The 144,179-nt window shown below is 42.5% G+C and overlaps 4 protein-coding genes, 1 long non-coding RNA gene and 1 pseudogene across 10 annotated transcripts; 5 read left to right on the forward strand and 1 right to left on the reverse strand.

The window, feature by feature from the left end:
- The first annotated feature begins 701 nt into the window (after positions 1–701).
- On the forward strand, positions 702–35,256 carry LOC108942571 (low-density lipoprotein receptor-related protein 6-like). Its single transcript, XM_018765992.1, has 22 exons — positions 702–1,094; positions 12,606–12,803; positions 13,242–13,438; positions 14,033–14,167; positions 16,799–17,195; positions 18,044–18,215; positions 21,747–21,963; positions 22,086–22,375; positions 23,503–23,729; positions 24,338–24,522; positions 24,994–25,320; positions 26,002–26,204; positions 26,415–26,629; positions 27,032–27,222; positions 29,276–29,485; positions 29,683–29,808; positions 31,635–31,871; positions 32,088–32,198; positions 32,398–32,628; positions 32,992–33,128; positions 33,552–33,649; positions 34,186–35,256. The coding sequence occupies exons 2-22, from the start codon at positions 12,610–12,612 to the stop codon at positions 34,472–34,474; spliced, it is 4,389 nt and encodes a 1,462-aa protein (XP_018621508.1). The 5' UTR covers positions 702–1,094; positions 12,606–12,609; the 3' UTR covers positions 34,475–35,256.
- Positions 35,257–38,349: 3,093 nt separating this feature from the next.
- Positions 38,350–45,225, forward strand: LOC108942535 (BLOC-1-related complex subunit 5). Of its 3 annotated transcripts, XM_018765947.2 has the most exons (6): positions 38,350–38,360; positions 38,646–38,655; positions 41,073–41,154; positions 41,242–41,385; positions 42,484–42,641; positions 44,033–45,225. In XM_018765947.2, the coding sequence occupies exons 3-6, from the start codon at positions 41,097–41,099 to the stop codon at positions 44,258–44,260; spliced, it is 588 nt and encodes a 195-aa protein (XP_018621463.1). In that variant the 5' UTR covers positions 38,350–38,360; positions 38,646–38,655; positions 41,073–41,096; the 3' UTR covers positions 44,261–45,225. The 3 variants fall into 3 exon arrangements, with proteins under 3 accessions (XP_018621463.1, XP_018621466.1, XP_018621461.1); XM_018765950.2 differs by lacking the exons at positions 38,350–38,360; positions 38,646–38,655 and adding an exon at positions 40,066–40,542 and having other exon boundaries at positions 41,073–41,162; XM_018765945.2 differs by lacking the exons at positions 38,350–38,360; positions 38,646–38,655 and adding an exon at positions 40,069–40,542.
- Positions 45,226–47,724: 2,499 nt separating this feature from the next.
- LOC114910570 (cAMP-responsive element-binding protein-like 2) lies at positions 47,725–49,229 on the forward strand. 2 transcript variants are annotated; one of them, XM_029252248.1, is made up of 3 exons: positions 47,725–47,914; positions 48,725–48,922; positions 49,025–49,229. In XM_029252248.1, exons 1-3 carry the CDS (start codon positions 47,900–47,902, stop codon positions 49,181–49,183), a joined length of 372 nt encoding a protein of 123 aa, XP_029108081.1. In that variant the 5' UTR covers positions 47,725–47,899; the 3' UTR covers positions 49,184–49,229. The 2 variants fall into 2 exon arrangements, with proteins under 2 accessions (XP_029108081.1, XP_029108082.1); XM_029252249.1 differs by having other exon boundaries at positions 47,725–47,834.
- A 3,268-nt stretch (positions 49,230–52,497) lies between these two features.
- On the reverse strand, positions 52,498–59,067 carry LOC114910569 (probable G-protein coupled receptor 19). 3 transcript variants are annotated; one of them, XM_029252242.1, is made up of 2 exons: positions 59,043–59,067; positions 52,498–54,105 (listed from the first exon to the last, which is right to left on the reverse strand). In XM_029252242.1, the coding sequence occupies exon 2, from the start codon at positions 54,081–54,083 to the stop codon at positions 52,821–52,823; it is 1,263 nt and encodes a 420-aa protein (XP_029108075.1). In that variant the 5' UTR covers positions 54,084–54,105; positions 59,043–59,067; the 3' UTR covers positions 52,498–52,820. The 3 variants fall into 3 exon arrangements, with proteins under 3 accessions (XP_029108075.1, XP_029108074.1, XP_029108076.1); XM_029252241.1 differs by lacking the exon at positions 59,043–59,067 and adding an exon at positions 58,515–58,688; XM_029252243.1 differs by lacking the exon at positions 59,043–59,067 and adding an exon at positions 58,163–58,201.
- On the forward strand, positions 58,685–59,863 carry LOC114910577 (uncharacterized). Its single transcript, XR_003797707.1, has 3 exons — positions 58,685–58,915; positions 59,272–59,420; positions 59,679–59,863. It is a non-coding gene; the product is annotated as an uncharacterized LOC114910577 (long non-coding RNA).
- A 12,061-nt stretch (positions 59,864–71,924) lies between these two features.
- Positions 71,925–107,154, forward strand: LOC114910572 (epidermal growth factor receptor kinase substrate 8-like; annotated as a pseudogene).
- The last annotated feature ends 37,025 nt before the right edge of the window (positions 107,155–144,179 follow it).

Raw genomic sequence — 144,179 nt, forward strand, 5'->3', positions numbered from 1 at the left:
CTCTGGGTGTAGTACCCTTGAGCAAGGCACTTTCCCTAATATTGCTCCTGTAAAATTACCCAGCTGTAAAAATAGGTAAATAATTGTAACCTTAACAGTGTAAGTTGTTTTGAAGAAAAGCATCAGCTAAATGAATAAATGTAAATGCTTGAATGCCAAGGAAGCTGTTATTTGGGTCTAACACATGTTAAGTGGAATGATTTGAATTTTAAATTCCCTCCATCTGCATGACATTCTGATGTGAATCACCTTCCAGCTGTAGTGTGTACTGACACGAATCCCTGGTTTGGTCTTCTCCAGCACTTTTTTTTTTTTTTTTTTTTTAAAGAAAAAAAAAAAAAAAACATGTGTTGAGCTGCATTTTAGATCATTGTTCCCAGGGACTGCAGACACACAGTAATACTTTATGCATGGTGACTACTTCTGCCTAATCTAACCATGTGCTTAAAGTGAGGAGATGTTTCTACAGGTTTGAGGGCAACTAAGCATGAGTGAACAGCATTCTAGTGCTGGTGTGTAAATGGTGGCTTGTGTAGTGGGAGGAGTTACCCTGTAGGTAGCAGGCAATGAATCCTGTTTTTGCATATGAGTTTTATCTATTGAAGTGTTTTTCTATTTGTTTTAAGGCTACTTGCACTTTTGATCTGCACTATGTGTTTGTGATATGTTTATATTGCCATGTTTTTTCTCCATCCTCCAGGCACGCCACTGCTGCTGTATGCAAACCGGCGGGACTTACGGTTGGTGGATGCAGCGCAGAGCAAGGGCAATGCTACGGTGGTGGTGAGCGGCCTGGAGGATGCGGCAGCCGTGGACTTCGTCTTTGACCATGGTCTCATCTATTGGAGCGATGTCAGTGAGGAGGCCATCAAGTGCATCTCCCTGAACCAATCGGCTGGCCCCCCCATAACAGTGGTATCAGGCTTGGCCTCACCTGATGGTCTGGCCTGCGATTGGCTTGGAGCCAAGCTTTACTGGACCGACTCAGAGACCAACCGCATTGAGGTGGCAGAACTTGATGGGTCTTTACGCAAAGTGCTCTTCTGGCAGGACTTGGACCAGCCAAGGGCTATAGCCCTAGATCCAGCGAGAGGGTGAGTCAGTGTTTCTCTGATAGAATAGTCTGTCTTGTTTGGGTTGCGTGAGAAAAAATTCAACTTCTGTTGGCTCTGGCCAGATTGGGTTTCAAACTGCTCAGGGAGCTCTTTGGGGAAAGTGCCTAATCTCAGTCCTGAACAAAGACCTCTTTTCCCCCTCCCTAGGAAAGGGGCGGACATGTGAGTTGTTGTATTCGGTTCCATGTAAGGGGAGTCTGCAGTGCATTCGTGCAGCGGCACCTTCGGAATGCTTTATATCAGCGTGTGATTATAAAGGCATCTGCTCCCCAAGGAAGGGCAACAAACAGGTCATGGTGTGATCTCTCAGTGAGAGGCTAATCACTCTTCTGCTTGCTTTGTGGTTTACTTAAGGTCAGCGCACTTCAGTCTGTTGTATAAATTGGAGTCTTTGTTTAGCCTGGCTTTCTGATTGCAACTGCTGTTCTGTGTACCCAAGAACAAGGGATCAGTTTTTAAGTGCTATGATTTTTTTCTGGTTGACCATAAGACTTGAGTAGTAGAAATTTAAATGGCATTGTTTCACATTTATTTACTCCTCAAGCTGTTACTTGGAAAAAAAAAAAATTTTCCCCTCTCTTCCTTGGTTCAGTGTAATTCATGCTTTTCTTGTAAAGTCTGGATGTTACGGTAATATAATAAACATCTGCTGTCATCTGCATTTGGTGTCTCAGAAAATGTTGTCTATTGATCACTCAAGGGAACCATTACTGTCAGTCTCTTACACAGTTGATCTCTCTGCATAACATAGATTTTGACTTGCTTGTTGAAGTTGAATTTTGAATCTCATATTCCATTACCATTATGATTACAGTTGCACCTTTTTGTTGAACACCTTTTCCCTAAAGCTCCATTTTTCTCAACATGATAAAAATTGAAATGAGCACTCTTGGCCAAATGATACCACAAATGCTCTCTATAAAGACCTGAAAGGTTTTAATTGAGGGAGAAAATACCTGCAGGAAATGGGACAACCGAGGCAGTGAGACACTTATGGATATGAGGTACCCACAGCCTCTAATGCAAGCAATGCTGCTGTCCCTTGTTTAGTGGTTTTACTTTGCTCTAGTGTACAAAGGGATGGGGGTAGGAATCTGCTGGCATGCAGAGTATCACCTTTCAGAAGTCTGTTTTAGTGGCATTTACTGCAGGATGTAAATAACTTTCAGAATAGCATCTTATTTTCCTGAATGGTCAAGTTTAATCACTTGAACAAAATGCACTCATTTTCCTTTAAACTCAGCTGTCAAAGTGAAAAAATTTCACACAATTAAAATTTCCTGAAAGGTACATTGGTAGGGTCCTCAAGAATTGAGATCAATTATGTGGTGAACCCTTTCTTGTACTGTTGTTTTTCTGTCACGCAGTGGGAATTCCCTCTGTACCAATATGCCATTGCTATCCTTGATCACTTGTCACGATCGGATACTGTGTACCTGGAGAATTACTCAGGGTGATGGTATGTGTGCAAGTTAAATGGCTCACATTTCCTCTTTAGTGTGAATGATGGCAGAATGCTGTGGATAGAGGACCTTTACATCTTAACATCTTCATAGTACATGTCTCCCTAGCCATATATTTGGCAGCCATTCCTTACGTGCACCTGCCCAGGTTTAATCCGCTGTGGACCCCAGTATTTCTCTGAGTTTCATGGGTTTGCAGGCATTGATCCACATGTGAAGAGTAGCTCTTCTGGATAATATTATTGCCTGCTGAATTTAATTCATTAATACAACTGAGAATTGGCGTGAATCCAGAAATATAACCAAAATAATACGTACCTGACAAACTGAATAGTTTGATGTCCAAGGCTTAGCTTGGAGCTACTTATTCCTCTCAAAGAAACCAGTAATATTAATGCATTTACCTAGAATACCAAGCAAGAGCCCCCCTTCATAGACACAGTTGATATACCAGTAGGTTTACAGGATCATTGGTAGTGGTGTTACTTTGCAACACATATGAAATAGAAGACAAGCTGTCAAGTTTCTGTCCATTAAGAAATCTAAAACCTTTAGGACCCTTCCTTCAATTTGTGCTAGTGTGTATTGATTTTAAATCACTGCAAGTGTCCCACCAGTCACATTTATGATGGGAATATGATTACATATATTGATACCTTTCGCTATTCATCATGAAAGCCTTTAGGTTCTCCACCACTTTTTTTTGACATTTTTCACTTCCTCTACTTTTTTTTTTTTTTTCCTACTGCTACATATGTATTTTCCTGCACATTTTCATCAGTATCAATATTTATAGTCATCTCTCAAAGTACTTGTGGAATGTTTTTAGCAGTCATCTGCTTCCAGTCTGTGTCTTTCTTGCCTTCATTTGTGTGACAATTTGGAGGGCCAAAAGTGTGCCTGCTGCTGGACGAAGACAGAGTCTGTCTCTTGTCATTCCCTGGGAAACCGATGCGTTTCGCATGTATAATGAAGTGAAAAATGCACTCGTTTGCCGGATCACAGTTAAGCTGTGACGCTGCCATATGTGCTTGTGATGCCCAACCTGAGGTGTAAGTTTGCCTCCAACTGCTGTGCTAAGTGGGAGGAGCCTGGAAAGGATCTGGCTTCCCCTGCTGAATGTCTGTTGCTTTTACTGTCAGAACACAGCTCAGTAAGTGATACTTTATTTATGGAGCACTAACAATGGTGTGGCAGAAGTTCTTTTCATTGTGGTGGAAACTTTGTGTCTGCCTGTTTGTGGGGCACGTGTGTTTAGGAGTTTCCCCTCAGGTTAGTTATATCTGTTGTTGTTTACATGGCAAAATAATGAACAGAGCTGTAGGTTGAAATGTCATATACAGCAAATAGGAGTATAAAGGTCCTGTGTCCTGTTTATGTGGTTCTGAATAAAGGAGCCTGTGTGCATGTGACTATGCAACCAAAATTTACCTTAATAGTGTGAACTTCAGAACAGGGTCCTGAAGTGAACATCCAAGTGTTTGTTTAATTTTGCTATCTGCTGACAAAAAATGCAATTTAGGTGCAGGTTTGTTGGGGACTGGGGAACCAGACACTACTGTGTGGAGGGTCTTACTGGCCTCCCATGTGTCATTGACTTTGTTGGAAGCATGGTCCCATCATGCCATGCGATAGCCCCTGGTGGCACAAGTGCCCTTTGTTTCTGTCAACAGCGTAATGTCAGGGTCCAGGGGTCTAGGACAGGTGGTCTTTACCATGGAGGAAATAATCCCCTCTTCTCTTTTGTTTGTATTCAAATGGAATAAAAGCACTGTATTGCTTTACAAAATGTTCAATTTCTTCCTGTACTTTTTTCCTTTTCTTTTTTTATCATTCTTGCATACAAATATTCATTTAGAATGTGCTCCCTAGAGATGAACTCAGTCCACCGGTAACAAGCATATTTCTTTTAACTTCTATTGGTTGTGTGTAAGGTCTTAGCTTTTTTTCACCCCAGGGAGCCCCTGGCTTCTATGCTATTTATAAACTTGGTCCAGCAGTTTTTGTGTCCCACCCATGTTGGCACAGGCCACCAGTCCTAATCCACTCATCCCAAGTTGAGACAACTGTCCAGTGTATTATGGTTGTGACTCTGCTTACACTGTTGCTACATTTTTTTTTTTTTTTAAGAAGCATGCAAATGAATCTCAGGGGTATTAGTTACTGCTTCCTTTGAGCAGATCTGAGAGGGTTCCCAGCTGCGCAAAACTTCAGCCTGTGTTTTTATTATTTTTTGGAATTTCATCTGAAACCTGAGGATGAGAACTTGATGCATTTCCATGACTTTATACCCCCCTCTTTCAGTCTTACGCTCACCACCTGCTGTGTACATGGAAGCCACCAATTAGCCCTCCATGTGAATTAAAAAAGCCAAACTTATTGTATAGCTTCACAGCATAAGTCATTTGCTGGTATTTTCAGAACTTATGCATTTTGACACCCAGTTGGGAGGAATGATGCTGGGTGGGCATTGTCTGAAGTGTCATTTTCTTCTCAGTGGTCCAGAGTATGCTGTAAATTTCCATGAGCAGCACTCCCCCTCCCCTTAGCCTGTATACTGTGCCCAGCAGTGCCTGGCCATGCTCAGGCTCAAGGTGATGTCTGTCCCATGCGAGTCTGCTCCCCTTTGAAGTCCTGCCACAGGCAAACAACTGCAAGAGATATGGGCCAGACTTGCGTGAACAGCTACCCCCTGGGCGAGTAACTTGTCTACCTGTGTGAAGGAGAGGAAAGAGGTGGGCATGGAACGTACCTTTAGCAGACAGCGCTTGTTACAAATGACACTTCTTGGCTATCAGTGATGACTTCTTTACAAAATTCTAAGGAATTAGTTGTACGCTTTATAAATATAAACTGATTATCTGCAGACCTCAGTCTGAGGAGTTGGAAAGCATGCTGCAAAAATGAGTTTACATGTACTGAGACAAATGATGCTATTACAAAGAACCTTGGTTGTAAAGCAATACTATATATGTTAGCCATTAGGAAACTCTAGAGGAAAAAGACTACAAAAGCATCTCTTTTGGTTAGCTTGTTCTAATCTCAATGTATGAAAAGCTGAAGATGAACACAAGTGGCCATTGCACACTTAACTGCCAGCTGTCCTATAGTGTATTTCCTACAAATCTGAACATTGACTGATAAAATGTAGTTGACTTATTTTTGGGGTTACTATTCAGCAAAACCTGAATTCCGTAGGTTTGTCTTAAGGTATTCAGGATCTCGCTTAGTGCTGGTAGTAGTGGGGGTGGATGCTGCAGATTGGGACTGGTCCATGTCCTGCACTTCTTGTCACCCGTTGCCATCAAATTACGCATCTCGTCCATCACTAGAGAGATGTGGGAATTAGCATTTTAATTCTCTAGGGCTTTGATAAAAGCTGCTCATAATGTATTCATAGGTTTTATTTTAATTACACCCCATACTTTGGACCATGGCAGGTTGGGGGAGCGATTATGGTAGAGGGGGATGTCTCTGAACATTCTGCGCAGGCATCCGGACAGGTCTTGGTTCCTGGCAGAGCATAGAGGAGCCAGCGCTTGGCCTACAGCCCTGTAATTACTCCATTGTGTGAATGCATTAGGAAGCTTTTTAATTATCACCCCCCCCACTTCTGTGTTACAAGTCTAATGCATGAACTCTGCATGAAAATTAGTGCTGGTGTAGACAAAATCGACAATTTCTCAGTGAAGATTGTTTTCTGTTATTACTGTGGACCTAGTTCCACATAAGTACAGAGTTCCAAGGCATTGATTCATCTGAAATGTATTTTTTTCTTTAACCTAAGTTGCCTTTTACTTTTATGGTTTTATAGTCAGATGAAAAATGTATGCGAGATGATCATGTTTTTGATTTTCTTACTCTGAAAACAAACCAGTCCCCTCCACCCCACAGCTATTTGTGTGGCTGTGTAAATAGCTGACTGATGGCTTGTTTAGTACTAGAACCTTAACAAACCACAAAGCCTTACATTTTTTCATCCCAATCCAAACATAACATGTCGTTTTTGTCATATCTGAGACAATGGAAAGAACTCGCAAGTAAATCTGAAACTTGTAGCCTTGGTGTTCATAAGCCCTGGTCAGGCCAAGTGAAACCAGCTGAGCTGTATGAGATGGATCACCAAGTGTTGTTGCATAGCTACTGCATTCCATTTTCCCTGCCTCTCTATAATAGAACATTGAGCATGTCTGTTTTGTCAGTTGGTCAAATGGTTACTTGAAGTTTTCGCTTTATTTCAAGTGAGCTTTGGTCATACAAATAAATGAATGCGGGGTTGAATTACTGGGTGCTATAGCATTACCACTATGAGAAATATGGAGCCAGTATCCTGGTGGTCACATCAACAGTGGAGGATGCTTGCAAAGCTGAAAGTGTATGTGAAGCACAGAGACTCATGGAAGCTTTAGTTTGTGTGGCTGGTCACGTCGGTTCTAATGGAAAGCCCCCAGATCATCCTGCAGGGGCCAAAAGATTACAACCTGTTTGATTCCCTAAGATTTAACAGTAAAATGTCCTCTTAAATTTAACAGCCTGTCTTAATAGCAGCGCATCCCTGACAGAAAGCACAGGGGTTCTTCACGGAAGTCTAAATCCCTTTGTCATCCCACCTCAGTAGCCTAATCTTCTGTGGTGATTTTTCTTGTTATTGCTGGTGATTGTCTGTACAGTTTTCTCTCCAAGAGAAAATCTCTCTAATGACCTAAATGCTGAACTTGTGTGGCACCAGAGAAGCTGATTAATGCCTTTGGCTTTGCTCTCCATAGAAGAGGGGCATAGGGCTGGAGGGGGCAATGGGTAGGCATTGCTGGAGGGGGCAATGGGTAGGCATTTGCAACGTCTCAGGCCATGGGTAGCTTAGCGTGGCACAGCAGGTGGGGGTTTACCTTATAGTACGGCAGTCTTTTGAAAGCCTGATCCACGACTCCTTTCCCCTTTATTTTGGTTCCAAGGCTTTCTAGAGGGAGATGCACATTGTATCTGATTGCTTCCTGTTTAAACAGTCCTGGAAGATATGTACATGGATTAAGAGCCAAGGCCTGTCAGTGGTGCCCTTTCCGTACTAATAGGACTTGATGGGAGTTCATAGTGCAAGTGTGCCATATCATTGCTATTCCCAGCTCTTACCTGGACAAGCTACATTGCATGCAGCAGGATGTACCTCCACTCTTACAAGGGTGTTTGTATGCACACCTGCCAACGGATGGCTCTGTGACTCCTTGAATTTGTACCATTATGATTTTGACATGTGCTTATTGGAACTGTGTGATATACTGGATCAAGGACTGGTAGCCTGTTTTACAGAAGGGTTTTGAAAAATGTTGGTATTGTAAAACTTTTGTAATGAGAGGTCACACTGCACAGATGGCTAAACTGTGTGCAACACCACTAGGTGATGGGCTCACCTGTTGCTATGTTCCCATTTACCTTGGATCTCTCCATTTTGGATTTATTTTATAGCAGTTCAATAAAACCCAGTTTTTCAACTGATTCTCACACACTGTAGTGTGTAAATTTGAGGGCAATGTTGAGATTTTAATCCCTGAATTAAGCACAAACATGGTTAAAGTGTAAATAATGAACATTGCTTGCTAGTAACATACAAAACTAAAGTGTTAAAATACTGCTCTGTAGGCCTTCTGACAAAAGCAGTTTATAAGGAAGGGCAAGATATTTTTAACTAAAGTATGTGGTACATAAATGATACATGAGGGCTCATGTGTTTTGTGATTGTGTTCCCGGAGAAATGAAATCAGTTTAACGAATGCCGTTATAACCCTAACGTGGCCTCTGGACACGCTGCAGCTTGTCTTATTCACAGTCAAAGGCCACAAAGGAGGGCATTTTCTGCCTTCATTTTGCTTTCACAATTTTCCTGGTTTATGCCGTCTTATTATGGCTTTGCACGTCGTGCATAATTCAACACTGCTGCAGAAAGGTGTTTTGTTGCTTATTCTAAGATATTTACTGTGTTCAACCAATGCCTGCATACCCCAATTGTAGCTTTACTGTGTTCATTCTGTAACACTTTTACTATCATAGTGAAGAGTAACTAACTAGCAACTTTCAGATTGCAACTTCATGTCCTTGCCAGCTTTCTTATTCTGAGTATCCATTTGTTGGATCCTTTAAATATATGGCAGTCATAAAAATAATGAAACCTTGGTTTCTTGGCCACGCCTATAGTGATACCCATGTGAATTGACCCTGGAACAAGCTTATGCCATGGTCTGATGCAAATGTAGGGCAGTGGGTTATCAGTACATTTTTATACTTTGTCAAAGCCAATTTTGAAATACTGCAAAAAGCCTGCAGTGATTGAGTATCTTTGAAAAGGAAATTTTTTGAAAGATTTGAGCTTGGTTTGTATAGCATGTGCTAAATTTACATGCACATGATGAGGACAGCTAAGTGCTCTTGTGCAGTTGCAGAGAAAGTTTTTGAGAACTGCAAAATTAGTCTCATTAACAGTCCCACCCCAGCTGGATGCAACCCCACCCTTGTCCTTCTGAACCCCCCAGTGTGATTCTGTTCAGAAGTCCTTCTCCAACACTGACCTCTCTTAACCTCTGGTAATGACAGCCTCTAGCATGCCCTTGTCTTAGCTGATGGAATACTTGTACAAGAGAGTGGGGCTGCGTGGCCGTGGCACTGTTCTGTGCTTGTTCCCCTCAGATTTCACCCTCTCACGTTCAACCAGTTTACACCCCTCTTGTCTCTGCACTGGCTCCACCACACTCCACTGCCTGGCTTGTGTAACCAAACCACTTTCCACTGCATTCCCAGACTCGCTGTGTCAGGCACACAGTGTTTACAGGCTCATCAGAACCCATGCCTTAAAAGTCCGTTGTTTGTTTATACTTTTGGTTTGTACTTCTCACCTTCTTGGCACACAGTCTCTGTTTGCATGGCTCTCGCTCCCATTATCTGACCAGCTCTATGTGAATTTTAGCACAGAAGTTTAAAACAAAGTGGTATGAGTTTTATTGTGATGCATATCTTTTGTTGCTGTGATGTATGTAGCACAGCAGGGTTTATGTAACTGACCAGATCTGCAGAGGTGTATTTGTTTTTCCATTTTCTTTTGCATTTGTTGCACGTTTCTTCTAAGATGACTGGACCTGTTCTGTGAAAATTATAAAACAAGATGAGAGATAAGACCCACTGGTAGCTGTTTAACTGAAATGTTTTGTCTTTTATGGTGCTTATGGGGTCAGCAGACTCCACCTCAGTACAGCCAAATGTGCAGCTGTAACCATGTCTGTGCCCTGATAATTATAGCAAGGCTGTTATGCTAATTAGTGGTGTTCATACACTGTTATTTTCTGTCTGGAGGGCAGTTCCCTCTCTGTAAACACCTCTTCATTCATATTGTACATGTTCCTGGTTGCCACATAGAAGATACTGAGGATTAGCCAGACTAGGTAACCAGTATTTCTGGCTTTTAAACCTTCTGAGAAGTCTTGTATTTTTGTTTTTTATTTCAGTAAGTTCACTGGGTTATGGTTGAGACTCATATAAGGATATGTTGTTAGTATACTAACATCCTAAAGTATTAACAGTACACTCTGGTTTCCATCCAGTGTTGCCTTTGAACAAAGTGTTCAAAAATGTGCCAAATCACTTGTCAATGTAATCCAGTTCTACTTGTAAAGAAACCCACAATTGCCCAGAGGGAGGGAGACATGGAGCAGATCATTGTCTTTCATACAAATGTGTGAATGTCCTGTTTGACAAAACACCCACCCCCACCCCAGTGCCTGAGGACCAATCAGCACATGGGACTTACCCCTTCACCACCTCCCAGCGTGGGGGGGGGTCATTGCATATGTCCTGTCGTACTTGATGTATTTTGTCCATGGCGGTTGAGTAGGGGGTGGCTGTGTTGCTAGGGGAGGAGGCACTCCAGCTGTTTGGGGTGTCAGAGGCCAATTTTGGGAAACAAAAGCATCCATTAGCACAGGACTCCTGTGGCTGCTCTCTTCTTTTGTGTTCATGCAAAATCACAGGATATATCACCCTGACAAATCACTCCACTCCTTCTCTCTCCTTCCAAACAAATATTTTCCTTTGTAAAGGCACCTTCCTGTACAGTTTCACTTTCTCCAGAAAATCATCAGGGAATATCTCAGGGCTCTTACTTTAATAGTAGTTCATAAGTGTTCACCATGATTAGAAGATGAGTTCTGAGAGCTTCACAAATCTCATCAGTGGATGGGTGCCTCTTGCTTGCAGGAGAACCATGCAGTCAAGATGGGATGGAGTCTGGGTTTGTGCTACAGAAGGTGGTACAAGAACAGGTCAGCATTATAGATGTTCTTGATTTGGTCTTGCTATGAGACTAGTGTTCCGCCAATATATGTATTGTAAAATAATTCAGCAGAGCAGAAACTCTCTGTGACATACAGTGCTATTGGCTGTGTTTGGCATTGCCATTAGATTTGTGGAAATGTGGTGACACAGAGCAGGTAGAGAGAGAGACCCCTCCTCCACTACGTTTTACATTTTCTGTGTTATTGCTTTCCTGAGTCAGATTGAATACCGTATACTACGAATACAAAATAAGTTAAAAATACAAAAAAATGACAGAGAAAGAGGGAAAGCAGTCCACTGTGTTAATTGAAAGTGATTCTTAACATGTGCCTTGTTCAGCCTGGATTTAAAGGTAGCCAGGAATGTAGTGTGGGTGATTTTGAGGGGCCTGTTAGAGACCACAGTGAGACGAAGGTTGTAAGGTAGGGAACAGAGTGACTTATAGAAAGAGCTTTATAGAAAAACACACAGGTTTCAAAGTCAAAGACCCAAGTCATGCTGCCACATATTGGCTGTTAACATGCTTTAAGCACAGTGTTGATTGCTTTTACAGTATAATGTATCAGGTTAATATATGTTTCATATTGAAAACATGTCTGTTTATAGTTTTGGTATTTTTCCCCTCAGTTGATTACACTATGAAAGACAAAATTTTTCTCATAAATTTGGATGAGTTAATTGTGCCATCATAAGGTAGGTAGTAGTTATCAATGGCCGCATGCCTACTACAAGGTCAAGGTGGTCTGGATTCTGTTTTAGTTTATGAAGCAGGAAAAGCCTTGCATGGGATACCAGTCCATCTCAGAGCAATCACACACATTCATTCACACACTAGGGGCAATTTGGAGTTACCAATTCACTTGAAACACGTTTGGTTTGTGGGGGGAAGCCAGACCACCTAGAGGAGACATGTAAACACAATGAGTATTTAAACTTCACACGGATTGAGGTGTAATGAAACCACAGCCCAGGAATTGTTAGGTAGCGCTACTACCTGCTGTGTGACCATTTATGCTTATAAGACTATATATAATTTTTGTAAAATATATAGTATTATAAATTGGCTGGAATTAATGTATCAGATTAATATGAATAATATGCAACTTTACGCAGCAATATTTTCAAAATTGAAAAACCCCTTTTCAGTTAAAAAGCTGCAAACTTTTCAAGTATAAAAATCATGGCAGTTTGCATTTGTCTTATTCCTTTCCTCCTGTTCTAGATTTCCTTAAATGATATGGCTTTCCTTTCAATCACTGATCAAGGACATCGTTTCCACTGGTGACCCTTTGTATGCAAGAACAGAAAATGGCAGGGCAGATCTTCATATTACTGCCGTAGCTCTAATGTCAATGAAAAGTGGATGAAGGAGGTTGTGATCACCTGTGGCTTGGCATTTGCAAAACAAGAGCCTGCTGGCTCCCTGTGCTGTGCTTCTAGTGCTACAATGTTGAATTGGTTGCATTGTGTCCCTTTTGTCCATAAGCTGTATCCACCCCATGCTGTGGGGAGCCAGCTGGTGATCAGAAGAAAGGGCAAAAGCCCTGTACTTTCTGTGGCTGAACTTTGGTGTCCTTGCAGCCCTGTGGGCAGCTCTACCACATAGTATGCCCCTTGGAGTTTTCCACTGTATTTATAACTAATAATACCAGTACTTCATTGTTTTCTGTTTTAAATTGATCTGATTTACATTCGTTTCCATTTCTTTCTGAAGGTACATGTACTGGACAGACTGGGGGGAAATTCCGAAAATTGAACGGGCGGGAATGGATGGGTCAAGTCGATCAATAATCGTGGACAGCGAAATCTACTGGCCAAACGGACTGACGCTGGACTACACCGAGCTTAAGCTTTACTGGGCAGATGCAAAGTATAATTTCATTCACCGATCCAGTCTGGATGGCAGCTTGCGGTATGCTTCCCCTCACCACTTTTCTGCTGCCTCTTAGTCTTGGAACATTCCGTGTAATTTTCGTCAGGTCTTATCTCAGGATACTATTGTCAATGCAAATTTATACATTCATAAAGACTAAAGTACTTTAACTGTCAATCGATTCATCTCTAATCTGCACTCAGTAAGGAAGCATGCTGTAACATTCTATCTTTCTGCACGTTTTGTGTGACTTGTTTCATTTTCAGTTTAAATGGCTCGCAATGGAAGTATAATTTATAATAATAGCTTTGTCATCGGTCTGGTGAAATTCACATTAAGAGCCATTGATTGACAGATTGGTTTCATTCCCAGGTTCAAAAATGCTTTTGTAACATGTTGCCTTGTGTTCCAGTATTAATGCTCATAAACTGACCATTATAAAAGCAAAAGATAAAATGCCTTCTCTGTGTCTGTCAGGGAGGTGGTAGTGAAGGGCTCGCTCCCACACCCCTTCGCCCTCACTCTCTACCAGGACACACTCTTCTGGACAGATTGGAACACCCACTCAATCCATTCCTGCAACAAGAAGACAGGCGAGGACCGGCAGGAGGTCCACACCAACATCTTCTCCCCCATGGACCTCCATGTGTATAGCGAGGACCGGCAGCCGCTTGGTATGATCAAGGCCATGCTTATGTCCATGTTGGAGGAATATGCGTGGCACAGTGTGAAAATATCAGAGCTTTTCGAGATGAGCCTTTAAGGTTTCTCCTCCAAGACGTGTGTTTTTAATCCCCCCCCCCCATTTCCCTTAATCGTTTCCTCTTTTTTCACGTCTCTAGAAACAATGCACAAGTGTTTCTGGGATTTGTTTTGTAATGGTATTATTCTTTAGAAGTGATTACTGCAAAATTGCCTTTTTTGGTTCTCTGGCACTGGAAACAATAGCTGCTCTGTTTCTTCCTCTGGTAGAATGCAGAAAATGTCTAATGCTTAAGTGAGAGCCCAGGAGTTGCTCTGACTGCCCAGGCTTAAATTATTGCATCAGGTTACACTGCACTTCCATCAGGTGACTGGATGGCCTTTTGTTGATGGTGTTGCTTCATACATGCTTTACTGCGTTAGATCCTTTAGTGCGGGCTTCTTGGGGTTCGTAGCAGGGTCAAATAACTTTTAAGAAACATCTTGTGTACCTGAGTGATTGAGCTCATAGTTTGTGTTCAGGGCTGTGCCATTGCTTTAACATCTCACCTGATTTGTGTCTGAAGCCCTGATGAACCCATGTACGTTGAAGAACGGCAACTGCTCCCACCTATGCCTGCTCTCACCCACAAAACCCTTTTACCAGTGTGCCTGCCCCACTGGCGTGCAGCTACTGGAAGATGGTCGGACCTGTCGGGAGGGTAAGTTTGAAAGACCACACTGCAGATTACCCTGCATGGAGACAGCACTTACTTTCTCAATGATACATATGGCTGCATGGTTTAAGTGCTTTATACTGTCTATTAGCTTAACAGGGCTGAATGGGGTTCCATTAGTTTTCACCCACGTATGCAATTTGATGTGCTAATGCAGGTAAAGGAACTTGTTCACAGTAAAGAAAAAAAAATCCTCAAGGGTTTTCCCCAGAATTTGAAGCAGTGGCTCTTTAAAAGACAGTCCTGATCCTCAGTACTTGTGCAGAGATCAGTCAACCTCTGACCTAATTGCTGTTATGAAATCCTAAAACACATGCATTTGGTAAGTGAGCTTTGTGGAGGAGGAAGACTTTGGGGTGACTTTTGAGAGTGATCAATTTTCAGCACAGTCTGTAATGGAACATCTCAGTATGTTCCCCTCCCCACTTTTTCTTCCTCTTTTGCTTTTTGTGCTTGTAATTTATCTATCAGATCTGTGGCATTGGATGTCCACTTTTAAGGACATGAACATTAGCAGCCTCTGTTGAAGGAAAAGTATTGAACGTTTGCCGTTTCGTCCTTGGTGGCATGGTGGTGCAGCGGGTTTGGCCTGTGCCTGCTCTCTGGTGGGTCTGGGGTTCGAGTCCCGCTTGGGGTGCTCTGCGATGGACTGGCGTCCTGTCCTGGGTGTGTCCCTTCCCCCTCTAGCCTTGCGCCCTGTATTGCCAGGTTAGGCTCCGGCTTGCCGCGACCCCACCTGGGATAAGCGGCTTCAGTTAGTATGTGTGTTTCATGCTTTATTGCAGGCACTGGATGATGCGTGGTGGATAGAATTACATAGCTGTCCACACGCATCATCTGTCATTTCTGAATGATAGCATCACAATTTACATTTACATACGTATTTTTTCAGTTTGCGGGTGCTTTTCAACAAAGTAACATACATCTCAGAAATTTCTGGGATAAAGTTCAATTACCTTTTTTTTTTTTTTGTTGCTGTAAAATTTAAGATGAAAGAAATTATGTCCAAGTAAATGTCATCAGAATATTGTAAAGGTGCTGTAACTATTAGCTTTCATTAATGTTAGAAAATTTAAGATCTCGATTATTCAAAGTATTCTTGTGGAAACCAACAGAAAACTGACTAGGTGTGCCACAGAATAGGATGTCCCACACTCCCATTTAGCCTTTTTTTCTAATATATTTTGCATACAGCTGGTTATTTTTACAGCATAAGATACGCAGTGTAACAGACAAATTTTAGCAAATACAGCTGTGGAGGATTTTTTTTTTGTTTTGTTTTTTGTAACCAAAATATTTGTAATGCAAGTAACCAGTGCATCAGTGTTTGCGGCCTTTTTCATTAACTGCCTTGTCTTTAAGAAACAATCTGAGACTCGGTTTTTTGGATGGATACCCCCTCCCCTTTTGTCTGTCTGGTGTTCATGACCGTTCCTGACACTCACTGACCTAGTAGTTGCCATGGAAACCTCCACTTCTTTCCACCTCTGATTTATGGCTTTGCTGTTTTTGTACTTTCTGGTTTGTTTCCTCAGACATGTAATGGATGTTGTGAGAAGGGCATTTGTTGAAGGCAATCAAACCACATTTGTTTTGGCCCCACTCCTTTCACTTGTTGAAATAAAACACTCCTACATAGCTCTGTGAAGCTGCTGCTGGGTATTACAGCTGGAGGTGAGAATTGAACCAGTGACCTTTAGGGCCAAAGGCAGCAGCTGTAACCACTGTACTACCAGCTGTCCAGTACAGTTTTGAATGAAGTATCTGGGGTTTAAGAGAATCATTGTTGAAGTACATAATACATAAGATATTGGGAGATGCCATTGCTCCTCTGATTGTAAACAGCAGGCACTATACAGTATAGCATTACTCTAAGCATTATTTCCCATAAAGCCCCATCCTGTACAGAAAAAGCTTTTAAAAAAAAAAAAAAAAAAAACTTTCAGCTGTGCTCATAACACCATCAGAGAGAATAGTTTTGTCCTGGTTCACTGTGCTGGCTGGGCCATGGGATTGCAGCATACAGTGCCTGAACAAATGTGTACTAGTAATGCCTGATTGTCCAGAGTGGCCCTGTAGAGCTTGCCCCCAATACCCATTTTACACCACACAGAATGGGCGAGGGCTTTCAGGATTAATAGAAAATGAAAGATAGATACTGGTACAGTTTTACATTGGTTGTGAGGGGTTTGAGCTAGGAAAATACCACAGGCATGTATCAACAAGAAAACTTAACTGGCTGTTGCCCAGTCTTAAAGAGAATGTCCTTTAAATGGGAAATGTGCTACCATCTATAGTACTTACTATAAACCTTACAGTGGTTGGCTCAAAAAGATCTTTCCTTTTATAAGCTGTGAATTCAGTAAGGATGGTATTTCTCAGGGTTTTGTGAATGACTGTGCACTATTCAGTTTAGGTCCTGGATATATCTTTTCAGTATTTCTGGATAAATTAGCCCTTATTTGTGGTGGTGTTATATGGCTCTAAACAAAATTAGTACAGTGGTCATTATGTAGAAGTTGACACACAAGGTTTCCCTTAATTACAATAGCATTAACAGAATAGCTTAACCTTTGTGGCATGAATTTCTGATTGGTCCCCGTTGTGTCCGACCAGGTGCTACTCAGCTGTTGCTTCTAGCCCGACGCACAGATTTGCGACGCATCTCTCTGGATACAGCTGACTTCACTGACATTGTGCTGAACACTGAAGACATCCGGCATGCCATTGCCATCGATTACGACCCCGTGGAGGGCCACGTCTACTGGACAGATGATGATGTGCGGGCTATCCGGCGCTCCTACTTGGATGGTAGTGGGAGCCAGTTTTTGGTCACTTCACAGGTTCATCACCCGGATGGTATTGCGGTCGACTGGGTGGCCCGCAACCTGTACTGGACAGACACGGGCACTGACCGCATCGAGGTGACCCGACTTAATGGTACCATGCGCAAGATCCTCATCTCTGAAGACCTGGATGAGCCCAGGGCTATTGTTTTGGACCCTGTTGCAGGGTATGTATACCTGTGTACATCAAAAGTATTGCTACAGCATTGGGCAAAATTGTCAGCCCCTTTCCAAAGCCAATGCACAATGACGCCAGCTCATATAAATATTTCCTTGTAATGAGTTGACTGTCAAGACATTTTAGGCATGCTGTTTACTCTGGAGATTGTGTGATGTACAGTAGGTATTTGTGGATTTCTATTTTGTTCCCTGTCCTAAAGGATTTTACATTTAACTCTTTTAGAAAGCCTTCAACAATGTTATTTTAACTGGTGAAACCACTGCACACTCAGTATTCAGTCTTCACTGTGTTTCAGAGTGTTTACGCTTTTATGTGTACTTTCCATTGAGTGCCCCCACCCCAAAACTGTCTCGATATAACGAGACTGACCAAGATCGACTGTCAAAGTTGGCATCTTCTGGCATTATTCTTACTACCATCACCCCTCTAGACCATTTCCTCATTAACCGACTAGTGAAAACAAACAGTATTTGTCCTTCAATGTTAGGCTGCTACGTTGGAATCCAAAATATCATATGAGATAGTAGCATTCCAGCAGTATACTTCAGAACATCTAAAGTGAATTGTTATAAAAGGCTAGCTGTCATGCTGTTCACATAAACTGATAACCACTTATAATATGTTGCTAGTATTTTATAGGTTAATGACAATGAGTAATAAAATACAGTACATGTAACCTTTCTGCATTCTAAAGGAAGGTACATTTCAGGTAAATATCCATCTGAGAAAATCATTAGTTACTGGTTACACTATTGACTGCCCAAAAAGGATGTGAGTGATTTTCTTTATGGCTGACATGACTGTTGCACAGAGTGAGTTTATGTTAATCTCCAGGTACATGTACTGGACGGACTGGGGGGAGGTTCCGAAAATCGAGCGCGCTGCCCTGGATGGCACTGACCGTGTAATCATGGTCAATACCTCGCTGGGTTGGCCCAATGGTCTTGCACTGGACTACGGTGAGCGAAAGCTCTACTGGGGTGATGCCAAAACGGACAAAATTGAGGTGAGTTGTTGCATTTATCAAGCTGTTTCAGCGCTGCATATATGGAAGGCTTCTACTTTTGCTTTTACCCCAAAAATGGGCCTTAAGAGAATTTCTGCCATTCTGGTGGGGCTTTTGAAAAAGTGGAGGTGTTTACAGCAGAGTGCAGAGTTCTATGTGGAATATCTGATGGACTGGAGCTTCCAACCCTTCCCTCCCTGAAACCCTTCACTGGGCCAGAAATGTAAATGGTGTAGTGTGTGCATGCCTGTGTGTTATGAAGGGAATGTCCAAAACAGTAATGTGATGGATAATGGGGAGCAGAGGGAAGGGGCCCAGCAGGGGGCCTTTGTAGCTGGCTTTATCTGGCAGGTGGCCCCATGCTGCCTCTTTCATTGCTGTGGTGACAGTGGGAGGAGCCAACAGCTCCCATCCTCTCTCTGCACATGGGAGGTGCCAGCTCTTGCAAGAATGATGGGACACAGATTATGTGAGGCAAGAGCTGGGGTTCCATTCTGCATTCAAAGCAGATGGACACAAATTGGACTCAGTGGGTTCTCTATTTCAACTTTTAATCCTGTGTTACTATTGATCAGTATTACTTGCCTGTCTGAATCAGCTGTTTGCTGAGGGCTCCCTCCATTTTCTGTGCAGGGTTTTGTTCTGTTTTTGTCTTTGACCATCTCCTTTATCTGTCTCACTAAAATGCGTAGTTTTCCTGCAACTCTTCCTTCTTTCCACTAGTTTTTATCCTGCAGTACCTGAAACTGCTGCAGTATTTTCAGTTCAATGGGGCTGGAAGGAGTTGTTATATAGCTACATGATAATAGTCACAAAATAAAGGTTTGAAAATAAAGGGCTGCTTCAGTTTCTCAGGAGAAACCTTGTACATTTTCACACCATTGTTTCCATCTACAATTTCTGGTTTTGAAACTGCTTCAGTGGGGCCTCCAACTCGTTTGACATGTGGCGTAAACAGTGCAGGGCCAAAATCGCTGTGGACTTCTTGTTGGTCTCACAAATGTCAGCACAGTTTGATTTTACCAGAATGATGTCTTGGGTCTCTGCAAGGTGGGCCACCTACACATGTACTTTTCCTCTAGGAGTTGTATTTAAATGTGATTTATTTATTTATTTTTTTTCCCCTCTGCAAGTCCTTTATGGCTTTGTCTTCAAAGGGACTTTGAGTGCTTCAAGTTTGAATGTGGAGCAAATGTTTACAAGTGCCCAGCTGTGATGCCCCCAGATGAAAGCACTTGGGCTGACACTCAGGAGTGAGTTTCATGTCTGTGCCTGGGCCATGTCTTGTCCTGTACTGGAATGTGAACGTACAGTTGTGGTCACACCAAAATGCTCTAATCATGGAAAGTGCACCATTGCACAGCAGTTGGGGATCCTGACAATCAAGTAATAAACTACTGTTGCAGTTTTGTGCAGGAATAAGTGTTTTATGTAGAACCCCCTTTTTGAATTTGGAGTCTTCTCATTTGTTTTTGTTTGTCAAACAAAACCCCCCCCATTTCAGTTTGGCAGAAATTAACCAGAAACGTGCTGAATTTTATTCTCTTGAAAGACTTCATTGTGCTGTCCTGCCTCTTGTGAGGGGTGTTTCTCCGTTGTCTGCTTGTGGGATGTCCTTTATTCTGTTGACATAATCCTGTGCTCTGACTCAGCCTGCACCAGGGTCCTTTGGGGAGGAGATTTTTTGTGGGGGCGTGGTGGGCTGGGCCCCACTTCCCCGCCCACTGCTGCTCTCGGTGTAGAGAGGTGGCGTTTGTGGCCAGGCCCACATCTGCTTCCATTCGCAGCCTGTACTCCAGCTGTGGTCAGCAGTGTTTAGAATAGCCCCAGAATGTGAAACCAACACCACACTGTGGTCACATCTCTCTAACCATCACAGAGCTTCAGGCTCAAACCACTCAACTTAGGATGGAAACTTCACTTCTTATATGCCTATAGTCTTATGTGCATGTTTGCGTGCGTGTATATGTCTGAACAAGTAATGCCTATAGCCCTGGGATTGCTGCCTGAAATACATGTATTGGTGCAAAATTCCAATCCAGTACAGTGAAGATGAGTCTAAATTCTTTGCAAATAATGCATTTCTTATATTGAAAATGCTTGATATATTTTATATGTATTCTGGGTTGCATGGTAAAATATCAGGAGCTCTGTCTTCCACTAAAATGTAAAATATGGCTGAGAAAATTCAAGGAAAAATGGTTTCTGTTGATTTAAGACTGCTAAAGAGGCTACAGGGTTTTTTGCTGTATAGATGCATGAAAACTTTGTATGCAATGGCATCATTTTTCTGTACCACATTTTGTTTGTTTATGCATTCATCCCCTTGTTTATTCCTACTTTCTCAATGGAAAGGTCCATTTTAAGTTGCAAGGTTAATGTTAAGTACTGTGTCTGTAGGAGAAACATTTCAAATCCATGTTCAAAAACTCATTTCTGTACAGTATCATGGCGGTTCAATAATGGTGTGGATACGCCTTGATGCTGTGCAAATGGTTTAACTGACGTTTCAAATTGTACCTTAATGCCAAGTCTTATGACTTGCTGCTGTTGTAGTGTCTGGGTGTGAACCTGTGAGGTCCAAGCTCCCATCATGCACCTTCATTCCCTTCTCTGTCATTCACGTGCTTGCTCACTCGTGCTCACACAAGAGATTAAAGATGTCACTGCTGACTGTCTGAGGGAGAAATGTGGTGGCCATATGTGCGTTTGTTTGTTGCTCTGGCAGCTGCTTTTCATTATCACTGCTTGGATTGGCAGCCAGGTTCCCGGCCCTCTGCATTCCAAGCTCCTGCACCACCATTGAAATTCAATCAGTGTGATGCTGCTGCTGTTGTGATTCAAATGCCCTCCCTGCAATATGGAAACCCATTGAAAAGAACATGGCTGTGTGTGTCTCTCTGTGTGTGCGCGCGTGTGCTTTTGGACCTCAGCATCCTACTCTCATATTCGAAGAATCTCTTGAGATGCTTGGGTGCTGTGAAAATTGGTCTTTTTGAACCAGTGGGTGATGTTCTATGGGAGCTTGGCTTTAGATTTGTTAGCCAATAGCACTGTCTTATTAAACTACCAGTCTCATAGCCTGAAACTTAGTTTATATCAGAATTTTCATGCTGTCTTCTGCAGTAAGTGTAATGCATAACATATTTCCTGTTTTTGTTTGAAGTATGCTGGGGGTTATTCTCAGTCAGTTGTCTACTGGTGTACATTAAATATCAGATGGTATAAACTGCACAGAGTAGCGAAAACAGTATAACCCACAAGTGCCCTACATCTCTGGTACTGTATGTCTTGAAATTTGAAAGTCTGGAACAAGTTACACAAGATACAGAAAGAAATGCTGGGTTACTCTACCTACTCATTACTGTATTTGCTTGGCAGTGTGTCCCAAGTAAATTTACATTTATTGATTTGGTTTTTAATTTTCTCCAGAACGATGTAAATCTCAAAGACACAAAGAGATCCTTACATTTTGTTTATGAATCACCTCGCCCAGTTTCTTGAGCTCTGCCGTTTGAACTTTTGCTGCAGGTGATAAACATGGATGGCACCGAACGCAGGATTCTAGTGGAGGATAAGCTGCCCCACATCTTTGGTTTTACCCTGTTGGGAGACTTCATCTACTGGACGGACTGGCAGCGGAGAAGCATCGAACGTGTGCACAAGCACTCAGCTGAACGTGAAATCATTGTGGACCAGCTACCTGATCTCATGGGCCTCAAAGCCACCTATGTGCACCAGGTTTTTGGTAAGATACCATAAAACGGGTGCAAAATGGCTGTATGCTCATCCTTGCCTTGACAAGTTAGGTGTGGGCCCCTCGGTGCCTGACAAGGTAATTGTACATGAGAGAACTATTGTTGTTTGAAGGTACGAACCCCTGTGCGGAGAACAACGGGGGCTGCAGCCACCTGTGCCTGTATAAACCCCAGGGAGTACAGTGCGCCTGTCCCATTGGCCTGGAGCTCATCAGCGACATGAGCACCTGCATTGTGCCTGAGGCCTTCCTGCTCTTCTCCCGCCACACTGATATCCGCCGCATCTCCCTGGAGACCAACAACAACAATGTGGCAATCCCGCTCACTGGTGTCAAGGAGGCTTCTGCCCTGGACTTCGACGTCACTGACAACCGCATCTATTGGACGGACATCACACTAAAGGTATGAGTGGGGGACGGTAGCCCACTTCTCCTAGCTGGCTGTATGCCTGCAGCTGTCAGTATAATAGGCTCCTCGGGGACCCCAGCTTGGAAATAATTGATAGCAGATTTTTGTGTGTGTGTGCGCACAAGGTGTGTGCAGGTTGCTTTTTTTTTTGCCAGGTAACTGACTGACAGTTCTTAGTGTTTTAGCAAGAAAGTTCATTATTTTGGAGGTTTTTTTTTTTTAAAAAAAAATAAAGGTGCAAAATGCAGAGAGAGCATGCTATAAATGTACTCGTTTTTGCAATACACAGCAGTTTTTTTTTTTTTTTTTTTTTTTTTTCTCCCTTTTGCATTGTTCTGTAGGGTGAAATGCAGAGTGCTGGAATAATGTTAACATCACTTATGTAAATTGGCAGTGAAGCATGTGTCAATCCCATCTAAACTGATTTGAATATAAAATGCTTTCATTTACTGCAGAAATCACAGTATTTCTGTATTTACATGGCACATGTAACTGTAGCAGGATCATGTTCAGAAATTCTTCATGTCCTCCAGTTTAGGTGAGACAGGATAAAGTGTGTGCTCAAATTTGAGGTTGTTTCATTGCAGTAGGGGAGACTGTACATGCCTTCACAGGTATAAATAATTCAGAGAGCTACATTTTTACCTTACCTCTCTGCAGGCTGTTCAGAATGAGCTGTGAGTTTTGGGATGGCTTGAAGAGCACAGTCTTTTTCCAAGATGTAGTCCTAGTCTAGTGATTTATGAACATTGCATAGGTTTTGTGGTTTCCGTAGGCATCTCCACTGACTCTTTGGTAACCCATTTGAAACTTTATTTTTAAATGTTCAGCTCAGTCTAGTATTTATTTAATTTATTAATTGCTTTAGGTATCTGGGTTTTGTAAATCCTAATCCTGGATGAGGATGAGGAAGTCCTGTTAGCCACATTGTTGATTGAGGAGTCTGCATGATGAATATCAGTCATTCTTGTGACATTCTGTTTTATGGTAAATTGAGCAGATCCACTGATAGGCCATGGATTTGAGCTTGGACACTGGGGAAAAATACACATTAGAATATCGCCTTGAGAGCTGGTTGTTGAGTGAACCTCTGAAAGCAGGCCCATGTCTTCTCCCTGCAGACAATCAGCCGGGCTTTCATGAATGGCAGTGCTTTGGAACATGTGGTGGAGTTTGGTCTGGACTACCCCGAGGGCATGGCTGTAGACTGGCTGGGGAAGAATCTCTACTGGGCTGATACCGGTACTAACCGTATTGAGGTGGCCAAGCTAGACGGTCAGCACCGCCAAGTCCTGGTGTGGAAGGACCTGGACAGCCCACGGGCCTTAGCCCTGGATCCAGCGGAGGGGTGAGAGGACAGGGCTCGGACACATGTAGTGATGTTTTCATGTTAACTGGGAGATGTTTGTTCCTGTTCAGAAATTACATTGTACTCCATACCTCAAACCAACGTGCATCCTTACTGATACACAATAAATCACAAACAATGCATTTCAATGTAATTTTAATCATAATATTGGACAGCTTTTTTAATTAGAACATTTGAAGTGCTTCATGTATTGAAAATTAAGTCACGTGAGTTTATTACTCTGGGATTTTCAAGGCATGTTTTTGTGTTTCTGCTGCAAAATATTTAATTTTGTGTGAAGCAGTAATTAACTTGAACAGTTTGCTTCGTGCAGTCACTATCACTTTGGGCTTTGAGTTGCAAAAAGCCCCGGGGGGGTTTGGTTTGTTTTGCATCTCAATTTCTTTTTATTTTGGTCCCCTTTGTCAGTGGCTCTGAGGTATATGAAACTTGGCTAATATCAAGGTGGTGTTTGCCAGGACTGCAGAAATGAGTCACGTAGCACTGTAATTTGACTATTAAGTGTAAGAGAGTTGGCTTTGTAAAGAAAAAAGTGGATATTATAGATTTTTATTATTATTATTCATTCTTCATGGTCTCATTGGCAGATTTATGTACTGGACGGAATGGGGTGGCAAGCCAAAAATTGATCGTGCAGCCATGGATGGCACAGGACGTACCACTCTGGTAGACAATGTGGGCCGTGCCAATGGTCTAACCATTGACTATGCTGCACGGAGGCTGTACTGGACTGACCTGGATACCACACTCATCGAATCCTCCAACATGCTTGGTGCCTGCTTCCTGTTTTTCCCATTTTAGTCTTTTTTTTCCAAAGACTGTACTAAAGAATGATTCTTTAAAGTATAGTTTTTCTGCAAAACAAAGTTTCAGTTAATTATGCATGTAATATAGGAGTAATACAATTTTGGGATTTTTTTTCCCCGCTGTAATGGTTTCGGTTTACAAAATGGATTTCAGTGCAGTTGTCACACAGTTATGTGAGCTCTTTAGTGTCAGGCAAAAAATGTTAAATCAAGACAAAACCAAGTATAAAATGATGGGTAAAGTCTTTATTGCACTATATGTTGAAACCATTACATCTAACTAAAAGATTAAAATGTTGAACCTTTAGCTTTATGAGCTTGGACTAAACAAATAATGTTTCCAGTAAAGACTCTGGAGAGAACAATCTCTAAAAGTGACTGAAGCAATTGTTAAATATTTTCTGCTTTTGCCCCTTTCTCTGCATTTTACATGAAAGGCCTGGAGCGAGAAGTCATAGCAGATGATCTCCCCCACCCCTTCGGCTTGACCCAGTACCAGGACTACATCTACTGGACAGACTGGAGTCAGCGCAGCATCGAGCGTGCCAATAAGACAAGCGGGCAGAATCGCACCGTCATCCAGGGCCATTTAGACTACGTAATGGACATCCTGGTCTTCCACTCTTCACGCCAGGGGGGCTGGAATGCCTGTGCCTCCACAAATGGCCACTGTTCCCATCTCTGTTTGGCTGTGCCAGTCAGTGGCTTTGTCTGTGGCTGCCCAGCCCACTTTACCCTGAACTCTGACAACAAGACCTGCAGCGGTAAGGGAGGCATTCTCTGGGACTTGTAACTCCTACTCTGTTAGAGCAGTGCCATTCCATTCACATTTTTGCATTGCGTTTGGGGGCATAGAGCACGTCATTTCACAGCGGTGAAGTCATGCATGCAGGTGCTCTGTGAGCCTTTCTCATAAGTGGCAGAAAGGTAGAGCAGAAGTGCGACTCAGACCTTCACACCAAATGTTACACATTGCAGGCAAGTGGCCAACTGAGGGTAGTAGTTTAGAACGGGCTGCTCAGCTTTTTTTTTTGTGTGGAAAGAAATATTGAAAAACATTTTCCTTGTGCCTGAGAAATAGTAGCCATTTTTTTATTTTAATTTAAAGCCAGTGTGGTTTGTGCATTTGTTGCCAACTTGGCAGTAGTTAGAAAGCAGAGGCCCAGTTCACGCCTAACTACTTCCATCTGTGTTTGTCATAGTAAAAATACTTTTTCAACTCTGTGAAGCTTACAGATGGAAGTTTCAGTGTGCATAGGATATGCATTCCTATTTATTTTATTTGTTCAAATTTACTCATCTCTGATTATCCTAGTCTTAGTACATGTAAGATGGTGCAGCTATGAATACTTTAACAATATAAATTAACTTCAGAAGTTTATATATTTGACTATGAAGGTCGTTGGACTGAATGTTCTAATGTTCTTCTTCCTGCAACCTTGCAGCTCCTACTTCTTTCCTGCTCTTTAGCCAGAAGACTGCTATCAACCGCATGGTCATAGATGAACAGCAGAGTCCTGACATCGTCTTACCCATTCACAGTCTCCGCAATGTGCGTGCCATCGATTACGACCCACTCCATAAGCACCTTTACTGGATCGATGTAAAACAGAATGTCATCCGTCGGGCTCAGGAGGATGGAAATCAGGTATTGTGAAGCCCACTACTGTTATTGTACAGAAAGATAAAGATTATGATGCGATACTTTGTGTAACATGGTGATCAGATAGACTTTGTTCCTCTGAGCTAGGTGCTCAGATCTCAAGTACTCTAGGAAAGTTTAAAAGCTCCAAGTAATGGAAAACCACAGTTCTTGCTAGGAGAGATGAGTAACAGCCCTTGTCACCCTTGTTTCTAGAGCATGGCAGTGGTGAGCAGTACACCTGGAATGAATTCTGGCCTGGGCCTACAACCCTTTGACCTCAGCCTTGATATATATAGCCGCTACATCTACTGGACCAGCGAGGTCACCAATGTCATCAATGTTACAACAATGGATGGCCGACGAGTGGGTGTAGTCCTGCGCGGGGAGCAGGATAAGCCCCGTGGCATTGTAGTCAATCCAGAGAGAGGGTAGGTCCAATTAACCAGACGATTGCTGTTTTGCTCAAAACTCGCAATGTCAGAATGTCCTAAATCGAAACTAAATCCAGGGTCTAATATCTGCCCTACAGTGTGACTCACTGATCTTGGCAATAACTTCAGAGAAGTTGTAACGTATCTTTGTTCCAGTATATAAACATTACCAATAATACTAAGAACATAAATTTGAAATATTTTTCATCTACTATCTTTATGTAGCTTGGCATGCTCCCCTTCTGTGGAAAATCATTTTTAAATATGTCTGCATATAATTACTTTATTTCCAGAATCTAAGTCTTATGAGGCTGAAATTTTGTTTTTATAAGGCCAAAGAATTAGTCCATGCTGCTCCGATCTGCCTTTACACTGACCCTGTGCCCCACTCTCCCCCAGGTACATGTACTTCACCAACCTTCAGGAGCGGTCCCCCAAAATAGAGCGTGCAGCACTGGATGGCACAGAGAGGGAGGTGTTATTCTTCACTGGCCTGGGCCGGCCTGTGGCCCTGACTCTGGACAATGAGGCCGGCAAGCTGTTCTGGGCAGACACAGATCTGCGCCGCATCGAGAGCAGTGACCTCTCTGGTGAGCTGGATATGTTCACAGACACCTGCCCATCTTTCGGGATTCTGAGATTGGTTGCTGTAGAACTGTGAAATCATTCTTTTGATTTACATTTACAGTGGCAAAAAGTATATGAACCCTTTGGAATTAGTTGGTTTTTTTTGGATTAATTGATCATAAAATGTAATCTAATCTTCATCAAAGTCATGAGTGTAGACAAACACGATGTGCTTAAACTTAACAGCACACCAACAATTATCTTTCATGGCTTTCTTGAACACATCCCATTAAACATTGACAGTGCTGTGGAAAAATTAAGTGAACACTTGGATTTAGTACTTGTTGATCCTCCTTTGGCAGCCATAATCACAACCAAGCCTGTTCAATGTTTTCCGTATAGTAGACTCAAAAGATGTTAACCAGTTCCAGTGATTTCTTGAAGTCTTTAGCTGTCACTCTAGGGTTCTTTTTTCTTATCTCATTGAGAATTGTGCAGTGTGCCCTTTGAGTCATTTTGGCTGGACAGCCACTTCTAGGGAGAGCAGCCACAGTACTAAATCATCTCCATTGATAGACAGTTTGTCTAACAGTGGACAGATAAATATCTAAGCTCTTTGTGATTACTTTGTAACCCTTTCCATCTTCATGCAACGCAACAATTCTTGATTGCAGGTCTTCTGAGAGCTCTTTTTTGCGAGGTATGGTTCACATCAACAGATTCTTTTTATGAACAGCAAACTCAACATGTCTGGAGTGCTTTTTATAAGTAGCTCTAAACAACATCTCCAATCTCATTTGACTAATTGGGCACAAGGTTTGCCAATTTCCAGTTCTAATTAGCTTTTGTTGACGTCATTAGCCTAGGGTTTCACATACTTTTTCCAACCTATACTAAATTTACTGTGAATATTTGAATGACATCTTCAATATTTACAAGAACAATACAATTATTTGTATTGTTGGTACTAGTGGTAGGGAACAAATTAGGTTTGCTTGAGACTCATGTCTGCAGCTATATCTTCTTCTCTCAATGTAATGCATAAGTTGTACTTTTGCTGAAATGTATGTCGCTTTGGAGAAAAGCATCTGCTAAATGAATAAATGTAAATGTATTAATTAAAACAGATTGTGTTTGATTACTGTAACTTAGATGAACATCAAACTAGGTTTTAAGACAAATTTATACATGAATGCAGAAATTTCCAAAGGGTTCACATACTGTTTTGCTACTGTAGCTATTTAGCAGACACTTTTCTCCAAAGTGACGTACATCACGGAGAAAAGTACAATAAGTGCATTACGTCAAGATTTCTGTACTATACAGGTATTGTAGTGATCTTAATGGAATGGTAGAGAAGTGGTTTACTATGGCTTCTTCCACGTCTTTTGACTATGGGAGGAAACGCACGCAAAGTCCGCACAGATGGAGCCAGATTCAAACCCACAGCCCAAGATATGTGAAACACTAGCACTGCCTCCTGCCTGAATTTGAATTATTTGAATTCTGTATTCTATGGTATAATGTACACTGTGCAATGGTATTTGCCTAAAATATATCCAAGTGTAAGTGCAATTGGTATTTAAATTTTTTTTGTCCAACATAACTTGCTTCATTCCATGTCAAATGTTATTTTCAACTAAAATATAAAGCCTACAGTCTAATACAAAGACACATTCACCCATACATTTAAAATTTGTGGAGGTTGGTGCTGCATTGCAAAGAAAACAGTTTCTTTTTTTTAGATAATAGGCACGAGGTCTTGCCTGCCATGTTGTCTGGCATTGAGCTGCCATTCCAGACAAGTCTTATGGATGTGTTAAAATCCTGTTCTCTAGCTTTGAAGTATTCTCTGTTCTTGTGTATTTTCCAAATATTCTGATATTTTTCTCTCTTCTTTTAGTAGATCTTTCTCATATTCTTAACTTTATTCTTAAGTTTACTCCCTTAAAGAATCTGTCTGTCCTCTTAAACACTTCACTGTTTCCCTCTGACTGCCCACTTTATCCTCATCCAAGTTTGTGTCAGTCTTCCTCTTTGTCCTCAATGGTCCCCTTTCCTCAAACCCTCTTGTAGGGGCCAACCGGATCGTTATCGAGGACTCCAACATCCTCCAGCCAGTGGGGCTCACAGTCTTTGGGAACCACCTATACTGGATTGACCGGCAGCAGCAGATGATTGAGCGCATTGACAAGACAACACGTGAAGGCCGCACTAAGATCCAGGCACGCATATCATCGCTGAGTGACATCCACGCTGTCCATGAGCTTGACATGAAGGAGTACAGTAAGTAGTCGATGCCTCGATTCTTGACCTATTCTCGGCACATTTTACTTTTGTGGTTTAAAGCACATTTTACTGTTCTCGTATGAAGTTCATAGAAAATGTTAATGACTTCTTGACATGGTAAATCCAACCATTCTTGTAACGGAAGTGTTGCATTGTTACTGTAACAAAGTGTGCGTTTGCCCCATTCTCTCCAGGCAAGCACCCCTGCACATCGGACAATGGTGGCTGTTCTCACATCTGCATTGTGAAGGGTGATGGGACCACACGCTGCTCCTGCCCTGTACACCTGGTGCTGCTGCAGGATGAACTCTCCTGTGGAGGTAACCCTGTCTATTCACATTGTATCTTGTTGCAAGGTCAACTTTACTTTCCTCATTTCCTTTGTATGGTGAGCAGCTTAGACACCTGCTACTTAATTTTTAGTCATATGATTTCATATGGACCTCAAACATTTGTGGTATTACTGCCATCTCAGGCAATTAGTATGGTACGGTACATAAATTACCAGTGGTTTTCATACCAGTATGTTGGATTTAGCATTTAGCAGATGCCTTTTCCCTGAAGTGAAATACATGTGAAAATAAACAAAATTACATTACAAATAAGGGGGGTTTGACTGCAGAATTAGTCCATTTTGATTGTTTGGGGGGGGGACCCAGTTTTGTAATCGTAATATGCTACTTTGACCTGCTACAAAGCAATAAGCATAATAAACAGCTTGTGCTGTTTAATTACCATATATTGAAAAAATGTTGTTAGAATAGAACTTTGGAAACAGATAATTGCTCATTTTTGTTTTTTTGCAAAATGAGGAAGAAATTGCTGCTTGGTTTTTCGTCAAGACTTTACCCTTAGAAATTTTAAAATCTTTTGCCTTTTTGATTACTGACAAGACTGCAGATATAAAATCCTGTGCTGAATATTTATGGAATAGATATTATGTTTGTTTGCTTTAGAATCATTTAGATCTAATATTAGTTTCTTTAACATGTGATCCCATGTAATAAGCTTACTGATATCTCCTTGCCTTTACCAAGGTAGACCAACTGAAAGTGAAGCATAAATTGGAAAAAATCAAGTGCAAGTGATACAATGATGCAACAGACAAAATGATTAGGATTAGGAATTATGGTTATATCACCTACATTTATTCATTCAGCTGATGCTTTTCTCCAAAGCGAATTACAGTGTTAAGGTGCTTACAGTTATTTACCCATTTCTGCAGCTTTTTTTTTTTTTTTTTTTTTTTTCTTTTACTGAAGCAGTTCAGGGTAGATACCTTGCTCAGTGGTACTACAGCCAGAGGTGGGAATTGAATCTTTGGGTCCAAAGGCAGTAGCTTTTACCACTGCACTACCAGCTGTCCCCTACATATCTGTATTATGTATTGATAAAATAAATACAGTAGTAACTTTACAGGCTATTTCTTTGTTTGCTCTTTCCCATGTTTTTTGACACTCCAACACACAAGCACATGATTATCAAAAGTATAACGGCAAAAGTTCTCTTAAATCTATTATTCTTTGGTATTTAAAATTCTAAATTAAGGTAATATTTAAGAATATAAACCTACAGCTGATCGAGAGATTTACTTACCAAGGCTTTATGAATTAGCGAAGTCATGCCAAAGCCCGTTAGCGATTGGCTAAAATCATGATGTCATCCTCTGAGATTTGTCGTGGTTTGCCAAAATGGGTGGCTGGGGTTTATCGTGGTTTGCAGATAAGCTCAGTTCATAGGGATCATTTGATGTTGGAAATTTCACAATTTGTGAAATATTTTTACAGTTGAGGGAAGGAAGGAAACTTGATGCATATAACTTTGGCTATCTCCAAAGTTATAGAAATGGCACTTACTGTCTTTTTGCTGTCAAACCCCTCGTGTGTAATGTGTTACAAATGCAGACAAGCATTTCATTTTGATTTCTGTGTTTGTCATAATTTAAAGGTTTCAACTGAGTGCACTTGATTGGATTCCCTCCATTTTGTTAGGAGTAAGTTAGGAGGATTGTCTTGAGGACAGTAGTGCAGGTTTCTATATGACCTGTGATATAGTGAGCTATGTGGGCATTCACCATTGGCACAAATTTTCTAGTTTGTGTTTCAGCATCTGATTTTGTGTGCCTTGCCTTTTGTACTCCTTCCAGAGCCCCCAACATGTTCCCCAGAGCAGTTCTCCTGTGCCTCAGGCGAGGTGGACTGCATCCCACATGCCTGGCGATGCGATGGCTATGCCGAATGTGATGATGGCAGTGACGAGTATGATTGTCCTGTATGCTCCGAGATGGAGTTCCAGTGTGACAGCCGCCAGTGCGTAGCCCTGGCCCTGCGCTGCAATGGAGAGCCCAACTGCCAGGATGCCTCTGATGAGAGCAAGTGCTCAGGCAGGCCTCTACCAGCCAGCCTAGTAGCTGTGCATCATGTGTTTGCCTGTGTGCATGTGTAATGTTTTTCAGAGCACATTCACCTTATTGTACACTTTTTAACACATTGCTGTATAAAGTCTTTTTTAAAATGCCAGTACTATACATTACTTGTGGCGCTAGTCCATAGGAGTTCTGTAAAGTTTAGTCAACAATTGATTTCTTTTCCTCCTGTAGTCCGTTGCCCTCCTGATAAGTTCAGGTGTTCAAATGGGCAGTGCATTGGAAGGCACAAGAAGTGTGATCATAACATGGACTGCTCAGACAACTCTGATGAAATCGGCTGCTGTAAGTTCAGTGTATTTGTTTTTCTATGAATCCAGTATAATCAGCGCTCCAGTGTTTGCAGCATTTGATGGTGGCTTTAAGTGTCGGTATGTGGATATGGAGCTAAGTTAATTATCATATGAAACCCACTGGGGGAAATGCTTGAATGACCAGAGATGGGATGGGAATTGACTGCAGGTGGTTCTACTCCTGTTGCCAGACCCAACTGAAGATCCACCACCCCAGCCTGTCAGCGTCATTGGGTCCATTGTGGGCGTGATACTGGCGCTATTTGTCGTGGGAGCTGTATACTTTGTGTGCCAGCGTGTGCTCTGCCCGCACATGAAGGATGACGGTGCGACAATGGCCAACGACTTTGTCGTACACGGGCCCTCTTCAGTACCTCTGGGATATGTGCCACACCCAAATTCCCTGTCAGGATCTTTGCCAGGTAATTAGAAATTTGCATAGTTATTTCAACACAATATAATTCGGGTCATCCAATAAACTGACATGTTCTACCTTCAAAATCCTAAAACAGCAAGTACACAAGCCATGGTATATTTGGCCATTGTGGTGGAATCTTAATGTGTTCAGTGTATCATTGGAACCTTTTAAATCAAGACAGAAACCAAGAGCCTTTTGGCTGTTTATGGCAAGGGCCTTGTCACATTACTGTACTTTAGTGTGATTCAAAAATGAATTATAGAAGTGTGGTGAAGTGTCTTAAAATGGAAGTTGTAAGCAGTGAGGTGTGTGCCTTTCAATCAAAAATTGTTGCATGCTGATAAGAGCAGCTCCTTTGTCTCTGCAGGTATGTCTCGAGGAAAGTCTGTGATGAGCTCTCTGAGCATCATGGGAGGCAGCAGTGGGCCACCATACGACCGGGCCCACGTCACGGGGGCCTCCTCCAGCAGCTCCTCTAGCACCAAAGGCACATACTTCCCACCGGTAAGACCCCAAAATGAGTCCTGTTTGTAGGCTCTGCAATCGTCACCCAGTTGCTGGAGGCATGCTGTTGCATAAGGATGATTTCATAGTAATAGTGAGGACATAATTTTGGACAATAACTAAGCTTTTTGATTAGTATTGTAGTAAAAAAAAAAAAAAAAAATCTTGAGAGAGAGCATGGGTTTTTTTTTTTTTTTTTAAAGTGCTGAGGGTATACTGTGTTTATAATTGCTTGTTGACACATAGCACAGTGAAGTATAAACCTAAATTTTATAGAAGCTCCCTAAAAATGTCTGTTTCATAACCAGACGGCTGGTCTTGGTATGGGAGGTAACACAAGATGGTGCTAGAGTTGACTTACTGCTGTAGCCTTGGTGTACTCTCACACATGCACTTCATGTGCTTTCTCTGCTTCACTGTCAGATGCTGAACCCACCACCTTCCCCTGCCACAGAGCGTTCCCATTACACCATGGAATTTGGGTACTCCTCCAACAGCCCCTCAACCCACCGTTCTTACAGGTACCACCTATACAACCTCCCCTTGCATTCATGTTCCCATTGGGTCATTGTTCTTTTTTCTGTCAGACAGTAGTAATATTGTCATAGTTTTTTAGAAAGAGATACCGTCTATAGTGGGTCAGTCTCAGGACTACTAGCCAACAAGTGGTCACACAGCTCTCAATTTAGAAGTGTAGTAAAATGGCAGAATATTTTCCTTACATTGGCACAACTCAGTTTGGCTGTTTTGCATAATAATTCACTGCAAGGACACCATTGTGTGGCAAATTCTGTTTTTGCTGCCATGCAGTTTCCTAAGTGAATTTTTTTTAGTGTCTGAATTGCATTAGGAGACAAAAAAGCCTGTACTTCTGGGTTCTGAGACATTCCTAAGACACATGCAAGCATTTAAATACTATTTTTTTGTGTGTGTGTGAGAGAGAGAGAGAGGGGGGGGAATTCTTGTTCCTCTGGTTTCTGCAAATTTAACTTTGTGTATTAAGTGACATTCAGCTAGAACTAAGCACTCCACCCTTTTGTTTGGCATCACCCTGCAGCTATAGGCCGTATACCTATCGACACTTTGCACCGCCCACTACGCCCTGCAGCACGGATGTGTGCGACAGCGACTACACCCCCGGCCGTCGCATCATTCCAGTAGCCAAGGGATATGCCAGCGACTTCAACTATGACTCGGAGCCGTTCCCACCACCGCCCACACCGCGCAGCCAGTACCTGTCAGCTGAGGAGAACTACGAGAGCTGCCCCCCTTCGCCCTACACCGAACGCAGCTATTCCCACCACCTGTATCCTCCACCTCCCTCTCCCTGCACAGACTCATCCTGAGCTCTGCCCAGTGCCCCGCTCCTCCGTGTAAATACCAATTGTGTATACTTTGAGTTTTAAAAAGGACTTATGAACATGGGAAGGACATGGGAATTTTGTACAGTGTGAAAAAATTTGAGAGGTCTGGGGTACCATGGAGCTAGAGAATATTTGTACAGTACAGAGATATTTATATTTTCTATAAACCAACTACTGGTTGTGCCATTGAAGTTTTTATTAAAAAAAGAAATTTGTACATTTTAAGTTTTATTAAATCACCGCAAATGAAATACATTGCCTTAATCTGGGAGATTACAGTGTACTAGCTTCCTATGGGACTAAATTTGGAAAGGGATATTTTAAGATAGTCATCTGATGCCAAAAATAATTTTTAAAGAAAGTATGCTGTACATGACAAGGGAGAAATTGAGCCTGGGGACAAATGTGAATCAGGTCTGTCTGTCCCAACTTGTCTAATCTGAGGTGGCCATCTTGTTGAGGACATTCAACAGGTTCCTCTGTTGTAGCTGCTCATGCACAATAACCTGGAAGCAGAAATGAGAATCAGTCTTTATATCCTGTCTGGCTTGATTCCTTCATCTGGAACACAAAGGAGACTCAATTGCCAGCTTTGTTGCGCTCTGGAATATCATTGAAGGAGAAAGCGGAACCATCAAAGCAATAGTGGAAGATTAAATTTAGGTATTCTCTCTGCTCCATTTTCTACAAGACATTGTCATATCAGCATGGTCAGCCTGTGGGCCTCAGCAGTAGGCCATGTTTCATAGGACTGCTTACCTTGTGTGTGATACGACACTGATCTAGGGAATTTATGGTACGTGTCAAGAAGAAACTGTCAGGCGCCAGGGACTGCTCTGCCACCACCACCCCCCCACGAACAGAGAAAAGGCCTTTCCCAGGACGTCACTGCGCTGGTCACTGTGGCCAATCATGAGATTCAGGATGGACTACGTACATTACGATGCAATTAACCAAATCGTCTTATTTATTTATTTTTATCAGTATGTGCCAGAGTGCGATTGTGAACTGTTCTCTTTGGAATAACCAAGACCAAGCGCACCTGCAAGCGGTTTTCTCGACTGTCTGCTGTCCTTACAGTTCACCCCTTACCCCACATTTCTGCTCAACCAAGGACAAGCTTTTGTGCCTGACTAGTTTTAAACAAGGTTTTTAGTCTTAATTTTAAAAATCCAGTGCCCTCGAAATGTTTTCAATATTTTTGTACAACATTGTGTAGATATCATATTTATAAGCTACAAAATGTATTGTTAGTTTTCTGTAAATCAATTGACTATATCCTTGCGGTACTTTTCCTTGTACATTCTTACAGTTATATGAAGCCTCATTTTATTTTTCTATTGCATATGTATGGAGACAATCTGAGACAGACAATTAAAAGTATATATATATCCAGGTATCCTTGTGTTTATGTTGCAAAGTAACTCAACTTGAGTAATATTTTTTAATAGAACATTTTATTTTCTAATCAGATTTTAGTGCCAAATAATTTTTAAACTCTTTGGTTCATTTAGCTGATGCTTTTTTCCAAAACAATTTACAATGTTAATCTGCCTGCAATTATTTTACCCATTTATACAGCTGTTGGTAATGTTACTGGAGCAATTTTAGGGTAAGTACCTTGCTCAGGGGTACTGCAGCCCAAGGGGAGGATCAAACTTGCAACTTTAGGGCCCAAAGACAACAGCTCTAACCATTACACTACCAGCTGTCCTGCTGTGAAAGTGTGTGCCTGAACATCATCTAGTTAATCTGCAGATCTCCTGAAGGGGTGTTCTTCATAAGTTTGAAGACAAGATTGGAGTGAAGTGGTTACTCTTTTCAATTTGGTGCTCACTTGGTTATGTTTAGGAAATTGTAACATTTTCATCCTTAACAGCAATTTCTATCAAGATACTGACTTTTTATATTAGCAATCAATCTGTGCATCAGAACTTGTATAGGACTTTTGTGCTCTGTGTCAAATGGAATAACCAGTGCGTGTAACATGGTGCTGGGTGTTCGTAGCTGCCTGTTGGACTCCATGGTCAAATCTTGGGTTTTGCTGGCTTCTAAAGCTTATATTTTAGCTGGTTTCCACTTACAGTCCTGCTTCCAAAAATCTTGTTAAACTGTGGTATAGAATGTGACCAACTTTAATTTTTATAAACTCACTAAGGGTTTCATCATTGTCCCCACAAATATGGTGCATATATTTTTAGTTAAGTCAAATGGTTGGCAGTTCTGTGCTGCTAAATTGTAAAACATTTTTTTTTCCTGAAAGATGTATAGTTTTCAAGATTCTGCCACCCTTTCTCAAGCATGCAGATGTGCCTCAGTTTAATTACACCTTAAATGTCAATCACGAAGTTGCCAGAGAATCTTGAACTCAGTCCACGCACTCCCAGAATGTGCAGTTACTTATGTTAGGGAGCATTACCTGTGTACCTCTATGTATTGTCTTTTAACCTGTGAAGGGGGAGCACCTGGTAGATGGACAAGTAAGTTCAGAAAAACTTTTTCTTCCTCTTTGCTGGCCAGCTCTGTTAGTGACTTAAGGGCTGCAGGGTAATCCTCAGTCTTTGTGGTCATCCATATGTTACTGCAGTTAGACAATATGTGATGTATGTGTTTATGCTTGAACACAGCTGGTTATCATGGCTGTTATAAAGTAGTTTCATCACTTCAAAAGGTCTTGGTCCTAGGGTGGGGATTAGTGTTTATCATGTGCATATGCTTGTTCATGCATGTTTGAATTTTAAGATCCTCACCTTCTAAACATCTAGTTTATTCACACGTTTTCACTGAAAATGGAAACCCACTGTCTGGACTCAGTTAATTTGATAACATGATGGCGTTAAACTAAGACTAAAACTGCATATGAGACAGGCATGATATGTTAAGGAACAACTTCACCCCTTGCTTATGGCTGCTATGCTTCATATCATAGCTAAACTTGTAGCTGGAAATGAAGCACAGGCCGTGCCATCTCAAGCCAGTGGTTCAAGTCTAGTTTTTTCCTCAATCCGTATTTAAGGGAAGGCAACTGAAAAGTGTATTTGTAAACTTCACAAACCTGGATGGAAGCATAAGGTGCAGACGTGTCTGTGCTCTTGTTTTTCACATAATTTGGTTCAGCCACTTTACTTGCTGCATTGATTCCCCACAGTAACTGCAGCGGTTTGTACATTCGCTGCTTCACATACGGCCCGTGTATAGAAACACGTTTCCAATCATCCAGTCAGTTGGGTGTTTATAATCGCCAAGTTTGTTTCTGCATACTCAACTCTTCTCCGTTTCGGAGAAATTATATAGTCTTATGTTACCATTACTAGCAGGTAAAAACACAACCCGACCGTCAAAAAAAAAAAAGAGTAAGTGTTGTCTAAGAAAGATGTACTGTCTAACAACGGTATCTGTTTCTGTGTATTTCTTACTATCAGCCTTAAGAAAGGTGCAATCCCTTAGGGGGACTGCAAGCACTTAAACACCCCGATTCAGGAAATACTACGTGGCACAGCCATTTTTTTTCCGCACTCCGTTCCTTTGCGGACGCCGGTCGCCCGCTCATTCTCAGCTACGTATTAACCCACTTCCGCAAACGAACTTCCGTCGTGTGGCGTTGAACCGGAAGTTGTCATTCCAGACTTTAATTTTTTTTTCTCTTTTTTTTTTTTTTTTTTTTACGAATATTCTAAATATTTAGAATATGGAGAGAGCAGCATTCCGGCAACTGAGGATAAAACGGGTGTACGTAGAGGGGGGGAAATGAACAAATAAGAGCATGGTTGTAGGTTGTCCAGAAACATTTGAATAATTTGGGATGTTCTTATGGCTTTCTTATTGGAGGAGATTTTTTGGGAGAGGGGAAAGAACGTGTTGAAGATAGGTATCTTGCTTTGTACACGTGAAACTTTCCCAACATAACAGTATGAAAGAGAGCCATACAGTCAAATATTAATACGTCAGAAGATGAGGAAAAGACGTACAGCAGTTTGACCTCAGAAATACTTACATTGTGGACAGAAATTTAGATGAGGAATAGTTTAATCCGCAACCTTGCACTACTAATAGTAATTTTTGTAAATTTGTGATTTACGCCCCCTCTGTTCTCCTTGTTGTGTTTTTCTTATGTTTTTCTTTCCTTATAATTTATGTCATACGCTGCTGAGAGGATTCACAGGGTAAGAATCTCATTGGTACGGTGTAACAAACCGTTTACTGTACACATGACAAACTCTTGACAACCAAGAGATGTTTCCATTAAATTTAACTATTACGAAGATTATGATTAATGATTTTAAAGTGTAACTTTTATTTGGTACCAACCACATATTGGAATAAAGGCAGGATATTGACTACTTACGACAGGTCTTGGGGCTCACTAATTAGCAATGACTGATTTAGGAAAGCAAATAAGCATGTAATATCAGAGATACTGACTCCATCTTAATGTTATAATGCATAGAGAAGTTTTACTAATAGAAACACTTTATGTACTAATTCTTTTTTTTAATCTAGACAGAGTAGTGCTGCTGTCTCACAGCGCCTACGTGTGAGAGGACGTGGGTTCGATCACCACTCCGTCTTTGTGGAGTTTGCGTGTTCTCCCCGTGTCTGCGTGGGTTTCCTCCAGGTGCTCTGGTTCCTCCCACAGTCCAAAAACATGCTGTTCAGGTTCCCCCATAGTGTGTGAGTGACAGAGGGAGTGTGTGTGTGTGTGTTTGTTCAACTGATGTAGGGGTGAGTGACCCATTGTTAAGTAGTGTAAGTCACCACGGTGAATAAGGTGTGTGGGCTGGTAACACTATAGAGTTCATTGGAAGTCGATTTGGAGAAAAGTGTCTGCTAAATAAACAAATGTAACGTAACGATGCTTAGCCACGTTTGCCTCGCAATTCCCCCACGAAATCAAGTGTCCCAACTGTCATTATCAGGTATGAAAATTAAAAAAAAAAAATCCAAGTAAACCAATGTGGCAAAAAAGATTTACAAAGTATAAATTGATTTTTTCCAAACAACGTGAAGTTATAAGTTGTTATGGTGAAGAAGCAGTTTATATAAATCAACATCAAGGGCCTGTCTGTGGAAATCAGATAGTATACTGTAACAGGAAGCCTTGTACACCTAAAGTCACACGATAACTGCTTTTAAAAATAATGTAAAGAATCCAAAACCAAATTGCGGTGCTGCAAGCACACTTCTTAACGCATTGACTCCCCTCGACATACTTCGTCGTATTACATCAAACGACGCCTGTTACTTCTGAAGGCGGTGTGAACCGGAAGTTATCGTTACTTACTTGCTGGTTGTTAGTGAAAGTTATTAAAAACGTTTCACTTTAAGATTGGCACTTCGTTAAGACTTTACAACATATAAAGAATAATAAATCAAGATGTACTGTTGAGTTGTTTCACTTCTTGTATAGTTTGCGTGGAATATGCGTGTAAATCGTGACAAAAGAGGAATGTAATTAGAGATGTGTATATATATATATATATATATATAATATATATATGTTTGTTTACAGTTTCGTTCATTCATTGGTGTTGTAATTATGTATGGTTGGTTGGTTGTTTTGGTGCTGAAATGAGTAAAAATAAAAGAAGATAGGCGCTTTTATGCTACATGGCAGCTGTCGCTTTGTCGTTTGTGAACCGGAAATGCAAAGCAGCCGTTTTATTTGTTTTGTTTCACGATCGTGAGCCGGAAGTGATCTACCATAAATGCGGACGTGCTGCTGCATTGGTTTTGGTGCGGATTTTATGGTCTAACGATATGGAATAACATTCCCTGATTAAGGACTGAAAATAAAGTCGACTCGCAACATTGAAAGCTTTGTGGAACGTATAAATCTTAAGAAAAAGGAGCATTCTTGCTTTTAATTGCATTTTCACCTACAGAATGAAGTTAATTTAACTGCTTGCTGTCAATCTCACTGTTACAAAAGCATAGGAAAATGTCCACGTTTTAAAGGTTTGTTACCGTAGCACTTGACTGGTGGTGGACTCATTCTTGTGACAATCAACCTAACTGAAGAAACTGAGCGAGGTCGAGGAGACGAGTCACGGGTACGCTTTCTTATTCTTACTTTTTCCAGTACGTGTGTTTAGCTGCCATGGTGGCTGTTTGTCCCTTTAAATGTGTCCTCAGAATGTCTGATTTTCCCTCATCATAGCTGCAGTGTGTCCAGTGACTAGTCTACTGTTTATATGTTTATAGAGAAAACAAAGAGTGTCGTCAAGATTTTGGTTATTTCGTTTTTGCTGCTGTCTCACAGCGCCTGGGTGGTGCGAGAGAACGTGATTTCGATTCCCCGCTCAGTCTGTGTGGAGTTTGCATGTTCTCCCTGTGTCTGCGTGGGTTTCCTCCGGGTGCTCCGGTTTCCTCCCACAGTCCAAAGACATGCTTCAGGTTCCTTCATAGTGTGTGGGTGTGTTTCATGGATGAGTAACCCCTTGTAAGTAGTGTATCTTGCAATATAGTCATCTTGGTGAATAAGGTGTGTCGGCTGATAACGCTACATAGAGTTCATTGGAGGTCGCGTTGGAGATCAACATCTGATAAATAAATGTAAATGCTGCAATTTGTGTTGTTCCAGGATCAGTTCTGAAAGGCCTCCCCCATGGGAGCGGAGCAGAGCGGTGATTCGGAGCACAAGCACTCCGATTACAACACTACAGGTACCAGGGTGTGTGTCTCGCCACTGCTGTGGTGTCTCGAGGTTAACATCTACTCACATAAGGGATGATTTCTCCTTGTCGTAACAGTCGTCCCCTCCCCTGCAAAGCAGAGGGCAAAAATGGATGACATCGTGGTGGTGGCCCCAGGGACACAGTCCTCTCGCAACATTCACAATGACCCCGATGTCATCAAGCTGCAGGAGATCCCCACCTTCCAGCCTCTGCTCAAAGGTATCTGCAAGCAAAGCGCTTCCTGAGATCTTTTCCATGATTCCTGCCCATTGCATTTCCAGGATCAACATGAGAAGTTACTACCTGGATGAAAACAGTAGCGCAAGCGCTGTAAGCATCATCTGACACTGCAAAGTTATTCTACAGACTGAGTGCATGCACTTAAATTGGTTTTTAAAAAATATGCACACATTAAGAAATATTCTTTCTTATTATGTTTCTCTAGTTCTCTAACTTTTCTTCAGGTTCTGTACCACAAGGGGGGAAAAAAAAAAAAAACCTCAAGGCCTGTAGCTGGTTGCTGCGGTTAGTTAAACATGCAGCCACAAGGTGGCAGTGTTCACCAGTGTTGAATGAATTGGTGAGCTTGTTTGAATTTCCTTGACCCCTCCATATGTTTACTTCATGTGATCTAAGAATTGTGGAAAAAGTTGCTTAACCATTGCAGAAGTAGCTAATTAGCATCAGCTGGAATTAAATAAATTGCCAAGGGAATGCTGGTAGCATAGTGGTTAGAGCTATTGCCTTTGGACCCAAAGGTCGCAGGTTTGATCCCCACCGCTGGCTGTACTGCATTTGAACAAGACACCTAAATTGCTCTAGTAAAATTATCCAGCTCTATAAATAGGTAAATGATTGTAAGCATGTAATGATTTTGACCTTAACATTGTAAGTCGCCTTGGAGAAAAGTGTCAGCTAAATGAATAAATGTAAATGCTAATGCTAAATTATGTACAACTGGAGTAGCATTAATTTCACCCTGAGAGGGTTAAGGCAGCATTAAGAAGACAGCTAACTGTACAATTAATTTGTAAATAACCAAATCGGTAAAGTATTTATGTGCATCCTACATAATTTCTTCATATTGGTAATTCTTGTTCTAATATGAAGTTCTGGTCCAAGCTGTATTATAGAAGCATAGTGTGTGAGTCAGGCTAACCTCTGGATGGGACAACAGCCCGTTGCATGGCCATCACATCACTCACAATTTTGCGCACTATGGGCAATTTAGATATTTCCTGTTGTCATGTGTTTTATTTGGGACACAGCTTTTAAGTGCGTTTGCATTCACAATTCGGACCCATCTCTATTGTCCAGGGGTCCTGAGCGGCCAGACGTCCCCTAGCAGCGGGCGCCTGGAGAAGCTGGACTCGGTGCAGGTGTTGCAGCTTTGCCTGCGCTACCAGGACCACCTGCACCAGTGTGCGGAGGCTGTGAGCTTCGACCAGAATGCCTTGGTCAAGAGGATCAAAGAGGTACTTGCCATGTACATGAATCTCCTCCCATACTCTTTTATTATCTGACTCGGGTATCAGTGGAGAGGAATATGCAAAGACCTGGATTTAAGCTAGTGAAAAACTTTGATTCCCATCAGTCTTGGTGCTTTTTCTTCCTCTTGTTTTCAGATTCCTTCATTAAACCACTTGCAGGTGCACTCATACCTGATGCCCTTCTATGGAGTATGTGTAGTACTGCTGTGTTTTCTCCCCTGCTACGTTCTATCTGTGTTTGTAGTGTGGGATTCTCCAGCTACGTGGCCATCGGGGGATATTAATAATCTTGTACACAGTGTGTTTGCAGTGTGGTGCCTCTGTGGGCAAACAGGGAGTCTATGGATGATGTTGCGCGGGGAATCTTGGAGCCTCATCAAGCACATGCGACACAGCAAATTGAGCACTAGAGATGTCAAGTAGTTGATGTCACAGGAAGATACATTTATTCATATCAGAATTTCATTTGTACTTAAGCTTTCTGCAAATGTGTCTGCTTAGTGAATATTACTTGTATCTGTTTAGATGTTTGGCATGTTTTTCATGGCTAAATTTGACAAAATTCAAAGTTTACAAAATGTTAACTGACAGGCACACAAGATAGTGAGTAAAGAAAATGAGTGACATGGAATGTTGTGATTTAGACTGGAGTTGCTGCTGTTCTTTCTCTGGGGTTATGAAGGTCATGTTTGTGTTGTCAAGGAGCAGAGATAGCGAGCAATAGTGTCTTATTGTGAGAGGCATGTTCTGAATTCCCCCCAGGTCCCAACTCTTCGTTACCAGGCAGCAGTATGTTATTGAGCCTATTTATGCTCTCTTTGTGGTTAGTTCAGGTGTACCTGCCTTACAGGGTAGATTTTTGTGGCTGTTGGTCAACTTCCAAACCTCTGAAGTGTATAAAATTTTATTCATGTTGTAGGTTGGAACAGAACGCAAACTGTGGTGGTATAATGGATCTTGTAATGGTGGTTGATTCTGACTTGCTTAAGAAAAACCCATCTAGCTAGAGGGACTTGTTTTGCAGTTTTACTTCCGGAAGCCATGTGTGTTTGTCAGCTGAACATATGATGGTTTAATAAAGATTTCAGTGAGGGAAGTTCAAGCAGGAAAGTGGTTCCCAAAGAAACATTTATGCTCAGCTGTGACTCATCCATGTTGCTTAAGATCATGTTAAATCACAAGAACACTATGACATAATGATACTGTGCTAAAATGTTAATATCAATATTATATAAAGGCATAAAAGTAAAGTGAACAGAGTCCAAAAGCTGTGTACTTAAGTACCTGAGCACACAGCAGTGGTCAGCTATATGTGTTCTCTGGGTGTTGTGACTGTTCTAATGGAAGAGGGATTTCTCTGGGTTTGGGGGAAACAGATGGACCTCTCGGTGGAGACACTCTTCAGTATCATGCAGGAGAGGCAGAAGCGGTACGCCAAATACGCGGAGCAGATCCAGAAGGTCAACGAGATGTCCATGATCCTGCGTCGCATCCAGATGGGCATCGACCAGACGCTGCCACTAATGGAGAGACTGAACAACCTGCTGCCAGAGGGCGAGCGCCTGGAGCCCTTCAGCATGAAGCCTGAGGGTGAGGCCAAGTAGCCATGCCAGTCATTGGAGAAGCCCCACCCATTGCATGAGAAGCTCCGCCCAAAGACAGACTCTTGAGCTGCCCCTTGTTACAGAGCCCATGGGTCAACAAAAGGATACATGAAGGTGAATTGACTTCTTGGGTTGTGTGTGTCGACGGGTTGCGTTACTTATTGAATATCAGGGATGACTGTATGGGCAGTATTAGAACATCTCATGAGTTCTGTACTATACATACAGTATTAGACTTGAATAAGAAAGAGGGACAGAATGTGCTGTCCTGCAAGGAAATGACATCCTATGTAGATAGAGCTTGTAAGAACACTAACGGATCTTTCCCCAATCTGTCTTCTTATTAGGCATGTTAAAGTGTTTCTTACCATTTTTCACACAGTTGAATTTTGGTATAGCAAGCACACTCCTTGCCTGGTTTAGTGCTTGAGTCATGTGGTGGACATTGACAAAAATGCAAGTCCGTAAATGTTCGTCATGATGTGGCACAGTGCTGAATCTCAAGTCCAGTGTACATGAAGCTGATTGCTAAATAAAACCGTGTTTACTGTTAGAAATGTTAAACTAAAAAAAGCTTATCTTCTGTATTTCTGAAATTAAAATTCTTAATGTGTAAAATTCACCATTTTAGTTTGAGATCTATAATGTCATAATGACATATTGAGCCCACGTTATATTTTTCCTTGTAAAAACTTGCACAATTCTCAATGAGGATTAGAGAGTAAATGAGTGCCTTTTTAACATCACGCCAGCCAAATCCACTGGCCTTTCTTGCACTTTGAACTGTGCATCTTGATAATGTACCATTTTTTCACTGTTATAGAAATAGAATTGTTTAAATATGGTCAATGTACAGTTTTCTGGGAACATCTGATGTTGCTTTAGATCTATGTACACAAAATGCATGAAAACATGACTGTCAGTCCAGTGAGACTATTTAATAAAGCTCCAGACTTTGAGCTGTCTAATTATGGTGGATTTCGGTGTTCTATTTTAGTCCTACACCTGCTGGTAATAGTTTAATATTTTTCCCCAAGAGCACAGCAGCAGCCCACTCCCACTGGAATTTTCAGCTACAAGTTTGAATTCTTAAACACCACCCTACCTGCTGCCCTGGAAATCTCACAGAAAATTTGTTCTGCATCTCACAGGCAATATTTTATTTGATCAATACATATTTACAAATATTCAACTGGTAAGCTTCTGAAATAAAAGCAACAAATGTTCTAAAACAACTAAGACTTTTTTTTACTTTAGCAGTACTGCTTTGAATCCTTAGTTTTATGTACATTTATAACATTCTTAATGTGCTTTCTGAATGTATTGTTTTTATTCTTTGTACTTTATAGTCAGTACGAATATTGCAGTAGAGCAAACGGATGGAACAGAACTGTGTCTCAAATCCTGCCCATGACTAGGTATGAGACAATCATTGTCTGTCCCTACTGCTGCTGCAAGTCCCAGGTCTCCAAAGAAATCAGTTCATCTCTATTCAAAAAATCACAGAAGTCAACATTTAAGATTTTCAACTGATTTCCAACAGAAAAAAATAACATCTGCATCACCTTTTTTCTTTCTTTTTCTGGCTAGCCCACACATTACTCAAATTTGCACACATCAGTATTACAATATGCTGAAGCATGCAGAAATTAGACTTCTGGCCTTTCACCTGTAGGTCTCATTGAAACAGCCCTTCCTTCAGTTACAATTATTGAGGAGAAAAGTACCTATGCTCTTTTTATGAGCTCTTCAACTATACTCCTTCGGAATCCTGGAGAGGTACTGGATTTCTGCTATGGAGGCATGTCTAGGAGCCTGCTGAATGCAGACATAATGTACATGGGGTATACAGTGTGGAGGGACACTGTAAATGTGGTATTCTTAGGTAACCTGAGAAATGTTACAAAGGTATTAGTTTTTTGGTTATAGTAAATATGATAAAACAGTACAGAAAAGTATGCATTTTTGCAAAAGTCCCTAATTTTTTAATAGAAATTTTATGTTACTGTGTTGTCCAGGTTGACAGACTTGGAATGTGAGTTATTGAGTGACAGTGAGGCATGGATTGCTGGGAATTAGCAGTGCTGAGACTCTATTGCTGTTAAAATGATAAATATACTGGTTTCCAACCTGAGTGGCCAGATATTGGTTATGAAAAGATTTCACAAGAGTTTGTTCTAAATGTTGTCAAACCAAATGTATCTGAGAGCATTTTTCCTTTTAGTGATCCTTACTAAAGTAGGTTAAGACTAAGGTGCTGGAAAACATCAGTGCTGGTGTTGGACCACGTGTGACTATGAGGAGAAGCTCTTTTCGAACAAAGGATAGCAAACCCAGGAGATCATCAGGATGAGGATGGAGAGCCAGAGAAATCTGTACCAGTAATTCTTAACCACTGCTCTTCCTGTTGCCCAGTGACAGTGAACTGTGAGAATAGCTGGAGGACTTGTAACTTGACTCTTAAGTTCTGTGGACACACAATGTCCAGCACAGTACATACTGCCCGTGGCTGTGGTCAAACTGCTCTGCGCAGCCTAGCTGGCCTGATGTCTGCGTATCAGATGCGCAAGACCGGCCCCCATCACAGTGCACTACCCTGTTTACCACCAGCTTCTGTGAAAGGTCAGCTTCTCACGGAGCTCCAGCCCTAATATAGCAACAACTCGGCATTCGGCTACACAACTACGAAGCTGTAGCTGAAGGTAGGGTTCTAGTGGTCCAGAGCCTATCCCTGAAGCAGAGGGTGCTGAGCTAAGCAGAGTATGTCCGCCCTGGAGGGGATGACGGTCCATTGCAGGGTGTTCCAGAGGAGTAGGGTCTCTGTCCTGAGCTCACACACTTCTATCACATCGGCTCAGTGTCTGGAGGAAGCGGGACCACCTGCATCCATCATATACCATCTGCATCCTTCAACACGGACCAGGTCTCCTCCTCCTGCATTATTATGGTACATGTGACATTTTTACATGCACCCAATAGTTCATTCTTAGAACATTTCAATAAGTTTAGTGGGCAGCTGATAGTGTAGTGATTGGAGTTGCTGTCTTTGGACCCAAAGGTTGCAGGTTGAAGTCTAACCTCCAGCTGTTGAACCCTTGAACAAGGTACTTACCCTAAAATTGCTCCAGTAAGAATTAAATAACTGTATGGGTAATTAATTGTGTGTGTGTGTGTGTGTGTGTGTGTGTGTGTTATGGTCACTCTGGAGAAAAAACATCAGCTAAATGAAGTATGTAATTTGTAACACTCTTCCATTTACATTTAGTTACTTTGCGAAAAAAGCCTTTCTACATTAATTTATATACAGTAAAAATTGATATGACTAAGTATTTGTTTAATACGACAGCCAACATCTGAGGTAAATTGTAAACACGCAAACCATTATGCCGCCATTATGGAGTAAAAAACTCCAGCTCCCAGAATGCCAGTAAGTTGCCAGGAACCGGAAGTGACAGTACCGGAAAACCCCTGTTCAGAAGTGTTGTTTGTAACATGTGACGAAGAGTAGTTATGTAAACACCAAGAAACGGCAAACAGCGTGTGTTACTCATTATTTACGTTCCTTTTCTGACAAGTAAGTTATTTCATACATTTTGGTTCTGTTTGTCTATACACTCTGCATAGCCTGGATTGACCAAAATGGATGACAGCAAGGTAAGAGCCTGGCAGCGGATGTAAGTTGTAACGACATGATGATCATGATCATGATCATGGTCGTGATTGTGTTTTTAACTTCGTAACTCCGTAATAACGCGATCATAATGTAACATAAACTTCACTAAAAGCTCTTTTGATGTCCCTGCATGGGCTATCGATGTCGCAGTGAGTTAGGAGTCATAAATAGTTAAATTACTCTTGAAAATATATATGCCATATGGTTTACATTTCTTTACCACAACAACAAGGCACCCCGATACTGTATTCGTAAGATTTTTGTTTATTTACAAATTTATAGTTTTGATTTTATGGATTTTCACTAAATCTGCACGTTTTTGCAGTATATTTATTTCGCTTTCATACGATTTTTGCCAGTGCTGACAACGACAAGACTTTTAAATAAACAGTTTTTGTGATCAGAAAATTATTGGAATATATGTTAGAGTTTTATCAAATGTTATGATTGGGAATGTCTTATTCTCTGTATTCTGCACCCATCTCTGTCATCCTGAATACGTTTAAAACCATGAAAATCACCAGGCCAGACCTAGTGACCAAGTTCTCCTGGGATTTGTTAGTGTCTTTTGTAAAAATTTAAAATATGTTGAAAATCTCTTTTCTAGATATGGAATTTCATGTTATTCCTTCTGATATCCTTTTACTTCCCCTTTAGATGTTAAAATGCAGGTCCTCCTGGGTTAGGACCTGTAGAGGAGCGGTGTCCCTGTGGACGTATGCGCAGCGATGACCCTTTCCATAAGTGAATGACTGTTTTTTTTAATAGTGAAGAACCCTTTCTGCTTTCAGATGGTGGGCGGAAAGGTGAAGAAGCCCGGAAAACGGGGCCGCAAACCGGCCAAGATTGACCTGAAGGCCAAGCTGGAGCGAAGTCGGCAGAGCGCACGGGAGTGCCGCGCCCGCAAGAAGCTGCGCTACCAGTACCTGGAGGAGCTCGTGTCCAGCAAGGAGAGGGCCATCTGCGCCCTGCGCGAGGAGCTTGAGATGGTCTGCCATGTCCCTTGGACCCCCCTTTTTTGCACATCGGGCACATCTTTTCTTGTTGTTCATTTTCATCTAACACTGTTCTGTTTCTTTCCTCTGCCCCAGTACAAGCAGTGGTGCTCTGCCATGGACCAGGGCAAGATTCCCTCTGAAATCAAGGCTCTGCTCACAGGGGATGATCAGAAAACATCTCACTGTGCAAACAAATCGCCAAAAAATGGGAAGAACCACACTGCCAGCAGTGAGCAGAGTAAGTCTGCCTGAGCGAGTTGGCTGCAGCGCATACTGAAAGAGCCACGGCATCAGACGATGGAGATAAAGTGAGAGTGAAGATATGATTCAGTATGATTCAAGTGTGACTAACAGCATCTTTAGATATGTTCAAACAATGTTATGGAGCACCTTAAAGGAAATGTCTTTTCACTGAATAATTATGATTAAGTCCACATTATTTATTCTTATCCACCTATCTGAGTTTGTGTGGTAGCTTATAAGGCTGTCTTTGTGGGTCTGAATATATAGATGATATTTGTGTATTAAACGGTGGCATTTTTAAGTAGCATGATTATAGCAGATGAAAATTTCTTAAGTTTATAAAATTTAATTTATTCCATATAATGGGCAGTAGAAATGTGCAGTGGAAATGTTTGTTGTTTAGAAAATTGTGAGGATGGTGTTTGTGTTTTATAAATGAACGTTTTCCAATTCATAGTTAATTTTTGAAAAATGCCAGTGTTTGTGTCAAACTACTTTAAAATGAGGCGAGACCCGAAGACTGAAATGAAGAACCTTATATTTTTGTTGATTTTTAATCGTAAAGCAAGTTATTGCACTTTCCGACTTTATATTCACGGGGGAGAAAAATATGTACAGTTCCAGCCGACAGTGTGAGTCCACAGGCTAGAAATGAGTTTTTTCACAAGGCGTTCAGTTGAGGTGATGAGGAAATGAGGCGCCGTGTCTTCTGCAGCTGTTCTGCAGGTATAGAACACGTGTGTCGCTTTTACTGTCCTGTCCGGTGTATTCCATACAGGTGTAATCCAGGCGTAGTCACACTTCACGCTGGTGCTGTACATTTAATGGTATTGTGGTTAAAATAGCCCCTGTTGATTATGAAGTCCAGTGTGTGTGTGCCCTGCGGCTCATCATGTGGTGTGAAGCTGTTGTGGTGTTCCCTGAGTTTACACTTGCAATTTGCTAAAACTACAGGAAGAACATTCTAGAGATGTGTACCCTATACGTAGCATTACGGTGCTTCTCAACAATATTTCTGTCCAGACAGGTTTTCGGTTATTTCACAGCAGTTCGCCACACGTGTTCAAGCCAAAAACTGTAATTCAGTTTTTGGGAGGAAAGCCGAGGACCTGGAACACGGGCAGAAATGAGTGGAATAAATTCCATTCAGTAACCTGTCTTATGGAGTGTGCAGCAATAACCAAACTTGGTTTGAATGCTGTCCTGGTTCCTGGTTTGCTGTCTGTTTTCAAGCCAATTTAGGGCAAGAACTGGAAGGCTTTTCAGTTAACTTCCACCAGCAGCGCAGCATTCGTGTGTGTGTGTGTGTGTGTGTGTGTGTGTGTGTGTGTGTGTGTGTGTGTGTGTGTGTGTGTGTGTGTGAGAAAGCGAGAGAGAGAAGAGGGGTGTTTAAATAAAAAAATAAAGAAAATAATACAGGCACCTTACAAGGAATTATGCACTTTATCCTGCTTTTGACGGGACTAATCTTTTTTTGCCATTCACAAATTTGCAACATGACACCGAGGGCTGTGGGTTTTGTGCACAGGTGTATTTTAACATGCCATCATGTTCTTTTTGTCATGTGCTCAGTGTAGAAGAAGGACAAAGGTATCATGTATCCCAGTATGTTTTTGTAAATCTTTCACATCCAGTGCAAACTGTCCATTTAAAACATTAAAATGTTTTGCCATCATTGATAGTGCGAGGTGATATTTTTGACGATTTTCACCAGTGCCGGTACCATCTTTCTGTGTGTTTCAGCCCTTTTTTCCAGTGTTAGTTGTTGCCGCACACCTAGTTCATCTGTTTGCATCTCAAAACAGAGCAGTCATGGGAGCTGGGGACAGAAGCAGGGCTGTGAGCTCCTCCGGGACACACACACACACACACACACACACACACACACGAGCTGTGAGCTGCCCGCTGTCTCTCGCTCTCCACACTGTAGAGTCGGCAAACTGTGTCAGCACTGAAGAAGATCGCTGTCCACCCACTTCTGCCCACTTCCATCTGCTGTCCTGTTGCCGCTTACTGCAGTGAAACACGGCCCGGTAGGACCAGCACGGTGCCACCTGCTGTCCCACTGTAACTATGGAGGAAGAAACAGCTGGTAGTATTATGTGCTTGTTCCAAGTTATCCTGCATATTAATGTGATGGGTCAATATCTGTTATGAATCACAAGGGTTTAATCCTTAATTTTAACGTAACTAATTATCTGAATACCAGCAACGGCATTCAAATGGGGTAGCAGGTGGCATAGTGGTTAAGGCTTCCATCTTTCCAGCTTCAAATCCCATCTCCTGCTGTAGTACCCTTGACCAAGAGAAGCATCAGATAAATGTTAAATTTCATGAATACTTGAGAATATCTATGGAAAACAGTTGGCGCAAATAATCTGTTAGTGTATAAAGTTCTTCCGGAAAGTTCTTTCATGTAGCATATGTTGAATGTGCTAACACTTTCTTTTTAAAGCTTTTTCGCAGTTGTTTGTGTACTTGGTGGATGGATGAAATTGAGTGAAGAGAGCTTCCAGCCCCTACCGTACATTAGAGGAGCCCAAGGTGGAGTTCAGTCCAGCTGCACTATGGTAAAGAGTGTCATTGTACGCCCCTCAATGTGCCCCAGCAGCACTTCACTGTCGCAGGAGTGCATTGTTTATTGTCCCAGAAATAGAGCAACTGGGTGGTGCCAGAATGGTGTAAAACAACATGAAGGACATCTCAAAAACCGTGTGGCGCAGTGTGTCGTGCCAAACAGCTGTTCAGTGGCAACAGACAGACGAACACAAAAACAGTGAACGCGGCCTTTCTACCGGTTCACCAGTTGCGTCCCAGAAAATCAGTACAGCGAATCCACAGCAGCTTGTGATTCTGTGTTCTGATATGGTGGGAATATCGGCAAGGATTTAAACTGATATCCGATGGTAATGACCCCCGCAACATACTTCCAGGAACCAGAAGGTGCAGCTAATAGGAAAAGTTGATGAGCTTTCCACCAATATTTATGGCTCCCACCTCTAAAATGCACAGTAGTTTAATCAACTTTTTTTTCCTTTTGTTCTTATTCCAACATTACAATAAATATTACACTCCCCGCAGGACAGGGAGAATGAAGCCCAGTGGACATCTGTACTGTAAAACTTGGTGTACTGTGATCTAATGACTCACCAGGGTACATTCAGAAGAACACTGTACAGAGCTCCATTGCATTTTACATTCAAACGTTTACCATGTTTTACCGCTTCACTGGTCCGATGCCAAATTAAGGGTTTAATAACACTCTACCAGTTCAAGAACATTTTTCATAAAAGACAGAAAGAACAGGTAATACTGTGGTATTTTTAAAGCTGCAGTAGGAATTCACGGCCTTTATAATACCGTATAACAGATGACAATATGGACACCATAATCAGCTAGATGGGAGGTAAAGAACATATTACAGAGAAATTAAGGAATTTGGCCAGAACCCTCCCCCCTCCACCACCTCTCCATGGTTCTTTATGAGACTGAAGATGGTTCCTGGTTGTTATTTCCCTCACTGCAGTTTCTGCTTCCTGTCAGGCTGGCAGTGTTTGTGAGCGTCTGTTACAAACTGACATTTACAGTGTGACAGTATGGAGGCATGTAAAGATTTCGTTGTCACGGGTACTTGCAGTCCTCACGTTCACACAAATGTGTTGGGTGGGTTGCTGTTGATGGGCCACGCCAGTTTCTTCTCCTTGGCCTCACGGTCAAACGTCTCGTAGATGGAGTCTTTAGTGATGGTCTTTGCTGGCGCCGGCATCTCCAGGACCCCCACATAGTTCTTCTTGGCCATCCGAGAGCTGGTGGTGATGGTGTAAGCATTGCTGCGGTAGCATTTCATGGACGACATGCAGAAGGTCTCCTTCATGCCTCGGCGGAAGTTGGCGTTGTAGATGGAGTACAGAGTAGGTTTGGATGCGGCGCAACTGAATGAGACCCAGGTCACGGCCACGAAGACAAGCAGCCCTTCTCTGGAGAAGCTGTCCTTCGGGTGCCACAGCTGGGCCACGTAGAAGGGCATCCAGGTGAGGAGGAACACGGAATTGAGCATCAGGAACATCTTGATGGTCTTCACTTTTGTCCTGGGAACGATGTTCATGGTCCTTCTGACCGTGCGGCCATCCGTGCCGATCCTCCAGATGTACTTTACCACCCTGTGGTAGAAGAGAAGGATGAGCACCATGGGGACGAGAAAGCCGGCGAGGAGGTGCATAGCTCCGTAGGCAATGCCCTCCCACGTGTCGGGCAGGAAGAAGTTGCAGAGGGCATCATGCGATGAGCTGTAGAAGAAGAAGCAGGGCGACACAAAAGCTGCATTGAAAGCCCAGGAAGCTAAGATCATCTTCTTGGCCTTCTCTCTAGACACCTTGAAGCTCAGCGGGTACACAATGGTGTAGAACCTGTCCACACAGATGGAGAGCAACACGTAGACCTGAACCCCTGGGGAGAGGTGCTGGATGTAGCGCACCACCTTGCACGTCATGTTGTTGAGCACCCACTGAGCGGACGTCACCTGGAGCAGGACGAAGGGGGCGCAGCCGGCACTCAGCAGCAGGTCTGCACACGCCATGGACACCACAAAGTAGTTGGTGGTGGACTGAGTCCTCCGGCTGCGGTGGATCACCAGGCACACGAGGGCGTTGCCCAGCACGGACACCATCCAGAGGATGGAGAAGACCAGGCTGAGGATAGCCACCTCCGCCGATGAGAGCGCGTGCGCCGGAAGGGAGCCATTGTGTCGCGGGGCCGAGAGCAAGGCGTCGCCGTCGCAGCGCGCTGGCGTGGGGAAGCCGCCCTGGAGGACAGCGCCCCCCGTCTCACTGGAGTTGGGGAACATGAGGTACGCGGGGGATGCCGAGTGCAGCAGCGGTCCGGCGTTGAGAGTCTGCTGGCCGAACACCATCGTCACTCTGGCACCATCAGATCTGTATTTTGAAAACCCACACCGAAATTAGCTCAATAATTTCAACGAATAGCACTGAAGATATATCTCATTTGAACAAAAGGCTGTGGAAAATCATAATTAAAATCATAATTAACCAATTTTAAAGATACTTTTGAAATTATGTAAGATTTCATATTTGGATTGAATCCATTTTGAACACGAGCAAGAAATGGAACAGAGTTGCGACAATCTGTGCTGTAGCAAAAAGCAGCGATGATACAGTGTTTATTAAATGTCCTTTTGTTCATTTCTTCAACAAATGCTTTACAACGTACTGCTGGGTTAAAGCGTGATGGCGGGAGTTCCTCTCATTAGGAGTCACTTGCTGTTAAATGAAAATTTCAGCTTCATGCGGAAACACCCTGTGTGCAGATTTAAAAAAAAAAAAAAAAAATGTACAAACACACATTGTGTTATAACTGATTATTTTAAATTTACACTCTGGTAGGGGACAGCCTGTAGCGTAGTGGTTAGAACAGCTGCCTTTGGGCCCCAAGGTCACAGTTTTGAGCCTCACCTCCGGTTGTAGTATCCTTGAGCAAGGTACTTACTCTCAATTACTCCAGTAAAATTACCCAGCTGGATAAATAATTGTAACCTTAACATCATAAGTTGCTTTGGAGAAAAGCATCAGCTAAATGTAATGTAAATGTTTCTGTAGCCTGCGGAATAAAATGTCTCGTACAGCCTGTTTCATATATTCTCTTGTTTTCTGTGCCATGTTTTTCCAACTGCCATCAGTATCTTGTTTTCAAAAAAAAAAACCCACAATAGAGTTATTAATTAATAATTAATTACCCAACTGAGGCCAAACAGCGGACCATTTCCGTTGGTGCCAAGGAGTCGCTTATGTTTGTCCTGAAATACAAAATAATCACGGCAGCCTCATTATTGAGCCACAGGAGAGCGTAAGCGCCTTCCGAGGGAACGTTTTAATTAAGAGAAGCTGTCTCTCGAGGGCGGTAACTCCGGTGTGGAAAGCGTATTTCTGATCCGCCAACCCTGACGTCTCCATTACCGTCAATCCCCGGACGGTGCCTCTCAGGAAGCCCAACCCTCCCACGTCCGAGTCTCACCTGCACGAGGTGCTAATATTATTAACACGTTACTTAGAATATTTTGTGTTTTTCTGCCTGTTTCTCTACGATGTGCTGGAAAAGAGCACAAGTAGCGCACAGCTGTTCACCAGGCTGCAGAAGACAGAATGACGACATTAAATAAAAAGAAATATTACAATAGATACGGTAGGCCATCGATTGATTGCTGAACGTAAGTGAAGTATCTTGAGGATGGTTTTTATTTAACACAACAGCACGGCAGTCCGCCCGATGCCTGGGAGCTCTTTTAAAGGTCTATCTGACACCAGGGCGATGAAGCACAGTGAATAAGCGCACGATCAGGATGTCCCCCCCGACCGGGTGGAGAACGGGGTGCGTTTCCACACGCCTGAAACACCGCTGAGCCACAGCTACGGTGTGCACTCTCTTTTCAGTTCTGCGTGTTTCCGAGTGCAGCACCGCCGCCGCACGTGCTCGCACGCACATCACACGCCGTACAAGGGCCGTGGTTTCCGTGTGTTTTTTTTTGCTTTAATTAATACACAGATGTGGTGTACCATAGGGAACCTGTGCGCTTATCTTAAATCTCATGTTTGCCTTCAGCAGTTTCCTCCCAGTTCTCCCTGGGCAACGTGGCCTGGCTGTTTCCCGAGGAACGGACACCACCGTGAGCACAGATACCGTGGTACGCTGGGGTTTTGCTTCTTCAGCCGCAGCGTGACACTTCATCACAAAGGTTCCTTCTTTAAATTGGAGACGCGGTATAATTTGTCCAGGTCCTCATGAACATCTACACATATTCGGCGAAAGACCTCGGCCATCCGAGCAACGGACTCTTCTCTCCGTTGCGGTCAGGGAAGCGCTTCCGCTCCCTCAAGGCCAATACAGAGAGGATCAAGAGGAGCTTCTTCCCTCAGGCTCTTCGGGCCCTCGACCAATATAACACCTAGGACTAAATACCAGTCACCTCCAGGAACCAGGAACCACTCCACCTCTGCTATTCCATTTCATATACAAACGCAAACTGAACTACCTGCACGATCTTGCACGTTACATGCACTGTTGCGCACCATATTGCACTACATCTTATGCCGCACAAATTTTCATAATTAGATATTTATATATTTTGGTCTCGCATATGCATGAATAGATTGTATATTTTTTTTTCCTTTAGATTTTAGTACCTGTTATTTGTCTTTCTAGATTGTTATGTCGGACAGCCGTATAAAGCGTTTCGCTGCACGTCGTACTGTGTATGGCTGTGTATGTGACAAATAAAATTTTAATTTGATTTGATTTGATATTCATTTATGCGCCGTTTTCTCCAAAGCTACAGTTGCAAGAAAACGTTTGCGAGCTGTAGGAATCCACAATTTAGGGTCACTTCAAGATCAATTGACAGATGATCAATTGATCTTAAAGTGGCCCTAAATTGTGGATTCTTATAGAGTCCTTTGGAATTACCTGCATTTCTGCATTAATTGCTCATAAAACGTGATCTAATCATCAATAAAATTACAATAATTGACACCCAATCTGCTTAAATTAATAAAAGTTGTACTACTTCTTGTCAATATTGAGTACCTCATTTATACATTTGTAGTCCAAGCTGGAAAAAGTAAGTGAATGCAAACATTTAGTAAGTAGGCAAACCTTTAGAACAGAAACTTCCATTGATATACCTGTTTACACAGCAGGGTAATTTTTACTGCATCAATGTAAATTTATTTAGCAGCCCCTTTTCTCCAAAGCAACTTAGAGTGTTAAGGTTACAATTATTTACCCATTTATGCAGCTGGGTAATTTTACTGGAGCAGTTTAGGGTAAGTACCTTGCTCAAGGGTACTACAGCTGGAGGTGGGGATCAAACCTGTGGATCCAAAGGCAGTAGCTCTAACCACTGCCCTACTAGCTGTCCCACAGTTCAGGGTAAGTACCTTGATCAAGGATTTTACAGCAGGAGGTGGGATTTTAGCCTGGGTCCTTTGAAAGGAAGGCAAAAGATCAAACTTTTAGGCCTCCTGCTGCTGGCATTTGCTTCCTTGTCTTCAGAATATTAGCATTTACTTGTAGCAACACTTTGCATATAGAGAAGACCTGTCTGCTTGGGAAAAATGATCATGATAATGCCAGTGGATATGTAAGAGGTGCCCAAATGATGCAAAACACGCCCCTCACACAGCACTTTGCCAGTATATACTTTCAAATCACCAAGGTATGTTCCGGTCATTTGCTGTGATGGCTCTCAAACACCTGTAAGCCACAGGTGCACACATTTACTGTCAGTGAGAGATGGAGCCACAGAAGGGCCTTTGGAGACACCACCACTGACATCCCCATTGACCCACACTGTCCCACCGGTAGCAATGGCCCAGCCCAGTGTGGGGTTCCTCTCCAGCTCTCCACTCCCATCCCCCCCTCCCCCTTAGGATAACTGAATGCTCTAGATACTATTATTATTTTCATGGTCTTGAACATGGACAGGTTGGTCTGGTGTAAATGGTGTAATGTGGTGAGGGACTATGCTGTGAATCACAGCGGCGGCTGAAGAGGCAGCCTACGGTGCAACACACCACACTTTTGAAGCACAAAATGAGGGCAGACAATCGTGTCGTGTGCTATGATGGAAAAAAATTAATATGGGCAGCAGGTGGCACAATGGTTAGCGTCGGCACCCTGCCTTTGAAAGGCACAGGTCAAAATCCCACCTCCTGCTCTAGTACCCTTGAGACCAAGGTACTTTCCCTGAGCTGATAGAGTGAAAATCACTCTGCAGTGTAAATGGCTAAACTGCATGGCGAAGCGGCTTAGGAGGAAAGCGCCACATCGCTGGACACGAATGACTGCAATCGAGCGACCGAACGCAGCAGCAGCAGCAGCAGCCCGTCGCTTCGCACCGACTCCGACACAACAACACGCACACAGGACACCTGCGAATCACTGCTACAAAACGGCTCTCGCGGCGACAGTGTCATTTACCCTCACTTATTTTCGACGCCGCGACGCGTTTCTCCTCATTTCGGCGCAATCAGTGCACGAGCGGCGCGCGCACAACGCTCCCCGACGCCCTTGTTTATCATCATCATCATCATCATCATCTTCTTCTCCTTCTGCCTACATTTCGCAGACGCCTTTTTCCCAGGGTGACTGACAGTGTTAAAATCGGCGATACACTGATTTGCCCATTTTTTACCATATCGACTGAGCTTAAGTAAGGTAAGTAAGGGCACTACAGCAGGAGTGGGATTCGAACCCGGGACTGGATGACAGCAGCCTAACGGACCTTCCCCTTCTCGTTCTCTTCCCCCCCCCCCCCCCCTTCCCCACGTACCTGACCCCCCAGGTTGTGACACCATGGCGCCCCAGCCGCTCCCTTGGGTCCAGCGCCCGTCCAGCTCAGACAAACACGTTCGATCTGCTTCTCGAGGAAATGCGTGTCCTCCTGAGAAGCAGCGTGTGTTTGTCTGTGTGCGTGTGTGTGGGGGGGGGTACCTCATGAGCTTCATGATCAGTTCCCCCCCAGCAGAGTGTGTCACGTGAAGGTGTGATCACGTGCTGCTTTGCGGAGGACCCCGCGCGAGTAGCTGAACGGACCGAAAATGAACGTTTGACTTCCTGAGAAATTCGGAATTTACATCGTCGTAAGGGTGTCATTCTGTGCGCGTTTTGTATTTTCCGAAGGAGAAATCAATATTCAGCACCGCGGACAGCGAATAACTCCCCACCGCCGATGTATGTCTGAGTGATGAGGGACAACTGAAGGATATTATTTTCTGTTTCTGATTTAAAATACGCAGTGTAGCCATCTACAAAGCTACTAGGTTCCCCGCTGTCCTCCACCAAACGCGCTCACTCTTACCGCTAGTTGCAACATGATGCTGATCATTCCGAAGTAATGTTATTGTTATGAAACACCTTCTCCCCAGAGGAGTGTGTTTGTCGAGTATTTGCTATAACCACTGATTCTTCGTGTTACGATCACAAGTTACAACTTTTCAAAGATATGGACATTTCCCAGATGATGTATGCTTTGTTTATAGCATTTTCTTCACAGTTTTGTGTTCTAAAATTTTCCGTTTATTGCATAGCGGAAATTACCTGCGCTTCCGCAGGCCGCCGCTAGATGACAGCAAAACGCACCCAGAATAAAACCAGAGTCGGAGGAGTGTGGCGCTGCCTTCATTGCCAACGTTTCTAGCAGAGCAATTTTCTCCGATGTTCCTAAATTTGGCGATGGGTAAGATAAAGTAAGGTCAACAGGTTACGAAATGGCACTGAATAAAAGTTTGTAAAGAAAAATTATTTATTATTTATTTAGAATTACTTGTAATTTTAATGTTCAAAATGAAGAAACATTAAAATAAACGTCTAAGAATTCCCTGTTTTGTAAATGAGCAATTGCTTAAAGGTAAACGTTTTTCATTCATTCATTCATTCAGTCATTCATTCATAATGTTATTTTCTTCACTTGATTTTTTTTTTTTTTATTTTGCAGTTTCAGAGTGAACATTTCCTCTGTTTCTTCACCCTGACATCATTTGATGGTAAAGAGCAGCCAGAATTGGAACTGGAGACCAGATTAGTTTAACCAGTGTTTACTGCTGGTGTCCAGTGTTTCTGAGTTTGATGAAAAACAACATAAACCCTGCAGAAATTGATTAAAAATAATAGAAATTTGAATTGTGCTTGAAGTTAATAAAAATATTAAATTTATCTGTTTTTATGTTTTTGTGTGAGGGGGTGCGGTGGCGCAGTGGGTTGGACCACAGTCCTGCTCTTCGGTGGGTCTGGGGTTCGAGTCCCGCTTGGGGTGCCTTGTGACGGACTGGCGTCCCGTCCTGGGTGTGTCCCCTCCCCCTTCCAGCCTTGCGCCCTGAGTTGCCGGGTAGGCTCCGGTTCCCCGTGACCCCATATGGGACAAGCGGTTCTGAAAGTGTGTGTGTGTGTGTGTGTGTGTGTGTGTGTGTGTGTGTGTGTGTGTGTGTTTTTGTGTTTAGTTCAGCCTTTGTTTACCACACAGCTTTTCTGTAGCTTTATCTAAGACTTTTTTTTTACAAAACCTAACTTGTAAATAAATAAAGGGACATCTTTATTATTAAGCTCATATTGATTATACTACACATAGATAAGGAAGATAAAGGTGGCCAGAAGCTCATCAACATCGTACATGCTTGTGCAATGAATCATTCAACCATTGAGACTGATAAGAAAGTGAAAATAATGGTGTTTTACTCAGGAGCAGACCATGCTTCACTCCTACATTATTGGTCGCATCTGATTCAGAGTGAAAGCTCGGGGGTGGCAATAGCATTTAAATAAATTGGCCAGGCCAATCACCTGTGATTCTAGCATTCTTTGCTGATTAAAACTAAGGGTTTCTTGCCATGAAGGATGAGCAGTGCTGAGATGTGAACTGAGACATCAAGTTAACACTCATCTACCAAGTTATTAGTTGTAAATTAAATATTTTTAATCTAGAGTGTTCAGAAGGTGTGGGCAGCCATTGAGACTTTGACCCCCAGAGTTTTTTTTCCCTCTTTTGATGGCCAGTAGGCATACTTACAGCTTTAATAACTGCATGGATAATGTAATAGTTAGCTATATACTAAATTATCTAATCTGTCTTATCCCTTTCTTCAGCCTTCTGTGTCACTGTGTGACAAGAGTGCTCTATAAAAATAAAATCTGTTACTGAAATTTGTGTTTTAGTATGTTGTGAGTGCACTGTTTGATTAGTTTTTACAACAAATTGAATTAAGATGAAGTAATGTGTACTAGGGGCAGTAGCTGGCAGAGCACTGTATGTCCCTGAGCTTCCCAGAGGTCCTGTCTGTGTGGCTGGCTGACTGCTTGCGCTCAGTAATCTGATAATCTGCAATTATTCCTTATAACCACTTGCAGTCAAATTAATTTCAGTGCTGTGAAATCATATGAGAAGATTCTGATAGTTTCATTACACTTCTCAATGGAGAGAAATAAGTGGTTTGAGAGTGCTGGGACACCTTGGTTCCATATTGCTTGTAAAGAAATCAAAGGCTTCTCAGGGCCAGTGTGAAATTGCTATAATTGATTGAAACCTATAGAAACCAGTCATTAAAGAGCTGATGTCAAAATGTCTGCCAGTCATCCGTGTGAAAGATGAGTTCTTCGAACATTTTAGCCGCTCTGTGTGCTGAGAATTGAAGAGTCTGTCAGTGAGAAGATGTCCAGGCCTCTCTGTCTCCCCCTACTGGTAGGACAGGTATTTCTGGTTGTCTCAGGTCAGGGGTGTCACATCCGCGACTGAAGAGGAGCCATAAAGGATTGATGTGTCAAAGCAGCAATAATGCTCAATTTAGTCACACGCAAATTTTGGAGAGACAAATTGTGCTTGCTTGAGTACTGTCTCTGCTCACTTTTTTTGGACAATATTAATAATCTTAGTTTGTCCTCTACGTTCATCCGATGGCAGAAGTTACATCTCAGCGTACGTTCATATTGTCAATGTAGTTTGGTGGATTTGTATAATTGTAAATATAAATGTAAAATGTTGTTTATACATTTTGTTTATACTGATTTATATTCCTCAGAACAGTTTCAAACCATGGTACAGGCCAGTGTGTGCAGATAATCCCACATTTGTGTCATGGACTACACTTAGTCTTTTTTTTTTCTTTTTGTACTGACGTGTCGTGTTGTTATGGCAACCCGAACACCGAAGCGGATGGTTTTCCCCGCTGACTGTCGCCATGGGAGCCACACAGATGCACTGGAAGAGGAGACAGAGAAATGAGGGCAGCCTGGAGAGCATACATTGTTCACCTAAACAATATAGATAACGTGCATCAAGTGTTGGGTGTGCAGGTTTTTATTGATATCTTACATATATGCCTCTTCACATCACTAGCTGATACAGGCTGTGCAATAAGATCAAGGGACACAAGACTAGATAGGGAGAAAATCACACAAGAGCAATGCTTCCCATAAAAACAGTCTTATTGGCTGTTGTTTCCAACACTATTACCCCACACTTTGTGCAGAGAAGAGCTGCACATCACTGTACACAGTAGCTGGTAGTAGCTTGTAAAGCCTGTCTGCACTTATCTCTCTATAAATATGAGCGAAGTCTCCAGTGACAAACATGAATCTTTCTGCGGTGGACAGGCAGCTTGTGGAATTCATCTTTACTAGTGTGTGGATGGATCGCTGAGCACCATTTTTGGCGCTGCTACAGCCACGTTCACAGCTGCTAATTCCCGTACTGCTCCGGGCCTGTGCACAGAAATTATACCCTGTCACAGAAATTATATTGCTGGGCTATATGAGGACATGTAGACTGTCATGTCAGGAATACCGTTTAAAGGGCTGGAAATACTCGATGGAAGTGGCTTCTTTGTACCAAATGTTATTAAAGCCCAGAATCATCTGGATAGCCAATAGTGGAGGAGCAGACAAACAGGATCACATCCCACAGGCTGTCTGATGTATGGTAAAAAACAGCTGTGAGAATATTGAACTGTATAATGGCTGCAATACTGTTGTTGGGGGAACATGTTGACCCACCTCGCACCCCTGCATAAGCCGCTTCTACAGTTACGTTCCAACAGCTTCCGTCATTCTGTAGAAGTCACGCGGCATCATCACCGAAGACCATCAAAAACTCGAAGAGAGTCATTAAGGCTCCCCGTTAATTCCAGCATTTCACTGATGCATGGTTTCCAAACTATATTTTATTTCCCTTGTGAATAAATGTTATGTTTATCATTTGCAGTATTTCTGTTCTGAATGAATCTGATACATATTGCTACGGGGGTATTCTGCCTTGACAGCTCTGTGCAAAGCTGCTGAAATAACAGGTGTTATGGACTGAGGTGACCTTGCAACAGCAGGTTCCGCAGTCAAAGTCACAGGTTCGACCACATCTCACTTTGTGCTACTGTCAGCCTTTTGAAGCTACGCCCTGCCACAGGTAAGGGTTCCATCAGAGATTCCATGATGAAGATGGTGTATTGTGTTGTGATAGGCTTATTTCCACCTGGCTCCACCCTTCCTCCATCTCTGCCACCCTCAGAAAATAGTTGAGGGTGTGTGGTTTGTCCTTGACTGACCTTTTCAGTGGTCTCTTGCGCATCTCCCCAAAGACCCTGGTGTGCAAACCGGAAAAATATCTTTAAGAGTCTATCTTGGAGTCACAAGAATTAAGAGCAGCAACAACAAAAAAGCCTACTGTATACAACAGTTCATAAGTGAATATTAGTTTTTTTGTCATGAATTTTATGCAAGAATGAAAATAATTAATACTGATCAGATTAACTCTGAGTGGTTGTGACCTGAGATTTTATCAAAAATATTGAAAAAGTAATATTCTTTTAAAATTTGCAACTTAAAGTATGAAAAAGCAAATTGCCAAGGATTGCCTTACATTATTGTAATCTATCTGACACCTTAGCGTGAATCAATTTTACACTGATATTGCTGGATAATTTTTCTCTGATAGTTCAGGGTACATAACTTGATCAAGTGGTGGGATTCAAATGCAAGACCTTTGAGGGCAAGACAATAGTCCTTAACAGGACTAACTGCTGCCACAAGTAGTGTAGTAGTTAAGGGCACTATCAACACCACAAATAAGGTAATAAAATAACATTATTTATCTATCTGCACAAATAAAGATAAACAAACTCACACATACAGAGGCCACTTATCCCAGGTGGGCTTGCAGCAACAGCGCAGGGTGTGGGGTAGAGGAACCCAACTGGGACTCAAACCCCAGACCCATGAGAGAGTCAGACCTGGTCAAGCCCGCTGCGCCAAAACACCCTCCAAGGAATAAACACACATTTATAAGTAATTTCATGAATAATGTAACAAATGAACACCATTTCAAAGAGGAGACCAGTTAATGTTTATTTAGACTTGGCAATATGTTAGCCTGAGCAAAACAAATACAAACTGAATTTAAAACTATGTTTGAATTATATTTGTTTGTAAAGCTCTGTATATCTCCCATCCAAAGTGTGTCCTCTCCCCCTTCAGCCTTGCGCTCCGTGTTTCCGGGTTAGGCTCCGGCTCACCGCGACCCTGCTTGGGACAAGCGGTTGTGTAGACATTGGTTGCCAATGTATATCAAAATTAATACAAAAACGTACCCCTTGTTCAGGTGGCAAGACAGATCAGTGTGTAAAAATGCATCACTTTAGGGATGCTTCACTTATGCTGAGGTCAAAACACATGCAGCAGCACCTGCCTCTCTAGGCTCAGCCAGCACATTAATACTACGGTTTACTGCAACAGGGACTTGGTTTTACCGCACAGACAGCACAGTACGGTGTCTTTCAGCATGCTCTACGCTGCCACCTGGTGTCCGCACCGCACATCACGAACGGGTCCACGAAGGCCGTTCTTTCTTCACGTGCTCTCTGAATAAGGAGGGTACATTTACATTTATCCGACACTTTTCTCCAAAGTGACTTACGGTGTTCAGGTTACAATTATTTACCCATTTATACAGGTGGGTAGTTTTACTGGAGCAGATTAGGTACCTTGCTTAAGGGTACAACAGCTGGAGATGAGGCTTGAACCTGCAACCTTGGGGGCCAAAGGCAGCAGCTCTAACCAGTACCAGCTGTCTCTTTGAGTCTCTCCAGGAGCTCATTGTCTCTCGAATTGAGTCGTATTTCTTCTGATTGTCTCGCTGATTGTTTCTGTTATTGTTTCTACGGTCTCTCAGACACACACACAGAGAGTACATATCTACTGTTCAGTGTCTCAGGGGTTATGCAGAGGAGCACCTGGCCAGAAATCATCATCATCATCATATCCTTTCACTTGATGTGCTTTATTTTATTGCGCATCTCTCATAAAAAATGTTTATTAATATTGGTCGAACACATCATATTCCTCCTTTCCTCCGTTACTGCGGTTCACACGATCCATTAAAGCTGACGGTCACGGGCGCAGCCGGCTTTGCGCCGCAGTGTTTCGCTGCGGTGGGCGGAGTCTCTCTCTGTCGCGCTACTCCCCGCTGGAGGTAGGGGGCGCAGCGCGAGTGGCGGGGCGGACCGTCGGGAGAACCGCGGGCGTGGGAAACGCAGAGAGAGGAGAGAGAGAGGGCGTGTGACTGACTGAGAGAGAGAGAGAGAGAGAGAGAGAGAGAGACCCGCGGAGACAGACAGGTGTCCGGCCGCTCAGGTGCGCCTCGCCGTGTCCGCGCGTTGCCCGCTGGATGAGGGTCTGAACTCCTCCGACCGACGCCGGAGCGACCGTTCCGTTCGGCCCGCCGCGCGCAGGTACCGCAACCCGACAGGTAACAGTGGTACTTATTAACGATATATAGGTACATTGACAGTAACACAGAGTTGGAGAGAGGGTAAATTGCTTTTGTGTGTGAGAGGGAGAGGGAGCTGTATTTAAGTGGCCACCTCACCTGCCTGTTTTCTGCTGCTGGACCTGAATGAATTACTCACTGATCATTTGATGATTTGATTTAATACACACAGCAGCTCGCTAATTCCCACACCGCGCGTATGAATGAGGACGTGTGTGTGAGAGCAATTCCTGTTTATTATACAGCCAGCAACAAGTGCTACCGGGCGATACACACACACAGCCAGGGATATACACCTCGGGAGTGAGTGAGTGAGTGAGTGAGAGAGAGAGAGAGAGTGTGTGTGTGCGCGCGCCCGCGCGTTAAAACCTTCCAGAAAACACCAGACACAGTTGTAAAATTGTCCACACAATGTTTTTTAGAACTACTTTAACATAATTTCTGCGAGTCAATAATATGATTTATCTTTAAAGTAGGTTCAGTTCTGGTTGGAGGAGCCAAAATATTATGAATGGTACTAAGATACGCTTTTTATGTAATGTATAACCTTTTTTTTTTGGCGGGGGTGCCTCGTGACCCTTGTTGTCCTTATACTGAGCTCATACACTCGATTAGTCATGTGTATTGATTTTTTCCCTTTATTGCTGACTTGGTGATCTCAGACACTTATTCACTGCTTCAGAACTGTTTAAATCTCATCAAACTATTATAACTGAGCATTATTAACATGGAGAAATCAGAGAGAAACTGACAGTAATTGTCACAATTTTTTTTATTTTTTTTTGGTCCCAGAAGCACAGAGAGGAGCTCGAATGAGCCCTTTTTACGCAGCGCACTGTGACCGAGCTCAGCCAGTCCTACAGCAGCAGTGTTACGGAAAGGTTTTCTGGCGCGGGTTTTTATAATGCAGCATTGTGTTCTCCTTTTGAGGAAAAAGGTGTTTATACCGATGGAGTGCATGAAGAAACGGTACACAAAGTTTTGTGACGACCGGAAAGTCCACGTGAACTTCTACCCAACGGCCTGAGGTTGCCTACAGGAACTCGTACTGTGTCCCCTGTCCGTACTCTGCTTTTGCCTCTTATTGTATACTGATACTCAGCCTCCACAAGTTTCTCTGGCCTTCTTCACTCTCTAAGTGTTAGAAATGGATGGCGTCGCTCCTCCCTGAAAACCGCATGGTCTCTAAGAGCTCCTGCAGCCTGACGGGCTCTGCTCAGAGTCTCTGGCTTCTTCTTGTGCGTTTTGCATGCCTTGCTGTTTGCTGATGTATGGACTATAATCCAGGTGAGAAACTTGAAATCGCTAACTTTTCACTTCCCAAAACCTCGGACGCACCAGTAGAAACGCCTGTACGGTGACCTTTTCACGGAACACGCCGTCATGTTGGCCAGAAACTTTTATTTATACTGTAAGGCAGGAGTTGCACTTGTTGATGTACACAATACAAAGGCTTTTGTTCTGACCTTCATCGAGGAACCGGTTAAACAGTTATGTAGGCACAGTGTTTGCTCAGTTTTGCTTCTTTCGGTTCTCTTGCCTTTTGTTAATCCGATCTGCGTCCGTATCACATCCTCATGCCGATCGTTGGAATAAGGCGTGCTGTATGCAGCGCTCGTCGCCATTGAGGGTCCACGACCGCTGGTTTGTGCGGTTGTTTCTCCGAGCGGTTTGTCCCGCCGAAGACCCTGACTGCAATAGCAGGCAGCTTTCCACATGTCTTGGAGAGGTATGGTATCCCTGATGGGTTCGAGTAGGGATGCCGGGACTCCATAGGAGCGACCGCGAATGAGTCTCGGACTGTGTGAGTGAGGGGACATGGCTAGTGGTGTGATGGGAAGGTGGGCTCGACGTGCTGGTAAACCATGGGTGATGCAGCTCCGGACCACGTTGCGCCCGGCGAGCGGACCTGCAACCTGGATGCCGAGTTGGCGCCGGTTGGCGTGTGTCCGCGTGTTTGTATTCCCTGTTGGTTTTCACGCACTGTTTTGCTTGCTTTCAACAGTGGACCAGTCCGGCTGAGCCGTCCGCGCTGCTTTTTGTTTATCTCCGCATGCCCTGTTTGTACACTATTGTGCTTGTCTGGGTGTGGTGTTCACCGGTTCTAATGTTGTTCCAGCATCTTCTGTCACCACTGTGTGTGTGTGTGTGTGTGTGTGTGTGCGCGCGCGCGTGCGCGCGCTGTAATCCTGTGCAGTTTCATTTGGGACCAGTAAGTTAATGTGTGTGTGTGTGTGTGTGTGTGTCGATCTAAGTGTATCAACAACTAACGCTCTTGAGAGATAAGGTTAGTAAGGTTTAGCTCTTGTAAACATGCTGGTATCAAGTAATGCTTTTCTCTGTCCTCAGACCGCTTGAAAACATCACATGGAAATTTGATGGGCAGGAGGAGTAAACTGTTTTATTGTTGTATGTTTAAAAAAAAAAAAAAAGACACCATGCATATCTGTGTCCAGATGTTCCCACTGGGGGCTTTTGTTTGTAACCGCAGCTTCGATGTGAAAGTTAATCTGGCAGAGGTCCCTGCATTCTTGAAGGGTATTTTTGGTTGCTCCCAGCAGAGTTACGGAGAAGAGCTCCGAAGCTCAGCTGCCTCCCGTCATGTGAACCGCACAGCGCCACCAGGGTGAGGAATACAGAATCTGGGCAAAAAGTCACATCAAGAGTCATGTAATGAATTTGAGACTTGAATTTTATTGCACTGAGTACTGGGCAGCAGGGGGCAGAGTGGTTAGAGCTGCTGCCTTAAACTGAAATGACCTGGGTTTGAATCCCACCACCTGTGGTAGATCCCCTCATCAAGGTGTTTACTTGGAGCTGATACAGTAAAAAGTACTCTGCTTTATGAAAGGCTAAATTGCTGTAGGTAGCTTTGTAGGAAAGTGTCTGATAAGTGTAAACGGGCAGTTTTATGAAAGGGTATATTGTGTGGATGTTTGTGTTTGTTTCTTGCACTGATTGCTTTCGTTTTCCTGCCACTGACTGCAGATCTCGTGCTTCCTCTGTGTTTGTTTCTCACAGCTGTTATCAAAGCGATAATGGTGTGATCAGCGCTGAAACTTCAGGTTATTATCTCCACGTGAATCAGTTCAGCATCAGCTGTGTGTGTGTGTGTGTGAGAGCGCGCACTTGGATTCAGAGCCCTGCAGGCTGTGTGTGGAAGCACAAGAGGGGCTCTCATCTCACTTAACAGAGGACTAGATGTGTGTGACGGGTGCGAGCGCTGACAGGGCAGCTGCATCTCTAATCTGCAGTTTAAACCCCAGAGCAGATGGTGCCACGACAGCCCGACCGCTTTGAGAATAAACGCAGACGTGAGGGGAGAAGGCGTAAACAGACACAAACATTAAATACTTCCGTTTGTGAAGAAACGATTTCCATTCGTATTGCAGATGGAGTCCACGCGTTTTGATTTCCTGAGAAGTCACGTATATCTCTCAGCTTTGACAAATTATGCAGGGCAGCAGGTTGGCACGGGCTGGCACAGGTCACTGGTGCGGGAGTGATGTGGTCCAGTAGACCGAAGCTCTGAGCTCAAGCCTTTAGTAAAAAACGGGCCAGCTTGTGCAGGTTCAGCGGCAGGTCAAAAGAGGTCTTTATGTTAACACTTTGGGTCGCAATAACCTGTCCACACGAAGCTTCTTGCATGTTTACTTGGATGGGGACAGCGGGTTATACAGCGGTTAGAGTTCCTTCCTTTGGATCCAAAGGTCGCAGGTTTGGTCCCCACCTCCGGCTGTAGTACCCTTGAGCAAGGTACTTACCCTAAATTGCTCCAGTAAAAATTACCTATCCGTATTAAATGGGTAATTAATTGTAAGCTTTAAAGTGTAATAATTATAACCTTAACATGTAAGTGGCTTTGGAGAAAAGCATCATTTACATTTATTTATTTAGCTGACACTTCTCTCTTAAGTGACTTACAATGTTCAACTATCTACAACTATTCATCTATTTGTACAGCTGGGCAATTGTACTGGAGCAATTTAGGATAAGTACTTTGCTCTAGGATACTGATGCAGTACGTGAGATTTGAACCAGCAACCTTCGGATCCAAGGGCAGCGGCTCTGCGCTACATTATCAGCTCTACAATTGCCCTGCAATTACATGAGAGAGGAATGTTTTCAGGCAAACCCAACGCTTGTACATATCCCGGCTGGGGAGATACCGAGTATTACTGGACCTTCCATGGAGTCCAGAATCGATCACTTCACCGGTACCACCATGCGGACGGGAGCTTTGATGCCGAAAGACCAGATGTACAGCAACATTTTAAATTTGGATCGCCGTCAGTTCAACATACGAACTTGTGTGTTACTGAAAGAAGTCGGTAGGAATGTATGCGTTCTTGAAACTCTGAAACAAAATAGAATAATTTGTAATGTTTGACAACACCTTCGTGCCATGTGGCCCCCGATGATGATGTTTCCTCGCGGTTGGTACGAGGCCTCTGCAGCCTCAGAGCAGTGAAACTTAAGCATGAAGGCTCCTTAATCCCACTGAGTGTGTTTGGCAAGCTGTTGTTCTGCTGGGGTGTTTCCTCCGCCCTTAATTCCCCTGCTGTAATGTGCTTTATTGTGTTCTATTCATAGCCCCATGGCTGCCGTATCTCATATCCCTGTTTGTTCTGTTTGTTCTCTTCCCTCTTGGTGGAGTCAGAGGAGGTTTTTATCTAAAGCAGCCTGCAATTTCACCTCTTTATGCAAGTAGATATTTTAGCTGAGCACTTCCGGCAAAGTGCCTTTCTCATGTAGCCGGGCCCCTCCTGCGACTTGAATCGTCAACCCTCGGGTTACAAGTTCACACCTTTAAACATGGTGCTACCTGGTGCCCTTTTCAGGAATATAAGGTTGGAATCTAGTGTTCGGCAGCCCGGTGCAGCTACCCTCAGCGTCTTAACAATGCCTTGTGCCAAGTACTATAACCAACACTCTATTCAGTCTCAGATCCCGCTGTTGGCTCATATTCCATCGCACCGTGAGTTTGGACCATTGCTGGAAGTCGCGTTAGTCTGTGAAATATGATCTGTAGGTGTGACTGTCAGAAATAATTATTTTGTGTATGGTGGCTCTCTGAAATGGTTAATGGTCTGTGTTTGCCTTCAATACGCTCCTAATCTGGTCATGGTTTGTGTGAGATGATTAGGAGGTTAAGGTTTAGCCTTACGGTATATCACGGTGCTTTTTATCCAACGTCCTTTCATTATGGGCAGCTTAAAAAAAACATGTATGGTGGGCTTGTGTTTCAGCGTTCTCAGCTCTGTGCTTCTGACGGATTGCACCTGCGCCTTGTCACAGTTTACTAGTTAATAATAGGAAATGATTCTTCATGCTGTTTGGATCGCGTAAAGAGTCCGAATGAACATCGCAGCAGAGCGAAGTCAGAACATGAAGTTCATATTCTGTTGCACACCCTGGATGGGACACCAGTGCCAGTGGAAAGATGTACCACTGAATAAAAGTTTGCTTCTGATAGAAGCTGTCACACCTGTGTTCAGCTGCTGGCCTGGATCCTGCAGGAGACAAAGGGTTAATATGGAACAGAAGAGCAACTATTGGATATTTCTGATGAAGTCTCATCTAAGTGGAGCAGAGCTGGTCACAGGGTTAAGGGCATGTGTTTCGTGCCTTTAGGAAAGGATGCTGCTGCTGTATAACTTACCTGTCTTGAGCTGCTCCAGTTAAATCTCTCAGCTGTAGAAATAATTTTTAGTTATAACAAGTTGGAATACACACGCACACATTGTCTGAAACCGCTTGTCCTGAGCGGGGTGGCGGTGAGCCGGAGCCTAACCTGGCAACAGAGGGCGTAAGGCTGGAGGGGGAGGGGACGCACTCAGGATGGGATGCCAGTCCGTCGCAAGGCACCCCAAGCGGGACTCGAACCCCAGACCCACTGAAGAGCAGGACCCGGTCCAACCCACTGCGCCACCGCGCCCCCCGCAAGTTGACATTGAAATATTAAATATAAATATAGTAGTATACTTTGCTGTTTCTGTTATGGTGTGGTGGTGGTAGAAGCGCTGGTGTATCATGTCCGCATGAATGTCCTCCAGGTCCTCCGTTGTCCTTCCGCAGTCCAAAGACACGTGTTTTAGGCATATTAATGACTCTGAATGGCCCTCACTTTGTATGTGTGTGTTAAACAATAATTAATAATCATTATTTGTTGCTTTGGAGAGAAGCGTCCGAACGAATAAATGTTTCACTTTGTCTTCCTGTTCGTTTTGTTCGTGGTGCCACTGCAGTTCCGCTGTCCTTGGTCGCCCTTGGCTTCTCCTGTGCTGAACCCGTGTGCTGTGCCTGCAGGAGCCTCACCCGTACAGAGCCGGTGTTTTCCTCTTGCTCTGGAGGGGAGAGAGAGAGAGAGAGAGAGAGAGAGAGAGAGAGAGAGAGAGAACCCTGTACTGGTGTTGGGGCAAACAGAGCAGCGGCAGGCGGGGGGGCCACAGTAATCCCACGGTAAAGTTCAGCGGCCAAGCTGTTGACTGAAGATAGTTGAGTGTCGAGAGTCTCAGCACTCCGACACGCAAAGATCTGGCTGCTGGATTCATGGAACTTGTCTTCGGTTTAGTCTCCACTCGTGGGTACCCTTAAAGGCCGTGCTCACCTGGAACGGCATGTGCTGACGGATAGCGGTGAGTAAGCGATTGCTGCTCCTACACTCGTTGTGCCCTCAAGTCAGAGACGTGAAGCAACTGTTTCGGTCTTCCCCTCGAACGGCTTATTCGCCCCGTGCGTAACATCTCGCCGTGACGCGGCGGAGAAACCTCGTTTCATCAGCAAAGAATTCGGTTCCGTGGGTGAAAAGACGCTGACGGGAAAGTTTGTGGCAGGAGTTTAAAACGTGAGGAAAGGAAGTGAAGCGGGTGGTCACTCGAGAATGGAGGGATTAGTGACTTGAAGGCCAGTATTTAAAGGGTGTCAGGATACATTAATAAAACGTAAGTGCTCGGGGCTTTGTGCGGACAACTCTGGAGCGCGTTCCCCGCCGTTCTCTTTGTCCGGCGTCCTTATTAGAGGAGACAAGCGGCAGCGCGAAGAGCTCGACAAGACCGAGCGAAGACAAATGTTCAAGTGGACTCTTGAAAAGCAAAGATGAATTTTTGCCTGCTGGCTGTGCTGGTGTATGGGCTCCTCAATCTAAGACACATTTGGGACTAGAAATCTTGTAAATCAAGTTTGTAAATGAAGTAAATTACAGTCAATAAAAGTTTAATAGCTCTGATTTATTCGCGGGTTACTTTCCGTAAAACGTATAAACCTATAATGAAATAAAAATTTACTGTTAGGCTTTTGTACTCCGTTGACATCAACTGCTTGTTCTCTGCTGCGTCGGTGTGTTCTAGAGCCAGTCCTGGAAACGCAGCGGGTAAGATGAGAAACGGCGTATGGGACCGTAGACTTCGGGACTGCTTTTGTCTCTTATTAACTTAAAACAGACTTTGTCGGCATCTGGTCACTTTCACTTTACTGTACAACATGTGCAATCAATGAAATCATAATAGACATACTTCGACTTACCCCTCGAGGAGGATTTTTCTGGAATATTCTGAACCGCTTGTCCCATACAGGGTCGCGGGGAACCGGAGCCTAATGCAGCAACACAGGGCGTAAGGTCGGAGGGGGAGGGGACAGACCCAGGACGGGACGCCAGTCCGTCGCAAGGCACCCCAAGCGGGACTCGAACCCCAGACCCACTGGAAAGCAGGACCCGGTCCAACCCACTGCACCACCGCACCCCCCCCCCCTTTCTGGAATATTACTAAAATTAAAAAATATGCTGCAAGACTTTTAACGTTTTGCTCCAGTAAAACTAAAATGACAGAGAAGGGAAAAAAGTAATCTCCACAAACTTCTATTTAATGCCAACTGTTGATTGATTATCCCATAAATATGCGTAACATTCATTATCATCTTATTAATAATCAACAGTGGACATGAACCGTAAACTTTGTGGAAGCGAGTTAATCAAGGTCGTCCCACGCTGTGTTTGGGTGCTCTTTACCGTCAACTGAGGGCTGGTCATTGAAGTACAGGTGATGTTTACTCCATAACTTTTTTTGAAAATAATGAAGAAAATACATACTTTTCAAAGATATGGCTTTTTTTAAATTTTTTTTAATATTTATAAAAATTTGTAACTCAAGTGTTCATAACCCAAGGATCCTGTTCTCTGGTGTCTGGTCAGACAATCCGAATACACCCAACGGTTTGGGCATTTATCAGTAAACCAAAAAATGCTGAAACATGCATGGAGGTGTTCTCTGCCAGGATAGTCTGTGGAAAGTATATTTTGTTGTGTGAGGTGCTTAGCAATGAGACTAAACATGTGTGATGTCACTTGCGGGAATTTGATTTCAGTCCTTATTGTTGTACTTTAAAGGGAAAGCGGTACACGGTTATGCGAGAAGATCTATTTGAAAATACAAAAGCAATTATTAATGTGTTTAATACAACCATGCTCTGTATCGAATGGAATTTTTTTTTTTTTTTTTTTTTTTTTTTTACAGTTAAGAATACTGTTGCGTTCAAGTCGAGCCATGAATTTTTATTTTTTATTTTTTAAACTCTCGCCTGGTGAAAGTGTGAGCCGGTTAAACCTGAGAGGAGTTTTCCTAAGTGAGGAAGAGTGCCTGCACATACTCGGTATCGCATTCCACCGGAGGTACTCAAGTGAGGACAGGGCTTATCTCGGCTTTCAACCTGTCCCCGAGTCGCACCTTAATTCATCCCTTCCTCATTAGAAACGTACCTGCCTCTGCTTCCTCTCTTAACGGAACTACCTGCTCAGGTGTGCTCTATCACCTTACGCTCTCTCATGTTTGATGGGACCATCTTACACCAGTACGTTACTCTGCTTTACTGCTTTTATTATGGGAATTAAAGCGTTCTCAGTACCGTTATGTTCCGCTTGTACAGTTGGGACCAAGTTTGTCCTTAGTCTGTCCTGCTGGCTAAATATTGCAGGAAGAAGGGCTGAAACATGACTGCAAAAGATCCCTCTGGAGGGTGACCTGTGTTACTAAATATACTGACCTTTTCTTCATACAAGATGAGATGATAATTTCCCAGAGGGGCATAAAGGATATAAATGTCCTCATTTTATGAAGAAATGTCCTCAGCATCTTCGTTGCTGCCGAACCCTGGCCTTCGAAATCACGAGGACTGAAAGTTCATGAGAAAAATTACTACAGCAGCCACAGATTTAAAAAAAAAAAAAAAAAAAAAAAAAAACACCGTAGACTTTTAGTCGGTTAATTTCTGGCACTGGTCAAAAATCAGATTTCTCTTAATGATCAGTGTTTTTCTGCTGTCCTATTTTAGGCTCTTTAATAAAATGCCCGCATTCTGAGATCTAGCAAAGGTAGCATTTATTGTGTTAGTAATAACACTACTAACAATGCGCTAGTAACAATATTATGAAGGTGTTATACACACAAGGATCAAAAGTGAGATCAGGGTCAAATTGTAGTGCTGGTCTGAAATTGAAATGTAGATCCAGCCTTTGCTTTGCATGAATGAAATCTAGTGCAGGAGGCAAGAAGCAGGAGCTCACTTTGATAGGGCTCAGACAACTCCTTCAATATAAGGTTTTTTTAAAATTCATGTAGATTTGAGCATTATCAATCAAAAAATCTCACGCATTGTGATACTAGTGTGTGGCCAGGTGGGCACTGGTGCACATTAGAGAGCACAGAGCGAAGTCCTGAGCCTTGAGAAACATCAGACTTTAGTTTTCTATGTTCCGAAATGTAATTATTGAGAGAAATGGGAACATAACTGTTAAACTTAGTGAGGAATCACTTATTATTCCTGTTGAACTGATTTTATAGCACTTAACTTTTTTTTTTTTTTGCTTTGCATGAATTAATACATTTTTAATTAACTGGTGATTACTGAGTTCTGATCCTTTTAGGAATTAAGTAGGGTTTAAAATAGCTTTAAGCGGGCTAATCAATTAATCTAAACATCAAAGCATTTTTCTCTCCCAGGTTTCACAAAATAGAGTTAATGTAACTTAGATATATCTTTGTTGTCGAGGACAGGGGTTGTTCAGGTAAGGCGACTTTGACGAGGTAGGAGGTGAAGGTAGGAAAGGGGTTTACCATTGCGTTTCAACACACATCTTCACATCGCAAACATGGGGAAGACCTGCAAACTCAGCCCACCCTAAGCTATATTCGACGCCGCAGTACTCCTGAGCAAGCGGCACTACCTGCTGCACCACTGTGCAACTCTAAGATTCCTGACAACTTGCAGTGGCTAATAATAAACTTTTAATTCTTAAGACAAGCTATTTTCAGCCGGTAGAGGGCACGGTGGCGCAGTGGGTTGGACCAGGTCCTGCTCTCCGGTGGGTCTGGGGTTAGAGTCCCGTTTGGGGTGCCTTGCGATAGACTGGCGTCCCGTCCTGGTGTGTCCCCTCCCCCTCCAGCCTTACGCCCTGTGTTGCTGGGTAGGCTCCGGTTCCCCGCAACTCTGAAAGGGACAAGCGGTTCAGACGCGTGTGTGTGTGTGTGTGTGTGTGTGTGTGTGTGTGTGTGTGTGTGTGTGTGTGTGTGTGTGTGTGTGTGTGTATTTTCAGCTGGTATATAGTTCAGCGTAATGTCTGATGTGGCTTGTTCAACAGCAGTTGCAATGAAATCTAAATGTTTAATTCTTTTAAGAGCTGAGATAAGATGAGATTTAGCCCATTCTGTTGGGATGCACTTTAACCTTTGAATATGGCTTTAACAGACTTCAGTGGTGCCTAAGAAATGTAAGGGTTGCAGAATTACCTTATTTTTTCCTAAGTTAAATTTTAATTTCATTCATTTCATGTAAAATATTTAAACTACATTTGAATATTTAGCGATAAAGGTTGGTGATGTAACACAAGTTTCTGTCAACAATGATTCTGTATCTGATTTTGGGACGAACTTAAGACTTAACGATAAGCTTAACAAAGAAGCATTTGTATCATTCCAGTTGAAGCTGCCAAATATTCATATTTCATATAATACACACCTGTGTTCTGTGGAATTTTGGGGCTGCATGGTGGCACAGTGAGTAGCGCTGCTGTCTAACAGCACCTGGCTGGTGTGAGGGAACATGGGTTCGAACCCTGCTTAGTCTGTGTGGAGTTTCCACGTTCTCCTCATTACATTTACATTCATTCACTTAGCAGATGCTTTTGTCCAAAGCGACTGACAACGGATACTATGTAGTGTTATCAGCCCACACACCTTATTCACTGCGGTGACTTACACTGCTAGATACACTACTTACAATGGGTCACTCATCCATACATCAGTGAAACACACTCACACACTATGGGGAACCTGAACAGTATGTCTTTGGACTGTGGGAGGAAACCAGAGCACCCGGAGGAAACCCACAAAGACATGGGGACGGTACGGTGGCACAGTGAGTAGCGCTGCTGTCTAACAGCGCCTGACTGGTGTGAGGGAACATGGGTTCGATCCCTGCTCAGTCTGTATGGAGTTTGCATGTTCTCCCCGTGTCTGCGTGGGTTTCCTCTGGGTGCTACCAATTATGGACAACTTTTTCGGCAGCTGCTCTGAAGACTTTGGGGGAAGTCATGATGGGAGTTTGAGGGGAAAGGCTGGACTTGCAACTGATACGCTGGCCCAGTTTTGGTTCTTTTTGTACCGTCTCTGGTTCACGGAGTATCTGTTAAAGGGGCCCTGTCTCATATTTGGTGTCAAACTGTCTCTTTTTGAGGGTGAACCCTGCTTTCTGGGGTCTTAATGCTGCCCAGGTCGCTGCCTCTGCCCGAGAACCAAGTACACAATCTACAAATTCTATTTATATCTATATTTTATATTTATTTTCTCTCTATAATTCTAGATATGTCTATATCTGGGTGGCACAGTGGCGCAGCAAGTAGCGCTGCTGTCTCACAGCACCCGTGTGGTGTGAGAGAACATGGGTTCGATCCCCGCTCAGGCTGTGTGGAGTTTGTATGTTCTCCCTGTGTCTGCATGGGTTTCCTCTGGGTGCTCTGGTTTCCTCCCACAGTCCAAAGACATGTTGTTCAGGTTCCCCCATAGTGTGCGAGTCTCACAGAGAGTGCGTTTCACTGTTGTATGGATGAGTGACCCATTGTAAGTAGCGTATCTAGCAATGTAAGTCACTGCAGTGAATAAGGTGTGTGGGCTGATAACCCTACATAGAGTTCATTGGAAGTTGCTTTGGAGGAAAGCATCTGCTAAATAAATAATTGTAAATGACACACCTGTTGCTACTGGGTGTGGTTGGTTTCGCTTGAAATTGTATTAATGCTTATCTGACTTCCTTGCTCATAAAATAGGTTTTCGAATTAACCCGCAATTTTTCTTATACATTTAATTATATTTAACTGGCCCGCATCACCAACAACACTATTATTCACACCTAGTTGGTACTGATAGGTTCATTCCTCTTTGCTAGGCACAAAGGAGCTGCTGACTTATCATTGATCATTGTGATAACTTAGGCTTCAGTGAGTAATAAACACATCACTTCTGTTATATCAGCAGTATTTTTTTGGCACTATATGCTTTATGTTGGCCTGCTCTGGGTCAATAACAGTATGGTATTTCCTACATAAATAGTGTTATGTTGTAAATACAGATGGCATTGTGACATTGTTATAATTGCATCTTCACTTGGAGCTTTTAGATTATCAGTCTAATACATTTTGTCATTAATTGATTTTCAGAATGTGCTTAATGTGTACTGCTACATGTTTATAATTAAAAATATTGTAAGTATGAAGTACCTACTAGGACTTGTCGTTTGTGCTCTTCGCGGTAATACGAAACCACTTTTCCCCACCGTTTAATGAGAATTGCAGCCTTTTTGAAATTTTATAAAAGACTTACTCAAAGTTAGTGTCAAATGTCTACAGGTGGAGTTCAGCTATGTTGCAAATGTTGTGGATGCTTCGTTCTCCTTGTTTTATTCATACCCGAGATTCAACCCGGAAGAGAACTCTTTCACATATTTTGTTTGCGTTCTATGAAGACAGTCTCCCGCAACTAGAGTTTGAATGCCTCCACCACACTGCATGCCTCACTGTAACTCTATAGTATTTCCCAGATTTATTGCCAAAATCAAAATAAAAATTTCTAGAAGTTTTTGTTCTGCCCTCATTCATTTCTCTCCACAATACTTAGATTTTGCCATGCAACCACAATTTTGTCAGTTACTAGATGATATTTGGATTATTTGGTATATTTGAAGGGATGAAAAGGAAATAAATCTCTCTAATTTTACTCTTCATAAGGTTGGGTGAGTCAAAATGTAGCAGTTGGAATATTTGTAGTGTTAAAGAACATAGGAGCAATTACATATGTTTTTTTATAAATGCTATAATTTTAGTGCTGCCTTGGAAATATAGTCCTGCCAAATTAACTTTGTCTTCCCTCTTATTACCTATTCAAAGCAGTTTTAAAAGGTTCAATAGCTTCAGGTGTCCAGAAGGTGTTTTTTTTTTTTTTTTTTTTTTTTTTGTGTTTACAATGGGTGATCATGTGGCTGTCAGTCATTGTTTTGGTTGCCATGGTGAGGGGCCGCATGCGGAATGGCGAAACCCCCTGGAGGATGTTCGTGGAGGACTCTCTCCCGGTCACTCGCTCAGCGTTTATTTAACACCAGTGTTACCGCGTTTTGGTGTCCGCTGGCCTTCAGCCTCCTAATGAGCGCTTAATTAGTGGCGTAAGCATGCTGTTCTTAGAGTGACGCTGGAAACAAATCCTGATCACCACAGGTCACCTCCCCCCCCAACAGCCACGTGGCTGCGCTCATTCACAAAGCCAGCTGTGCATCGTGATGTCGGGGCAACATAGAAATTGGCAATGTCAGCTTTCTCTTGGACCTCTAACTGGTTAGGTTCACAGAGGTGGAAAGTGTGCAAGTGTCTTTTTGAAAGGTGATTTACTAGCGAGTGTTCTGTTTTCCACTTTTGTATCATAAGCACACTGATATTTAAAACTACCTTTTCTGTAGCAGGTGTGGAGTGCAATATGCTTTATTTGTGTTTTCTACATACTCCCTTTAACTCATTTTAAACAGTTTATACCAGTTTGCAGACACACTGGAAGCTACACAGCAACTGCATTGCCTTTAGAGTGACTTTTTTTTTTTTTTTCTAAAAATAATATCTGTACAAGAGGCTTTCTTTTATTAATCACATTTTTGCCTGCACTTTTTCTGTTTTTCCCCTCATTAAACTCTTGTGTACCAGTGTAAAGGCGGCCCGAAAGCTGCACAGCAACTGCATTTCATCGGAACCGAACTTAAAAACCTGCAACAGGCTAAAATAACACAGCAGTGGTCACGGGGGTTCTTACATCAGCTCTTTTTACACCAGTTGTGGAAGTAAAATGACGATGTAACGGGAAAAATGCCCTCTTGTACTGAATCGTACGGCTGTTTAAAAACAGAGTAAATACTCGAGCAGTTGCAGTTGTCGTGTTTTTTTTTTGTATTGAACCCCCTTATATCGGAGTTGGGTGTACAAGGTGAATCATAAGATGAGTTGTTTGAATATTACTGAAACAGAAATTATAGTCACGGAAAGTTCTAGAAGCTCCTACAGAGGCTCCTTTGGAAGTAAGGCTAGTAACGGCTGCGGCGCTTTGTCCCTTTCCCTTTTCTCTTCCGATGTCTTTCAGGGGAGGTCGATAAGAAATGAGGAAAGGCGACTGCTGTGTTATTGCAAGGCCTTATTCTCCATCGTGTTGGTGCCGCTGCTGCTGCTGCTGTGTAAACCTAACCTTTTGTGGCAGCTTGAAGCCCACGCCTGCTGGCTCTCTTAAAACTTGTTTACTCTTCCGTATTGACTCCTTTCTAAGCTCTGCTTCCGGTTTTTGCCGCGTTGGGCCCCGGTGACCATTCGGTTTTGAATATATGGTTTTTAAGGCTTTTTTCGCTCGTTTTTTACTCCGGACATTTAGTCAGAAGACACGAAGGCTTTGGGTCCGTCTCCCGGATTCAGCACTCGCGTGGCTTCGCCTGCTGTGCTGAGCAGAAAGTTGTGCACAGGGTCAGATGACGGACCCCGCGCAGATTGATCATAAACCCTTTGACCAAGACAAGTTAACCGGGATCCGTGGAGCCTGTAGCCTGACCTTAACAAAGGTCAGTGTGTGTGTGTGTGTGTGTGTGTGTGTGTGTGTGTGTCTCTCTCTCACTGCTCCGAGTGTTTCCACAAGTGACTTCAAAGCTAATGCAATCTCAAAATAAACCTGTACGGAAAGAGAAACTGACAAAACCAAGTGGCAGACGGAGCGCGCGATTTCTGTTTTCGGTGAGGTTTCGGTCGAAGAGATTACTAGGCTTCTTAAAAGCTCACTGAGAAAGCTCCTTTGCACACATAAAGAAAGGAATTGGCGAACATGTCTGAATGAATGAATGAGTGTGTGTGTGAGTAACTACCCTGCGATGGTCTGACATCCTGTCTGGGGTGTAGCCTCACTAGCCTAGTGCCCTGTGTTTCTGAGAAAGGCTCTGGATTGCCGCAACCCTGCTTTAGGGTGTGATTATTCATAGGGAGTTTCATTACGATAATGATTGAGAACTTAAAATGTAATTTTATTTATATATATATATATATATATATATATATATATATATATATATATATCTATATATATATATATATATATATATATAGAGAGAGAGAGAGAGAGAAAGAAAGAGTGTCACAGTAATTACTTCTTGTATATCTTCTAATCTCAGCTGACAGACTAAGAATAGTCACGAAGGACATCTTGCAGTGTACAATTTTATTTTATTTTAGTGTTTAATTCACATAGTTTACCAGTACAATTTTTTTTTTAACAAAAAAAAAATGTAAAATTACTTTGCTTTTAGGAATTGTGGCTCTGGGTTCAAACCCAAACTGGGAAACGGTAGACCGATGTCAGTGAAGGGGAAAAACGCATTATGTTAGGCACAGCAAGTAGTGCTGCTGTCTCCCAGCGCCTGGGTGGTGCAAGAGAACGTGGGTTTGATCACCTCTGTCTGTGTGGAGTTTGCATGTTCTCCCCGTGTCTGCGTGGGTTTCCTCTGGATGCTCTGGTTTCCTCCCACAGTCTAAAGACATGCTGTTGATGTTCACCCATAGTGTGTGAGTGTCACAGAGAGAGTGTGTTCGACTGATATATGGATGAGTGACCCAGTGTAAGTAGTGTATCTAGCAGTGTAAGCCACCATGGTGAATAAGGTGTGTGGGCTCATAACACTACATAGAGCTCATTGGAAGTCATTTTGGAGAAAAGCGTCTGCTAAATAAATAAATGTAGATGTATATATGTAAAATGTTAGGCTTAAGTGAAACTGTCTCGGGAAAATCTGAATCTGCATCACTTCAGCACATCATTTATCTGCAGGTCTGATGGGCTTTCGCCTCCCTTGAGGTTCCTAATGAAGTCACTTATTAATGATGCACCCTGTTGTTCCTTAACCGCTCCCCCCCCCCTTGTAACAGAATGAGTTTTTCGACTGGAAACACGTGGACTCTGTTACTGGCGTGGTAAATAATCCATTCGCTGTGGCTCATTTTGCAATGCCTAGAGTCCGGATTTTTGGTTTCCACAGGTTCACAGGGACTAAAATAAATGTTACTGTTTTATTTATATAATAAATATGTAATGATTTTGGTTGAAATCAAGTGAAACTTTGTGTTACAGTCTTGAGGCCCAGTAGCCATATGAGTGTAGCGGATTGTTGTGGGTCATGGGTGGCTGTTCGGTGCCGTTGGTGCTGTCGGACCGCAGAAGCTCAGACTCTGGCACTTCCGCTTTTTTTTCCACCCAAGGGGAGCTTATGACAAACCCGTGCGGGCCTGCAGAAGCAAATCCCCTTGCAAATCCTCTTTCTTCTCCTGCAGGGGTAGGAGGGGTGAAAGCAGCCCTGCTCGGCTCTTACTCTCGGCGCAGACGAAATGCTGTCCTCGCTAATTAAGCTGCGGAGAAGGACGAGAAGAAAAGACTTCTTTAATCTCCGATGGGCCGTGGCAGTACCGCATGTTGTGGGATCCAGGGCAAACTGGCCTCTGCTCGCGGCTCTGCCTTTAAAGACTTTGCTGGTTTTCTTCTCTTACTGACGTGCTCTCTGGTTGCTATACAGTCTATAAGTTATTATTACTTAATTGTCAATCTTCTCCAATGGGACTATTAAGCTACCACTCAGTGATTTACCCATTTATAAAGCAGGGTAATTTTCACTGTTTCAATTCAGGGTAAGTGCCATGATCAAGGGTACTACAGCAGGAGGTGGAATCCAACCAGGGTCCAAGTTCAAGGCAGCAGGTCTAGCCACTACGCCACCTGCTGCCCCTAAATGCTTAAGGTCATTGCCTTTGTGCCACGTTGCCAGCTTGTATATTTTTTTGAATGACAAAATCGGACTTTGTGACCCGTTGACAAGAGGTCGGTAGAGTAGTTTAACAAAGTCCTCAAGTGAAAGTACTGTCACTTTAAAAAAAAAAAAAAAAAAAAAAAAAAAATACTGAAGAAAAATTCCTAATCTGGAATTAACTTGAGTAAAAATAAAGGAGCATCTGGCCAAATAACTATTCAAGCACTTTGGTTCACAATGACAGTTAAATGCGTTTCTCTAGTCTCATGAGTCTCTCCTCCGTGTCCTGAACACAGAGAGTACCCGTGCCATGGTACCATAGTAATGCAGACGCATTAAATTGTTGGGGAAAAAAGGTTGGACTGATAAGAAATAAAATAACATAGCTGAGATAAGAAATTAATGTACTGTGTTTAATTTAAGAATATAAAAAATGTTAAAACAAGGTAATCATTGACTACCACATTGTGTTTGTGGCAGCGCACCTTACTCAGCCCTCCTTTTGACACTTCACTCGCTGCCTGTTGTATCAGTTCATAGTTTCTAGATGTAATACAGCTAATACATTTTGTGCGTAGACTAACTGCATTGTTTAAGTTGAAATATACAGTATGTATGTGTATGTATATACATATATATTTTAAGAAAATGACTGAGGAATATGTGGCCCGAATATGGAATATACGACTGCAAAGTAATTGATCTCATGACCGAATTACTAAACACGGAAAGTCTGGCCCTATGAATGGCGTAAAGAAGTGTGATCCAATAAGCTATGCAAGATGCGTAAGCTGCTTCTTATAAGTCTGCCTGCTAAGCAACGGAAAACTAACACACAACACAAGAATGAGAGCTTGCCAAGAGGAAATCATATTTCACAAGTTGTGCTATTTATGTCTTGGTGGAAATGAATAAACTACCAGGATTTCTGGCGAAGGTTCGGCGCTAGATGTGAGGATCTTCTTAATTACTGTGAAGTGATTTGTTTGTTTGATTATGTTTAGGAATTGTTTACTTTTTTCCACACAATATGTAATACAGTAGGAGTGCAGAAATTTCAAGAAACTATGTTTTGAGGTTACTGTTGAACGGTGTTGCTCGGTTTATAACTTAAATGTAAACTTTCACGTGATGATGATGATGATTTTAAAATCGTTCTTGGCAAACTTGTTTTTTTTGAGGTGCCGGTGGCAGTTTTAAAATCATTTACTGCGAGACGATGAACTATAATTTCACTTCGGAAGAGGCATGCGGAGGGCGCGCCATGGGACTGAGTCGAACCCTGGACAAACGTGGATAAAGGGCCCCTGGCTTCTCATTAACTTCTGACGGCACTTCTGAATCGCTGACTCTTCGTGTTACGACACCCCCAGCCTCCGACACCTGGAGGAGGTTCAGTTTCCTGGAGCGTGCCTGTTCCAGCCTGTGTCTGCGAGCGCGTGTGTGTTTCTCGCCACAGTTTGTACCCAGCCCTCTGTGTCCATTTACAGGGCAATGAGATGGGGAGAATGGGGCATTTCCCAGAATGCCCTCTTAAGGGTTTGCATGCCAGTCGGAGATGTTTGCAGTCCGTTGCCATGCAGACCTGAAGAGGCGAGCCGGACCGAATGGATGACTCGAGACAGAGTCCAAATGGACGCTCAATCAGGATCTGTTCTTGAATTCGACAGTGTAGGTGTGCCCTTACGGGGCTTAGGATCAGAAAGCCTTGGCTTGCTCTTTAGTTGCATTTTATCGTGGTTATAACAATGTGGCATCTGATAGATGTTTTAAAACATCGTTTTGCGATCGGAATAGTTATGTACAGCGTGAATGCCGTTGTCCGGTTGGACGTTATCGCCTAATGTGTCGTTGCCTGGTGAAGTCTAACGATAGCGACCCAAAGCTGGTTTTAATAACTCGGTTCAGAAAAGCTAATCCTCAGCGCTGAGTGTGTACACATGCTGTGCCCTTTGCTTCTGTCTTAATATATCTTTAATGAAGGGAAAATATGATCGTCTTCCTGCTGAGAGCTACTCTCATTTTCATAAACGCATGCATAGCCCAGGTGGTCCCCAGCTGATTTCTGGGAGTTAAATAGATGTTCATTTCAGGTGCCGTTTGCTTTAATTGTCAAGATGCAGAGGACGTTGCATGTATCGGGGCCTGGCCATAAGCATTACATACTGCGTCCCTGTGATAAGAACTATCAGACGAAATAATTAGTCTCTGATTACAGTTGATTACATGGTAGATGTTTGACAGCAAAGCTGCTAACAACTGTGCTGCACAGGATAGGGTGCGGTGTGTGTGTGTGTATCTGGCACACGGTAACTGGGCAGTGAGGTTTAGTTTTTTCCATACATGTAAATTACGTAATTGTTTGTTCTTATTCCAAGACACTAATTTAATCTTGGCTCATGAGTAGATGATTTAAAGCCAGTTGTGGTTGAATTTTGACAGGATCAGAATGGAAGCACGTTGTATAAGGTCGTCTTGTTGTCGATTCCTGAATCCAGGCTATAAATCATTCATGTGTGTCCATCAGCACACTGTCGGCTCACTTTATTGCGTTGTTGTCATTATATCTCCCCCGTTCACTGCTTTCTTTCGTGCGTCTCTATCTTATTGAAGAATGAAGCGGTTGCGTTTCTTTATTTAACTTGAACTACAGAAATTGGGTCGTTTGCATTTCAGAGAAGAAACGATCAAAATAATACTTCACGCGGCTAAACCGGGAGTATATAAAATATTGCCTGGGACATGAGATAAAATAAGAAAAACAGGTTTCTATTAGGTACGTCGTTTTCTTACGTAATGTTTAAGGAAGACAGTCATGACCAATGCTGTGTTGTCTGGCAAGGATCCAGTTTGTGTGCTTGACACAAGGTTGCTGGAGGAGAAGGAACTTTTTCACTCCGTTCACTTTATAACACCGTTATATAATTTGAACCAGGACTTAGTAGCTTAAGTTGTCGCAGTTAGGTCAGATGTACCAAAGTCCTTATTTACATTATATCCTACATCGGCCACGCGCTTCCTTGTCGGACTAACCCCTTGCAAATGTGCCCTCGGTGTCGGTTGGGCATCTCCGGCGCGAATTACTCATAAGCAAAGTTTTGTCATTTCGGTACCGTACCCTTGTAAATAATTGACTTTTGCACAATTGACGGTTTCTTCCTTTTAATTTCCATGGGGTTGCAGGCAGGACGCAGTCTGTGGAACCAGAGCCGTTCGTTGCAGAGGGCCTAGGCCTCGGAAAATTTCAGTCTCCATAGCGACTCGTGGACCGAAGCCAGGGCTTCCCCTCTAACCACACTGCTTCCTGGAAGGGGTCCAACTGGACTGCTGCCTTCCAGCTGGCCATTTCATCCCACATCCCATCTCATTTTATGCCAGACCCCACACAACATCCGCCGCATGGATGGCTCTGTCTTCTGCACACCTTTGTCCCTCATTCTCCAGGGAGATGTGCTCTCTTCACGTGCCAGATCGTTAAGTAAAACATGCCTTTGGGACATTACTAAAGGTACTAACTGTTGGTTTGTTATATTATTTAAGTGTATAGAGTATTGTGTTTTTTTTTTTTTTTTTAATTAGATCTGAAATATTAAATATCAACATTAGAAATGCTAAATTCTACCCTAGGTATGCCACCTTCTCGGCTTCAGATAGATTTTTCTTATAACAGTTTTAAAAAAGCATAAGAACTTTTTAAAAATCACAGCAGAATTTATTATATGCGTAACTTTTGAATGTAAAGCTATAGCTGCAGTGGTTTTTGTGATATTGAACAGCGCTAGATGTATTTTAAGGCAGTATGTTTCCCAAGAACATATACTGTATATGTAGACCTGTTGAATGTGTCTTTTTTTTTTTTGCTGTTCTACTTACTTTGGTTTTGTCGGTTTTTTGATTAGCATCACAAGGAAAACATCAGGCGATTGTATCTCTAATTTCATTTTGCATGTCCATTTTGCATGTGATGTGGTCACCGAACCTTGAGCAGTTATCTGAGGTGTGTGCCGTACATTTTGCTCTCATGATAACCATCATGGAGCACTATCCTTTCCACATATGCGAAACACATTTCCATTCCAGTTTCAACATAAATGGAGTCATTTGCTTTGCGCTGAGCTGAATGTCCTGAACTACAGCTGCATTACATGGCTGGTTGTATTTCATTTTCCGTTCCGTTCCTTTACAACGCTGAGTGTACCTGAATGAGATGGTGCGGGTGCTTCGTTTGCAGATCGTCAACGGTTTGGGTGGTCGCTTCCGCGCTGTCTGGGGGAACGTAGAGCTCCGCGTCCTCAGCCCGGCCGCAAAGCTTCAGATCAATGAAGAACTTCCTTTCAGTCCTCAGCGAGTGTCAAAGTGCACCAAGAACTACAATAAAACACGCTTAAACTTTAACTCCTGAAAACGTGCCCATATCGGTTGGTCTATTTTTGAATATGGAATTGAGAAAGGCTTTCAGAAACATTGCGTTACTACTACTAACAAAACATAATTTGTAAATGTAATTTAAATTGTAAATCTAACAACTTTCTGTCTCTTTCTCCTGTTGTCAATGATATAAGCAGTATTGCGTCAGCTGTTAAAATTTGGATAAAATGGTGACAGATGGGAGAAATCAGAACGTGTAAAGATACTTTGTGGCCTTGAGTGTGTTGAAGTATGCATAACCTTTAATAATGTAATTAAGATAAGACACAGGATATTGTTAAACTGAAGATGTAAAAATGCACTAATCTTTATTAAACTGGATTTGGGCTGCTGGAATGCGTTATTTCCTCGGATTTAGTTACCTGGTTATTTCTTTATCACTTACGAATCTCCATTAAATGTGTCGCCCACTCTTTGTAAATAGACCGTTACTGTCCAGTTTTATTGGCTTTTCTTTTCTGGCATTCTCTTTGCAGCAAAGCATTGTGGGTAAATGAGGTTCTATAAGGCAAAAGTCTCTAGTGAAAAGGTTTACAGTACATAGGGTGATGCTTGTGACTCTGTCTCCAGGGAGAGCAACATTTCTGCAGAGATCCTTTTGTATGTTGTGCTTTTAAATCCAGGGTCTCCATCAGAGTCCTTTCAGGGCACATTTATTGGGGCGGGTTTAATGTTCTTGAAATGACTCGTATAACGTACAATTTCTTTGGTTAAGCATCTGGCTGTCCCCAAACCGTCTTGTCTTACTTCAGTGAGGGAAGTACTGGAATTCTTCTGTGCTCAGCTGCCATCTGAACACACTTTTTTGTTGTAGAAAAAAAAGAAAATCTCACCACCTACTTCAGAGACTGGCATTTAGACTGTCACACATCTTAATGTTATCTAGAGATTTTTTTCTCAAAGAAACATGACCAATCCATGTCAGATTAGGGTTGTTTCTGGCACCCAGAAAAATGTTTCTTGGTGTACCTTGGGCTGCTGTATGGGAAGGTGAAGTTCACATCCCCTCTGGGTCATTGCAATGTGGATCACACTTCATTAGGCAGCATCTAGGTGAGGGTGACCAGCCAAAACAAGCTCACCACACACCATTTCCACCAGCTTCCGCGGGCACTGAAACCCTGCTGCGCTTGTTTTGGAAAGGCTGGAATAAACAGAGAGGCTTGTGGTTTGTGAACCGTCTGACCGAAGAACCTGACTAGTGGCACGTGGCAAAGAGTGCTGTTGTATAATCCTGAGTTTTTCCACAGTGAAATCCTTGTACAAAATCCCACCTTTTCTAACAGAAGAATTCAGCTTTTGTTAATCCTCTAATATCTAAACATAAAATAGATATACATTTAACTGACACTTCTTCAAAGTGACTTAGAGTTATTACAGTCACAAACTTACAATTATTTACACAGCTGGATTATTTTAATGGAGTAATTTTTAGGGTAAGTACCTTGCTCAAGGATACTACAGCCATAGGTGGGGATCGAACCAGCGACACTTGGATCCAAAGGCAGCAACTGTAACCACTACGCTACCAGCTGTCCCCGTATATATTAACAAATAAAATGTATATGGGGACAGCTGGTAGTGTAGTGGTTAGACTTGCTGCCTTTGGACCCAAATGTCTCAGGTTTGATCCCCACCTCTGGCTGTAGCATAGTGGTAGCAGATATAAATTTGGACTTGTGTTTTTAGCAATGGTTGGAAACTTTTATGTCTCAGATGTTTAAACACTTTAACAATCTCATATTTAACTCAACATGTCCTTGTCAGTGCAAGAAGATAGTTCTCTGGGAAACGTCATGAATGGATATGCCCCTTCCACATACCCTGCTGGAGGATTTGGACCTACTCCAGCCCAGCTAAAGTGAGTGGTGGCTTTTTTTTTGTTTTTAGTAGCATCTTGTAACAGAATGCACATGCAAACTGTGTAATATTAGTTAATAGTTGATTTTATGATGACAATGTATAAGAAGATATTTGCTTATGTTCTCTTAGTTGTATTTTATGACATGTCTGTTATATGATTATGCTGTATAAATGTGTATTATATGCAGTGATTCATCATTTTTGTCCACTGAATGTGTGTCTCTTTGTACAGTGGACACAGTACACTGCCCTCCGATCTTATGGATGGGATTTCACCTTCAATGTCCAATGCCAAAGCTTTGTATGGTATGTTTCTTTTTATAACTGTTTTCATCATTTTGGCTTTGTCAGAGCAGAATCTTGCTAAAGGGCTCAAGAGCAGCTTACCAGTAAAGGTCCAAAACTCACCACCCATTCAGGTGTCACATCTACTTCTCCATTCAGCATCTAGACCCTGTACAGATCAGCTGATCATACTAGTTTACTGATGAACAAATAAAATATGATGGTCCACCTTTCTGCCTTTGACGACCTTGATGGGGTTAAGAGTTCACGGAATCCTTCCTTATCTTCAAAATGTCTGATGTATGAGCATTAGGACACCATAAAATAGGCCTTGTGTTATAGCTGCATTGTGAGATATAAAGCACTGAGCTAGATCCGCTTGTGTAACAATGTTGAGAATGCGTGTGGGTGTGGCCATTCTGGTGTACACCTCAATGGTATTTCTTATCTTTGTCTGACAGTCCAACCTCTGCCTCCCTGGGGCTACTGTCTGTTTTGTGTATCTTCTGTTCCGTGTGTGTGTGTGTGTGTGTGTGTGTGTGTGTGTGTGTGTGTGTGTTTGTCTCTCTCTTAGGGGTTTTTGTGGGTCCATGCTAAAAGATTTTCTCATGCTTGCATTTGGCCTAAGGTGTCAATGTGTGGAATTTATAGTTTCTCCTATAAATGACTGAGATATCCTTTCTGCGTCAGTGGAAATGATGCTTTAGTATCAAGTGATCACTAACTTTCATTGTTGAAGCAGATGTCAAAGACTGGCTTCCAAGTTGGTTAATGGCAATTAATAGGGATTTTGATATGCGGATAAAACTGTCCGAACACATACAGCAGTTGCACACGTGCTTTGATTGCTATGGAACAGCGGCTGTTTTTGGCATTTGGAAATGCAGATTTATTGATTGCTGTTGAAGTGTTTTGCTGCAACTTTCACTGCAAACTTTCTAGATGTTCTTACCTGGGAGGGCACCCATTGCCAAGGATAGGCTGTAGCCCCACTTCCATGACAACCAGATATCTCAGTGCTGTATCCGTTACTTGGAATGGTACAGAATTAGATTTTATATCTAGGGCTTTGCGATATATATTAATTGAATATGTATTTGGTATTTTGCAGTGTTTAAGTATACCCTTTGGGTTGTACAGTGCAGTCAGTCCTGAGGGCAAATGGTTAGACAGCTTGTCCTCCATGTGTGCTGCCTCGTTACGGTGTACTGAGTGAACAGAGTACTCGGTACGGTGTATGGTGCCTGTTTACCTGTCCTTTTTCCCCCTCAATGCACTCAGGGAGTGATGGCCTGTACTTCCTGCAAACCTCCGGCAAACAGAGAAAGAGAGGTAGAAACAAACAGAGGCCTGTTTGTTTGCACGATTCTGCTTTGTCTTGCCCATATGCAGTCTGCAAAACCAAAGAAACGAGTTTGGAAGTATGTGGGGTCAGTGGCTGAGATCAGATTTCAGCATCTCGACTTTTCTGAGCGTCGTCAGCTGAAGCGTGAATGCTATGTGGAAAGCAGGATACAAGTTGTCTGTGTCAGTAGTAGCAGGGCAGGGGTGATCTCGGGCACCTTTCTTGGTTTTGCAGAATGGGTATTGTTTTTCCAGGAAATTGGGCCCTATGTCCCAGACAACCTTCCTGCATTTCCAAGGAGAATGAATGCTTGAAGCGTGTGAAAGTGTCTGCTTTAAAGACTAAAATGTTATTTTTCAGCATCTTTTGAAACCAACCAAAAATTTTAACAAAATTCTAAATTACTTTTGCTCCTTTACATTTTGCCTAATATTTATAGCTCTGCGTACAATAATGCAATAAAGTTCAATTCATTGTTTTGGCAGTTCAAGCAATTTATAGATGCTTTTATTTTGTGTGTTGTCAAACTTATGAAGATGCAATCTAAATGTTAGACTTTGAAAGTATTACATTGCTGAATATTTTGTTCTGATTTAGTATCAAACATTTAGCTTTTTGTTTATATTGTTCATATGTACTAATTTGTTTATTTTTCCATGTGCTTCCATCAGAGAAAAGGAAGAGCTACACGAGAAACAGTATTAACAGCATTACGGACACATCGCAGTACCATGTGGAAGTAAGGCAACTTATACCAATTAAATTTTATCGTACAGCTATGTTACTTCGGACTCGCTTTGTTTGTAGTGCTTGTCTGTCTGCTAGGGTTTTTTTTTTTTTTTTAAAAAAATGCCAAGGCTGTAACTGTGTGCCTGTCCCCCCCCAGCACCTCACTACCTTTGCGATGGACCGCAAGGAGGCCGTAATCACCGTGGAAGACGGCCTGCGCAAGTTGAAACTGCTGGAAGCCAAGAGCAAGGTGTGGACTCAGGAGATGCTGATGCAGGTGGATGAAAAAGCTGTAAGCCTCATTGATGTGGAAACCAAGGTGAGCGCCGCCCTAGTGGGCACGGGTGGGACTCGTTTCCAAGGAAAATTATGTCAGCAGCTCTCACAGGAACTCTGCCGCAGGATGCTTTCCATTTGTCCTGAGAATGAGTCTGCTTACTCTTTCAAATGTGTTTTGGCTGAAATTAGCCTGTGGGTTTTTTTTTTTTTTTTTTTTTGCATGCACCAAGCTGTAAAATAATTAAACCATCAAGAATTTACCTCCCTAAATACTTGATAGTGTTCAGCTACTGTTAAATCTGTTTTTTTTTATGTTTTCTCTGTACTTCGTTAAATTCTTCTTAGCTATTCATTACATTTTCGTGGAACTCTGCTAAAGTAATTAGCTGCTGGTGAAACTAGATCCCCCCCCCCCCCCCCCAGAACTTTGTCAGTTTATTATTACTAACACACTGTTGTGAAATTGAGAGAAACAGGGCTCCTAGACACTTAAATCCCTCTAGATAAACAGATCTCTAATGAGCAATTTAGCCATGAGCACTGAAGATGTGGCATATTAGAATTTATTAGCTAAGAAAGGGCAGGGTGCATCGTTGGAATGTTGCACAGTTCTTTATGTTCCGTGATGATCTCTCTGACCCCTGTGGGTTTCAGAATGAGCTGGAAAACTTCCCCCTAAGCCACATACTGCAGTGCCAGGCAGTGATGGATGCCTGCAGCTATGACTCCATCCTGGCACTGGTGTATAAGGAGCCCGGGCAGGGCAAACCCGACATGCACCTGTTCCAGTGTGATGACATCAAGGTGAGCCTCCCCTGGGCTGCAGCGGTGCCACCTACAGGGGTTCCCCACCAGCTACCAACAGAAACTATTGTTGTTACTGTGCAGTTAGGACTCTGACAGTTACTACACCCATTGCTTGCATAACGGGGAATTTTTCATGTTCATGAAATCGCAGCTTTTTGATGTTGTGGATACTTGGGTAGTAGATGCGAAACAAGGAGAACGGAATGTTGCCTCTGGGGAGAAATGCGGGTGTGGGAGGAGTAGTGGCTGGTGGAGAGGGTTGCAGGTGTGGATGTATTTCTAGGGTGGTTCAAGTTTGTGTCAGAGCCAGGAGGTCCAGTAAGAGGTGGAAGTCATGGACGGGGATGAAGTCAGTCTTCCCCGTGGTAGACGGGCTGTTTGTGACTTGATAGACGAGGACGCACCAGGTTGCTGTTGCAGCAGGGGTGTCTGAGTCTCTGATGATGGTGATAGTTTGCTTACTGCAGGCAACTTTATCAAACACATTCAGTGCATGATACTTCACAGTGTGCAGTCTGGACAGCGGAACTCACGTAATAGTGGGGGTCTCCTTTGGTGAACTCCCACAGGTAGACTCCCTTGCTTTTGCACCCCAAGTTGCACACCACAGGGCTGATGCTATGGGTCAGTTGCTGTAATGTGAGGCTGAAAAAACCAAAAATATTTCATAATTAGTGTACGGACAAAGGGCGGAGGGGTGCGATTGTTCTAAACCCCTGAGTGACATGGACTTTACAGCACACGACACGGTCAGATTTCAGAGCGGACTGGAAAAAAGTGTAAATAAAAAAGATGGATAGACGGGGAAATAAAATACTGTACAATACACAACAAGAAATTACCTACACTGATGTGCAGAGTTACATGGTAGAAATGCATGCCAGAATGCAGCTGCAACAAAAACAAAAATCAATGTACATGACCAGGGTGAACTGCAGAAGCGACTCTTCATACACGATATCATGCACGCTGAGCGTCGCACCTCTTCCTGCCTGACAGTTAACATTCTGCTGTTGTTTAAATGACAATAAAATCCCCAGTCAAAAAAGCATAAAGAGAATAGACGTGTGAATATAAAGATGAAAGCAGCACAGCCAATACAATGGATGCCGATACTTTCGCACACTGTTCTTATGATGGGTGTCTTTTTCCAGTGTCAATCTTTTAAAGTCAGAAATGTGATCAGGTGTGTAATATTTCGCAATGTTCCCTCCGTATTGCATTTCAGGCAAGGTGAAGTAATTTCTACTCACTTTGCGTTCAGCAGTCATTTTTCAGACCGAATCGTTCTGTCCCCTCAGGCCAACCTCATCCACGCCGACATCGAGAGCGCCATCAGTGACTTCAAGGGTGGCAAGACCAAGAAGAGGCCCGACACACTCAAGTGAGATATACTATAGCAGTTTTCATGAGACGCTGTCATTCAGGCTGCAGCACTGATGGTGTCCTGTTTTGTTCTCTAATTTTTTTGCATGTAAAGTTGAAAACGCAAAGTTTTTCTGGAATTCACACTCACTGCTGTTTTCGTTTGCCTTTTGTCTGTTCATGGGTTGAAATATATTATATAAGCACAGTTTCACCTCAATTACCGGACATTGGAATGACCAGACAATCCAGTGCATCACAGTATTTTTTTTTTTTTTTTAAAATATATTTCCAAGCACTCAATCACTTTTGCTAGCTGTTTGTCCAAGTCAGAGTTGTGCTGGTCCGGAGTGTACCCTGGATGCACGGTGTACAAGGCCAGTCAGTCATACCAGGGATGTACATTTCCAGAACGAAAAAAACAGACAGGAATTGCCAAGTGGAAAACAAATGGTTAAATCAGTTCACTTGTGTAAAACTTGTAAGAGTAACATAAATACTCATCAGTGCAGATTTGCTGCGGAAGTGTTATAAACACCATCTGCCAACATGAGGTGTATTTGTCTTAATTGTCAAATTATATTAACATTTATTTATAAATAACAAGATGCATCTATTCTCGTGAAACAAACGTTAGAATGACTGGATCCCTTTCCGCAATTAGTGAGGTTGTGCGGAGATGAGCTGTAATAATGTGGTGAAAACAGGGTATGCTGTACATGGTGAAAGGTCCATCGTAGATCCTTACTCTTTGAGAGACTGGATTAATGTGCCTGGCATTCCATCTCCATCTAAGATCTCTTGTGTTCCTTCAGGATGATCTTGAGGAGCGATGGGGTGATCCCCCCGCCCCCGACCGCACCAGCTCCCGTCCCCCCAGCCAGCGTCCATCAGGTGGACGTCAAAGGCAGAGTGGCAGCGTGGAGCGCCTGGGCAGCCAATGAGCAGTTGGACCGTAAGTGTGGAGGCTCAAACACATGGGACCAAAAGGTTGCAGGTTCAAATCTCAGGGTGATGCGGTGGGATTTACAAACAATTTGAGTTACGGGCATGCTCCTGGTCCCAGCTGTGTTTGTAAGCTGAGCACCTGATGTTCATGTAAAAGCAGGATTCTTTGTTTTCCTGCCCTGGAGACACTCTGTGAAATGTGCTGTGTTACTGGAGACCGAGCTGTCCTCGCACCCTACGCGTCCTGAGCCGACTGCCCTGTGTTGTCCTCTTGCTGTGTCCTATGACAGAAGAGAAGCTCAGGGAGTACATGGATCAGGACGAGTCCCCGGAGACGACAGCAGCCCGAGTCGAACGTGACGTGGTCAGTGTCTCTGTCTCGCCAAGCGTGTGAACTAATGTGCTGTGTGGGGAAACCGGCTACAGCAGAGACTGTGCGACCTTGTCGACGGCATTGAGCTGTGGACGCTCTGCTAAAATGTGGACGTTTCTCCTTCCAGCAAATTCTGAACCATCTTTTGGATGACATTGAGTACTTTGTCACAAAGCTTCAGAGGGCAGCGGAGGCTTTCGGTGAGCTCTCGAAGAGAAAGAAAAACAAGAAGAGCAAGAAGAAAGGACCGGGAGGTGACGTTGACTTGCTTCCCTGGACTGGATAACACGCTACACGATCTCTTACACTCATCTTGAAAATAGATTCTAAAATGAAATTCTAAAATACATACTACTCTACCTGCATATTTCTTATTTATGGAGTACATGAAGAACTTTAGGCTAAAATTAGGTCTATTAGGTCTTGTTGATTCCAAGTTCTTCTTGGACGATAAAGTTCTGCTTTGGCCATTTCCTCCATCAGAGGGAGTGCTGACACTGCGCGCAAAACCACCGACCCAAGAGGAGTTTGTCGACTGCTTCCAGAAATTCAAGCATGCGTTCAACTTACTGGTATGACCCGTTTCATACCCATGTTGTCTTTTAGGATGATTTTTCTTCTTGCTCATTTATAAGGGCAGGCAGTTATGTAGAGCCTGTGTGAGTATGTTCTTTCATTTTGGCTTGCAGAGAGTGTGGTTGTGGGTTCAAATCTCACCTACTGCTGTAGTATCCTTGATCATGGTACTTGTCCTGAATTAATACAGTAAAAAGTACCGTAATGTCATTGTGAAGGTTAAATTGTAACATTGTGTTTTGGCATGGACAAAGATGTCAATAAATGGTATAAATAAAAGCTAATAATAATGTGTTTGATCTACTCTTTTTTTTGCAGGCAAAACTAAGACCTTACATTCAAAACCCAAGTGCTGTGGACCTGGTCCACTTCCTGTTTATTCCTCTTAACATGGTAGGTAATGATGGAACAAGACTCTGTTCCTACATTTGTCTCGTTAGAAATAATTTCTCTTCGTGGTTATTTCACCTTCAAAAACTATAGATACTGTATGGAGAGTAACAGACACTCTCCATTTTACGTACTTGAACCATCACCACTAAATATTTCAGAGGTCAATGGAGACGCAGCTGTTTTTGGTGAACCTGAATTCTTTGTTACATACAGTATGTGTTACATAGCAGTTATGACCTGTCACTTTTGAGTGAATCCTTAGTCTCATTTTGTACTTTGACTTGCCGGTAGCAACAAATGACATGTGGCTGCTCAGATGAATGTGTACTGCGTGTAAGGGCCACCCTTTCAGCTCCAGCCACTCCCTCATGTGCTGCTCGCTACCGCCCCCTGCAGGTGGTTCAGGCTACTGGAGGAGTGGACTTGGCCAAAAGCATCGTCAGCCCCCTGCTGACCAGCGATGCCATCGACTTCCTGCACTCTGCCGGCACAGCCCAGGAGAGGCACCTTTGGGTGTCACTGGGAGACGGCTGGACCAAGTGCAGGTTGGAGCTCCTTTATTCGGAGTCTGCTCACTTAGTGGTTACTGATATTTAACCGAGAGCTCTTAACACTTTAAAATGTGGTAGACCTCAGATTTTATTCAGTCTATAAGTCATTTAACAATGTTGTTAAATCACGGTCGGATATTTTCACGTGTGGAAAGTGGGATATGTTTTGTAATTCATTATGTGAAATAACCCTTTCAAGTGAATTTCAGTCACGAGGGCATCAGTGTAACAGCTGATTGTGAATGTTTCTTATGGGGTAATTAAGTATAATCAGTTTCCGGATGAAAAATGTATCACCTAAATTTAATTACAAAACCAGAATGAAAGTTATTTCATGCATGACAGTGACAGCTCCATTGTATTTTATAATACTTGTAACAAAATTATTTCTAGCATGTTTTTAATATTACGCTTTGTCTCCATTCATTCATTCATTCATTCATTATGAATACCCAAATAAACAATATGGGGTCAAATACAGTACATCAAGAGTCTGTCCAGGATGCATAGGGGCATGAAAGAGAGTTCATCCTGGACAGACATTTGAATAATTTGCCTCATGAATGTTATGATGCAAAGTTTACAAAATCACTGCTGACTGAGTTAATCTCCTAACTGAACTGATACAGTAAAAAGACCCAGCTGTAAAAATGTGTAAATGAATGTATTTAACTAAACACTGTAAGTCGCTTTGATGAAAAGTGTCACATACATGAGTTAATGCTGACAATATAATGGGAATGTGGCATTTCAGTTGATATTATTATATTTACGATTGCCAGTGTGATAAGAAGCCCAAGTGTACTTTCTATGTTTTGGGTTTGAATAAATACTTAAAGTAACTATGTATGGAAAAAATTCCTTTAGCTTTCCAGCGTTCTGTAAATGCTGTCCTAAAAAATTATGATGACCGATCAGGTCATTTGTAGATTCCAGGTTTTTTCCCCGCGGACAAACTGCTGAAGTATGTGTCACTGCCTCTGGTGTTGTGTGCAGAAATCTTACTGGAGGTCATTGTCTGACTCTGTGCCGCTCCTCCTACCCCCACAGGCTGGAGTGGCCCAAGGACCATTATTTTCCCCCCTACGTGCCCCGCTTCAGGGATGGCTGGGAGCCACCAGCATTGGCCTCCATCGGCCGGCCCCAAGACCCGGAGGAACAGCAGCAGCACCTGGATCGGACACCCCTGGAAGTGAGTTTGGCTGTCCGGCAGGTCAGGGGAAGGATGATCTCCTTCCAGATTTGGTTCCGAGATTCTTTTTTGTAAATCTGACCTCCTTAAGGAGATCATTGTCAGAAAGTAAAGAACTGAAGCATCAGACTCAGTTTCCTGCTGCTGTGTTTTAGGCCGTTTGTCACTCATGGTGCTGCGTGTGTTTTTCTTTCAGCCACCCAGCATCCAGGAGTCTCTCTACAGTGATGGGTATGCTTTCGGTAACCAGGTTTGCAAACGCACACACCTCGTGGACCAGCAGATGGCTTTGGCGGCCATAAAGCAGGGGCGTTCAGCCGCCATTTAGATAGGTAACGGTGCCCACCTGCCTGAGTGACAGGCCATGGAGAACTGTCCAGCTTTACTTCGACATATCCGGGGTGCCTGGCAGGCCTGTTTGTCATTGGCGCTTGGGGTCACCCTCTCCTCTCTTGGTCCTTCTGGCACAGTGGGGTCAGAGTCTTGTGCACTGGGTCCTCACCTTACAAGCATAACTGGGTCTGCAAATCTGTTTGTATTCAATTTGCTCATAAGTAAAACCACTACATCATATCTGTAAATAGCCTAATAAAACAGGATAGGTCATCAACATCGACTTCAGCTACATTAAAATTTAAAATAATTTAATCTGTTTTAAAATTGGTTTTTCATTCAAAAATTTGATTTGATAAACAAGTGCCGTGTTAGTTAATGCTTCTGAGTGCATTTTGACAGACTGAAATTTTAAGATTTGCGCCGATAGCACTACGTAGTATCCGTTGTAAGTCGCTTTGGAGAAAAGTGTCTGCTAAGGGAATAAATGTAAGAATTGGAACAATCAACAAAATGCTGTTAAAACATTTTCCAGGTTACTTATTTTTGTCTTTAAAATTGTGTAACTAATGCTTGTGACATGAGGAACCAGTGTATGTTTTTTTTTTTCCTTCAATGTTTGCTTCTGGTGGCTCTGAAAATATCTTCTCAATGGGAAAAATTTCCTCACTTTCAAATTCCTATCTTCTGATCATAAAATTATCACATTTCTCCATGGCTGTAACAGTTACTAGTTTTATTAGCAACATTTTCTTTTTAAAGGCACAAACACAACCTTCAAAAACCAACACTTGCATGAAGTCATTGTCATGTAACAGCAGAAATGGTATAACACTAGAAATTAATGTACAGAAACTGAAATGTGTTATGTTCTTGTCTCATCTCACCTGCCATAACTATTATAGAAATAGACGTGCAGATCAGAACTTCAACATTTCTGAAGCATCTTGCATAGTTGTATAAAAGGTTATTTTTAATGAAGAGCAGTTGATTATTTTAGTGTGAAGGTTGGTGTATATTTGGATTCCAAATGGATTAACAGGAATAACAGTAAGACATAATGAGTGAAAATTAAAAAAAAAAAAAAAATTCTAAATTTTCCACGTACTGTATGCAGGTTCAAGTTATATTTTTTATTATTTTTTGTAAAAGTCTGTTCTGATCTTTAGACAATAGACCCAAAGAGATTACCTTCTTTAATTTGTGGTTGTGTTGGGGACTGTCTAGGACCATGATGGTCACAGCAGGACCCTCTGAAGAAACTAGGCCAGGTCCAAGTATGAATTTGTTTGCTAGGAACAACACGGAGCTGTCCATCGTGAAGGACGAGATTGTGGAGGTGAGAAGGAAACCTGAAATGAATACCATATGCAGCATCTTGACAAAGGAGGAGCCTGAACATTTTCTGCATGATTCCTCGCAACATATTAACTTTTTATAACAGGTCTGTCCCTGTGTGTGTAATGTTACTTCCAAATTTTATTTGCAAATAATTACTTTAACAAACGGATGATTGGCACTGGGTCCTTTGTAAATTCAAAGTCTTTTATCTACTGAGTCAGTAGAAACTTAACACTTGGTTATTCATTTGTTAGATTTTATAAAACTTCAGATCAAGACACACACACATTTTCTGAACCACTTGTGCTATTTGGGGACGAGGGGAGCCTGAGCCTAACCCGGCAACACAGGACGTAAGGCTGGAGGTGGAGGGGGGACACCCAGGACGGGACGCTAGTCCGTCGCAAGGCACCCCAAGTGGGACTCGAACCTGAGACCCACCAGAGAGCAGGACCTGGTCCAACCCACTGCACCACCGCACACCCGATCAAGAAATATACTTAAACTTAATATTTTAACCAACTTCAGCATTAAAATTAATTTTAAATTACTTAAGAAAAAAAATCTGTCATTTCCACAGCCTTGTAGTCATCATTCTATAAACGTATAATACGTACATTCTTCGTCTGGGCATTGTCAACTTTCAATCAAAGCTTAATATTAGACATTGCTTTATTTTTTAACAGGTCATTTCCTGTAAAACCCTGATAAAGCTATAACATATATTTAAAAAGTGACCTTTAACATACTTATTAACTTAAAATACTTTTATTTAAACAAAAAGTACATTGTCTCCAATAACTCTTACTTGAGGCAATGTATTACATTTACATTTATTTATTTAGATACTTTCTCCAAAGCGACTTCCAATGAACTCTATGTAGTGTTATGAGCCCACACACCTTATTCACTGCGGTGACTTACACTGCTAGATACACTACTTACACTGGGTCACTCATCCATAAATCAATGGAACACACACACTCTCTCTGTGTCGCTCGCACACTACAGGGGAACCTGAACAGCATGTCTTTGGACTGTGGGAGGAAACCAGAGCACCCAGAGGAAACCCACAAAGACATGGGAGAACATGCAACATGTGAACTTCATGCTGGGGTGCTTCTGCACAATTTCTCTCAGGTGCTGGATGACAGGAAGCAGTGGTGGAAGGTGCGTAATGGCAGCGGTGCATCGGGATACGTACCCAACAACATTCTGGAGGCTGCGGGTGTCCTGGATATGAGCGCTGGAAGGAGCGATGCCGCATACAGCCACACCATCCAGGTGAGGGCACCTTTGCCACAGCCCAGGTACCACTCAGACTTGTCGTGAGCTCCATCAGTTCCACAGCCTTCTAAGATCTTTGTCTTTATTCACTCTTCTTAAATTCGAAAAGCTTATGATGCCAAAGAGGAGTTTGAGTTATTTAAGGTAGGGGTGTTTGTCTCTGGCCTTCCTCTGTAACTGCAATTTAGTTAGAGTTAGTTGTAATTAGTTCTGCTTACACTAGAATGAACCATAGTGTGCGAGTACACTTACCCCTGGATTATGGCCATAATTCCTTCTTGAATATTGACTGAATATTGAAAAACTGGATAATGACATTACGTATTTATTCCATTATTACATTGTATTTTATGTTACCTTTTTCTTCTATTCTAAAATATAAATAAATGTAGGAATTCATTAAAATTAATATTTTCAGTTTTTCAGAGTTTACTGGTAGTAATTTAATTCTCACGAAGTGTGAAGGATAAATGCAATTAACAAAAAAAAAATTGATTTTGTAAATTAAACTTACTGTGGAAGTGTGCGTAGGCTCTCTTGAATAACATGAAGGCTATTTGTCGCATTTAAATAAATGAATAATGAGAGAATTAAAGCAGAAGGTGCAAATCAGAGAATACAAACAAACACGTGAGCAAGTGAGATTGTAAAACCGCCAGAATGCAACTGAGCGTGTGGGTACGCAGCTCCCACAATGCAGTGCGTCTCACAGTCTCTCCTGCACAGATACTTGGAGCAATTTTTAATTTTTAATTTTTTGTTCAGTTTCTCACACTGAACCAAATGTTCCAGTCTGATTTTTGGTAAGAGTAGTAATCTCAAACTGGATATCTGAAAAACTGGGTGTCAGGAGACCAAATAACGGGGGTTGAGTGTATTACATAGAACCCAACAATGTAGTAAATCATGACTGAACTGCTTTCAAAGTAGCTTTTATGTTCTTTACCAAACACAACAGCTCAATTTGTATTCCTTATGCTCTTGAGTAAATACGGCACTATAAGAGGCTTTATGCTAGGTCCTCACTTACGAACACACTGCCATCTAACACAGATGATTGACACTGGGTGACGTTCACTTGGAAACAAATTTTTGAAAATAAACAAGTGAAAATATGCTGAAGAATAAACAGACAAATGTTTGTGTCTTTTGAAATTTCGTAACTTCATTTGTAACATGAGGACGTAGCATATCAGTTTTGAAAGTATACCTTCGTTCCAACAAATTTCAGTACTAAGGAAATACATGCAGTTGTTTCAGTGGCATTAGTTCCTCCTTTCCCTTCTGTCCTTTTGGTAGCGAGTTGGCAGTGCTGTGGGCTGTTATGTTATATGGTCATGTTATATATGAATCTTCCCCCTTTTTCTCCTGCAAAGCAATTGCTGGGCGAGTTGAATGAGGTAATTTAGTAGGTGCTGTGCACAGTAGTGTGTATACTGTTATCTGTGTATACTTCAAATAAGAGGTCATTTGCCCCATAAAATCACATAGTTATGCAAATTATCACTATATCTTATGGGAGGAAAATAAACAGATCACAGATGAGAAATGCAAAATGAAAAAACGAATACATCAAACCTAAAATTTAAAATACTAGATATTTTTCATGCATGACAATGCCAACATATATAAAACAAGTCATTTCTTTTAAAGTTACGCTTTGGTTAATTTATTTCTCAACTGAGAAAACGACACATTATTTCACTGTTGTGGGAAGCTCCATACTGACATTGGAAACGGGTGTCTTCTTGAAGTCTCTTTTTATCTGCCCCATTCACTGTAAAACTCAAAGAAAATCCCTCATACAGTTATGATTTCTGATCCTGACAACAATGAAAGCAGAGTTGTGTTGTGTGAGGATGGCTGGTTTTAAAATAATACCTGGCTCCCTTCTCGCTGCCCCGCAGAAACAGAGGTCGGAGTCCGTCCCCAAACCAGCAGCGAACCCCATCCCTCTGGCCCCAACGCCACCACCAGCGGTCCCTGCCCCCACCCAGCTGCCAACCCCACCCCTGCCCCCTCCAGCTGCCCCTCCCTTGGTGGATCAGAGGTCCTCACCCAGCAGCAGCAGCAGCAGCAGCGGCGGCTCCAGTGACGGCAGCAACGTCGTCATGAGAGAACACCAAAGGCCCCCACCCACTGACCGTGAGTCCCGCCCTTGCTTTCAATACCGAGGGCTACAATTTGTCACTCACACCCGACACCGTACTACGATTAAACTCTTGAACTTAGACCTTCATTTACATCATTGGTGCATCACCAACCGACAGAAGCCTTAGGTACAAAGACATGATTGTTGATACAGTTTGTTTCTTTGGTACCACTTATCAGTGTACCTATTCCAGTAGCTACCTACAGAAGTGGCATATAAATATGAAAAAAAAAGCTGATGAAAAGCAGCAGGTAGCTAGAGGTGCAGGAGCATGATGTTCTTGCTGGGGTGTAAGGTCTGTCCAGGATCTGTAGGTATCAGTTTAAATCCCTGTCAAAGGCAAGCTGATGCAACCTAAAACCTGGTTGCACATGGACTTAGACTCTACAAGAAGTTGTAGGTTTGTATACTTCTCGTGCGAGTAGCATTTTAATCTTTTCAATACGAATCAACGTTTGTGAAAACAAACACCTGCTGTTGCGTGGCCTTTAGAGACAGGGTATCGTTTGGATCCACAGGCAGGAAGTCCAATATGGAGGAGGTGCAGGATGAGCTACTGCAGAGGCTCACACTGGGTCGCAGTGCACAGAAGAAGATCCAGATCCCCCCGCGCAGCTCCAGCATGCCTACTGTCAGCATCACCTACAACTCCTCAGCCGATGAGGTCAAAGCCTGGCTGGAGGCCAAGGGCTTCAGCTCAGTGTGAGTGACTTGGCCGTTAATGACAGATGAGCTCCGCTTCAGAGTCTGAGTGCCAGTGGAGCCAGATGGGTATTCAGGCTTCTGGCTGTGGTGGTCAGGTAACACATAAATGTACAAGAAATAGCACAAAAACTGTTTACTGAACATGTGGAATGGCCAATTTAACTGAAAGGTAACGTTTGGGGAGTTTTTTTTTTCCTAAATGAATCGTCAGGACGATTTCAGGCTTCCGAAAAAATGTCTGTGGAAATAAATGCCGGTGTGGAACACCTTGTTTGCTTCCTTGTGGAAGCAGTGTGTTCAGTATGTTTCAGAGATGCACTGGCTCCTCAACTTTCCAACACAGTTGAGACTGGAAGTCCATTAATAACTGGGTTTGTCTCTAAATCCAGAGTCACTTTTACTATAAATTCATAGTTAATAAAAACTGAATGATAGATATTCCCGAACTGATTGACGTTTTATATTCAGTAAAAGCATCAAATAAAGCTATAATCAAAGATTCACTGTAAAACTTTTTGACCAGTCCAGCTCAGGACTCTTTTTTAATTCTTTTATTAGCTTGAAACATGTGCACATTTGACAGCATCTTTCAGTTTGTCTTGTTATGTGTACAATCAATAAAAGTATAATATAAATGTGCCACCATTTGTTCATTGGGTAGGTTCTGTAAAAGTCTAAACTCTTTAATTGAGGTGAATAAATCCAGTCCCACACTCTTAGTCCATTTTAATGCCAACTAATGGCTGAATCCAGAAAGGCGTGCGATGTTGGTTCTTCAGAATTTTGATAAGACGGACTGTCCCCCGGGGTTACGAACATCCGACTTACATACAACCTGAAGTTATGAACCCCCCCCACGTAAAGCCTAAAAATTCGAGTTACATACATATGCTTCTTAACAAACGGGTGCTACTTTGCGACGCGCATCAAAAACATTGTGCATCTACAGCGGTTTATTGATTCGCGCGAGCCCGAGGGAAGACAAAGACTTCCTTCTCTTCAGTTGGACTATGTTACTGTTAACAGCATCTTGTGTTACTGTATTTGGCTTTAATTTTTTTTTTCCCTCCTAACCGTGGCACCAAAGCGTAAATGTGATGCAAGTGAAGGCAATGCATCAAAAAAAAGGTGCAACAATCACGACGTCAGACACCCACTATACCCAACTGTTCTGACTTATGTCAAATGTGACTTAAAGATAGACTGAGGAACAGAACTCGTTCGTAATCCGGGGACTGCTGTAATAAGCTGACAACAGTACAGTTATAATAAGTAGAAAAATGTTTGTATCTTAGAGTTTGTAACACAAGGAGCCAGTGTACCCAGGGGGTCAGTAGCCGGTCTTGCGACAGGATTGACGTTGCCCTGTCTGTCCGTGTTGCCCAGGACAATCAGCAGTCTGGGGGTGCTCACAGGTGCTCAGCTCTTCTCCCTCAACAAGGAGGAGCTGAAGACGGTGTGTCCAGAGGATGGCGCACAGCGTCTACAGCCAGGTCACCGTGCAGAAGGCTGCTCTCGAGGTAACAATCGGTCGCCTCGCCCTTGTACTTCTCCAACGCTCTAATTTCTTCTTTGCTTCTGGAATTGTTGCATTCCTAATGATAATTGGAGTGAGAAGGGCAAAGAGCGAGGTGCGCCCTTTGAAGAAGGGTCAGTATTGGGACATAAGGGTGTATAGTGGTTGGAGCTGCTACCTGTTTTCCCACCTTTTGCTGCATTACCCTTGATCAAGGTACTTACCCTGAATTGATAAAGTAAACATTACCCTGCTGAATAGATGGGTAAATCAAGGTTGGTTGCTTTGGGGAGAAGTGTCAGATAGACTCATGCTGGTCAGTAGATGTAAGTAGTGTGTCCCACCACGTCCCAAGGTCAGCATCTAGCCCAGGCAGGGGACAGCAGGTGTGATGTTTACTTAACCGTGGCAAGGCTCTCTCTGCTCTCTTTCCTGTCCGCAGGTCTTCTTCTGACTCCTCTTGATCTCCATGCACTGATATTTGCACACACACTTCTACAGGTATCATGAGGCAGAGCAGCTCTGCTGGCCATATTTCATACATTTTGTAGCAATAATTTTCATGTTCAAATAAAGGCAGATGTGACCTTGTTTCATTTGTACAGTAGCAGTAGGAGCCTTGGTGCTGATGGTGAAGTGTTGCTGGAACAACTATTTGTTTATTATTTAATAAAATTGGGATCATGTGTCCCAGTTGTTTGAGAGGAATTTCTGAAACTGCTCCAATACAATGTGTATAACAGAAAACTTCACAACAGTTTGAATCGTATGAATTTTTCCTCAAATAATTTCTTTACCCAGTGTTGTGCGCAGCAGCACAAAGCTGGTTAAAGGTCATCATCATTGTCATCTTCAGCACCGCTCTGTGTGACAAGCATATTCACGGGCACTCATGTGCGTCACGTCTGTCTGAAAGACAATGGCCAGCAGAGACACTGCCCCTGGTGTTTTATAGTGTTTTAGGTTGAATCCCATTTGATGGCTTTTCTCTTCCTCAGCTAACCCCTTTCCATAATTAGTTAACCCTTTACTACGCAGTCTACCCCTCAATTTTCACTCAGCCAAACACAATATCATAAACATTTAGTTATTTTAAGATTTAACTCGCATTTGGTCTGTTTGTCTAGTTGTTAATGTTTCTGATTGATTAATGATCAGTCAATCAATCAATCTGCTGAAAGTGGAGGGTCCATGTTAGATACCTAATGGTAATTAGTCCAGTTGTGCCCTTTTTTCTGTATTGTTTGTCCAATTATCAACATTTGATTGATTGATCCCATTAATCAGTCAGTTAAGAGTGGAGGGTCTACTCTTCCAAAAATTCCAGGATTCCCCATTTTAGCTCCACACGCACCATTATTTCCAGTCTGTACCTCTGTTTCAAAGTCTCCATCTTAATCCTCCGTCTCTCTGTCCCACAGAAGAGCGGCGGCTCCGAGCTGCAGGAGATCATGCGGAGGAGGCAGGAGAAGATCAATGCGGCAGCCAGTGACTCGGGGGTGGAGTCCTTCGACGAGGGCAGCGGGCACTGATTGCTCGCCCTGGTTAACCCCGCCCCTTCCCCTGTTGCGCTCTCTCTCCAGGAGGCTCCTGAAAGATCCTGTGACTTCGCTGACATCATGCGACGGCGACACAAGCGCCTCAAGGAGTGACATCATGGCGAGATGGAGAGCAAATGATACTCCGATGTCGGACAGATGATGGATCCTGTTTTTCAGCAGCATATACCAGTGGAATGTACCTGAACAAACAGAGCTGCAGGGGTTGAACTACGCGTCCATACGTGGCACACACACACACATAGTACACACAGTACACACATTTGTACAGGCTGAAAGAATGGCATATGAAACAAATGCTGGTTTTTTCTTATTGGTACAAAATAGGTTGAATTTACCTGAGGACATTATAACGTGGGAGGAAAAATGACACTGGCATGTTTGTCGGTAAAGAAAATGCCATATGCTGTAGCTAATACATTATGTAATTAAATGCCAAATACCAAATAAAAAGCGTGGTAATGGTAGAAATCAATTGGGTTTTTGGCATCAATTTGTTCCAGGTCTTTTGAATCGATTTCAAACATGCCAAGTAGTGTATATTGTGTATTGCTTCAGTGCCAGCATCCGCTGGCATTGTGACCCCAAATTCTGAGAAGTGGAAGTGGGGAGGTAACAATCAATCCAATAAGTCCAGCTCAGATTCTGACAGTACTGATGAAATTAGTCTAGCACCATGCCTGGCTCCTGTGAAGAGGAAAGGATGAAAGCGAAGAGCGAGACTGCCTGAGGCCTTCAAGCTGTATATGGTATGATGATGTGTTACTGCATGTCCCAGTGTAACCTAATGTTCGAGGAGCCACCACATCCAAAGAAAGATGATCTGAAAATTTGGGAGGAACTGCTTAGGCTTAAAAACATTCACCTACACCCGCTAGATGGTGTTCAGATCCTCACAGTGATTGCACTCGAGAGAAGACTCATTGACTCATCGGTGCCTGGTTGACCAGAATTTAAATAAGGTAAACAAAAGAATAGATTTGTTTAAATTCACTGATTCTCTTCGCCCTTGTAAATGCTAATTAACAAAGAGCAATCTGAAGTCATCACAGTCATCGGTCTCCCAGGAGGTAAATGGCATGGGGCATCAGTGATCCAGTGAATCCTATGAAGAGTGTGATAATGATGCAAACCAGATACCATTGCCATCTTGATCATCAGATGACCATTCAGCTAAACTGTTAACTACACCTCAGACAGCACGTTCCTTTGCCATCATGGGTGGTTGTTCCCATCTTTAAAAGGGGCAACCAGAGAATGTGATCTAAATACTAAGGGGTTGTGCTTCTCTGTCTGTGCCATGGTGCTGAGAAGGGGCTACAAGTGAGAATCAAGTGTCAGACTTAAGAGGAACAATGCAAATTTACTTCTAGCTGTGGAACATTACATTACTGCTTCACTGTGTCAAACATGCTGGACAGGTTGTGGAAGTTCGCAGATCGAATTTCCTTGAGCTTTACCAACTGGGTATGGCCTGAAGTAGTTTGTCTGGTGTGTTGTGTGGAGGGTGGTGAAGGAGTATGAGGTTCAAAGTCTTGGATATTTACCATGGTTTTCTGGCTTTTAATTGGAGCCTGGCTCTTCTGGAATGTACTGTCAGTGTCTTATTCCAATGTCATTTAGACCCCTGCCATTTGTCAAGTGCCTCCTATTTAAAATGTGTGTGTATTTGTGGAGTTCTCTTTCATTTCTTTTACTTCTGAATAATTCTGTTGTCACTACTGCTCTCACAAGGCCAGGAGCTGGTTGTTGCTTCCTCCATGGATGCTTGTAAAGGTGGTTAACGGGAGAACTGGGTAACTCAGGTGGAATGGGACAGCTCCTGGTGTTGATGGCAGTAGTGATCAATGAGCTCTTCCTGCTACCGAACCCTTCTGGTCAGTCTTATTGTATAGTTGGACTTGATGTTTTTGCCACAAGGCAGCTGGGACAAAATAACATGTCACACATCATCTGAATTTATAACTGTGAATGAACATGGGGGAAAAAGCTGGGAATTTCTCTGTGAAGTGATTTTACTACAAACAAACCTGTTTTTGTCTTCAGTACTGTAGTAAGCTACATCTGAAACTGCTTTTAATCTCTTTGAACAAACTATTTATGGCAAAATAGTGCCTTGTTACAACTATACAGTATATTCACTATAGAGGAAAATATTTTTCTTTGTAGGAAGCATACAATCCAGTCAGGTCTGTTTCAATGGACCAATCAGAAACCTTGAAACCAAAACAGTTTGACCTCTGACTTTGAACTTTGACCTTTGACCTCTGCCTACACCATATAAACTCATGCTTTCTTACTAACCTCACTTATGTTGAGAAAATAAAAAAAAAAAAAAAAAAAAAGCTTGGAGAACAGCAAACTACTACCAAAATAGTTGATTACAAAAAAAAAAAAAAAAAAAGTGGTAAAATTTGCCCTGTCCTGTTGCTGATAGGGAGTGATTTTGAAAATGTTGTTGGATTGTGAAACCTAAAAAGAGAACAATAAATAGAACAAAGTGGAGCAGAAGTGCATCAGTTTGGACCAGCACTGGGAAAACTGTAGGATCTAAGGAAGGTGAGGAATCAGAAATTATTTAAAATTGTTGCACGTGGAGTATTAATTTACCTAATATCTTGTTTACAGTCAGTACACAACAGATGCAGTATTGGATGAATATGTTTGTCTTTACTGTTTTTATAGCAGTGTTAATTTCAAGCAGGCTGGTGACAGATAGCTAAACTACTGTGTTTAGAAAAAGTGGAAGTCCTGGACAAGATGCTGTTGTGCTGTTTCTATAAAAGTACAGCAGTAAGAAACCTAGCAGGACACAAGAGTTGACAATTATACAACAAGATGGAATAAATTTATCTATGTATAGTAACTCCTCTTCTGGTTTTGGTGGTGCTTCTCTGGAGTCTCTCCCAGAAGCAAAGCGCACAGTGTCAGTTGGGACACCAGTCAGTCGCAGGACAGTCTCACTAAAACACACACACAGCAACTTGGCTTCACCATTCCCCTGAAACATAAATTCTTTGTAAGACAACTATGAAGACAAGTAACTGGAGTAAACAGCAAGTAACTAACAGTGAATTCATTAAGTAGCAAGACTCTGCACACAGTGACTCAAGTCCATGACATTTTGGAGACTTGGCTGATTGGCACATGTGTTGCAGATGTACCGAGTCCCTCCTGTAGAGGGCGCCCTCTGATGGGAACTGCTGTGCACGTGCTGGGGGTGTGTCGGTGGGAGGGAAACCATATGAATAGGAGAACAACACACAACCTCCTCACAGACACTTTCGAACCCAGGCTCAGATCAACAGGCCAGGTGGCAGGAGGTGTCAGAATTACCTACTGTGTCCACATTTTGTACATAAATATTGAATTAGTTCGAACAGCAATACCACCTATAGTTTTAGCTAAGCTGAGCGTGAGACCTGCTTGCTATCAGTTTTATTTTATTCAAATAATTAAAAAGCAAAATATACACCACCCTCAAACATACACAAATATGGTATGTATATATTTTTGATTACAGTACGTACCTGAAATTGGACTGCAAGTGAAAGTGGAATGCTGCAATAGCTGGTAGCATAGCAGTTAGGGCAGCTGCCTTTGTACCCAAAGGTTGCAGGTTTGAGCCTCATCTCCAGCTGTAGTACCCTTGAGCAAGGTACTTATCCTGAATTGCTCCAGTGAAAAACTACCCAACTATATACATGGGTAAATAATTCTGACATTGTAAGTTGCTTGGAGAAAGCATCAGCTAAATGTAAGTTAACTTTGCATTATTGTTCAGTATTAAAAAAATATCTTATCTAACCATTATGAAGAAGCAATGAGATGTCCATTGGGGAAAGTGCTGTTAATTTTGAGATAAATATTGTATTGTCAGCCTCTGGAGCTCCTGCACACAGACTCAAGAGACAGGGTTCTGGAAAAATGCTCTTCACACTACTTTGTGAACACCTGAGAGTTCCCCTGGTCACTCTGAGCTCCCCTACTCCTCGCAATAGTTAGGGTCACCTGTTCAACACCCCAGAATCCCCCAGTGGCAAACAGAGCATCAGTACAGTGACAATAATCAAAAAGGAACACAGCACTATGTACTAGAATGGACACTAATAGCAACTATTTACATTCATTTACATCAGCCCCCCCTCTCTTACTGCTCTTACACTATTGTAGCTTTCATTGGTTAAGGGCTCATGCAACATATCTCACCGTGAGATCATAGTTGCAAATGAAAAATAATAATGCTCCAGCTATAAATAACTTTCTTTCCGTTAAACGTGCAACGGGAGCTCAGAAACCACACGAGGGGCCCACAGCTGCAGCGCTGCAAAGGCGTCAGGATGAGGACAGATAAACACGCTAATGTGACACGGAGCAAGAGGATGTTCATGATAAGGTGCCACACAAAAGGGTGAACAGAGCTCCGTCACAGAGCTCACCTGTGCTGTAATGTGTAGGAGACGGCTGATACTGTAGTGGTGAAAGCTACTGCCTTTAGATCCATAGGCCATAGGTTTGATCCCCTCCTCTGGCTGTTGTACCTTAAGCAAGGTACTTCCCTAAATTGCTCCAGTAAAATTACCCAGCTGCATAAATGGGCAAATTATTATAACCTTAACATGGTAAGTCACTTTGGACAAAAACATCATGTAAATGTGTGCTGAGTTCTTCACCGATTTGCAGCTCGTCTGGAGTCACATAAAGAATATTAAACATTGGCAGGCAGCACACTGATACATGATCAACATGGCTCTTTGCACGTTTATGAAGCATAACGGATTCCTGGTGATGGGAGGAACACACCATTTTTCCCCTCTCGCATGAAAACCCTCAAATACCACAAGTTTCTGCAACTTCTACCTGCATTGTAGAGTGGAACAGTATGTAATGTTGAGGCAGAAAGCATTATATATTGCAATGGTTTCATATGTACTGTAAATGATACTTCAGACACATTAAATATGCAGGAAGTAACGTCTAGAATCAATTTCACAATTTATTTATTTTGATTTGGTGGGAGGCATGGAGATGCAGTGGGTTGGACCGGGTTCTGCTTTCCGGTGGGTCTAGGGTTCAAGTCCTGCTTGGGGTGCCTTGCGATGGACTGGCATCCCGTCCTGGCTGTCTTCCCTCCCCATCCAACCCCTTGCCCTGTGTTGCCGGGTTGGGCTCCAGCTCCCCGTGACCCCGTATGTAACAAATGGTTTCAGATGATCTGGATCTGTGTGTGTATATTTTGATTCAATTTGTCATTTAGACCAGAGGATGATTGAAGTATCCAAAGATGCAGCTACAGCTCTCTAACCCCCTCTGTCACTGTTATTACTCCTTCCATTAACATACCGCTTTCTGTTGAGTCTTTTCCTCCTTGTTTGCAGGTGAGATCATCATGAAGAACTTTACAGTGGCCTCGACACTGTTGTTAGAATACACTTCCCAGCTGAGCTCATTGTAGTTACAGTAAATCTCATTGTTCAGAATCCTATTTATTTGCTACTTGGCGTTTCTTACAGCTCAGTGTCCTCAAACCTGAATGAACTTGGACCCTCACGGATCTGGTGGTGACTGGGCCTCTCAAGTAGCCACTTTGTTCTTCACAGAGTCACACTCTATGGTATTGATTAATAAATAAGAATAAACTTCTGTTTTTCATAGATAAATATGTTTCAAGATAAATATATTTCCATTTCTTATTCTGGTTAAAATTGGGTGGCAACAGACTGAGCAGGGACGACAATACTTCACTCTAGTGCTATTTCACCTGAGTAAGTAAAATATCATTTATAGTCAGCAACATGGATGAAAATTAATCAACTGAAGCAGAAGTTAGTTGTAGACAAGTTATGCTATTTGTTCAGTCTGATCACGTCTTCTTTCTGTATGTTTTAAAAGGGACTTGGGACACAGCTCAGTGCTGCCACCTACTGTAGGTTAAAAGTCAACATCAGGATCACATGGAAACAGGGCTGATAAAAGAAAGTATCAATACAGCGTGGTTTCTGACTGCTCTCTGTATTGGTTCCTGGCACATGGGAGGATGACCACACCGCCCAGTTCCTTAACTGTCAGCTCTGAGTACAAGGTATGGGTATTTGAGCCCCAGGTGGGGAGAACGACTGTGAACTGGACTTTCAAATTTTCTGAGTAGGACTGTGGGACTTGATTTATGGCTTACAATTTGGGTGTGGTGGGCAACAGCTTTTTAAATCTATTGGTATGTTTTGTTTCTCACAGTGGCAGTTTTGAGTGTTAAAAAATCCATACATTTACTTGTTCCTGTGCCACACCTGGTCACCTCCTCAGGTCGGCGACTTATCAGTGTGCCATAGTGTTCGTTTTGACAGCGCAGTATCTTTCCCAGTTTTCTTGTAGTTTTTCCCATTTAATGTCCCTTACTGAAGAGCTCACACTGTAACTGTGTGAGACTGTAAGTCTTTCTGAGTGGTTTACAGTGGTTTACAGTGTAAGGTGGAGTCAAGACAGACTTCGGCGCTACAGTATCTGTATATATGGGGAAACCACAGAGATTCCTCTGATTGGTGTTTCCACACTTTTCATGTGTTCCTGTACTCCTCTGATAAGGCAATGCTGAGTGTGATTGGTGGCTGGGGGCGTGTTCTCCATGGGGGTCCAGGATGGTACAAAGGCCAGCTCGCTCGCCCTGAGAGCTCACAGCTCAAGGTTGGGTTCTGACTTTGCTCTGAGGACAGTTGGTTTGTGCTCATGGAGATGGAGAGCTGTCTGTTCATCCTCATGTATCTCATCCCTGCTCCTGTCCACCACAGCCGGTAAGTACCCGTGTTTACTTCTGCCTCCAGGGCTCCTCTCATAGGTCAGAGCTCGGTGGGTCAGGGGATGACATTCTGAAAAGTCAGCAGTTTGTGGAGACTGTTTAAACAGTTAACATGAAATACAACTTTCAGCAACACTGATGACAGGTGATTGTGTGAATTTTAACATGTGTGTTTATGTTACTATACTGCCTGGGAGTAACAACACTGGTAAGAAGTAATTGAGTGACACTGCAAAGTTGTAACTATAACACCTGCAGGATACAGTGCAGTTCAGTTTTTATCTCATTTTAAAGTTTGATACTCTTCAGCACAGTGGTGTAACAAGTAGTACTGCTACCTCAGCCAATACGTGTGTTTTTCTGGGTGGAGGTTCAAATCCAGCTAAGTGTGTGTGGTTATTCTGCAATGGACTGGTGTCCCGTGCAGGGTGTATTCCTGTCCCATCATTATATGCAGTGATTCCGGAAAGGTTCTGGTGTTCTGTGACCATCACCAGGACAAGTAGTTAACGATTATTGATGGTTCAGCATTAATACTATGGTTCTGCCATTATTTCTGTTTTTATGTATCTACATTTTGATTGCCTGGGGGCGCAGTGGGTTGGACGGGTCCTGCTCTTCAGTGGGTCTGCGGTTTGAGTCCCGCTTGGGGTGCCTTGCGACGGACTGGCGTCCCCTCCTGGGTGTGTCCCCCTCCCCTTCTGGCCTTACGCCCTGTGTTACCGGGTAGGCTCCGTCCCCGTGACCCCATATGGGACAAGCGGTCGAAAATGTGTGTGTACGTGTGTACATTTTGATGTATGTGTTTTGTTTTTTACATCATTGGTTACATCTAATAATTTCTTGTAATTGGGGAAAAAATGTGTTAGATGTGTTCATTCTGAGAATGTTTCTCTCTCTTGATAACCCTATTTATATTTAATGACAAACTCTTTATGTGTGCAGTAGTGTAAACAGGTAATGTGACAATTAAGGACATGAACTTGTTACTTGGAAGGTTGCTGGGTTCAACCCTCACATTCTCCTGCTGTGAAACTAATTCAACAAAATACTGTAGTTCATATGACTCATAGGTCAAATATTGTCTGCTTTAGATAAAAGCTAAGCAATGAAGTAACAAATTTTATTTTCAAATCACACATATATCTTTAGTGTAGTCATCAATTCATCATCATCATCATTAATTATTATTATTATTATTATTTATTATTACCTGCTTGTTCAGGTCAGGTCTGCAGTAGTCCTAGAGCCAAAAAACAGACGCATAACGTGTAGACAGCAATTTAGTTTCCCGCAGGGCATGTAACGGAAATAAATTAATTGTTGTCATTCATTATTACCATAGTATGATTTCATGAAATTGTGCAATATAAAAATCACAAATCAGAGAAAATAATTTAAAAATATGAATCATGTAATGCAGATCAATATACAGAAAGAATAAGATTAGAATTTCTGAAATTTAAAAGTTTCGATGAACGCCAAAAATGTTGACTTCAGGTCTTTATTCATTTACGCTGACACTTTTCTACAAAGCATCTTCCAATGTTAAGGGACTTGCTATTACTTAACAATTCATACAGATGATAATTTTAACTGGTGCAATGTTAGTGTAAGTATGGTGCTCAAGGGGACTATAGTTGGAGGAGGGAATCAACCTGCAACTTTTGGGTCCAAGGCACACCACTACGCTGCCAGTTGTCCTTCTAGTTTGGTAGCAATAACAAATTATAAGCATTCAATTACAGTCATTAATGCGTTAAAGATTGAAATATGGGAACGTAATAAATCTGACAAGCCTTGTTTTCATTGACTTTTCAGTATACACTAAATTATTGCGCAAAGTTACATCGGTCTATGTGTTTCCACAGCATTTTGAATGATCTGTTTATACTGACAAAGACTAATTTTTTAAAAAATGAATATAACATTGAACTTTTATAACACATGTATCATTTAGTACTATTTTGTGTTTGGCCATGTACCAGTATCATCTATTAGTTCTAAACAATGTGAAAATCTTCAGGCTCAGTTAAAAGAAAATTATTTTCTTTCTGGCTTTCTCAATAAATAATACTTTATATAATACTATGTAATAAGTCTATTGTATATATAGTATATTAATATGTATTGCATACAATATTTTTCATCTTAATCAGGGTTATTGTTACTGATTTTTTGACGATTGATTTGTAAATGAAAGTGGCATATTTTGTTTTCAAGTTCTCATTTCCATATTTACATTGAAAATTCATTCACTGAAATTCCATGAAAAAAAAGTATTACATATATATTTAATGTGTACATCAGAATTTTATGTTTTCGGTTATAAAACTGTGACACTGCTGCACACTGGAATTTTCAGGTAAAACAAATAATGAGAAATGGCAGTAAAAGGCCAACAGTATTAACATTACACTGATCTCTCATATGTTTCTTTCACACACTGTTACATCTGTTACATTTCGAATCTCCTTGTAGCTCTTTATGCAGCACTGATCATATCAGAGCTTTTTGGAAACTTAGTTGAAGCTCGAGCTGAAACATGTAAAAGACTCCACTGGAGGTCTCTGTGTCCTCTTCTTCCAGACAGTGATGTGAGGCTGGTGAACGGAAACAGTCCCTGTGAGGAAGAGTAGAGATTCGTCCGTCAAGGAAGTGGGGAACTGTTGTGTGGAGATGACTGGATACAACGATGCATCAGTGGTGTGTAGACAGATTTCTGCGGAGATGCTGTAGCAGCACCTCAATACGGTCACTTCGGAGAGGAGAAGGGACGATCTGGATGGATAATGTCAATGTAGTGGGTCAGAATCTACACTGAAGGAGTGCGGACACGGAGGATGGGGTCAACATGATTGTAGACAGTTCATGATACTGGAGTCATTTGCTCAGGTAGGAGACTTTTCTATCTTGTTGAAGTTTATCATTTTTCTTGTTCCTGGTCATTTTCTCCTGTCTATTATTTTTACTTGACGTAATTTGCCCATTTCTTGACTTTTCTGAATTCTCATGAGGACGATAAGGTTAGTTGTACATTCAGAGTCACAAAGAGGATTTACTATGTTTCTGTCCTGCTGTAATTTGTCTCTTTTCTTTATATCCTCAGTTTCTGTCCAGGAGAACACTGTCGTGTGTGTAAAATGTCTTTGCGTTGTGTTCTCGATAACTTATCGATTACTGGTCAATAACTGGCTCGATAATTGTCGTTCAATCGTTTCGATTCGTCTGTGGCGGTTTTCCTACAACTTTTAGTGTTCAGTTAAATTAATTAATGTCGTACTGTGTGTTATATGTATGTATCTTGTATGGCGATTTTTGAGTGGTGTTGTGCTCAGTGTTGGATGGATGTTTAGTTTCACCAAGTTGTTCTGTCCAGTTTTCACCTCTTTTCCTCTTGATAAATGGGACAAATGTTACTGAGGGATGAGTTTTAGAGAGCCCCCTCAAAGTGTACATGGAACATATTAATTTTTATATCCGCCCCAGCAGTGTTTGAATACAGTGTGTGTTTGTTTGTTAGGTTCAAGTGCAGGTTCCTCTACGGACTGAGCTCTTCAATGTTCAGCTACTTGCTTAATTTGATGAAACAGGGATCTTTCAACGTCTCCACTTTTCTTTAACACACAGAAAGATCCCTGTTTCCTGTTAGATTCCAGTGTTTCCATACATTCATAACTGTCTCTTTATGTACAGGAAGGGATTCATATTTGGAACAGAACCAGTGATGGTTTCGCTTTCCATATATCTGCTGTTTTTCTTCTCAGGTTTAGCTGTACGCCTGGCAGGGGGACCTCATCCGTGTTCTGGGAGACTAGAATTCCATCATAAAGGCTCATGGTACACAATGTGTGACCCCGACTTTGACCTCCAGGACGCAAAGGTTGTGTGTCGACAGCTGGGCTGTGGGACACCTGTACAGGTGCAGGGAGCAGCAGTTTTTGGTAAAGGGGACGACCAGGTGTGGAAGAATAAGGTTGAGTGCAGAGGTGATGAACATCATTTTCGACAGTGTTTAATATCATCCACAAAGGACATAAAGTGCACTCATGACACTGACGTGGGACTGGAATGTTTTTGTAAGTGTCTTTTCAAGTGTCTTTGAAGTGAAAGTGACAACTTCACATTTTTTACTTTCCCAGTATAAACAGTAAAGAGGAGGTAATGGTGTAAGATTAAATAGAAATGTTTCTGAATATTAACAGTTTGAAATATGTATCTTCTAAGGTAATCAGTAATATGATGCCCTGGAATATTCTGTTAATTGATATTTAAATGTCAGCTTCTAGAAAGTGTGTGTCTTTTGATATTTCTTGTATTTTATATTTTCTCTAATCCCACTGCACTTTATCCAGGGTACACAAACCTCCAGCCTGGTGGGCGGTCCAGACCGCCTGCTCCGGCAGAGTGGAGTTACGGGACCTCACTGAGTGGGGGCACAGTGTGTGATGCAATCCTGGGATCTGAGAGCAGCCAATGTCCTCTGCAGCAGCTGGGCTGTGGCAGCGCTGTGGCAGTGCCAGGACAGGCCTGGTTTGGAGAGGGCAGCGGCCCCGTCTGGGCATGATGTGTGTGAGTGCCAGGGGAAGGAGACCACTTTGTCCCAGTGTGCCTTTTCTTCATGGAACCGAGTTCCATGCTCTCATGAACATGATGCAGGAGTCATCTGTACCGGTGAGGAGTTCTGTGCTCATCACTGTACTATAGAGAGTGGGTCACAGTCACATGTCTGTATAGAAACAATCTTCTGTAAATCAATCCGTTGACTGTACAACTAATACGCTACACACAGAATGAACTGTTGGATGCTGTAGACACCCTGTAAGAGGTTCTGATGTTTTCTGCAGGATCAACTCTCTCCAGCCTCAATGGGACGGTCCGACTGTCTGGAGAAAGTGGCTGTGAGGGGGTAATTGGAGGTTCAGTACCAGACACACTTGGGCAGAGTTCTCCTGGACTCCTGGAACTCAAGGAGGCCTCCGTGGTCTGCAGACGCTGGGCTGTGGTTCTGCAGTGAGGATCTACAGCTCCTCCCTGTCTGGGACAGGGGACACTGATGTGTGTCTCACAGGGTACCAGTGCTATGGGACGATCTCACCTGGTCAACCTGCAGTGCTCCACACACACTCAAGTGCAGTTCCAGCTACCCATGTGTCCATATTGTGTCCAGTAAGTACTAATCACTTATTATACAGTACATTCATAAATAAATGTTGTTGGATATGAATTGATTATACTGGATATTTTATTTTAAGTCTGTTTTACAAAAACATGGAACCCCTTCCCTGTGTCACCTTCTCCCAGAACACAGGTCCCTGAGGCTGGTGGGTGATGGGGTGGCTGTGCAGGGAGGCTGAGGTGTTCCACCAGGCTCCTGGTGGACAGTGTGTGATGACTCCTGGGACCTGAATGATGCTCAGGTGGTGTGCAGACAGCTCCAGTGTGGGACGGCTCTCCGCTCCACCTCTTTTGGTCAAGGAACTGAATCCATCTGGCCGGGTGAAGTGCGCTGTGTTGGGAACGAGTCGTCCCTGCGGGACTGTCTGACTGTACAGCAGAGACAACATGACTGCGTTCACAAGGAGGATGTGGGAGTGGTTTGTTCAGGTGGTATTAGCTGTCTTCATGGGGCACTTTAAATAAATTCAACTTTTTGTAAAACGTTGCTCAAACCTTGCTGGGTCCACCTCGCAGCTGTATTGCCATTGAGAAAGGCCTTTATCTTAAACTTGAGTGTGAAGTGGTGGAGAATTGAATTGTCCCTGTAAATCACTTTGCTAAAAAGTGTCAGCTAATGAATAATGTAATCCATGAGCCATCAATGCTATTCACATTGCTTTGGAACTGGGTATTATAAGAAAAAATAGAATATGTTTTAATGGTTGGTGCCATTTTTGTAGCTGGACCACTTCATTCTCAGATCGATGACATATTTTGTGTACTTATTAATTTCAAGTGTTTGTCCATTTCCTTACAGAGTACAAAGAGATGAGACTGGCTGAAGGTTGTTCTGGCAGTTGGAGGTTTACTATAATGGCACCCTGGGGAAATGTGTGTTTCAAATCAAATAGACACCTACACAATGAGTCTAATATGCCAACAACTCAACTGTGGAACGAGTGGAACGGTTCTAATACACGATCTCGACTGAAAAGGCGCTCCAAACTGGCTGGATAATTTCAAAATGTCGCCCACATGACTCCACACTGTGGCAGTGTCCATCTGCTTACTGGGAGGAGCGGAAATGTGACGAGGATGAAGTTGCCAGTATTACTTGTAAACGTATGAGTACAAAAATTATTAACATTGTAATATTTATCCCGTCCTGGGTGTGTCCCCTCCCCCTCTGGCCTTACGCCCTGTGTTGCCGGGTAGGCTCCGGTTCCCTGCGACCCTGTCCTGGGACAAGCGGTTCTGAAAATGTGTATGTGTGTGTAATATTTATTTATATAACTATTTTGTTAAAATTTGTACGATAAAGGCCACAGTAGTGTTAAAGTCAGTTCTGTTTTTCTAAGATAAGATCACTTTAAAGGCCAAGGCTGTTTGTGCATATAAGGAAATTGAAATGATGTAAATTCGCTCAAGGAACAAACACACGTAAAAACAAAAGCAATAAAACAGTAAAACAAGTTTCACAGCCTGACTGCTGGACCAAGTGTCATATTAATTGACAAATTGAGGCATCTGTATCTGAAGATGTCTAGTTTTATCATTACAGCAAACATCTGGTTATTAGTTTGTAATGTAAGACGAGATTTTTTTGTGAAACCTGCTTTGTGTAGGAAAATAACAGATGGTAGTTTAGTGGATACAGACATGGAAGGTTACAGTTTCAAGAGTCCCTCTTTATACCGGCTGTAGTATGTGTACGCTTAGAAAATACTCACCTCTCTGAATGTGTGTGATTTGTGAGTCTTTCAATCTAAATGAATTGTTCAATAGTTATCAAATGTCACACGTTTTTATCAGAAGAAAATCTTTGGCAAACTGGATGTAGTTCTGGAATTAAATGGAAAATATTTTGGCTGCAGTATTTTCTAGGATCTGTAGAATCACTCACATAATGTGAACTACTTTTCTCCACATCCTCTCTCTCCAGAAGAAAATGTGGCTTTGAAGGGAACAGCAACTCAGTCGTCCCAGTTCGACTCTAATGGTGCTGCTGGCAAAGCTATTGATGGGAACAGAATACAAAGTATGCAGAGCGGTCCTGCACTCACACTAAGCAGGATTCCAAACCGTGGTGGAGAGTGGACCTGCACAATGTGTACCAGTGACCTCAGTGACCATCACCAACAGAGGGGATTGTTGTCCTGAGAGTATCAATGGGGCAGAGATTCGTGTTGGAAACTCCCTGGATGACAATGGCAACCAGAACCCCTTGTATGTAGTGTTACCAATATTAACGGCCAATATTTAAAAAACACGTGAACCATTAAATGTGTTTAACATATGTAGAATGTTAAACATCTTTCAAAATCCAAAATACTTGCAATATAATGGCTTGTTTATGTTGAATGTTATATTTCAGATGTGCTGTGATCACCTGGATCCCAGCAGGGAACTCCAGTTCTTTCCAGTGTAATGGGATGACGGGTCGCTATGTCAACGTGGTCCTCCCAAGACCTGACTTCCTCACTCTGTGTGAAGTTCAAGTTTATGGATACACTAGTACTGGTTGGTATAAACTACAGAGTTGTTGTTTTCACATGGAAAAGGTTCTATCTATCTATCTATCTATCTATCTATCTAACATTTAATTTCTCCTGAATAATACAGTATGTTCATAGCACTAAGGTTCAATAAGTCTGGCAGTCAAGTTTTATGTTCATATTTATGTTTCTACCACAAAACTTTAGCCAGTGTAGAATAGCCTGACCTGGTCATCCCACTGGGCAGGTGTGGAGTGATTTTTTTTTTTCCTTCATAATCTTAGTATGGACTAATTGGTCTAACTATCTATTGGACTTTGTCAAGTCATAGGATTCATCAGTTGCTCTAAACTGGTCATGTATTCTGTTGTACTATGTTCAGCTGAGACAATATTTCATGTTGTGCTGCTGTATCTCAGCACAGAGAAGATGATCTGTGATGTTCACTGAGCTCTTTTACCTTCACATGTGTTCTCTACCTAATGCCCTGTGGTCAGTCAGTTTTTATTTACCTCCTTAGGCCAATTTCCCCTGAGACTTCAGGGAGGCAACAGAACATGTTTCAGGAAGGGTGGAGCTGTGGTATATGGGCTCCTGGGGGACCATCTGTGATGACTTGTGGGACATGAGTGACGCCGAGGTGGTCTGCAGACAGCTAGGCTGCGGGGCAGCACAGGAGGCTCATGGAAATGCTGCGTTTGGGCGAGGAAATGGCCCCATTTGGCTGAATGAGGTGAAGTGCAGGGGTGATGAACTCCACCTGTTGGACTGTCCTCACTCTCTTCAGGACCACACGACCTCCTGCTCTCATAAAGAGGATGCTGGTGTCACCTGTGAAGGTGAGATTTGCCTGTCAGCTTCATTACATTCAACAATATAGGGAGTTATTAACAGCAGAATAAATTAAAGAACAAATCTATAACAGAAGTATTAAATACAATGTGGTAAATTCTGACACTAATGGAATATTTGGTTGCTGTTGTGTCTGGGGGCTCTTGGTTTTATCCATAGTTCTTTATTTTGACTTGGAGGCTTTATTAGAGAGTACAGCTGTCATCTAGATCAGGGGTCCCCGACCCCCGGGCTGCGGACCGGTACCGGTCCGCGGCCTCATAGGGACCGGGCCGACAGCAGGAGGTGAGCGCAGGCGATAGCGAGCGAAGCTTCATCTGTATTTACAGCCGCTCCCCATCGCACGCATTACCGCCTGAGGTCGCCTCCTGTCAGATCAGCGGCGGCATTAGATTCTCATAGGAGCGCGAACCCTACTGTGGACCTGCGCGTACGAGGGGTCTAGGTTGCGCTCTCCTTATGAGAGTCTAATGCCGCCGCTGATCTGAGGTGGAGCTGAGGGGGTGATGATGCTAGTGCTGGGGAGCGGCTGCAAATACAGATTAACATTGGCAGAGAGGTTTGACTGCAGAGAGACCATAATAAATCAATTGCTTGCAGACTCATATGAAAACCTGACCAGTGAGTGGCAAGTGACAATCAAGCTGCATCTGGTGGCAGGCTTTAAGTCAGAATCCGAGTCGTATAATTATTTCATTATATATTATAATGTAATAATAATAGTAATAAAGTGCACAATAAATGTAATGCGCTTGAATCATCCCGAAACCATCCCCCCGGTCCGTGGAAAAATTGTCTTCCATGAAACCGGTTCCTGGTGCCAAATAGGTTGGGACTGCCGATCTAGATTTTTAATTAGAGATACAACTTAGACTGGTTTCATTAAAAACATAATGGGGAATTTCTCGTTTCTCTCATGTGTCTAATGAATTTTTGCTTCTATTTTTCAGTCATGCCTTCCGAACGCACAACTACAACAGGTAAGGTATGAATAGTGTTCATGCCTTGTGTTTGTATAATTGATTGAAGTAATAATAAAAATTGTTGTAAATCACATGTAAATAATGTTTTTTCAGCAATTCCAGAAACAACCACAAGCACTCTAAAACCAGGTATTTTTGCTTCCTGTTTATTTGTGTACAGTGCAAAAGTAAATTACATGCCTTCTGTTTCCTGCAAGAGGAACTTGTTCAGTTCTCTGTGTGTTTGTCTTTCAGTTGGACCCAGTCCACCGTCCCTACTGTCCATCCCTGCTGTGGTCTTCCTGGTACTGGGAGCTCTTCTCTTCCTACTGCTAGTGCTGCTCACTGGTCAGTTGTACCAGAACAGGGTGCTGAAGAGAGGTACAGAGGAACACCGCTGATCACATGACTTTTCACGCACAAGCAGCATGAATATGGAATATTTTAAATTATTAGGATCTTTTGATAAAATGTAATGACTAATACTGTTTCATATCACTATGTCTTTTTGTCTTTGCCCCACAGCCCTGTACCAGGGGGGTCTCACGCCTCTACATGAGGCCATCTACGAGGAGATAGAATACAACCTGACCAGGGGAGAGACATACAAAGGTCTCAGAAAGGGTGAGAACATCTGACTGTCCTTTTTATATTCGGAAAAGAGGAAATAGAGATAGAAGGACAAACAGCTAGAAATATTATGTATCCTAAAGTAAATTATACAACTGGACCTCCTCGTCAGTGCCGAGGATGGGAGACAGGAGGTAGGGTTTGGACCCAAGTGCGGGTGCTTTTATTTCCGTGCCATAACACAGGAGCAAACAGAGACTGAGGTCGGGAACAGGCGAGTGTCTTCCAAGGGGCGAAGCAAAACTCCGTAAACGGGTGAACAAGCCAAGTTCAAAAAGCCAGGAGAATCAGGAACTATAAGCAGGGATTATGGTACTGGGAAACAGAACGCTGAATGCACAGGTCAAGTAGGTGGGCGTTGTAGATTCCGCACCCTTTGCCATGCTAATCGGCAACAGGTGCTGTCGCTGAGCTTGTGGGTGTGGGCGTGACACTCCTGAAGTCCACTGCCATCTTTGTAGTCTTTCCAATGTCGAGCTGCAGGTGGTTCGGTTTGCATCACTCAACAAAATCCTTCTCTAGGCCTCTGTACTCATCCTCCTACCCATCTCTGATACTCCCAACTATTGCTGTATCACCTGAGAACTTCCCTGTGTTTTACCTGAAGTCCAAGCTGTACAGGATGAACAGGGAGGCAACCAGAACTATCCCTTGAGTGGTCGGTGTGCTGCTCTTAGCCATGTCTGATACACAAGCTGCTGTGTAACTCTCAGCTAGTCCACAATCCAGGAGACAACGGATGTATCTACTTGATTCTCCCCCAACTGCCCAGTCTGAGTTGTTTTAAATTCACTGGAGAAGTCAAAAAATATTGTCATGATAGATAATTTACATGCTGCTGTATTATGTACATGATAATGTAAGTACTACACTATTTAAAGGTATATAGAGTACATAAACACTGTATACATGCTGTCAAGAAGGGATTAAACAGAAAAACTTAAATTCTGAATTATAAACCTTAATATCTGCAGACAGCAACACTGTGAAAGCACACAGGATTATAGTCTCATATGTACAGTGTTCAAAATGTGAAACTTTGCTGAAAACCACAATTTTCCATCGGTTACTGTTGCATATTTCTAATCTCTGTGTATGAGATGATGCCACCTGCAGATAAAAATCAGTCTCGCAGGTATGAAACTTTCCTCTTGCTGGGCTTCCATCTGGAACCATGTGATCAGAGCTGAAAAACCACACGAGGACCTTGCAGATGCAGTGCTGTAAACCCTCCAGATGAGAGACAGCAGCCAATAGGGAGGAAGAGGATGTTGGTGATAAGAGTGTCAGTTAGCGTTCCTGGGTGTGGGCGTTAGCTGCTCGAACCTCACACATCCTGTCTTCTTTCAGTGTGTGAGGCATCAGCAGAGAGAACTTCATGTATCTTCTCTCTGAGGACAGGACTGAGTGTGTCTCTCCTTCACAGGAAGTGTCCTGTCTGAGGATGTGCCCTCTGGGTATGAAGACGTGGAGGACAGTGAGGGAGACCCCCTCTCAGGTAGGGGGCTTGTGGTCTGTGTACTGTCACTGAGTGTGTGTGTATGTGTGTGCGCTCTGATTAAACTGGGACTGTTGCTGATGCTCAAATGGGTACCATTTGACCATGACTGCTTTGTATGATCATTTGGTTTGTATATTTGTTGTGTTTTTGCTCCTTATTAATTTAGAATGTTTTCATCATAATAAAAAGACACATGCAATTTTTATTTTCTTATTACTCCTTACGTATATAAGAGTATGTATAGAAAAATGTGAATAAAGTCTGTGTATATCTTGAACATCTCTTCCTTGCAGGGAAAGATGAGAAGCCAGAGGACTATGACGATGCGTTTCCTGTAGAGAAGAGTGCAGGAGGTTTGTCAGGTAGGTTTGTGCTGGGAGCTTCACGTCATCCTAATATGTCAATTCATCGGTATCAGTGAAAGGTGTCCAATAATCCAATAGAGTACGTTCTGTGAACCATAGCAGGCAGTAGAGTGAGAGGAAATGACACTTGAGAAGTGCTTTTAGACACAAGTGGTTCTTCTCCGTTACAGAGAAGCTGTCTACAGAAGACACACCAGAGGACTATGATGATGTTACCATGGGACAGAATCCAGGTAGTTTATCAAACAAATTAATGTGTTCATTGTGTTGGGAGGGAAATTTGAAATATAAATGTAATTTATGTGTAATTTATGGATTACGTTAAAGATCATTCCAGTCCAGTTTGTTAATTCTTGCTTTAGAATTTCTCTGCGGTCATTAGAAGAGTTTTGAAAAACTGAAGGTTCTTTTATGACAATAAAAGTATTTCACCACAGTATAAATTTGTGATGCCTAAAATCCCTACAGAACCAAGTGACTTCTCTGCTCCAGGTTCCAGACTGATGGGGACAGAAGAAACAGTGGAGGACTATGATGATGTTGTGAGTCCACTTGTGTTACCAGGTGTGTTTCTCTTTGTAGACAAATGATGGTGCAGAACATGCTTTTCGTCCACCACCATGTTCTTGTCAACTCTGTCTTTTTAAATCTGGTTTTCTCAGGGTTCTGTACCACTGCTTTATTTTTACTTTGTCTTCAGTACATCCGTAAAGAAAAAAGTACTTATACACCATTATATTTCTGTCACTATTTTATATTCAAAAGTACATTACTGTAACTTGATTTGCACAAAGGTATCAGATCATATTCTGAATTTGAAAATTTCCCACAAAAACAGCCTATTGCAATAAGCAACTTGGTTATGTACCCATTTATGTAGCAGGGTGATTTTTAACGTAGCAGTTGAGGTTAGTACCATGCTGAAGGACACTGTAGCAGGAAATGGGATTGAAACCTAGAACCTGAGAGTCCAACAGCAGTAGTTCTTCACAACATTGTCTGCTTAACAGTGTCATTTTACTTGCACTAGAGATTTAATTTACTGAAAAGATTTTTGAAACTTAATATTGTTGCAGTTCATATTTCTGCTGTTTCAGACCATTAACAGCATAATTTGAGTCAATGTGACTTCAGTTTTGTTCAGTCTGACACTTAATAGTACTTTCACTTGAGTACTGTGTTTGACTACTGTGCTCATCTCTTGTGTGTACAAGGATGTGAGTCATTGTGTCTCCCTGTAGGAAAGAGAGCATTGACCACACTGCCCCCTGGGGAGGGACCCCCTGCTCCTGACCCCACTGACTATGATGATGTAGAGGATGGGGGATCCTCTGCGGTTCTGGAATCAATGTGTGACTGACAGTCCAGTCTGAAGGTCCTTGTGCCCAAAGCTTCAAACCAGCTCATTAAAATTATGCATATAAAGTGGCCGTTAAACTTTTACCTTTGTTTTTTATGAGAAGATAGATTCATACTTTAGAATAAAAAGTGCTTTTAAACTTGTAAAAATGTAAATTTGCACTTTAACACTTGACAATATGCATCAAAATTAAAACCAAACAGGACTAATGCTGTGTCTGTTTTATTATTGACTTATATGTGTTTGAAGGTATTAAGCAAGAAATTAGTTATTTCTGACTTGATTGTCTTTTTCTTTGTGCTAAACTCAGGACATTAATGTTTAGCCTCCTCTACATACTGTAATGATGACGTATCATGGTGGAGACTAAGGGGTTGCTCCGCCCCCTCGTTGCTGGCTCCCGGGCGCGCAAGCTGATATACGTGGCCGTGTACACCCTTTTGTGCCTCGCACGTTTTGGAGATTGCTTTAATGTTGGTTATTTTATTGTAAGGACAGCTGTGTGAAATATGTTATCCATAGTTTCCCACAAGATATTAAAAAGAAGAGCGTCCTTTTGTCCGTGTCCATCTGGATTTATATACTTTTACGCCTTTCTGGAATCCACGTGAGGATCTGGGCTAACTCATTAGCTTAGCCGGATCGTTACAATACCTATAGCACAGCAAGGTCTGGCAGCTCCAAAGAGTGACCAGGCGGGGAATTAATGTGGTCTTTTTATTTATTTTAATCATACTTTAATCAAAATATAACAACACAATTCTATGAACAAGTGGGAGCCAGCAACACAATAAGCAAGCACCCAAAATATGGTACAAATCATTCAAGTCAACAACTTACAGCATGAAACTATGTCTTCCTCTCCTCTTCCTTCACCTCCCAGTCTGTGATTTTATTTAGTCCTTTGGATATTCAGCTGCACCTGGGGCTCGCTGTGCCAATACAAGGCTGCACCCAGGTTCAGCTGTCAGTCTTACAGGTTTGGCATGGCCTAATTCTAGCTTGCCTTATTTACCCTTTGCGACTGTCTACAGTACCTCACCTCTATCTTCATCACGGTGAGGCCACTGTTTATTCTTGTTACTTAAAGGTTACTTAAACCTGCATCTTTGTTCTACTCCGCTTGGGTTCTTGGCCTGTCACATGGAGGTTCTGGGTGATGATGGTTGCCTCCTAGCCTTGTCCTTCCATCATCTCAGTAGGTGCAACTGTTATTTTTTTAATAACAATTATTAAGGTTTAACAATTAGCAATAAAGATAACCAGTAATAATTATTAACAATTGCTTGAAGCCACTGCATGACACATTGAAGCCATAACACTATCCTGTGCATACATCCTGTTTAAGAAAACTTCTGCAGATTCCAGCCATATCTCATGACATACTCTACACAGCTCCCAGTCCAGGTCATGGTAATATCCTACTTGGACAACTGCAACACCCTTCCTTCAGGCCTCTGTCATCAAGCCCCTCCTGCTGATACAAAATGTCATAACAAGACGTGTGATCTACCAAAGATTTCCCATGCATCTCCTGTCCTCGCCTCCGTCCATTGGCCTTCTGTAGCTGCTGGGATCAAGTGCAAGAGTACTTGTAGCCTGCAACATAGTCAAAATATCTACACCATGATATCTTCAGGACCTGATGACTGCCAACACTGCAGAAACACTGCTACGCTCTGCCACCTCTGGCTGCTTGGTGGTCCTACATTGAAGACGTTGAAAACTGAATGACAGTAGGTTCCGGTTTTTTACTGTATTTGGTAGAATGAGCTCCCTCTCTCCCTCAGAACTGCTCTCTCCCTTTTGTTGTAGTGTACTTACTTTTTCAAAATTTTCCTTCTGAAAACTTCTGAAATACCGTTTTGCTTTGTGAATAATTTGTTTCATAGTTGAGGCAACTAAAGAAAGGAGAGCTATAAAAAGAGTGCAGTGGGAAAGTACAGACATGGCATGGAACCACCACCTGACTGTGATGGTAATATCTGGTGACATCCAACAGGTTTGTAATAAACCAGTTTCTTAAGCTTATTTGTTACCAATCACTGAAATTTCCATGAACCTGGAACTGTCTGAAAAGTTCTTTTTTTACAACCTTATCAGCATTCAAGAGGAGTTTTAGGCTCATATTTTAACAACTGAAACTGGACTGAAAACTACACTTGTTTTTTAATTTTTAAACTTATTCAAGAGTCACAATGTATAATTTTCAAACCCACTTCCCTCCAGATCAAAATGAGCAGGAAAGATACATGGAAATGCTTTGACAGGTGAAACACAACTTGTATGCAGGCAGCATGTGCTGTATCGCAGTTCCAAGATCACCCAGCTGCTGAGGGACTCCCTGGGAGGAAACTCCCAGACCTTGATGATAACCCGCATTAGCCCGTCCTCCAGCAGCCTCCATGAGACGCTCAGGTCGCTCCAGTTTGCCAACTGCGCTCGGGCCATCCGCAACCAGCCAGTGGTGAACTGGGACAAAGGCATGGAGCAACTGGGAGAACCTGAGCCAGAGGAATGCACTCTGCAGGAACCTGTATGGAACCAAGGAGGTGGCAGCTGGGTCTCCCACAAAGAGTATGAACAAAGCCAAGCTCAGGCTCGAGCTCTTGTGGAAAAAATATCCAAGCAACAGAAGAATCTCAACCAATTCTGTAATTTTATGGAGGATGTCGCCAACCTACTGATGGAGCTCCTTGACTTCTTGGACCCTGCTTTAAGCCCCACCAAAAGCCGAGTACGGGAACCGCAGGAGACAAACACAATGGAGATGCTGAAGCAGAAGTCCACCCCCACGACCAACTTGACAGGGGTGTTTCACTGAGTAATGGGATAAATGTTTTTATATATTGTAAGATAGGGATATTTATAATAGACAAATGTTTTGTATGGCTTGTATCTTTTTGTATTTATACTGGCTGTTATTTTTGGGGAAATGTACTTTGGAATAGTTGTTGAGGCTGTTATGGTGTAGCCAGGAGGGTGGAGTTACTGCTATGAGGCAGGCAGAAAGGCCATGGCTCCTGTTCTTTTGTGAATTAATGCTTGTTTTTGTATTTGGCTGGGGTTAATGTGTTTTGAGGCGCATCTTTTAAAGTAAAGAAAAATAAACCTTTTTGGTACAACTATTTCAGTTCTCCACTGCTGCCTCCATCTGTCATCCATACCCCACATCACTGTCCTGTAGCTCAGACTAGAACTCAGAAAGTGCCAGGTATCTGTCCTTCTGTGTGTGTGTGTGAACTGACAGTCTGTGGGTTGATGATGGGGGGTAATTTTTTATTGCTGGCATTTCTGTTTTTTGTTTTACTGTAATGCCTAGGTAAGAAGGAGAATAAATTGATAATAATAGCGTTCTCATATTAATCAAACTGTTGGTTCTTTGTTCAAGCCACACTGTTAGTGTAATGATTGGATGATGTCCTGCTTCTATGATGCCCTGGCTGTAAATGAGCAGATTCCGTCCCAGAAGGAAGCACAGCTGCAGCAGCTGCAGGATCAGGTGGAACGACTGGAGCAGGAGAAACATGTGCATCGCAGGGCTTTGCTGGAGAACAGGGACAGATGTCAGCTGCTGTTTCCAGACTTTAATTTAGTCTTTTTCAGTATCCATTTACTAAATCTTCAGTATTTAAAATGTTTTCTGGCAGATTTGTTCCAGTATCTGTGTTCTCCAAAATTACAAGGTGGCATTAGTGTAAAATGTACGCATTCATCTTATCGAAGTGTGAACGTGCAGATACTCCATACTTCAGTTGAATCTGTTTTAGTTAGGTGTAGTCTTTTTTTTTTTTTTTTTTTGTTCAAGGAAAACAAGGGTAAAGAGAACTAGGAAGAACTAGGAAGGTGTGCGTAGAAGGGACTGTTCATGGTGAAGGTGCTTCTCTTCAGGATCCCCTTTGTTCCCCTCCTGAAAGTCACCACTGCAAATCCTGTCACACACCGTGACAAAGGAGCAATTGCACTGGGTCCTACTTGATCTGCCTCACAGAACAAGACAGATAGTGAAAGGAATATAAGAGAAGAAGCCTCAGAGAGCTGGTTTAGAATGAAAGAAAAGGTTTAGGATCAGAAAGACAGGCTGTCAGATTGTGAAACTGCATTTTTCAAGGCTGCTGCTGAAAGGAACCAACTGACTTCAGCCTGTTGTAGATCAGGGGTACTCAAGTTCAGAGGCCAAGCGGGCCACATTTAAATCGCATAAAATGCAAAGGGCCACAAATTACATTTTGTGTCATAAGACTTTATTTAAGAGAATATTTGCAGTTTTACTGATTTAGAAATGCGGTTTATTACTTATCTAAGTCTTGCTTGTCCTTGTCCTATTTAAAATAATACTGAACATGAAAATATAAAAAAAAAAAATCTGGAACAAAAAAGTGAATTAACAGTTTGTTTTGCTATATTATTGCATAAAAAAATGGATTCATACTCAGAGTATTAAACAAACTCAGAATGTTCAAACTCAAAACATTCTTGAGCAAATATAGTTCGCAAGCCCTGATGAAAAGAAGTCCTTATTCCTAGTGGGAAATCTGAGTCTGCATTCTATTCTTTTCACAAGCAGTTTCAAGTCTGGCTGTTGCTCACTGGTAGCTGCTCTTAGGCAGTCTGTCAATGTCTGTCAGTTAGACGAGAACGTTGCTTTGACTTTATTATTCCCATTGCAGAAATGAGAGAAGGCGCTTTAACAATGCCACGGAACATGGATCGCTGGGCGTGAAACCCCGCTACTAGCAATCATCATGTCTTTTACCTTTTTGACACCTGAGATCGCTGCCGTGTGGATATAATCCGATAGGCAACGGTAAAGTCGGGATGAAGTTGCTCATGTCATGGTGGCGCTGCAGATTAGCTCGCTTGAATACAGCAATTGTTTTCTGACAAATGAGACACATTCGATTGGTTTGCCACCTAGTCAGTATCTCCGCAAAGGCAAATTCCATTTGCCACGCAGGGTTGAAAACTCTGTTTTCATCGTCAATCTTCCTTTTCTTTGACGCCATCATTGCATTAGTTAATGTACAGTACGTACACACATTTTCACAAGGTTTATGACAGATGAGGAGTCGTGATGATTTGTCGCCGCCCGATCAGGTCATTTTCACTTTCGCGGTTTCAGTAGCCATCGCTTTAAAGGTGCACTACCGTTTTTTTCACACGACTTCTGATTAAATTCATGACCATTAAATATAGGCTAATATTATCTTTATATTTCATATTTTAATATTTAACAATTGACACAATGCAAAGTGTCAGGAGTATCAACCGCATTAAATGACGCAAACATAAAGTCACACCGCCTAATATTTGCGCTACTTTTGAGCGCAAATTCTAATAAAAATACATTAATCTTCAGCATGATGCGGGTCACAAAATTAATGCCGCGACGGGCCGCCTGTTAAGTACCCCGGTTGTAGATACTGTTACTCTGAAATTGGTGAGGTGAATAAATACCCAGCAGGTCAGGAAATAGAAAAGTCAAAAGAAGTACTGTCTTCAGGAGAACAGTCTATGGGTCACTTGTGTATTGTTTAGAAACCAACCAAGAAAATGTCACATCACAAAAAGCTCAAACAACCATGCAGAAGAAGGCGCGGGTCACAGAACGCAGGTACAATATGGCGCCCAGTGGAAGGTAACTTAACCTTCTTATTTTGCTGCCATCTGGTGGATTAGAAAAGTTACTGCAGTTCGTTGACAAAGGGGGGGGTTACGGGGAACCGGAGCCTAACCCGGCAACACAGGGCGTAGGGCCGGAGGGGGAGGGGACACACCCAGGACGGGACGCCAGTCCGTCGCAAGGCACCCCAAGCGGGACTTGAACCGCAGACCCAATGGAGAGCAGGACCCGGTCCAACCCACTGTGCCACCGCACCCCCCCGTTGGAAAAGGTAATTTTTCAATTGAATATAACTGCAGTACCTGTTTGTGGCCACAAGAGGGTGGAAAGTAAACGCGAACCGCTGTCAATTTCGTCAGCGCTATAGTGAGTGTATCTACAGTAGTTTTTATAGCAGCGTTAATTTCAAGCAGGCTGATGACGAGTAGCTAAACTACTATATATAGTAACTGCTCTTCCAGTTTTGTTGGTGGTTGTCTGGAGTCTCTCTCAGAAGCAAAGTGCACAGTTCGGTTGGAACACCAGTCAATCGCAGGACAATCTCACTAAAACACATACACACACACAAAGAGCAACTTGGCTTCACCAATTCCCCTGAAACATAAATTCTTTGTAAGACAACTATGAAGACAAGTAACTGGAGTAAACAGCAAGTAACTAACAGTGAATTCATTAAGTAGCAAGACTCCGCACACAGCGACTCAAGTCCATATTTTGGAGACTTGGCAGATGTGTTGCAGATGTACCGAGTCCCTCCTGTAGAGGGCGCCCTCTGATGGGAACTGCTGTGCACGTGCTGGGGGTGTGTCGGTGGGAGGGAAACCACATGAATAGGAGAACAACACACGACCTTCTCCAGACACTTTCGAACCCAGGCTCAGATCAACAGAGCGGGTGGCAGGAGGTGTCAGAATTACCCACTGTGTCACATTTTGTACACAAATATTGAAGCAGTTCTGAACGGTGATACCACCTATAGTTTTAGCTGAACTGAGTGCGAGACTTGCTTTGCTATCAGTTTTATTTTTATTCAAATAATTAAAAAGAAAAATATACACCACCCTCAAATATACACAAATACAGTATGTATATATTTTCGATTACAGTACGTACCTGAAATTGGACTGCCAGTGAAAGTGGAGTGCTGCAATAGGTGGTAGCGTAGCAGTTAGGGCAACTGCCTTTGGACCCCAAGGTTGCAGGTTTGAGCCTCATCTCCAGCTGTAGTACCCTTGAGCAAGGTACTTATCCTGAATTGCTCCAGTGAAAAACTACCCAACTATATACATGGGTAAATAATTCTGACATTATAAGTTGCTTTGGAGAAAAGCATCAGCTAAATGTAAGTTAATTTTGCATTATTGTTCAGTATTAGAAAAATATCTTATCTAACCTTTATGAATAAGCAATGAGATGTCCATTGGGGAAAGTGCTGTTAATTTTGAAATAAATATTGTATTGTCCCCCTCTGGAGCTCCTGCACAAAGACTCGAGAGACAGTTTTCTGGAAAAATGCCCTTCACACTTCTTTGTGAACACCTGAGAGTTACCCCAGGTCACTCTGAGCCCCACCAACTCCTTATAATAGTTAGGGGTCACCTGTTCAACACCCAGAATCCCCCAGTGGCAAACAGAGCATCAGTACCGTGACAATAATCAGAAGGGAACACAGGACTATGTACTAGAGTGGACACTAATAGCAACTATTTACATTCATTTACATCAGCCCCCCCTCTCTTACTGCTCTTACACTATTGTAGCTTTCATTGGTTAAGGGCTCATGCAACATATCTCACCGTGAGATCATAGTTGCAAATGAAAAATAATAATGCTCCAACTATAAATAACTTTCTTTCCGTTAAACGTGCAACGGGAGCTCAGAAACCACACGAGGGGCCCACAGCTGCAGCGCTGCAAAGGCGTCAGGATGAGGACAGATAAACACGCTAATGTGACACGGAGCAAGAGGATGTTCGTGATAAGGTGCCACACAAAAGGCTGAACAGAGCTCCGTCACAGAGCTCACCTGCGCTGTAATGTGTAGGAACAGCTGATACTGTAGTGGTGAAAGCTACTGCCTTTGGATCCAGAGGCCATAGGTTTGATCCCCTCCTCTGGCTGTTGTACCCTTAAGCAAAGTACTTCCCCTAAATTGCTCCAGTAAAATTACCCAGCTGCATAAATGGGCAAATTATTATAACCTTAACATGGTAAGTCACTTTAGACAAAAACATCATGTAGATGTGTGCTGAGTTCTTCACTGATTTGCAGCTCTTCTGGAATCCCATCAAAGGACATTAAGCAGCAGCAGGCAGTGCACTGTTACCTGATCAACATGGCTCTGTGCACATTATATGAAGCATAATGGATTCCTGCTGGTGGGAGGAACACACCATTTGTCCCCTCTCGCATGAAAACCCTCAAATACCACAAGTTTCTGCAACTTTTTACTTCCATATTAGAGTGGAACAGTATGTAATGTTTAGGCAGAAAGTATTATATATTGCAAGGGGGTGCGGTGGCGCAGTGGGTTGGACCACAGTCCTGCTGTCCGGTGGGTCTGGGGTTCAAGTCCTGCTTGGGGTGCCTTGCGATGGACTGGCGTCGTGTCCTGGGTGTGTCCCCTCCCCCTCCGGCCTTATGCCCTGAGTTGCCGGGTAGGCTCTGGTTCCCCGCGACCCCGTATGGGACAAGTGGTTCAGACAATGTGTGTGTGTGTGTATATTATTTATTGCAATGGTTCCATATGTACTGTAAATGAAGCTTTAGACACATTAAATATACAGGAAGTAACATCTAGAATCAGTTTCACAATTTATTTTGATTTGATTTATTGTGATTTTAATTTGTCATTTAGCCTACAGGATGATTGAAGTACTCAAAGATGCAGCTACAGCCCTCTAATCTCCTCTGTTACTGTTATTACTGGTTCTATTAAGAAACAGCTTTCTCTTGAGTCTTTTCCTCCTTGTTTGCAGGTGTGACCATCATGAAGAACTCTACTGTGGTCTAGACACTGTTGTTAAAATACACTTTCCCAGCTGAGCTCATTGTAGTTACAGTAAATCTCATTGTTCAGATGGTATTTAATTTGCTACTTGGCATTTCTTACAGCTCAGTGTACTCAAACATGAACTTAACTTGGTTCTGGTGGTGAACTGGGCCTCTCAAGTAGCTACTTTGTTCTTCAGAGATTCACACTCCATGGTATTACTTAATAAATAAGAATAAACTTGTATTTTTCATGTGAAAGAAAAATATATTTCCTTTTCTCATTCTGTCTGTGCTGTGGAAGTTTCTGTCACCGAGACGAATTACTTGTATGTGTGAACATACTTGGCAATAAAGCTTGTTCTGATTCTGATCCTGATTCTGATTAGAGTTGGGGTGGCAACAGACTGAGCAGGGACGACAATACTTCACTCTACTGCTATTTCACCTGAGTAAGTAAAATATCATTTATAGTCAGCAGCATGGATGAACATTAATCAGCCGAAGCAGAAATTAGTTGTAGACAAGTTTATGCTGTTTGTTCAGTCCGATCAGCGTCTCCTTTCTGTATGTTTTAAAAGGGACTTGGGACACAGCTCAGTGCTGCCACCTACTGTAGGTTAAAGGTCAACAACATGAGCACATGGAAACAGGGCTGATAAAAAGAAGTATCAATACAGCTGTGGTTCTGACTGCTCTCTGTATTGGTTCCTGGCACATGGGAGGATGACCACACCGCCCAGTTCCTTAACTGTCAGCTCTGAGTGCAAGGTGCGAGTATTATACTGCCCCAGTGTACAAAGGACATCTGTGGGAGAAAGACGATGAACTGGACTTTCGGACCAAGTGGGGTTGTCGGACTTGGTTTATGGCTTATGATTTGTGTCGGAGACTTTTTTATACATTTGTTGGTATGTTTTTGTTTCTGTCAGTAGCAGTTTTGCTTTTAATTTTAAAAAAATCTCCATAAATTCTCCTGTTGCTGTGTCAAACCTGGTCACTCCTCAGGTCGGAGACACATCAGTTTGTCAACGTGTTCATTTTGACAGTGCAGTATTTTTCCACCACTGTAATTCTTCTTCATTTAATGTCCCTTACTGAAGAGCTCACACTGTAACTATGTGAGACTGTAGGTCTTTCTCAGTGGTTTACAGTGGTTTACAGTGTAAGGTGGAGTCAAGACAGACTTCGGCGCTACAGTATCTGTATATATGGAGGAAACACACAGAGATTCCTCTGATTGGTGTTTCCACACTTTTCATGTGTTCCTGTACTCCTCTGATAAGGCAATGCTGAGTGTGATTGGTGGCTGGGGGCGTGTTCTCCATGGGGGTCCAGGATGGTACAAAGGCACTCGCTCGCCCTGAGAGCTCACAGCTCGAGGTTGGGTTCTGAACTTTGCTCTGAGGACAGTTGGTTTGTGCTCATGGAGATGGAGAGCTGTCTGTTCATCCTCATGTTCTCATCCCTGCTCCTGTCCACCACAGTCAGTAAGTACCATGTTTTGCTTCTGCTCCAGGGCTCCTCTCATAGGTCAGAGCTCAGTGGGTCAGGGGATGACATTCTGAAAAGTCACCAGTTTGTGGAGACTGTTTAAACAGTTAACATGAAATACAACTTTCAGCAACACTGATGACAGGTGATTGTGTGAATTTTACATGTGTGTTTATGTTACTGCCTGGGAGTAAAACACTGGTAGGAAGTAATTGAGTGACACTGCAAAGTTGTAACTATAACACCTGCAGGATACAGTGCAGTTCAGTTTTTATCTCATTTTAAAGTTTGATACTGTGCAGCACAGTGGTGTAACAAGTAGTACTGCTACCTCACAACACCTGGGTTTTTCTGGGTGGAGGTTCAAATCCAGCTAAGTGTGTGTGGTTACACTCTGCGATGGACTGGTGTCCCATACAGGGTGTTCTCCTGCCCCATCCTTATACGCAGTGATTCCGGAAAGGTTCTGGTGTTCTGTGACCCTCACCAGGACAAGTAGTTAACGATTATTGATGGTTCAGAGTTGATACTATGGTTCTGCTGTTTATTTCTGTTTTTATTTATCTACATTTTGATATATGTGTTTGTTTTTACATCATTGGTTACATCTAGTTACTTCTTGTAATTGGGGAAAAATGTGTTAGATGTGTTCATTCTGAGAATGTTTCTCTCTCTTGATAAACCCTATTTATATTTAATGAACAAACTCTTTATGTGTGCAATAGTGTAAACAGGTAGTGTGACAATTAAGGACATGAACTTGTTACTTGGAAGGTTGCTGGTTCAACCCTCACATTCTGCTGCTGTAGAACTAATTCAACAAAATACTGTAGTTCATATGTACATAGGTCAAATATTGTCTGCTTTAGATAAAAGCTAAGCAATGAAGTAACAAATTTTCATTTTCAAATCACACATATTATCTTTAGTTTATTCATTATTATTATTATTATTTTTATTATTATTATTACCTGCTTGTTCAGGTCAAGTCTGCAGTAGTCTAGAGCCAAAAACAGACGCATAACGTGTAGACAGCATGTTAGTTTCCCGCAGGGCATGTAATGGAAATAAATTAATTGTTGTCATTCATTATTACCATAGTATGAATTCCATGAAGTTGTGCAATATAAAATCAGAAACCAGACAAAATAATTTAAATATATGAATCATGTAATGCAGATCAATATATAGAAAAAATAAGACAGAGAATTTCTGAAATTTAAAGTTTCGATGAACGCCAAAAATGTTGACTTTATGTCTTTATTCATTTCGCTGACACTTTTCTACAAAGCAGCTTCCAGTGTTAAGGTACTTGCTATTACTTTCAAATTCATAGAGGTGAGTAATTTTACTGGTGTAATTTAGGGTAAATATGTTGCTCAATGGGACTATAGTTGGAGGAGGGAATCAAACCTGCAACTTTTGGATCCAAAGGCAACCACTATGCTGCCAGTTGTTCTTCTAGTTTGGTAACAAGAACAAAATTATAGCATGTAATTATTGTGAATAATTTTTTTAAAGATTGAAACATGGGAAGAATAATAAATCTGACAAGCCGTTTTCATTGACTTTTCAGTATTCACAAAATTATTGCGCAAAGTTACATCTGTCTATGTGTTTTCACAGCATTTGAATGATCTATTTATACTGACAAAGACTAAATTTTTAAAAAATTAAATACAAAATTGAACTTGTAGAACACATGTATCATTTAGTCCTATTTTGTGTTTGCCATGTACCAGTATCATCTATTAGTTCTAAACAATGTGAAAATCTTTAGGCTCAGTTAAAAGAAAATTATTTTCTGGCTTCTTCAATAAATATGTACTTCATATAATAATATGTAATAAGTCTATGTATATATAGTATATTAATATGTATTGCATACAGTATTTTTCATCTTAATCAGGGTTATTCTTACTGATTTTTTTGACAATTGATTTGTAAATGAAAATGACATGGGGGGTGCGGTGGCGCAGTGGGTTGGACCGGGTCCTGCTCTCGGGTGGGTCTGGGGTTCAAGTCCCGCTTGGGGTGCCTTGCGACGGACTGGCGTCCCGTCCTGGGTGTGTCCCCTCCCCTTCCGGCCTTACGCCCTGTGTTACTGGGTAGGCTCCGGTTCCCTGCAACCCTGTATGGGACAAGCGGGTCTGAGAGTGTGTGTGAAAATGACATATTTTGTTTTCAAGTTCTCATTTTCATATTTACATTGAAATTCATTCACTGAATTCCATGAAAAAAAGTATTACATATATATTTAAATGTGTACATCAGAATTTTATGTTTTCGGTTATAAAACTGTGACCTGCTGCACACTGGAATTTTCAGGTAAAACTCATCATGAGAAATGGCAGTAAAGGGCCAGCAGGTATAAAAATTTCACTGATCTCTCATGTGTTTCTTTCACACACTGTTACATCTGTTACATTTAACTGTGTGTTTCAAATCTCTTTGTATCTCTGATCAAATACAACTTTTTGGAAACTCAGTTGAAGCTCAAGCTGAAACATGTAAAAGACTCCACTGGAGTCTCTGTCTCTGTGTCTCTTCTTCCAGACAGTGATGTGAGGCTGGTGAATGGAAACAGTCCTTGTGAGGGAAGAGTGGAGGTTTTTCATCAAGGACAGTGGGGAACTGTGTGTGATGATTACTGGGATATGAAGGATGCGGCAGTGGTGTGTAGACAGATGTTCTGTGGAGACGCTGTAGCAGCACTGGGAAACGGTCACTTTGGAGAAGGAGAAGGGCAGATCTGGAAGGATCTGGGATGTAGTGGGTCAGCATCTACACTGAAGGAGTGTGGACAACCAAGGGTTACTTCTGGCTGCAAACATTATGAAGACGCTGGAGTCATCTGCTCAGGTAGGAGACTTTTCCTCTGTCTTGTTGAAGTTTATTCTTGTTCCGTTCATTTCTCCTGTCCGTTCTAATTTGTTGTGATAATCTATTTCTTGAATTTCTGAATTCTCATGAGGACGATAAAGTTAGTTTTACATCAGTGACGAAGAGGATTTACAGTCAGTGTTTCTGTTCCATTGTAATTTGACAATTATAGTATAATTATATTACTTACTTGCCCCTTTTCTTTTCCACAGTTTTCTGCCAGTAAAACTGTCGGTGTGTAAATCATGTCTCTGCTTTGTGTTCTCAATAATTTATCGATTATTGGTCAATAACTCGCTCGCTAATTGTCGCTCCGTTGTTTCGATTTGTCGGCGTTTTCCTACAACTTAGTAGGTGTTCAAGTTAAATTAATTAATGTAATACTGTGTGTTATGTGTGTATCTTCTATGTCGATTTTGTGTTTCTGCTCAGTGTTGGGTGCAATGTTAGTTTCACCAGTTGTTCTGGCTATTTTCACTCTTTTCTCTTGAATAAATAAAATTGGACGAATTGTTACTGGGACGAGTTTAGCGGCCTCTCAAAGTGTACATGGAACATATTAATTTTTAATATCTGCCGCAGCAGTGTTTGAATACAGTGTGTGTGTGTCTGTTAGGTTCAAATGCAGGTTCCTCTACTGACTGAGCTCTTCATGTTCAGCTTCTCGCTCAGTGTGATGAGAACAAGGATATTTCAACGTCTCCACTTTTCTTTAACATATTATTTTAAAAGAATTAAAACAGGCTTCACCAAATACTACAAATTGTTTTTTAGGAACCTTTACAGTTCGACTGGCAGGGGGACCTCACCTGTGTTCTGGGAGACTGGAATTCCTTGCAGACTCATGGTACACAGTGTGTGACCCCGACTTTGACCTCCAGGACGCAAAGGTTGTGTGTCGACAGCTGGGCTGTGGGACACCTGTACAGGTGCAGGGAGCAGCAGTTTTTGGTAAAGGGGATGGCAAGGTGTGGAAGAATAAGGTTGAGTGCAGAGGTGATGAACATAATTTTCGACAGTGTTTAATATCATCCACAAAGGAGACAAAGTGCACTCATGACACTGACGTGGGACTGGAATGTTTTTGTAAGTGTCTTTTTCAAGTGTCTTTGAAGTGAAAGTGACAACTTCACATTTTTTTACTTTCCAGTATAAACAGTAAAAGGAGGTAATGGTGTAAGATTAAATAGAAAATGCTTCTGAATATTAACAGTTTTGAAATATGTATCTTCTAAGAGTAATCAGTAATATGATGTCCTGGAATATTTGTGTTACTTGTCAGCTTCTAGAAAGTGTGTTGTCTTTTGATATTTCTTGTATTTTAATTTTCTCTAATCCCACTGCACTTCATCCAGGGTACACAAACTCCAGCCTGGTGGACGGTCCAGACCGCTGCTCCGGCAGAGTGGAGTTACAATACCTCACTGAGTGGGGCACAGTGTGTGATGCATCCTGGGATCTGAGAGCAGCCAATGTCCTCTGTCAGCAGCTGGGCTGTGGGAGCGCTGTGGCAGTGCCAGGACAGGCCTGGTTTGGAGAGGGCAAGGGTTCCGTCTGGGCTGTTGTGTTTGAGTGTCAGGGGAAGGAGACACATTTGTCCCAGTGTGCCTTTTCTTCATGGAACCGAGCTCCATGCTCTCATGAACATGATGCAGGAGTCATCTGTAATGGTGAGGAGTGCTGTGGTCATCACTGTACTATAGGAGAGCGGTCACAGTCGCATGTTTGTATAGAAAAATTGTCTTCCACGAAACCGGTTCCTGGTGCCAAAAAGGTTAGGACTGCCGATCTAGATTATTAATTAGAGATACAACTTAGACTGGTTTCATTAAAAACATAATGGGGAATTTCTCGTTTTTCTCATGTGTCTAATGAATTTTTGCTTCTATTTTTCAGTCATACCTTCCGAACGCACAACTACAACAGGTAAAGTATGAATAGTGTTCATGCCTTGTGTTTGTATAATTGATTGAAGTAATAATAAAAATTGTTGTAAATCACATGTAAATAATGTTTTTTCAGGAATTCCAGAAACAACCACAAGCACTCTAAAACCAGGTATTTTTGCTCCCTGTTTGTTTGTGTACAGTGCAAAAGTAAATTACATGCCTTCTGTTTCCTGCAACAGGAACTTGTTCAGTTCTCTGTGTGTTTGTCTTTCAGCTGGACCCAGTCCACCGTCCCCACTGTCCATCCCTGCTGTGGTCTTCCTGGTACTGGGAGCTCTTCTCTTCCTACTGCTAGTGCTGCTCGCTGGTCGTCAGTTGTACCAGAACAGGGTGCTGAAGAGAGGTACAGAGGAACACCGCTGATCACATGTCCTTTCGCACGCAAACAGCATCAATATGGAATATTTTAAATTATTAGGATCTTTTGATAAAATGTAATGAGTGTTATTGTTTCATCCCACTGTGTCTTTTTGTCTTTGCCCCACAGCCCTGTACCAGGGGGGTCTCACGCCTCTACATGAGACCATCTACGAGGAGATAGAATACAACCTGACCAGGAAAGAGACATACAGAGGTCTCAGAAAGGGTGAGAAAAATCTGACTGTCCTTTTTATATTCGGAAAAGAGGAAATAGAGATAGAAGGACAAACAGCTAGAAATATTATGTATCCTAAAGTAAATTATACAACTGGACCTCCTCGTCAGTGCCGAGGATGGGAGACAGGAGGTAGGGTTTGGACCCAAGTGCGGGTGCTTTTATTTCCATGCCATAACACAGGAGCAAACAGAGACTGAGGTCGGGAACAGGCGAGTGTCTTCCAAGGGGCGAAGCAAAACTCCGTAAACGGGTGGACAAGCCAAGTTCAAAAAGCCAGGAGAATCAGGAACTATAAGCAGGGATTATGGTACTGGGAAACAGAACGCTGAATGCACAAGCCAAGTAGGTGGGCGTTGTAGATTCCGCACCCTTTGCCATGCTAATCGGCAACAGGTGCTGTCGCTGAGCTTGTGGGTGTGGGCGTGACACTCCTGAAGTCCACTGCCATCTTTGTAGTCTTTCCAATGTCGAGCTGCAGGTGGTTCGGTTTGCATCACTCAACAAAATCCTTCTCTAGGCCTCTGTACTCATCCTCCTACCCATCTCTGATACTCCCAACTATTGCTGTATCACCTGAGAACTTCCCTGTGTTTTACCTGAAGTCCAAGCTGTACAGGATGAACAGGGAGGCAACCAGAACTATCCCTTGAGTGGTCGGTGTGCTGCTCTCAGCCATGTCTGATACACAAGCTGCTGTGTAACTCTCAGCTAGTCCAGAATCCAGGACACCATGGATGTATCAACCTGCAGTGACTAAAGATTCTCCCCCAACTGCCCAGTCTGAGTTGTTTTAAATTCACTGGAGAAGTCAAAAAATATTGTCATGATAAATAATTTACATGCTGCTGTATTATGTACATGATAATGTAAGTACTACACTATTTAAAGGTATATAGAGTACATAAACATTGTAGACATGCTGTCAAGAGGGATTAGACAAAAAAACTTAAATTCTGAATTATAAACCTGAATATCTGCAGACAGCAACACTGTAAAAGCCAACAGGATTATAGGCTCATATGTACAGTGTTCAAAATTTGAAACTTTGCTGAAAACCACAATTTTCCATCGGTTACTGCTGCATATTTCTAATCTCTGTGTATGAGATGATGCCACCTGCAGATAAAAATCAGTCTCGCAGGTATGAAACTTTCCTCTTGCTGGGCTTCCATCTGGAACCATGTGATCAGAGCTGAAAAACCACACGAGGACCTTGCAGATGCAGTGCTGTAAACCCTCCAGATGAGAGACAGCAGCCAATAGGGAGGAAGAGGATGTTGGTGATAAGAGTGTCAGTTAGCGTTCCTGGGTGTGGGCGTTAGCTGCTCGAACCTCACACATCCTGTCTTCTTTCAGTGTGTGAGGCATCAGCAGAGAGAACTTCATGTATCTTCTGTCTGAGGACAGGACTGAGTGTGTGTCTCCTTACAGGAAGTGTCCTGTCTGAGGATGTGCCCTCTGGGTATGAAGATGTGGAGGACAGTGAGGGAGACCCCCTCTCAGGTAGGGGGCTTGTGGTCTGTGTACTGTCACTGAGTGTGTGTGTGTGTATGTGTGTGCGCTCTAATTAAACTGGGACTGTTGCTGATGCTCAAATGGGTACCATTTGACCATGACTGCTTTGTATATTTGTTGTGTTTTTGCTCCTTATTAAT

This window comes from Scleropages formosus, chromosome 5 (genome assembly GCF_900964775.1).
Source record: "Scleropages formosus chromosome 5, fSclFor1.1, whole genome shotgun sequence".
Lineage (NCBI taxonomy): Eukaryota > Metazoa > Chordata > Actinopteri > Osteoglossiformes > Osteoglossidae > Scleropages > Scleropages formosus.

What these genes read in the sequence shown, in the direction of transcription:
- LOC108942571 (XM_018765992.1), top strand. Translation starts at nt 12,610, where the DNA reads ATGTACTGGACAGACTGGGGGGAAATTCCGAAAATTGAACGGGCGGGA. An exon ending in GTTTTGGACCCTGTTGCAGG is followed by an intron (nt 17,196 to 18,043) that starts GTATGTATACCT and finishes GTTAATCTCCAG; the next exon opens with GTACATGTACTGGACGGACT. An exon ending in CTCTGATGAAATCGGCTGCT is followed by an intron (nt 32,199 to 32,397) that starts GTAAGTTCAGTG and finishes TCCTGTTGCCAG; the next exon opens with ACCCAACTGAAGATCCACCA.
- LOC108942535 (XM_018765947.2), top strand. Translation starts at nt 41,097, where the DNA reads ATGGGAGCGGAGCAGAGCGGTGATTCGGAGCACAAGCACTCCGATTAC. An exon ending in CTCCGATTACAACACTACAG is followed by an intron (nt 41,155 to 41,241) that starts GTACCAGGGTGT and finishes TTGTCGTAACAG; the next exon opens with TCGTCCCCTCCCCTGCAAAG. An exon ending in TGGTCAAGAGGATCAAAGAG is followed by an intron (nt 42,642 to 44,032) that starts GTACTTGCCATG and finishes TGGGGGAAACAG; the next exon opens with ATGGACCTCTCGGTGGAGAC.
- LOC114910570 (XM_029252248.1), top strand. An exon ending in TGCGCGAGGAGCTTGAGATG is followed by an intron (nt 48,923 to 49,024) that starts GTCTGCCATGTC and finishes CCTCTGCCCCAG; the next exon opens with TACAAGCAGTGGTGCTCTGC.
- LOC114910569 (XM_029252242.1), bottom strand. Translation starts at nt 54,083, where the DNA reads ATGGTGTTCGGCCAGCAGACTCTCAACGCCGGACCGCTGCTGCACTCG.